Here is a 144,179-nt window from a genome sequence, read left to right on the forward strand (position 1 = left end):
CATCTTAAGAGCAGCCAACACAGTCGTGGAGAAGAGCAAAATGATTCGGGCTTCAGATAATGTATGGCTCTGCTTCAACCAGGGAAATGTTCTCACTGTATCACATGATAGATTCGTATCCCTAACTTTCTTTATGCACTGACCCCCATGGCCACTGGTCCTCATTCTGAGGTACCACTTGTAGGGGTAAGAGGTACAACTAAACCCCAGAACTACTTTATTTTATTTCTATTCAGGCTGAGTAGCCGAGATCACCATTGGATCCAGTCCGTGTGTTCCAGTTCCTGGATCTCTCCCTCTGTTGCCTCGGCTAAATTCATGGGGTGCACTGAGGGGAAACAGGTGTAAGGGGGCCACATCTCATGTGTATGTGGCCCTTGGGTAGTGGTGCAACAGCCCTTTGCTTTCACTTTAACAAACTACTTGTGCCCTCTGGGAGGGTCTATCCCAGTCTCGGGGGGAATAAACCCACTTTTAATGAATGTATAATGGAGAGATGCTTAGAATGATGTTCTCTTTAATTAAGCAAAAAGCAGTTTTCAGGGAGAGATTCCTCTTTAATAACATAGATGGCATTCCTAATTTTGAATTAATAATTGATAAAGTAAATGTAAAGTTTGGGTTTACTTGCCCTTTATTAAGACATTGCTCTTGGAGCACTCAGTCAACCGGCAGTCAGTGAGCAGTGACAGGTGGCAGATTGCACAGGGTGGGGCCAGGTTAATACATAGCTCACACTAGGGCGTGTATAAAAGAAAAAAAAAAGTGAGCCGGGACTTTAATACAGTTCACGTTTTTCCAGTTTGCCGCAACCAACTCCCCACGCCCGGTTGCCCTAACAACTTTCATGTAGAGCTTTTATGTCACTAGTCTTGTCAGGGATTGTTTTATGATGAGGAAATAGTGAGAGACGTCTTTCATTTATGTCACATCGACCTGTTTCACCCCAGCGAGGATTCCTCTCCCACCTCATCCCGGGACTAGTCCTGAGTAAGTCCTTTGGGCTTTATTCTACTATTAGTAACATGAACTCATACAGTTGTATTGCCTCTGGAGTAGTGACTAGGGGACTCAGCCTGAATCCCACTGAAGTATTAGGACAGAATGCTTATTTGCACCTTGAAAATTGGGCTACACCTTTATATTCTGCTCTAGTGCCTCTAGATATCAGTCATTGGGAGTCTTGACCAAGTGTTGGACCTCCACACAGAGACTGAAGCAAAAGAGTAAGCAGAGCTTCTATGGGGATCCATGGCTGGGGTTACTGTCATAGATTCTGGACTGGGGCAGTGGGATAGTAGGTATAGTAGGGAGAGATGGTGCCTATAGTAACAGTGGGATAATAGTCTCTGGGAAGGGAGTGTGACTGTGGGATAGCAGGTATAGTAGGGAGAGATGGTGCCTATAGTAACAGTGGATAATAGTCTCTGGGAAGGGAGTGTGACTGTGGGATAGCAGGTATAGTAGGGAGAGATGGTGCCTATAGTAACAGTGGGATAATAGTCTCTGGGAAGGGAGTGTGACTGTGTGATAGCAGGTATAGTAGGGAGAGATGGTGCCTATAGTAACAGTGGGATAATAGTCTCTGGGAAGGGAGTGTGACTGTGGGATAGCAGGTATAGTAGGGAGAGATGGTGTCTATAGTAACAGTGGATAATAGTCTCTGGGAAGGGAGAGTGACTGTGGGATAGCAGGTATAGTAGGGAGAGATGGTGCCTATAGTAACAGTGGATAATAGTCTCTGGGAAGGGAGTGTGACTGTGGGATAGCAGGTATAGTAGGAAGAGATGGTGTCTATAGTAACAGTAGATAATAGTCTCTGGGAAGGGAGTGTGACTGTGGGATAGCAGGTATAGTAGGGAGAGATGGTGTCTATAGTAACAGTGGGATAATAGTCTCTGGGAAGAGAGTGTGACTGGGATAGCAGGTATAGTAGGAAGAGATGGTGTCTATAGTAACAGTAGATAATAGTCTCTGGGAAGGGAGTGTGACTGTGGGATAGCAGGTATAGTAGGGAGAGATGGTGCCTATAGTAACAGTGGATAATAGTCTCTGGGAAGGGAGAGTGACTGTGGGATAGCAGGTATAGTAGGGAGAGATGGTGCCTATAGTAACAGTGGATAATAGTCTCTGGGAAGAGAGTGTGACTGGGATAGCAGGTATAGTAGGAAGAGATGGTGTCTATAGTAACAGTAGATAATAGTCTCTGGGAAGGGAGTGTGACTGTGGGATAGCAGGTATAGTAGGGAGAGATGGTGTCTATAGTAACAGTGGATAATAGTCTCTGGGAAGGGAGTGTGGATAGCAGGTATAGTAGGGAGAGATGGTGCCTATAGTAACAGTGGATAATAGTCTCTGGGAAGAGAGTGTGACTGGGATAGCAGGTATAGTAGGAAGAGATGGTGTCTATAGTAACAGTAGATAATAGTCTCTGGGAAGGGAGTATGACTGTGGGATAGCAGGTATAGTAGGAAGAGATGGTGTCTATAGTAACAGTAGATAATAGTCTCTGGGAAGGGAGTGTGACTGTGGGATAGCAGGTATAGTAACTATATATCACTATCATTATTAATGTAATATCTCTGTATTTTTTCATAGCTAATAATCTAATTTTTTCTCTCATTTCATAAAAATTATGCTTTCCAGCAGTAATTATGAAAGGTTTATTGACTTGGGTTTATTGAGATCAGTACAGTCACTGGGTTGATTACGTATAGTAATATAGTAGCATAATAAGTTCAAGACACACGTCCATCAAGTTCAACCTTTTAACTCTAATTTAACTTGCCTAACTGCCAGTTGATCCAGAGGAAGGCAAAACCCCAATTTGAAGCCTCTCCAATTTGCCTCAGAGGGGGAAAAATTCCTTCCTGACTCCAAAATGCAATGGGACCAGTCCCTGGATCAACTTGTACTATGAGCTATCTCCCATATCCCTGTATTCCCTCACTTGCTAAACACCATCCAACCCCTTCTTATACCTATCTAATGTATCAGCCTGTACCCCTGATTCACTTCCCAGCTCTCCCTGTAACACCCCTTTCCCTCCTCTAATCTCATTGGCTCCCTCCTGTCTGCTGGGAGGAGCTACTGGTGAATAAAGCATCCGACCCTTCCTTATACCTATCTAATGTATCAGCCTGTACCACTGATTCAGGGAGACAATTCCACATCTTCCCAGCTCTCACTGTAACAAACCCCTTCCCAATATTTAGCTGGAACCTCTTTTCTTCTAATCGGAATGGGTGACCTTGTGTCAGCTGGAAAGACCTACTGGTAAATAAAGCATTAGAGAGATTATTATATGATCCCTTATATATTTATACATAGTTATCATATCACCCCTTAAGCGCCTCTTCTCCAGAGTGAACATCCCCAATTTGGCCAGTCTTTCCTCATAGCTAAGATTTTCCCTTTACCAGCTTAGTTGCCCTTCTCTGTCCCCTCTCTAATACAATAATGTCCTGTTTGAGTGATGGAGACCAAAACTGTACGGCATATTCTAGATGGGGCCTTACCAGTGCTCTATACAGTGGGACCCCCTCCTCCCGTGACTCTCTGCCCCATTTAATACAGCTCAAGATCTTATTTGCCCTTGATGCTGCTGACTGGCATTACTTGCTACAGACAAGTTTATTATCTACAAGGACTCCAAGCTCCGTCTCCATTATGGATTTGCCTAGTGCAGTCCCATTAAGGGTATAAGTGGATATTGTTACATCCCAGGTGCAGGACTTTACATTTATCAACATTGAATCTCATTTGCCACTTAGCTGCCCAGATTGCCAGTTAGTCAAGATCCTGTTGCAAGTGCCACATCTTGGATGGAATTAATTGGGCTGATAGTTTTGTGTCATCTGCAAACACTGATACATTACTTACAATACCCTCCCCTAAGTCATTAATGAACAAGTTAAATAAAAGTGGCCCCAATACTGAGCCCTGAGGGACCCCACTGAGAACCTTACTCCAAGTAGAGAATGTCCCATTAACAACCCCCCTCTGTACCTGATCCTGTAGCCAGTTTCCTATCCACGTGCAAACGACTTCATACATTACATATAAGTAGTTACTGCTGGAGACTTCCTGTGGTTAAATTATAGTCTATAATGTTATAACATTCATTTACAAAACTCCCAGCTTTACAACACGGGTGAATAAAGAAGACAGTGGCACCCGGCCAGTAAACACTGTAGCACTGAGCAATATTGTGTTTATATACAAAGCATTACACTCCTGTGTCTGAAGGGCAAATACCAAGTGCAGGGGGTGAATTTTATTAGGCAGGACTTCCTCTTGGTACACACGACCCAAAAGACTCTGAACTAAAGTAGTTGTGCAAAGCTAATGGGGTATATTTATCAAAGAGTGAAGTTAATAGTGAAGTTCCGCCACTCTCCATTCATTTCTATGCGATTTTTATAGGCGTATTTATCAAAGGGTGAACTTTCACTTTCACCCATTGATGAATACGGCTTTCAAAATCCCATAGAACTGAGAGCTGCGGAATTTCACTCTAGTGGCGGAACTTCACTCTTAGATAAATTTACCCCAATGTCTTTACTAAAATTCCCTGTGTCATTTTTTGCATTTTCAGCTTTTCTGTGCATTCATATAGTTCAACTAAACTGGTGATAGAGACACAGAGATGCAGCTGCACTGGACTTTACTATTGGCTTTGTTTAAAGGGGTTGTTCCCCTTTAAATTAACTTTAAGGGGCCGATTCACTAAATTCGAGTGAAGGATTCAAAGTAAAAAAACGTCGAATTTCGAAGTATTTTTTGGGCTACTTCGACCATCGAATGGGCTACTTTGACCTTCGACTACGACTACGACTTCGAATCGAAGGATTCAAACTAAAAATCATTCGACTATTCGACCATTCAATAGTCGAAGTACTGTCTCTTTAAAAAAAACGTCGACCCCCTAGTTCGGCGGCTAAAAGCTACCGAAGTCAATGTTAGCCTATGGGGACCTTCCCCATAGGCTTTCCTAAGTTTTTTGATCGAAGGATATTCCTTCGATCGTTGGATTAAAATCCTTCGAATCGTTCAATTCGAAGGATTTTATCGTTCGATCGAAGGAATAATCCTTCGATCGTACGATCACAGAATTTGCGCTAAAACCTTCGACTTCGATATTTCAATTCCTAGTCGAATATCGAGGGTTAATTAACCCTCGATATTTGACCCATAGTGAATCGGCCCCTTATAGTGAAGTTCCGCCACCAGAGTGAAATTCCGCCACTCTCCATTCATTTCTATGGGATTTTTATAGGCATATTTATCAAAGGGTGAACTTTCACTTTCACCCATTGATAAATACGCCTTTCAAAATCCCATAGAACTGAGAGCTGCAGAATTTCACTCTAGTGGCGGAACTTCACTCTTTGATAAATTTACCCCAATGTCTTTACTAAAATTCCCTGTGTCATTTTTTGCATTTTCAGCTTTTCTGTGCATTCATATAGTTCAACTAAACTGGTGATAGAGACACAGAGATGCAGCTGCACTGGACTTTACTATTGGCTTTGTTAAAAGGGTTTGTTCCCCTTTAAGTTAACTTTTAGTATGATGTAGAGAAATGATTTCATTTGTTATTATTTGTACTTTTTTAGTTATTTAGCTTTTTATTCAGCAGCTCTCCAGTTTGCAATTTCACATCTAGTTGCTAGGCCCATATTCCCCTAGCAACCATGCACTGATTTGAATAAGAGACTGGAATATGAATAGGAAAGGTCTGAATAGTAAGATGGGGAATAAAAAGTAACAATAAATTTGTAGACTTACAGAGCCTTTGTTTTTTTATATGGGGTCAGTGACCCCCATTTGAACACTGAAAAAGCAAATAATTAAAAAAAAACTATAAAAAATAAATAATGAAGACTAATTGAAAAGCTGCTTAGATTTGGCTATTCTACATCCTACTAAAAGTTAACTTAAAGGTGAATGACTTTAAGCAGTTACAGAGATGCAGCATCACACCTGCACTTTACATTCCATTCTGCTGCACAAATTGCACTTTTAGATGCACAATAGCGGGTGCAGTAGAGGCGTCTGCAACACTGCCTGAATATCCCCAAAACATGGACATGGATTAAAGAGGATAACTGGGGAAATCAGTAAAGTAGTTCCTGTAGGTGCAGAGTTGAAACAGTAAATGGGGATAATATAGACACAATGATATGAGATTAAGTACTGGATCTGTTATCCGGAAACCCACTATCCAGAAAGCTTTGAATAACGGGAAGGTCGCCTCCCATAAACTCAAAAAATAATTCAAATTTGTAAAAAGTATTTCCTTTTTCTGTGTAATAATAAAACTTGTACTTGATCCCAACTAAGATATAATTAATCCTTATTGGAAGCAAAACCAGCCTATTGGGTTTATTTAATGTTTACATGGTTTTCTAATAGACTTAAGGTATGAAGATCCAAATTCCAGAAACATCCATTATCCAGAAAACCAAGAATTCTGGAAAAACAGTTCCCATACCTGTAGCATACCTCCCAACTGTCCCTCTTTCGGAGGGACAGTCCCTCTTTTGACAGCTCAACCTGCAGTCCCTCGTTTGAACTGGAAAATCCCTCTTTTCTCTGCACTGAAAAGCCAGAAAACAAAGTTTCTCACTTAATTGGCTTTTAGCAGAGAGCCCAGAACAGCTAACAGGTGCAAATATGATACTTTGTAACAATTTTGAGACACAAAAACAGTTTAGATAATATAGAAAAATATTTTCAAACTTTCATAACCTGCCAAATTTTGTAAAATGAACATGGTAATTAGGGGGTGTGGCCACAGAAAGGGGCGTGGTGAAAAGAAATTTGCTGTTCTACGTGCAAAACATTTTTTGTCCCTCTTTTTACTTCCAAAATGTTGGGAGGTTTGCTGTAGCCCCATTGTCTGGAAGGCAGTGCTAAAGAACCCTGAAGCAATTGCACAAACTCACATTCTTAAGTTGGCCATAGACGCAAAGATCCGATCGTACGAATCGTGGATTCGTACGATTTTCAGACCATGTGTGGAGAGTCCCGACATTTTTCGTCCGGCGGAGATCGGTCGTTTGGTCGATTGGACAGGTTAGAAAATTTCTGTCGCCTGCCGATAATATCTCTGCGTGTATTGCCGATCATACGATTTTCAGTGGGAGACTGTCACTGGCTTTGGTTGGACATAGATATCGTACGATTGCTGTCAGGGGCAGAACATTGGGTGATCTGTTCTTATTTGATCGGAATGGTAAAGACTTTGATCTGAATGGTTAGTGGAGGGTCGGGAGATGGGAAAGTCCGATCGTACGTTGATTCGTACGATCGGATCTTTGCGTCTATGGCCAACTTTTACATGAATGCCTGGGTATAACCTGGGGCAAATGTTGCTTCTAATCACATAACCCCCCTTTGTGCAGTTACTGAAATTTCTGATTTCTGGCAGAAGTAGAATTCCTTGGTAAATTTACTACTATGGGTACAAAGGTAATCCAGTGTGGGGTAACATACAGGGTAATATGAATGCTCCTTAGTTTTATGGGATCTCTCTGTACAGACTATGAGCAAACTTAGGGACTGTTCCTGCTGAATTGTGCTTAGTACAGGGAATACCTATGCTGCCATAGTTTTATGGGATCTCTCTGTACAGACTATGAGCAAACTTAGGGACTGTTCCTGCTGAATTGTGCTTAGTACAGGGAATACCTATGCTGCCATAGTTTTATGGGATCTCTCTGTACAGACTATGAGCAAACTTAGGGACTGTTCCTGCTGAATTGTGCTTAGTACAGGGAATACCTATGCTGCCATAGTTTTATGGGATCTCTCTGTACAGACTATGAGCAAACTTAGGGGACTGTTCCTGCTGAATTGTGCTTAGTACAGGGAATACCTATGCTGCCATAGTTTTATGGGATCTCTCTGTACAGACTATGAGCAAACTTAGGGGCTGTTCCTGCTGAATTGTGCTTAGTACAGGGGATACCTATGCTGCCATAGTTTTATGGGATCTCTCTGTACAGACTATGAGCAAACTTAGGGGCTGTTCCTGCTGAATTGTGCTTAGTACAGGGATCACTTTGCTGCCATAGTTTTATGGGATCTCTCTGTACAGACTATGAGCAAACTTAGGGACTGTTCCTGCTGAATTGTGCTTAGTACAGGGGATACCTATGCTGCCATAGTTTTATGGGATCTCTCTGTACAGACTATGAGCAAACTTAGGGACTGTTCCTGCTGAATTGTGCTTAGTACAGGGACTACCTATGCTGCCATAGTTTTATGGGATCTCTCTGTACAGACTATGAGCAAACTTAGGGGCTGTTCCTGCTGAATTGTGCTTAGTACAGGGGATACCTATGCTGCCATAGTTTTATGGGATCTCTCTGTACAGACTATGAGCAAACTTAGGGGCTGTTCCTGCTGAATTGTGCTTAGTACAGGGATCACTTTGCTGCCATAGTTTTATGGGATCTCTCTGTACAGACTATGAGCAAACTTAGGGACTGTTCCTGCTGAATTGTGCTTAGTACAGGGAATACCTATGCTGCCATAGTTTTATGGGATCTCTCTGTACAGACTATGAGCAAACGTCAGGTGGCCATAGACACACGGATCCTATCATACGAATCGAGGATTCGTACGATTTTCGGATCGTGTGTGGCGTGTGTCGACATCTTTCGTCCGGCGGAGATCGGTCGTTTGGTCGATCAGTCTGGTTTGATTTTGACCCGACCAATCCCGCCGGAGCCCACGGCACATCGTAATCGGATCGTTCGGCTGCACAGCCGAACAATCAGATTACCCCCGATATAGCCATGCTCGTTAATGGCATATCGGGGAAAGATCCGCTCGTTTGGCGATGTGGCCAAACGAGCGGATCTTTGCATCTATGGCCATCTTAAGGGACTGTTCCTGCTGAATTGTGCTTAGTACAGGGAATACCTATGCTGCCATAGTTTTATGGGATCTCTCTGTACAGACTATGAGCAAACTTAGGGACTGTTCCTGCTGAATTGTGCTTAGTACAGGGAATACCTATGCTGCCATAGTTTTATGGGATCTCTCTGTACAGACTATGAGCAAACTTAGGGACTGTTCCTGCTGAATTGTGCTTAGTACGGGGATACCTATGTGCCATAGTTTTATGGGATCTCTCTGTACAGACTATGAGCAAACTTAGGGACTGTTCCTGCTGAATTGTGCTTAGTACAGGGAATACCTATGCTGCCATAGTTTTATGGGATCTCTCTGTACAGACTATGAGCAAACTTAGGGACTGTTCCTGCTGAATTGTGCTTAGTACGGGGATACCTATGTGCCATAGTTTTATGGGATCTCTCTGTACAGACTATGAGCAAACTTAGGGGTTGTTCCTGCTGAATTGTGCTTAGTACAGGGAATACCTATGCTGCCATAGTTTTATGGGATCTCTCTGTACAGACTATGAGCAGACTTAGGGGACTGTTCCTGCTGAATTGTGCTTAGTACAGGGAATACCTATGCTGCCATAGTTTTATGGGATCTCTCTGTACAGACTATGAGCAAATTTAAGGGCTGTTCCAGCTGAATTGTTCTTAGTACAGGGGAATACCTATGCTGTCATAGTTTTATGGGATCTCTCTGTAAAGACTATGAGCAAATTTAAGGGCTGTTCCTGCTGAATTGTGCCATAGATAAACAAAGCAAAATAATCCCTCATCATGCCTAAAATATTGTATTACAATTTTGTTTAACTTGTCTATTATGACCGAGATATTATAGAGCAATGGAATAAGAATAGGAGAAGCAATGAGACCAGTATATAGGGCAGAGTAGAAGACACATATGTTTCACAGATTAAAGGCCACACTATGCTCTATACCCAGAGTGGGACTGGCAGTAACTGAATCACTTATAGGTTGGAGTTTCTCATGCTTCGCTGGATTCACTATAGGAACAGTATATCCTACTGATTTACACCAGGGGCCTGACGAGCACACCCTGACCTGACAAGGAAGTATTTATCAGTATTTATTTCACAAGCTTTAATGAGGGTTTGGCAATGGATGTTTATTGACTCTGTTAAAGTGACAGCGACACTTCTAGATCATAAGAGCATGAGATTATTCAATTAAATGTCATAGGGTTGGGCCGTTGTCACTTAACATTTTCCTTTTTCAAATCTCAAGGTGACTCCAGATCTGAGTTGTGTCCATGCAAAGTGGTCTGTGCCGGGTGTGAAACAGGAGAGTCCGTGTATCATATTGGGAAGAGCCATGCGCTGCACAGGTAATGGCCATTCTTCTTTCATTGCTTGAACTAAGATGTAGCAAATAGTAGAGGCTGAATAAAGACTCCATTAAGTTCAACCCTGTATTCATCTAATAAGGCAAAGAAATAAACTGTCCTCATAGGGTCCCTGTACATTCGGGTGTTAAAGGGGTTGTTCGACTTTAAATTAACTTTTAGTATGATGTAGAGAGTAGGGATGCACCGAATCCAGGATTCAGTTCGGGATTCGGCCGAATCCTTCGGCCCAGCCAAACCGAATCCTAATTTGCATATGCAAGGGATGGGAAATTACGTGACTTTTTATCACTAAACAAGGAAGTAAAAATGTTTTCCTCTTCCCACCCCCAATTTGCATATGCAAATCAGGATTCAGTTCGGTATTCAGCCGCATCTTTCGTGAAGGATTCTGAGGTTTCGGCCAAATCCAAAATAGTGAATTCGGTGCATCCCTAGTAGAGAGTGAGACCATTTGCAATTGGTTTTCATTTTTTATTATTTATGTTTTTTTACTTATTTAGCTTTTTATTCAGCAGCTCTCCCCCGTTTGCAATTTCAGCCATCTGGTTGCTAGGGTCTAAATTCCCCTAGCAACCATGCATTGATTTGAATAAGAGACTGGAATATGAATAGGAGAGGCCTGAATAGACAGATGAGTAATAAAAAGCAATAACAATAAATGTGTAGCCTTACAGAGCATTTGTTTTTAGATGGGGTCAGTGACCCCCATTTGGCCATTGGAAAGAGGCAGAAGGAGAAGGCAAATAACTAAAAAATTATAAATAATGACGACCAATTGAAAAGTTGCTTAGAAATGGCCATTCTATACATGGCTGGATTTACATAGCAGGCACCCCTAGGCCGTTGACGTTTATCACCCCTGTCCCCTCCCTTTTATTTCACAAATCTTCATCATCGAGCAATGGGCAATGGGGATTGGTGCACGGGAAATTTAAAAAAACTTTCATATCTCCTGCTCATCCCCAGTGTTTCTGAACCAATGTGGGTGTGGTTGGGCAGTTTGCGCGCCCTAAAATCCTGACGCCCTAGGCCCGGTCTTGGTGGCCTTTCCAACAAATATAAAAAAAATTAAATTAAATAAAATTAAAGGCGAAGCCCCCCTTTAAGATGGGCATGCATAGGCCAAGTCAGGGGTCCCACCAATCCATCTTTACTGTGATTTATTAAAAGGGAACTAATTCAAAAATGAACATTGAAATAAGAAACTTTCTAAATACAATCAATTAAATATTCTGTATCGTTTCTGAAGTTTATCTTCACTATTCCTCTCTCAGCATCTGTTTCTCTTCAGCAGTTGGGTGTCAGATAGTCATTGACAGTTGGATCCAATATATCTTATAGGGGGGCTCCTTTTGCCTAGAAGATGTATTAGATCTCACTCTATTAAACTCACCAGACATCATGGGGCAAATTCACTAAGAATCGAAGTTGCGCCAGGCGCAACTTCGCCGCTCTTCGCCGCACTTCGCCAGGCGAATTTTCGCCAGCGCTCGGCAAATTCACTAAATTGCGAAGTTGCGCACAGGGGTAGCGTAAGTTTGCGAAGTTGCGCTAGTGTTGTTTCGCTATATAAAGCGAAGTTGCGCTAGCGAAGGGTAATTTGCATATGGCGCGAAATTCTAATTTCAATGGAGGAACACGTATCTGCACTACAAATGCCTACAAAACCTTCAAATCTGCAAATAAAATTTTTATTTTGCCCTACACATGTGCCCACTGTCTAGGTAAGTTGCCATGAGTCAGGAAAAGTAGGGGGGGAGGAAGGGGAGCCCCAAAAAATTTTCGATCTTTTTCAGCCTATCACCCGTCATGTAGAAAACACGCCAGCATTTTTTGGGACTTAGAAAAAATTTTGACTTTTTTTGAAACAATCCCTATCTACTCTATTGCGCTTCGCCAGGTCTGAGGTGGCGAAGGAAGTCTAGCGTAAAAGGTAGCGTTCGCTACACTGCGCAAGTTAGTGAATTTGCGTAGTTTCGTCGCTAGCGAAAATTCGCCTGGCGTAAGGTTGCGAAGTAACACTAGCGAAACTACGCCAGCGTTCGTTAGTGAATTTGCGCAGTAGCGAAAATGCCGAACGCTAGCGAAAAAACTATAGCGTTCGGCGCTTCGCACCTTAGTGAATTTGCCCCCATGTCTCTCTACATGCAGGATTTGTGCAAAAGGCAGTTATTTTGTTAGATTTTGTTTGTACTGGAATCAGTTATTTGAGTGAGCTCTAATTCATCTGCTAGGAAAGGAGCCCCCCTATAAGATCTATTGGATCTAACTGTCAGTGAATATCTGACACCCAACTGCTGAATGAAGACAGAATGAAGAGAAACAGATGCTGAGAGAGGAATAGTGACGATAAACTTGATTATTTCAGAAACGATGCAGAATATTTAATTGATTGATTGATTTAGAAAGTTTCTTATTTCAGTTACTTACGAAGCTTATATAATATTTCGACGATATTTCCCCTTTAAGATGCAGTGGGTTTAGCACCAGAACACAGCTTTAAGCTCATTGGAGGAAATTCTGCAATTAAGCAGACGTATCCCGTTATCCAGACTGCCCTCTGTGTTTTATTTGTGCAGGGTTCTGATTGGATGATGAAACAATCACATGGATTGGCGTATGCACGTGTCATAGACTTATTCACTGCCCCTGCTTAGCATAAGCCCGCCCCCGAGCTTCCAAATGGCCACGCTGCATTTATTCCTGCAGTAACACAAATGTTTTTTATATATTTATATATTTATCTGCAGTACTGACAGCGTATATGACAATTATTTTAGAGTTTCCTCCTAACACAGTTTCTCCTTAACATCATGCAGCCATTCTACGGATCGTGGTGATTCTACTCACCCTGCTTACAACATGGTTCTTTGCCGAAAAGTTTTTTTCCGGTAAAAAAGATATAAAGAGGAACGTGTTAGGTAAGAAAAAGATATTATTCTTAGATGGGGAAAAAGAAGGTTATCATGTTATTATGCAGAGGCGCTTAAAGGGATAGTGTCATCACATCGATGTGCCCCTATTTTAATTGAATTCTATGGCGCAGATTTATCCAGGGTCGAAATTTCGAAGTAATGGGAGTTTTTTTTAACTGATTTTGACAATGTGCTCAGGAGCCAAGTGCCCTAATTCCAAGGCAGATTAATTGATAAATACCCTGCCTGGGCGGGAACCTTTCTAATTATGCTGGATGATTCACTCGTGTATTGCTGATGCAACATTTAACATAATAATCCGGATTATTCATTTATTCCTTAGAACAGAAGAAAGTCAAGATCAACTGCGGGAATGAAAAACCCTGCCCGGATGATTACTTTGCATTTAAGATTATTAGCGGGGCGGCCAATGTCGTGGGACCATCTATTTGCTTTGAGAACATTATGTGAGTAATAATGAAGACCAATTAAAAAGTTGCTAAGAAGTGGCCATTCTATAACATACTTTATAAGTTATTTTAAAGGAGAACTAAACCCCCAAACTAAAACCACTACCCTCCGTAGTCCACCCTGACAAAATGTCTAGCCCCATGTCAGATTTGAAAATTAATTATAAAAAAATGTGTTTGCTCTTTTGAAAAATCGATTTCAGTGCAGAATTCTGCTGGAGCAGCACTATTAACTGATGTGTTTTGAAAAAAACATGTTTTCCCATGAAAAACATGATGTTTTGTGCTTCTGTACCAGCCCAAGGCAACCACAGCCCTTTAGCAGTAAAGATCTGTGTCTCCAAAGATGCCCCAGTAGCTCCCCATCTTCTTTTCTGCTGATTCACTGCACATGCTCTGTCTGCTGATTCACTGCACATGCTCTGTGCTGCTGTCACTTACTGAGCTTAGGGAGCCACTCACAATATACAGTACACATAGAATAGAAATGTCACAATATAAGGCTGATTAGTAATTAATACACATAATTACTACATGGCAGCACAGAAACCAGTGCAATTAGCATCAGAATTGAATAATCAGCAAACCTGTAGCATCAGCTTATATTACAGCCAGGGAAGCTCATTTTCTGCTGGATAATTAGTGACGAGCCCTAAAGGGATACTGTTGTGGAAAAACATGTTTTTTACAAAATGTATCAGTTAATAGTGCTACTACAGCAGAATCCTGCATTGAAATCCGTTTTTCAAAACAAGAAATGGATTTTTTTTATATCTAATTTTAAAATTTGCTATGGGGCTAGACATTTTGACATTTCCCAGCTGCCCTCAGGTCATGTGACTTGTGCTCTGATAAACTTCAGTCACACTTTACTGCTGCACTGCAAGTTGGAGTGATGTCATTACCCCTCCCTCCTACAAGCTGCTGTAATGTAAATAGAGCCTTGTCTGCTGAGCCTGTCAATTGTACAATAGGCAGGAATCAAGATAATCTCCCGCTGACACCACTTCAGAAGGACTGAAATAAGATAGTCCTGTGATCACTGCCCCCACTTACGTTTAAAAAAATTATATATATATATACACACACACAATTCATTTTGGACACTGGAAAAAATATTTTATATAGATAGTTTATTATATTTGTTTACACAAAAATGAATGGCAGAACCACAGGAGTACACTCCCAGGACTGACGACAGGGAATAGAAAAAAGGATAAAATAAGGAGGACATACTTGAAAACCAGGAAAATTTAAGAGGAAGTCTAGGAAGGGTTAAAATAGCTCAGGAGAAAGGAGGCGGTAAGTGGTTAATGAAAAAAGAAGTATTGCAGGCAGGAAAGGAGCGCAGTGTGTGTGAGGTGGAGCAGAGGGAACTCACAGCTCCTTTACCTCATCTAGTAACCAGTAAAACTAACTAGTCAGGCAGCAAGGAGAGAAAGTTCCCCCCTCCAAAGGAAAGCAGAGAACAAACTTACAGAAGGGGAGGAGCTTTGATAGTGTCTGTGGGAGGAGGGGCTGCTAGTGCAGCTGTAGAGCAGGAAGTAGGAAAGTGAAAGTAATTGCTTCCCTGCAAACCATGTGACCTCTCTCCTCCAAACATCACACGCATGGGCAGAGAGGGGAGGGGGAGGGTACAGCTGGATTCTCATGTCGTACTGCAGGGACCTGGCTTTTCATTACAGAGTGGCTGCCTCCAAGCACACAGGTAATGCTGCGCCTGCTGTTAGAGCAGCACAGGATGAATGTGTAATGAGCACAAATGGAAGCCCCCATGACAAAATACAAACTAAAATAACTAATGCATGGATTTGTGGATTAACATTTTATTTGCCAGACAGTGTTTATGGATGTGTGTTTTTTTATAAAAATGCAAAAAAAAAAAAATTTTTTAAAATGACGACAGATTCCCTTAAGCTTAGCTTCTCAACAGCCAATCAGAGCCCACTGAGCATGTGAGTGTCACAGACACTTTCCAAGATGGTGACCCCCTGTGACAAGTTTGAAGTCCTGGATCATTGCTGCTATTGACAAGCTCAAACTTTAGCCTCGTGCAATAAATTCACTATATAAAATAGGACATTTTTAGCCACATTAATTTTTAGGGTTTAGTTCTCCTGTAAAGGTGAACCACCATGATTTTGTTTGCACATTATAAACAACGAGAAATGAGTCTCAGCCTAATACTGAAAGCCAACAGACATGATCAAATTTATTCACAATGCACCTAAAATCATTTTAAAAATTATTTCCTTTTTCTGTGTAATAATAAAACAGTCGCTTGTACTTGATCCCAACTAATTAATCCTTATTGGAGGCAAAACCAACCGATTGGGTTTATTTAATGTTTAAACTATTTTCTAGAAGATTTAAGGTATGAAGAACCACATTACAGAAAGATCTTTTATCCAGAAAACCCCAGGTCCCGAGCATTCTGGATAACAGGTCCCGAGCATTCTGGATAACAGGTCCCATACCTGTACCTTGTTCTTGATCTCAACTAAGATATAATTAATCCTTATTTGAGGCAAAACCAGCCTATTGGCTTTATTTATTTAATGTTTACATTGTTTTCTAGTAGACTTAAAGGGATACTGTCATGGGAAAAAAATTTTTTCCCAAAATGAATCAGTTAATAGTGCTGCTCCAGCAGAATTCTGCACTGAAATCCATTTCTCAAAAGAGCAAACAGATTTTTTTATATTAAATTTTGAAATCTGACATGGGGCTAGACATATTGTCAATTTCCCAGCTGCCCCTGGTCATGTGACTTGTGCCTGCACTTTAGGAGAGAAATGCTTTCTGGCAGGCTGCTGTTTTTCCTTCTCAGTGTAACTGAATGTGTCTCAGTGGGACATGGGTTTTTACTATTGAGTGTTGTTCTTAGATCTACCAGGCAGTTGTTATCTTGTGTTAGGGAGCTGCTATCTGGTTACCTTCCCATTGTTCTTTTGTTTGGCTGCTGGGGGGGGGAAGGGAGGGGGATGATATCACTCCAACTTGCAGTACAGCAGTAAAGAGTGATTGAAGTTTATCAGAGCACAAGTCACATGACTTGGGGCAGCTGGGAAATTGACAATATGTCTAGCCCCATGTCAGATTTCAAAATTGAATATAAAAAAATCTGTTTGCTCTTTTGAAAAATGGATTTCAGTGCAGAATTCTGCTGGGGCAGCACTATTAACTGATTCATTTTGAAAAAAAATGTTTCTCCCCATGACAGTATCCCTTTAAGGTATGAAGATCCAAATTAAGGAAAGATCCATTATCGGGAAAACCCCAGGTCTTGTGCATTCTGGATTACAGGTCCTATACCTGTGGAACAATGATATATATATATATATATATATATATATATGGAAAGAGAGGAATGTCTGGACTTTGCTTTCTCCTTTGGGAGTGGCTGATTTGTTGGTGGTCCCCCTGTGTCAGTACTTTGTAGAACAATGTTTTATAGAAAACAGAAAAAAGTAACTTTAACTCATATATATGCTGATAGGACCTTATATTGCCCTCGGATTTCCAGCTTTAGAAACCAACAATGTATTAAATAGACGGATTCCAGTCTTCTGTGCCCTGGCAGCTACTTGAATAGCTAGTGCTCCACCTGTACAGCCGGTATCTCCAGGTCATTAGGGTGATAATGATCAATTGAGAGCAGATTCCATTCTAAACCCTGGATCATTATCATTGTAATGACATGGGGTAAGTTACCTGCCTGTGATATTATTAGCATGTCTTTGGCAGGACACGTTAGGCAGGATTCCTTGCACTGAGTCACTCATTTGCTGTCTATTACAGGAGGCGTCTCACACTATAATGGGCATCTTAGTGGCTTTTAAAGCAGAAGGGAAGGTTAAAACTAAGTAAGCTTTATCAGAAAGGTCTATATAAATACACCAGTAAACCCTCAAAGTAATGCTGCTCTGAGTCCTCTGTCAAAAGAAACAGCACATTTCTTTCCTTCTATTGTGTACTCATGGGCTTCTGTATCAGACTTCCTGTTTTCAGCTTAAACCTCCAAGGCTAGGGCTTGAGCATGCTCAGTTTGTTCCTCTATCCCCCTCCCTCCTCCCCTCTGTGCTGTATTCTGAGCTCAGAGCTATGAGTGAGCAGGGAGAGACTCGGGCAGGAAGTGATGTCACACCAAGCTAATATGGCAGCTGCTATCCCAAACAAACAGATAGAGCTTCTAGAGCTGTTTTCCCAGGTATGGTAAAGCATTCTGCAGAATAAATATAGTGTTATAGCTTGCACTATTGTGGCTAATCTATTGGCAATAAACTGCTTCGGTATCTTTCCTTCTCCTTTAAAAGAATAACCCCCATATGTAATAAAAGCTACTAAGTTTGCCCAATGGCAGTAACCCATAGCAACCAATAAGATGTTTCCTTTTAGGATCAGTAAATGCTACCTGCTTATTGGTTGCTATGGGCAACTGCTCTTGGGCAAACTTAGTGCCTTTCATTAAATATTTTATTAAGAGCAACAAAGGCAATGCAAGCGCCACAATCCAATCACAGTCTTCTCTCTCAGTCCCAACACTGCACAAACACTCCTGCCTTCCAGTTCTCACACTAGATTTGGGCCTAACTCCTCTCTACCCCTCACTAGAATGTCAGCACTGCGGTTCTGTCTTTGAACATCTGTCCAACCAGTTGGATCAAACAGAAGAACCTCCCCTTGTTCTCTCTTCTATTTCCATCTCTTTAGAAGCAAGCGCCTATAGAACGTCCATGCTGTTGGTCACATTAGTACATTGTTAATTACAAGTCCAAGTCCATTTATTGTAACATGCAGCTCATTCATCTCATGTACATTTCATGCTTTTATATTTATAAAGAATGACTTTTCCTTTTGATTTCCAGTATCATGAGCAGTGTCAGAAATAACATCGGCCGAGGACTGAACATTGCGCTAATAAATGGTGAGTCAAAGCAACTTTTTGTTTTCAAGGTGAAACAACTGTCTATTGGGTGCACCTAATGTGTCTCTCTCTGTCTCTCTCTCTTTCTCTCTCTCTCTCTATATATATAGCTTACGTATTATTAGTAGAAAGCACTCACAGCTTATTCCATTGATTCAATGTGATAAAATCTTTATTCCACACTCACATCTACGCGTTTCAACCCTATATATATATAATACACAAAAGCCAGGAATATCCTTATAAACGGTGAGTTCTGATGTCATCAGTTATAAACGGTGAGTTCTGATGTCATTTCTGTCACACGACTCACTGAAATGTGTGTATTATAATAAATAAAGTACCCCCAGTTGTAAAATATGAGGATATTAGAAGTTACCTCGGAGTTCCATGACCTGTATAAAAACACTCGGCCTTCGGCCTCGTACTTTTATATGGTCATGAAACTCCTCGGTAACTTATAATAGCCTTATATTTTACAAGAGGGGGTACTTTATTCACTATATATAACATGGAGGAGCACACCCTAAACTTGTTTAGCAACTTGCCCAGGTGCTGGTAAGTAAGGTAAATAAAGTGACATAGTACTGCACTCAGTGGGAAAAAATCAAGATCTATTGAAAAAAATCTGACGTCTCGAACACGAACCGCTCTCTTTTTCAAGGTTATCCTCGAGAAAGAGCGCAGGTTGGTGTTCGAGACGTCGGATTTTTTTTGATAGGTCTTGATTTTTTCACAAGTATTCCCACTGAGTGCAGTACTCTGTCACTTTATTTACCTTACTTACCAGCACCTGGGCAAGTTGCTAAACAAGTTTAGGGTGTGCTCCTCCATGTTATATATATATATATATATATATAGGGTTGAAACGCGTAGATGTGAGTGTGGAATAAAGATTTTATCACATTGAATCGATGGAATAAGTTTTCATAAGTATTCCCACTGAGTGGTGTACGATGTCACTTTATAGATATATTTATATATATATATATATTGGAACGTGTTAGCCAGAAAGCTCCTTATTAATCCTTATTGGAGTCAAAACCAGCCTATCGGGTTTATTTAATGTTTACATGATTTTCTAGTAGACTTAAGGTATGAAGATCCAAATTACTGAAAGATCCCTTATCCAGAAAACCCCAGGTCCCGAGCATTCTGGATAACAGATCCCATACCTGTATAGGTCATTAAAGGGAGTACCTTAGGGACCCTTGAAAAAAAATCTTAAAGAAGTAATAGATTCACAGGAAATAATCATGTACCTAAAATCGAATAAACTTAACTAAATAAAAAACATATAAAATATAGCAAGTTATTTATACTATAGGGCAGTGATCCCCAACCAGCGGCTCAGTGCTTCCAACCCATTTGATGTTGCTCCCAGGTGCCTCTTTTTACATTTGAATGTGACTCGCCAGTTATAAAGGTTGGGGACCTGTAAGGGTAGACGGCTTTGGGAGTCCCCACCGAACCACTAGACCACCAGATACCCTTACATTGACTTCACCATGTGTGGTGTGAAATTCAAATATTTAGGGTAAGGCCACACTGGGCATTTTGGGGAGATTAGGTCGCCACCCGTTTCCTCGTGAGGCAACTTCAGGAGACTTCGGAAAACGAACCGCCGCGTGTGATTAGCGCCAGCCGGTGCAGAGTGAGGGAAGGTGTTTCGGGAGATTGGTTGCCGCAAAGATGAGGCGATTAGTCGCCAGGCAACCAAATCTCCCCAAAACGCCCAGTGTGGCCTTAACCTAAAGGGGCCTCAACCAGGCAATTGTTGCTCAACATCGGTCTATGGTGTTGAATGTTATCTTATCTTAGCCTGTCCTTGACTTCTGCTTCGTTGCCCAACATTGGTCTATTTTCTAATAATTTCTGGGTGCGCTTATGTTCTCATTTCTGTGCCTTGACCAACCTCTGCCGTTTATTGACCATTCTTTGGATTCTGATTAGTGATGGGCAAATTTATTCACCAGGCGCAAATTCCCACGATGCGGCGCCGGTGAATAAATTTGGGAAACTGCCGCATAAATTTGCCGGCATAAAAAAAAGGGCGATTTTTCAGCCCAAATTCACCCATCACTAATTCTGATTTAGTACTGTGCTTCTGTTGGTTCTAACCCTGGCCTATGTCTCCTATTCCTGTTTTGTACTGTTCTACACATTTTGTATTGACTTGGCCTGACCCTCAACTACATTCCTTGTTCCCCATCCTACTGGTACACGTTTGGTTTCCTTGTCTGCCCAGAACTCTTCCCCTTATCCTCTCAATTTAAGACCTGGCGACATTGAGTAGCAGAGGGCTCCTTGCAAAGGCGAAAGGTGTCTGTTATAGGCAGAAGTGTGAGCCATGACCGGGACCTTGGGGTTTGTTCTGGGTTTTGGGATACCCTATATCACAGGACCCCTCTTATAGGGGGTCATTTACAAACACCAAGAGCACTAGGATTTGAAGCAGACAGTCAGCGTATAAACGGGACAATCCAGTACAAAACTGGACAGGGGAACCCTAGGCACTGAGCGTGCATTACTGAGCGTGCATTACTGAGCGTGCATTACTGAGCGTGCATTACTTCATGCATTACTGAGCGTGCATTACTGAGCGTGCATTACTGAGCGTGCATTACTTCATGCATTACTGAGCGTGCATTACTGAGCGTGCATTACTGAGCATGCATTATTTCATGCATTACTGAGCATCCATTACTGAGCATGCATTACTTTATGCATTACTGAGCGTGCATTACTGAGCATGCATTATTTCATGCATTACTGAGCGTGCATTACTGAGCATGCATTACTTTATGCATTACTGAGCGTGCATTACTGAGCATGCATTACTGAGCATGCATTACTTCATGCATTACTGAGCGTGCATTTCTGAGCGTGCATTACTACACGCATTACTACTGCTATTCAGACACCTGGGATTCTATGACTGGGGAAAGTAAAATGAAACATATTCTCTTTTGCAGTTAGAATCTCATAAACAAAACATTATATGTTTCCACGTGTAATGTGTTTGGGGGTATTGTGCATTAATGTGCCTTTGATAGAAAAGATCTCCCCATAATCTCATGTTTCTCTGGTTATACAGCTTCCACTGGGATTCTGATCAAAACGGATTCATTTGATATGTATTCAGGAGGTAAGAGGCAAATTCTCTGCTTCATAATTACTGAGCAAATGTATTAAGTTTACCAATTTTGTTGCAGGCGCAATAACAAAGATTTCTGGGAAAACTCTGTATACTTGTGGGGGGGGTTGGTAAAAAACAAAAAACATGGAGGGATGTACAAATTTTTGAGCTTTGAGTTTAGAACCATTTGTAAACAAGGACCATAAACATTTACGGGATTATTTATTAAGGTTCGACTTGTGTTTTCTAGGATAATTCAAGTTTTCAAGTTGATTTTTTTTTTTCATCAAAAAAAACTTGCATTTTCGGAGATTTATTATACCCCGACCCTGGAAATAGCTCAAATCTGAAAATACCTGTTGAGGTCATGTAGAAGTCAATGGCAGAGGTCCCTTGAGCCACTTGAAGATTTTAATAGACCTCATGATGTTCGAGTTTTTTCCTTTAGGGTTTTGCCCGAAAACTCGAAATAATTTGAATGATTCCAGTTTTTTTTCCTGTGCAAAACTTAATCAAATTTTGTTTTCAGGGTTTTACAATTCGAACTCACAGAATCTAGTTTTTCCTTAAATAAGACACCATTCAAGTTGTGAGTTTGTTCAAGTTCATTCGGGGAATGAAAAACTCTAACATTCGACCCTTGATAATAACCCCCATGCTTTGCTGCTCTTTGTTCTGTTTTTTAAAATGCTAATAAAAACACTTGAAAAGAAAGATAATAACCCCCATAGTGTATTGAGGGGCTGATTTATGAATATAGATCCAATATCAAATATAAGGATTCCACACTCAATTATAAAAAGGTATACATTTATTTAATTAAAAACACTTACATATCAGCTTCGGCCCAATTCATGGCCCTATGCGTTTCGACCACATAAGTGGTCTTCATCAGGGGAAAAATTCATAAATTACAGAAAAAAAGGTAAAAACTGCAGGAATATAGATGCTATATTGCACCAGTGCAGTTGCCCATAACAACATGTTGGCTTCCATTTTTTATCTTGTTGTAGTCATGTAGCCTATTGCTGATCTTATTTTTGGCCTGTTACCTAGATGGCCATACTAGACACCTTACCAAACTAACAGATATTTTTGTGTATGGCCAACTTTAGAGACTTATCACAGGTACTTATAGCTGCCTAAAATCTGGTTTATTTACCCACAATTGTCTTCACAACTCCATACCTATATGAAATGTGTTATCATAGGGGGTTATTTATTAAAAGTTGGGTGTTAAGAGTTTTTCAACCTTGAATAAACTCGAAACTCAAATGGTATCTTATTTAAGAAAAAACTTGAATGGCAAATTCCCGATTCTGCAATTCGAATCTCGCAACCCGAAAACGCTAATTGATTGCGTTCTCCGGGAAAGAAAACTTAATTTGATCTAATCGAGTTCTCAATTCGAGTTTTGGGCCAAAACCCTCCAAATAAAAACTAGAAAATCAAACAGGCTTTTAACCTCTTCCAATGGTTCAAGGGACCTCTGCCATTGACTTCTACAGAACCTTGACCGCTTTTAAAGTCAAGCTATATCCAGGGTCGTGTATAATAAATCTCAAATATTCTAGTTTTTTTAAAAAAAGACCAAAATATTTCGAGTTTTTTATTTAAACCTGAAAATGCCCGTTTTGACCCCGAAAAAAATCCAATATGGAGTATCTGGGGTAGAGCTAACGTGGAAGAGGAGTATGATTTGGGTATTATGTAGAAATTTTTATTTTACACATTCCGCAGTTTTACCATATTTTGGGGGAATGTAATATAGTTCTCTAACGCAATGTGAATAAATTCTCATTGCGAACAATTTTGCCATTGTGAAAATTTTGCAGCCCTTTGCCCCTCGCTCTACAGTAGCGCAGCGATTGCGAATTGTATCGTTTGTGATAGTGTGCAGTGTATGTAATAAATTCTTCATTAAAACTTTGTTATGTCTGCTCCAAAAGTTTAAGCCACCTTTAAATCAAGTTTGCAATGTGCAATTAATATTCGCAAAGCAATAAAAGCATAATGAAGAATATTTCATTGCGACGTGCAATTTTATATTCTTATTTCTGTGCAAATTTGTTCTCTTTGCAAATTTTATTGCATTTCCCCCTTTGTGTTTGAAAGAAGCGGACATTTTTCTGAAATCCTTCAGCTGCATTTTCTCTTTTGTCAAAGATGTGAAACCACTTCTGGACTTTATAAAGCCTGTGAAGGATGGGACCCTGGTGTTTGTTGCATCTTTTGATGATCCAGGTACAAAGTAAGTGTCAGAACAACAACGATAATATAATCCTTTATGAATATAGGCTAGTAATTAGCGATGGGCGAATTTCTTCGGCAGGCGTGAATTTGCGGTGAATTTGCGTGATTCGCCGCCAAATAAATTCACGAAACGGCCGCGAAAATTCACTGACGAAAATTCGTCGGCGTCAAAAAAAAGTCAGAGAGGCCGGCGCCGTTTTGCGAATTTTTGGCCATTTCGTGGGAAATTCGTGAATTTTTCTGCAAAGCGAAATAGCGCAAATTCGCCCATCACTACTAGTCATGCATAGGGGTAGGACGTTGCCATGTGACTGGGGTATCCTCCTGTTTGGCCCTAAATAACCACCTCCTCTGAGGAACAGGAAATAGTATTGCTAGAAAATGGTAGGGCGGGGCATTCTTACCAAGCTGGAGTAGGAGGATGTATTGTGATTGGTCGTTGTCACTTATGGTTGTCCAAATCCCCTCCCCTGAGGAACAGGAGACAAGTGTGTATTGCTAGCAATGGGTAGGACGGAATATTTTTTCCATGGCTTACCCCTCCAAACAGGCAACTCAAGTCTCAATATGAAAAGTAATAAAAAGAGTTCTGTTGTTTTTCTGCAGGTTAAATGATGAAGCCAGGGCTGTTTTCACAGAATTTGGAAGCAGTTATGCAAAGAAAATAAATTTCCGAGACAGCTGGCTCTTTGTGGGAGGAAAAGGGATAAATTCCAAAAGCCCATTTGAACAGGTAATGTGTTGCTTTTAGCAATGAACATCTGTAAAATCCAACAACTCTCAGTTTAAATGAATGAAGCTGTTCCAGTAGTGCAAACTATTCTATGGACTGGATTAAAATTCCTTATTATCAGGGGGTTATTTATCAAAGTTCGTATGTCAAAAACTCGAAAAAGTTCAGTTTTTTTACCATAAAATTCTAATATTTAGTGGGATAAAAACTAGAATTTTCAATATTTATTATACCCCGAGGATGGAAAAAGTTTGAATCCAAAATATCCAACATCTCAGACCTACCAATGTTGTATATAAGTCAATGGGAGAGGTCCCTATCCTATTTGGAAGTTTCTGTGGCCTGCGCTGGAATTAGCCTGAAATTCCGGCTATTTCAGACCTTTTGTCAAAAATCTGAAAAATTCAGGCTTTTTGGGAAAAAGCACAAAAAAAAAAAAAAAAAAACGAGCGATTCGGGGGGAAAATCTCTGAAAAAATCATACTATGCGGTTTTCGCATGATTTTTTGCGTGTTTGTCAGCAGTTCGATTACATTGTGCTTTTTGTATAATAAATAAGATACAATCGTGGATTCTAATTTGGTCAGACTTATTTTATAGATATATTTTAAATAGTCAGAAAAATAAAAAATTTTTGATAAATAAGGCCCTAAGTGTAAGTAGCACCAGCATTCATTGGCAGTCCTGAATATAGAATGTGAATACAGGTGCAACCATGAGGTGCAAAGATTTAGAACAAAGAAATGCACAATATTATTATTATTATTATTAACATGTATTTATATAGCGCCAACATATTGCGTGGCACTGTACAATACAAACTGAAGCACCAGCAACGAGGAAATGCAATAAAAAGTCCAAGGATTTAACCTTCAGCAACCAATCAGATATTTGCTTTCAAATAGGTGACCAGTTAATGCTACCTACTGATTTGTTACTTCGGGTAACTAGATTTCGAGCACACTTTGTAGCTTGTATTACATAATCCTCCAAGATTTAAAGGGGTTCTAAAGTCTAAAGGCAAAAATAGATTTTTGGATTCTCCACAAAAAAATAAACACATCCTCAATGTATTTGCTTGAAAAATTCTGCATTGTTTCAAACATAAAAGCGAAAGTTTCCTACTCTGCCTTGACAGCCATTTGCAATGAAGTTCTGACAGTTGCTCCTTGTGCTGCTAAGAAGGAATTTTTCGGCTCTCTGCTTCACTGCCCAAAATTACGAAAACTGCTGCTGTTTCTCTTTGAAGTTCGTCTGTTACAAGGCCAAACAAAAGCAGCGTTTGAACTAACACTATCAGCAAGTGGAACAGGAGCGGTAAATTCCTCCTAAGCAGCACAGCTGACAGTCGCCAGAAGTTGACGTTACAAACAGGTCAAGCCAGGGGGAAGCAAAAATAAGGTTTTATTCCTAAACGGTGTAAACATTATAAAGCAACTATGTTGGAGATAAGTTTATTTTTGTGTGGTCAACCAAAAGATCTTTTTTTTTTAACTTTAGCTTCCCAACTAATGTATTAGTTTATTTCAAGGATACAGAAATTTCAGCTATTAAAGGGTGTTGTTCACCTTTAAATTAACTGTTTGGGGCATATTTATCAAGGGACGAATTTCAAATTGAAAAAACGGCGAAATTCTAATCAAAAAAGACCAACCGAAATTAAGTCGAAGTTTTTTTTGGGTCGAATTGGTCCGTTTTTAGGTCAGTTTCCAGCCAAATTTGAATCGTATGACTCCAGGTAGGTTTTAGGAGGTGCCCCATAGGCTAAAACAGCAATTTGGCAGGTTTTAGATGGCAAATGGTCGACTTCGAATTTTTAAAGAGACAGTACATGATAAATTTGGAATATTCCCTAGTCGAGGTACACTAAAATAACTCAAAATTCGTTTTTTTTTTTCATTCCAAAATTCAGATAAATCTGCCCCTTAGTATGATGTAGAGAGTGATATTCTGAGACCATTTGCAATTGGTTTTCATTTTTTATTATTTGTGGTTTTGAGTTATTTAGCTTTTTATTCAGCAGCTCTCCAGTTTGCAATTTCAGACATCAGGTTGCTAGGGACCAAATTCCCCTAGCAACCATGCACTGATTTGAATAAGAGACTGGAATATGAATAGGAGAGGCCTGAAAAAAAATTATGATCAAATGTGTAGCCCTACGGGCCATTTGTTTTTTTTAGATGGAAAGCTGGAAAGACAGGAAGAAAAGGCCAAATAACTAATAAAAAAAACTATAAAAAATTAATAATGAAGACCAATTGAAAAGTTGCTTAGAATTGGCCATTCTATAATAACATATTTTTATGTTGCAACTCATGTTACTATTTGTCCTCCCCGCAGCACATCAAGAACAACAAGGAGACAAACAAATATGATGGATGGCCGGAGGTGCTGGAAATGGAAGGCTGTATTCCCAGGAAAACTAAGTAAAGACACAGGATAGTCTGTTCCACTCCCCCAGCTTCCGGCATGTCCCTCTTGCTCCCATTGCAGATCCAGTCATAGGAATATCCAAGGCCACTGAGCAATTTGTTATTAAACACTGGTACTTGGCCCGTACCAATGAAACAGGCCTAAAGCAAAACCAGTATCTTAAGAATGGGACTTCATTCAATGTTGCCTTTAATATGTACTGTGAACACCAAAGCTGGGATTTTATTAGGGATGAATGAAGTCAACAGACGAGAGATCAAATATAACAGTCCGACTAAAGAGAAAAGGGACGACTGTAAATGATTCCTGTCTTTATTATGAACTTTGCAGTGTGGCACAGGAGCTGGCAATCTCATGCAGAACGGGTTAAGAATCTAGGGTTCCTGCACCCGGGAATATTGTCAACTGAACTTGTGCCTGTAAATGTTCCCCTAAATATTTCCATTGATCCCTGCTGTCTTTCATTGTGGACCCATAGGATTTATAAATTGTATTTAATATGTGGGATTGTTGGGAGACAGCATAGAATGACTGGCTCAGTTGATTCTCCAATTAATGTAATATATACACGGGAGAATGTATTTTCTGTGCACTCTAGAGAGAGTGTTTATTTTGTGCCCAAAACATTCAAAATCTGTATTTTTATATTTATATATGGAAAGGTGGTGCCAGACTGTTCCCATAATACAGTATGAGAGGATAGATTATTGTGTGCCCAGAACATGCCTTCCTTATATTTCTATAGTTGTGCATATTCTGTGCAGGAAATAAACTGTACATTAATACTGTCTAAGGGAAAATACATTGTAAAATAGTAAGTTAGACTGAAAAAAGAGACACATGTTCATCAAGTTCAACCTTAAAGAAACAGTAACGTCAAAAAATGTTTTAAAGAAATGAAAATATAATGCAGTGTTGCCCATGCACTGGTAAAACTGATGTGTTTGCTTAAGAAACGCTACTATTGTTTATATAAATCAGCTGCTGTGTAGCAATGGGGGGCAGCCAATCAAAGGAGAAAAGGCTCAGGTCACACAGCAGATACTGTAAGCTCTGTCTGTCTAATGGTGTTATCTGTTATCCATTAGTTAACCTGTGCCATATAGCCGTTTTTCAATTTCCGCCATTGCTACACAGCAGCTTCTTTATATGATCTATAGTAGTGTTTCTGAAGCAAACAGATCAGTTTTACCAGTGCAGGGCAACACTACATGATATTTTCGTTACTTTAAAACACTTTCATTTTTTGGTGTTACTGTTCCTTTAAGTCTATATATAACCTGCCTAACTGCCAGTTGATCCAGAGGAAGGCGAAAAACTCCATCTGAAGCCTCTCCAATTTGCCTCAGGGGGGAAAATTCCTTCCTGACTCCAAAATGCAATGGGACCAGTCCCTGGATCAACTTGTACTATGAGCTATCTCCCATATCCCTGTATTCCCTCACTTGCTAAACACCATCCAACCCCTTCTTATACCTATCTAATGTATCAGCCTGTACCACTGATTCACTTCCCAGCTCTTCCTGTAGCACCCCTTTCCCTCCTCTAATCTCATTGGCTCCCTCCTGTCTGCTGGGAGGAGCTACTGGTGAATAAAGCATCCGACCCTTCCTTGTACCTATCTAATGTATCAGCCTGTACCACTGATTCACTTCCCAGCTCTCCCTGTAACACCCCTTTCCCTCCTCTAATCTCATTGGCTCGCTCCTGTCTGCTGGGAGGAGCTACTGGTGAATAAAGCATCCGACCCTTCCTTGTACCTATCTAATGTATCAGCCTTTACCACTGATTCAGGGAGACAATTCCACATCTTTACAGCTCTCACTGTAAATTAGTATTAATACTAATACTGTCTAAGGGAAAATATAGAACACAAAACCTCCCAGAGAGTGGTGTCTGCAGAAGCACAGAAGATGGAGCTCTGTTAAATGTGTATGGGGGGTAACACAGCTCCCAGAATCGTCCAACATATATTTCACAGCCACTCGGCGATGTCTGTTGAAGCAAGCTGAGAAGTGTCGTTCAGCAATGGCTAGAGTCCTACAAGTTGAACAGACTATGCTAATCAGATATTTCCCATGGTAACACAAAGATGAGTGAGATGTCGGGCCACAACGGGACAATTTATAAAGCTGAACATGGGTGGGATGGGCCTTTTCTAATGCAGGATCAATATGCAGTCTCCAATTGGGTATGACCGATAAAATCCCACATCCCACTTTTCTTTCCCTGCTACTAAATTGCAGAAAAGTTGTATATTTTTGTAAAAGTGCCCATGTATATAGTAAATATGGTGTATTCTCACTTTAATAGCCGAAGCTAAACAGTAAGTACATTTTATGCCAAAGTTGATAATGGCTGTGCCCAGTTTGTATCTTCCTACCAATGTTTGAGATGTAAGAGAGAAGCAGGAACAGGACTGCTACAGATGAATCCCGGGCTTCCACCATAATTATTAGAGTTCTTATCCCACTGCTTCTCAAGCCCCTAAGGGCGAGGTCACACTTGGGGGCAGATTCACTAAGGGTCGAATTTCGAAGTTAAAAATACTTTGAAATTCGACCCTCGAATTGAAATCCTTCGACTTCGAATATCGAAGTCGAAGGATTTAGCGCTAATCCTGCGATCGATCGATCAAAGGATTTTTCGTTAGATCGAACGATTAAATCCTTCGAATCGAACGATTCGAACGATTTTAATCCAATGATCGAAGGAAAATCCTTCGATCAAAAAAAGGTTAGCAAACCTATGGGGACCTTCCCCATAGGCTAACATTGACTTCGGTAGGTTTTATCTGCCGAAGTAGGGGGTCGAAGTTTTTTTTAAAGGGAAAGTACTTCGACTATCGAATGGTCGAATAGTCGAACGATTTTTACTTTGAATCGTTCGATTTCGTTCGAATTCGAACGAATTTAACCAATTCGATGGTCGAAGTACCCAAAAAATACTTCGAAATTCGAATTTTTTTCATTCGAATCCTTCACTCGAAGTTAGTGAATCTGCCCCTTGGTGTTTTTACATTGCGTTTTAAAAAATGTTTGGTTGAGCGTAAATACGCCAATGAAACTACGCGCACATGATAATATGCATTTTTCAGCCTTTCGTTTTCTTTTCCCAACGTGCATTTCTGTTTTTTTTTTGTTGTTCCCCCACAATTTTGTTTGGAAGAATTTTAGCAAACTTTTGTGAAAAAAAGCCGAACTGATCGTCAATACGCAGTGTAATTACATCGCCAGCATACAACACCGCAATTACGTTTATGCGAAAATCTCTCCCGAGACAGTTTTGCCGCAATATTGAAAATATGAGGCATATTTCAGCGAAGTGCATTTCTAAACCTGCGGGATCCCATAGAGTTCAATAATACGGTGTGCCCTTGGCGTATCTGCTGAATACCGCAAATACTGGCGTTGCATGGCGGATGTTGTCCGTGGGAATTACTATAGCGCCTATTTCATTATTTCAATATGGATTCATTTTGTGCCTATTTAAGCTCGGCTGCATGTTTTTAAAAAAGCCACGTAAAATCGCCCCGTGTCACCTCACCCCTAGTGAATGCTGCCAGGTAAGTAGAATAAGATACAATCTAGAGAGCTCATTCCTCTGAACATTCACCATTCCAGTGTCAGATCATTACAAGTTAATGCTTGGGGTTTATTCTGGGGGCACTGCGGGTAAATGTTCTACAGGTTTTGGTGCTGGTATTAAGGCCAAGCCAGAATGCTACAATATTACATATTTATTATTAAAACTGCAGATTAGGAGTTGATGAATAGGTATTGATTGATATTTTATTTACTGATCAAGAACCTTGAAGAATTTTTAATTTGTAATTGCAAAGTTGAAATATACCCTATGGGGCCCATTTATTAAACCTGGATTTTTTTTCTGGCTGAGTGTTACAATACCGGGCGGGGTCGTCCGCTGCGCCGCCGGCGGGGACCCCCGCCGCATGGTCCATAAGCCGGCGCTGGCGCCATCTTGTTTCAAGGGCGCGCCTCTTAAAGGCGCAGGCACGCTGGCGCATTTGCACCATCACGCTTTTGACGCCTGTTTGGCGCTAAATTTGAACACATATAAGGCCCATTCTGTCTCCCAGCCTGTGCCCGTGATAGGACTTGTTTCCTGGTGCTTCTGAGCCTTAGTGCATCTGTTCCTGTTATTCTGTATCTTGATTATCCGTGTTTGACCCTGCCTGTATCCTGACTACTCTGAACTCTGTATCCTGACCCTCGCCTGCCTACGACAACTCTTCCTGTTTAACCCCTTGATTGACAACCCGGTTTGACCCTTGCCTGCCTGACGATTCTATATCCGCCTGCCTCGACCCAGCCTGTCTGACCATCCTTCTGCCTAATCCTTTTGTACCGTGACCTTCGACCCAAAAAGACTTTGCTAACAGCCGTGCCCCTTCGCCAGCCAGACCATCTCGCCTTGCACCCCTCGTTAAGTCCAGGTGGCACCCAAGTAAGCTGAGGGCTCCTCCCGAAGCCCAACGGTGGTCACACTACTGGTGAAGCCGAGCCGAGACCAGGGTGCTTGGCATTTGTTCGTGTATCGGGTGCCGGTCGTGACACTGAGGTTTATAGGGGGAAAACTCAAAAAAAAAAATCTAAATCTGAAAATCCATCTCAAACTTGTCAAGGTCGTGTAGAAATCAATGGCAGACAGGGTCAGACCAGGCCGGGGAAAAAAACCCGATTGGTCCCTTGTGGGCCCCACCGTGAGTTGTGCCTGAGGGAGGGTAGTGAACGGATCCAGCATGTGTCCCCTGTTTGAGAAACAGACTTTGTTTGTGTGTCTGCTACATGGGAGCAACTACCTTGGTCCATCTGGAGAGGTATTTGGCCAGGTAGTGCTACCTGGGGAAAGTTTAAGAGCTCTTTTTGGAAAAGGGACTGAGACTCTCTTTGTTTCAAGAGTGGAGTGTGGGACTTGGTGCCTGGTAAGTAGATGCCAGGATTGGGCTGCAAAGTGTTTCCCAGGGTAGTGGGTCATTAAAATATGTGAATTGCATATTTAATCTGCATTTTTCTTCATATATAAAGTTCAATTTGTTACACAGTACTTGGTGTGTAATTATTGTTTCCTAGTGGGGCAACCCGCAAGTGTATTCCCGGATCCCATTAGGTGGAGGCACTGCTATGAGATGTAAATTCCCAGTACCCTTTCACTTAGCAAAAGGAATTCAGTACCTGTATATGGTAAGATATGTGTGATGTATATCATACATTAAGGGCAAATTCATCAAGGGTTGAATATCGAAGTCGAAGGATTTTGCGCAAATAGTTAGATCGTACGATCGAAGGAATAATCGTTCAATCGATTAAAATCGATTCGAAAACGATTAAATCCTTCGAATTGAACGATTCGAAGGATTTTAATCCAACGATCGAAGGATTATCCTTCGACCAAAAAAACTTAACCAAGCCTATGGGGACCTTCCCCATAGGCTAACATTGGGTTCGGTAGCTTTTAGGTGGCGAACTAGGGGGTCGAAGTTTTTTCTTAAAGAGACAGTACTTCGACTATCGAATAGTCGAACGATTTTTAGTTCGAATCCTTCGAATCGAAGTCGTAGTCGAAGGTCAAAGTAGCCCATTCGATGGTCAAAGTAGCCAAAAAAACACTTCGAAATTCGAAGTATTTTTTCTTCTATTCCTTCACTCGAAGTTTATGAATTGGCCCCTATGTGTAGGGATTAAAATAGGGTTACAGAACAAACAAAGGTTGGGGTTGTTTCTCTGGAGGAAATGCACTTGCAGGGACATGATAACTCTTTACAAGTATATTAGAGGAGATTACAGACAGACAGGTTGTCTAGGAGGATGTTTTTTCACACAGAAAAGAACTAGAGGACCCTTGAAAAACTGATCTGTAATTTTAAAGAGGGGGGTTCTTTACAGTGAAGGTAATGAGGTTGGGGAATGGCGTGCGGGATGATGTTGTGATGGCCGATTCAATCAATGCCTTTAAGAGGGGCTTGGATGATTTCTTAAACAAGCAGAATACCCATGGTTATAGTGATCTCAAGAGCTACAGTTAGTTCAGTATAGGTAAGTAAAGGTAAGTTAATGTCATCCTTTGTAAGGGTGTAACAATTAGCATTTAACAATTAGCAGAGTGTCTTTCCTTATATACCTTCACATATGTTTATGCTTAACCTTTGACCTAGGCACATTGCTAAGGTATGCATATTCAGTGGTCTGAGCAATATTCACGGGTTAAAAGTGCTAAAAAAAAAAAAAAGGTTAAATGTAGGAAGTGACATTTCAGGAAACAGGAAAGGAGGAGAGGTTATTTCTTCCATAGCACACAATTTCCTCTGCAAGTTTGGGATCAGTCCTGGGTGAGAGCTGAGGATCACGACCAGCACCCAAACAAGACCATGATGCAGACTGTGGCACTCACAATATTTTGTCTGGTGGCTGCACTCAGTAATGGTGACGACTCATGTCCAGGTCAGTGGCAACCAAATAAGATTTTTGAATTTCTATTCTTTACCAGCAATCTGCCAGCAATCTGATGTTGACAGTCTTTAGGCAGGGCAAGGAGGGAATTTGTCCTTGGCTTCCAGAATCACAGGGACCTTTGCAAGATAATGATGGATAATTCCAGATGAACTTATTGGCCTGGTTTTTACATTCCCTTTGTCTTATGTTAAAAGTCTGTGCATTGTCTTTACCCTCGGTTTCCCTGAGTTCCTATTCGTTCATTATCTTATACTTATCTATCATATTCTTAATTCCAAGCAGTCCCCTAAGGTTTTGAAGAGCTAAGAGATGGTCCTACTTTACAATTCGATGGGGAGATATTTTCCTATCCTGGGTTAAAGTATTTTCCTATCCTGGGTTAAAGAATTTTTCTGGCAGTTCAGTAACTGGCCAGAGGATGTCAGGGTTCCCTATTTATAAAAAGGGAAGCCAACATGGGCTCTTTTTAAAAGCGTTAACGCTAGCTATAGACCTGGGTCTGTACAGAGCTGGAAGGATTTGCACATCCAGTGGTTCGGCATGTCCTGGGGAAGCTGGGAGTTTATTTTTGGTCTGGGTTGTCTGGTGGTTCCAGTAGTCCTCAAAAGGGATGGATGCCCCAAGAATCTGACTCTTTGGACTGGATGATGCTGAAAAGGGAGAAGATCTTTAAAGTCAGACAAGTTAATGCAAGGGCTAGCTCCTGTTATAGCTTCATCTAGGTGTAAGAGAGAAAGAAATAGGATTAGTTTAGTTAGGAGCAGCAAGAAGCTCCCATGAGGAGAGTAGTAGGGTTATAACCCTAGAGACTCAGCCACAAAGAGAAATGCCAAATGCCAAAAATGCCAAAATAAGCACCACTGTCTGGGCCATGGGCTTTTGGAGCTGGACAACTGTTGAGTGAGTACTACTGTTGGTTAATGCCCTGCCTGTTCCAAAGTCATCAGGGAAGTAATTACACTCAGTATATACTGTAGATAAAGTATGTTGTTGATTCCATGGGTTGAATGTACTGTTTGCAACATCTGTGAGATCTATTTGTTGTGTAGTTCCAGCAATAAAGCAGTTAACTGTTTTTGTTTTTTTTTTGTATATTTGCATCCAAGTAGAATGTGCATTACACACAACACTTACTCAGCACTCAGTTGTCACTGGCCTGGTGAGCTGCTACTTCTTGCAACTCCCAAAGCAGAGCATGAATTATTCAAGACTCAGTATCTCATGAGCGTTCTCTGTCATAATGGAGGAAGGGTCCCACGGTGACTTCTCAAGCAGGCTTTAAAGAGAATCAGTGTGAAAACCCTTCCTCCAATGGAAGTTGCATCTCACCAGTGACAAGTTAGTGCTAAAACACCAGTGTGTTGAGACGTGAAGTAGAAGTTAGAGGTTACTCTCACTCTCTCATCTTCTAAATTACAAAGTACACTAAATCTCCATTTATAACATTTCTTCCATAATCTTTTCATGGATACTGAGATGTTTCTGCTGAATAATATATTCTGCTGAATAATTTAAGATGGGGAGAACCTTTGCTTTTGTATTTTTCTTTATATTCTACTTTTTGCTACTTTTTATTTTCTCCACTTAGAAGTGAAGGTTGTGGGAGTTGGAAGCTCTGACAAATTGACCATCCTTAGAGGATGCCCTGGGGCCCCTGGGATTCCTGGTTATAAAGGTGAACCTGGACCTTCAGGAGAGAAAGGTGAGAAGATGTCAATTGACTGTAGCAGCTCTCCAATCAATCTGTGGAATACATTGGAATTCATTATAAAACATGATGCTCTATAATACTAAGTTGGCAGAAATCTTCCCACGTGGCTCCATGATATTAGCCTGCATGTCTAGGCCCTGAGGAGGAGCCTGTAAGCTAAGCAGAATCAAGCCTCTCAATGGTGGCAAGCAGCCTTGGAGCATGTTGCTTCCTTATAAAAGGGTGATGTACAGTTTGTAGATGTCAGTAATGGGCGAAGCTAGGGGTATAAAAAGGATCAAACATCCTGAGCCCTGCAAAGCAGCAGCTGAATGTAGGTATAGTGTAAGACACTGATAGATATATAAAAAGCCAAGTTAGTAACAGCAGGCCAAGATGGTAACAGTAAAACAGAATAACAATAGTAGGGCAGTCAGGTAAGATGGTGATAGTAGAACCAGATGAAGACATTTGGACACGGTGAAGACAGCAAGGCAAGATGTAGACAGTAGGACAAGATGTAGACAGTAGGGCAAGATGCTCATAGTAGAACCAGATGAAGACATTAGGACAAGACGAAGACAGCAAGACAAGATGGAGACTGTAGGGCAAGATGGAGACAGTAGGGCAAGATGGAGAAAGAAGGGCAAGATGGAACCATAAGGGCAAGCTGGAGACAGAAGGACAAGATGGAGTGATAGTAGAACCAGATGAAGACATTAGGACAAGATGAAGACAGCAAGGCAATATGGAGACAGTAGGACAAGATGGAGACAGAAGGGCAAGATGGAGACAGTAGGGCAAGATGGAGACGGAAGGGCAAGATGGAGACAGTAGAACAATATGGTGAAAGTAGAGCAAGATGGAGACATTAGGACACGATGGAAACAGAAGGGCAAGATGGAGACAGTAGGGCAAGTTGAAGACTGTAACAGGTTATAATATTGTTGACCAATCTCAAAGCTTTCTAAAAGCTTTTTTGAAATTTCTATTAAATATTAAAATAAATGATGTACATTGTGTGGCATAATGTTATGTTACACCATTAAGATATTAAGATGCATTTTTTAAAAATCACTGTACTTTGCAGAAACATTTTACAATGCCATTGAATTCTGCAAGGTTATTGGATGGAAGAGTAGACAGGCCTGTACCCAGCACTGAATAAGTTTGCAGACAAATAGCAATATTTATATGAAAACATATATAAATATAAATATGTAATAGTCCTGTAAGTACCTGCACTCTTTCTTTCACAATCCAAGATGGGTGCTTGGTCAAACGTGGTGTGTAGATTTCAATATGGACCAGCACTCCAAAAGTTTTTATTAAGAATTTCTTTATTCAAACATCACTCTTGTGTCCAACATTTCGGCCCGCATTGTGGCCTTTATCAAGGAAAAAGTGCAAGTGATAAGGTGCAAGTATATATATACAAAAAAAGGGGCGCCAAAATAACGTCATTAGCAACTAATTAGTGCAATTAGTGGAATCACATATACAATGAAAACATAAATGGGTGTCATACTGAATTTTTTCCTCTAGGTGCTGCTGGTGTATCATTATGTTGCATTAGTGTTCAATCAATTTGTTTTGTGCAAAATTCTTGTCCATAGTTTAAATACATGATCTAATAAACAAACAGTATATGCAAAATTAAAAGAATAGAAATAAGTCTCTTGGTGATTGCTTACTGTGTCTCAAAACGGCAGTTACATAATCATCATATAAACGTTAATAAAACAAGATACAAATTCTGTTTGCTCTCTTGTTTTGTTATCTACTGCCAATTGAGAAAGGGAAAACTTTAGGAAACAATTGAGAACTAATTGACCATTTAAGCCCTTGGGTGCTATACAATCTAACTCATGGATCCAGAAGGCTTCTTTTTTTGTCATAATCTCCCCCTCTTGGCCTTTTAGGAATCTGGTCTATGGACATACACCTGAATGCCGCAGGGCTATGTCTGGCTTCTGCCCAATGTTTAAAGCGGAGCTGGTATTCCTATGTTGAAGCAAGTGTGCTGAACCTGTTCATTTTGCTTATAATAAAAACCAGCCACTCTGTTTAAAAACTCTTTAAGTTGGCCTTCAACTCATGTTCAGGGTCGGACTGGGGGGCTTCGGGCCCACCGGGGCTACTGCCCCAGGGCCCTGCTCCGGCCCCCGCTACTGCTCCGTCATGCTTCATTGGGCTAGTGCGCATGCGCAGATCTTCTATTCTACCGCGACCCCCGACAAAGTGGGGTCGTGTCTCCAAACGAAGTAGCAGACCTGGCCCGGCGGGGCCCACAAGAGCCCGGGGCCCACCGGGTTTTTTCCCAGTGTCCCGCTGGCTCAGTCCGACGCTGCTCATGTTTGTGTGCCTAACCAGTGCTGTGCTTATGATCCCTGCTATCCTGAATCTATATATATACTGTATATACACAATATGTATGTGCTGCTCAGTCCATTTCCAATACTAGAATGGAGCAATCACTTGGTCAGATCAGTAACGTAACTAGGTGAGGGAGGGCCCTGGTGCGGGTCATGCAGCCGGGGCCCCCCCTACCCCCCTTCAATTCAATTTTCTTTGCGACTACAGTGGGGTGCGATCTGCCGGGGGGGCCTGCGGGGGTGCGGGCCCTGGTCCAATTGCACCCTCTGCTCCCCTGGTAGTTACGCCACTTGGTCAGATGACTAACATGGTTTTGGAGTAAACACATGGTAGCCAGAAGCTCAGCCAACTCCAGGTAAAATATTCTGTAATATGCCACAATGCCCAACTGAGTAGTTCTCTGATGTTAAAGAATAGTGTAGTCTGATTGGTCAGATGGGCAGGCATTACCTTTTAGAATAAAAATATTTAGCTCGTCAACTTTCAAAAACAAAACCAGTACATGTTTTGCTGCATTTGATCTTACCCTGTGAAATGCTAAAATTTGATTGGTCAGTGGGCTAGATAGAATAACGGGCTGTTGTGGGAGGAAGGAGCAAAGTTTTACATCCGTTATCTGGAAACCCATTATCCAGAAAGCTCTGAATTACAGTAAGGCCATCTCCCATAGACCCCATTATAATCAAATAATCTAAATTTTTTTTACAAATGATTTCCTGTTACTTTTCAGTAGCTTGTACTTGATCCCAACTAAGATATAATTATTCCTTATTGGAAGCAAAACCAGCCTATTGGGTTTATTTAATGTTTACATGATTTTCTAGTAGACTTAAGGTACAAATTACAGAAAGATCTGTTATCCAGAAAAGCCCAGGTCCCGAGCATTCTGGATAACAGGTCCCATACCTGTACCAACAAATAGTAGGCATTGTTCTCCTCCCAGACATGGGGATCATTCCTGTAAAGTTTTGTTGCATTCCGTGTCCAAATCTAACAAAATGAGACAGGGCCTCGCAATATGAAGGCCCATTGCATGTGGGGCCCCTTGTTTTTTTATAGAAAACTGCCTGTTGATGTCGTTGTGGATGTGAGAAGTTTCTTTGCATTTGAGCATCCAATGTCCAAACATAGAGAAGGAGGTCGCCGGACTCCTAACACTGGGCACCAGGGGTTCTCTCTACCTAATCTTCAGGAGTGTGCTCTGCCTCATCTTCCTTCGCCCAAACATAGAGAAGCCACAGCCTTTATACTTTATATGTATAAGATAATGGGGCCCCTCAAAGTCTGTTTTTTATCAAGTCAAGCTAAATGTTTCCCTGCCCAATGCTTGAAATTCTGTAACCCACGTCAGGTTCTGTGCAAGAAGAAGGACCAAATCCCACCCTGATTGTTGGACATGTACTGGGTCCATAAGCTCATAGTACCAGACATAACAGGTCCTGAATTATATTCATTGTTTTCTAATTCTGATATTTATCTGTTTTAGGTCAAAGTGGCTCGAAGGGGGAATCGGGGAAGGTCGGCCCAAAAGGGCAACAAGGTCGGTTAAAAGTATCAAGCAATATGTGACTGATTATAAATGAGGGATATAGATCAAAAAAGAATACTTTGTCTGATAAAAGAATGTGTAATTCTAAGCAACAATCTAATACATATTCATTAAAAACATTATGGGCCTTATTTATCAAAATCTGAATTTATCAGTATATAAATATCAGTATCTTTTATAAATCAAAGAAAAAAGTGCAACTAAGCTAGAATCCAGGAATGGACCTTATTTAGTATTAAAAAAAAACGATTTAATTGGATCGGGGACAACTTTTGGATGCATGTAAGATTTCACTTTCCTGTTCTGGGGCAAGTTCCCCTTGAAAAAACACTTGAGAACTGGCAGGGCCATATTTATAATTGGTGCGCCCCTAGGCCACTTGCCACCCAATCCGCATGCACACACTTGCCCCCAACCCGCTCACACATCCCGGCCCACTCGCAAACCCCCCCATCGCTTTCCTCCCTAACCTGCTTCTCAGTTCCCTCAATTGCCAACACCGGAGACTGGACAGGTGGGTTTAGATGTGACCAGTAAATGGCGTGCCTTCCCCAGCTCTTTCTGTCCAAGCCCTGGGCCTTAGTGGCCTGCCCACAAATCCAGGCCTGAGAACTGGGGAAATCCTTACAAAGTTGGACCTGTGGGTACTTGCGGATAATAAACTTAGCTGTAGGAAGCAATGTCAGTCCACAACAGTGAGGGCTTTGAGTCAGTTAGAACAGTGATCCCCAACCATTAGCTTATGAGTAACATGTTGCTCCCCAACCCCTTGGATGTTGATCCCAGTGGCCTCAAAGCAGGTGATTATTTTTAAATTCCAGGCTTGGAGGCAAGTTTTGGTTGTATAAAAACCAGGTGTACTGCCAAACAGAGTCTCCTGTAGGCTGCCAGTCCACATAGGGGCTACCAATAGCCAATCACAGCCCTTATTTGGCACCCCAAGGAACATTTTTCATGATTGTGTTGCTCCCCAACTCTTTTTACATCTGAATGTTGCTCACGGGTGAAAAAGGGTTGGGGACCCCTGAGCCAGAAGTTGGAGGCACAGGCTGAACTTGATGGATGTGCACCTTTTTCAGCCTGAGCTACTAGGTAACTGTATTTATAACATTATCTGCTCTGCTTTTTTAGGACAGAAAGGAGATAAAGGAGATAGTGGAGCACCAGAACAATTTTATGGTAAGTGCCAAACTGTTAACTGGGCCCTTTACGATGGTCTGTGGACTACATGTTTTCCCAAAGGACTTCTATATCCATGGGGTCCTACAATCGCCCTGCAGCACAAGTACATACAGAAAGCATCTCAATATTAATATTTTGATGTCAATTAAAAGGGTACTGTACACCTGATCTGTACTCAGCCTGAGCCTAGGGTCGGACTGGGCCAGGGGGACACTTGGTAAAAACTTGGTGGGCCCCACTCACCCATATCTCCTCCCCTCAAGGAACTGTGGCCACCCCCCCCAACACTCCCGATAAAAGTCAAACGGGGGGAATGTAATAAAAGTCGGTAACGGAAAAACTATTCGCAATGCGAAAAGTTATGCCTTTGTGCGAACAAATTTTGCTTTGCGCGAATTTAATATACAGTAAATGTAATAATTACAACACCTTCAAGCACTTCTAAAGAGTGCGCAATTAAAATTCGGAATGCAATAACAATTTAAGGAACAATATTACATTGCGACATGTGGATTTTTATCCTTATTGGTGCGAAGCATTTTGCTCTTTTATTACATTCCTCCAATAAAGAGTAAGGAAAAGGTATGGGGCACACGCTTGTGATGCACATCACAGTTACAGTTAAAAGAGGGGAATGTGCTCTGATAAACAGAACATAACTGTCATGCCAGGGCCACCTTGCACTGGCATTTTTAAAGTTAATACTATAATTACTCAGTCTCAGGCTCACACAGAGACCCTTAATTGTATATCTCACCAGGGGGCTGTGGAAAGGTGACATCCATATCGGTCATCTGAGACAGTCTGGAGCCACACCATTTGGGCAAGGAAGCTGGGCCAGTCTGTTCTTTGATCGGCTGATCAAAGAACAGAGCTGTGGACCTAGAGCAGCAGGGGGGGATAGCTAGTAGAAATTATGGATTATAGGAAAGTATCCATATCTCCTGTGTCATAGGATTCACAACCTCATAACTTACATATTGGTTATGAGGAGGTCACATGCTTCCTAACAATACCAAACAGGGCCAGCCTATACCCACCTGTTAGGAGGGCTGGTTCCTGGGGGACTGGAAAGTGGGAACCTATTAGTGTTTGGTATTGTTCTTCTTGCCCACATATGGATCACAGCCTGCCCATGTTTTTATTATAGTATTGGGTACTGGCAAGTACCCATATTATATTAAGGGATATTGGGGAATATTGCCTAAGAGTAGCAAAACCCCTGCAGGGGGTCGTAAATGACATGTTCCTGGACACTCCTACCTCATGCATAAGGTAATGAGGGGAGTGTCCCAGCAGGAAATAAAAAGGTGACATTCCCAATATCACATTGTCATACAAGGAGGCTCCATTTTTTCAGTGGATTGTATGTCCAGTTTCCAACTCGTGCCTCAGAGGAAATACACTGACAACTTCAACACTTGGTAAAGTAAGGGTTTTCTTTGTGTTTTTACTCCCTTTTATTTTATTTACTGTATTTGCAACTGTGTCATCTTTGTAATATCATTTTTATATATATACATATGCACTGTTTCTTTTAAATATTAAATATCATTTAATACGTTAGTCCTTGTGCTCTAAACGAACTCATTGCCCATATGAATGCTTGTGCCTACGTGTATGAACTCTTCGTATGTGTGGAAAGGGAAAGTTGCCTATTTGTATGTTGGATAACTAGTACGGCTAGCAGGAAAGTGTGTTTGAATGTAGATTAACCCTTTGGCTGCTGGAGTGCTTGTTAGACTTGTAGGATCTTACCCTGAGTAACTACCATAGGAGAGAGTGTTTGATGTATTGTGTAGTGTGAGTTATTACCTGTTATAGAGGGCAGGGGAATAGTCACATTAGGTTTCTATCGCCTGTTAATGATAGATGGTGGCAGCGAATGAACTTTGTGGGTGTTGGTGTGTTTTTGGGGTGTCTGATGTTAGTCTAACCTGTGTGTAAGGTGATTGAGAGACTGATTGTAACCCCTTGTAGCCACACCCAAGAGTTAAGTGTGGTTGAGTGAGTCCGTTTTGTGACAATAACATTTTTATTGATAGGCGATTTTCTCCTATTTCACTTCGCCAAAAAATTTCTTGGCAAAATTCGAGAAATTCGTGAAACAGCAAAAATATTTCGAAAAAAAAAAGTGAAAATTGAAAATAGACGCCCTCGTCTAATTTTGGACACGCGTCCCGAAAAGTCGCTTGCGTCAATTTTGACAGTGACGTTCAAGTCAATGGGCGTTAGAATAGTGTTGACGCGTGATGATTTTGACGCAAGAGACTTTTCGGACGCGCGTCCAAGTTTTTTTTCGACGCCGGCGAATTGTTGCAGAAGATTCACAAATGTATTTGCCGGCGGCGGAAATTCGCCTCGAATTCGTGCCAGGTGAATTTATTCGCCCATCACTGACCATTATTATTATCTCCCTTTACTTCCCAGCTGCCAGGAGCTGTAAGGAACTACTGGATCAGGGGACATTTCTAAGCGGATGGTACAAGATTTACCCAGATGGAGAGAAGCCTCTGACTGTGCTTTGTGACATGGACACTGATGGAGGGGGATGGATTGTAAGTTGATACACATGTCAGGGGTATATCTAGTTGCCCCCCACATTACCAATGCACAGACCCACAGCTATAAAGAATTGGCTTATGACAGTCACAGATGGGGATTTCATGTTCCTTTATCCACCTAAACTGGAATCATGGTGCCCCAGCAGTAAAGTACACACGCTCTTGTGGCTGGGTCTGGGTGTGAAGGTTACGGAGCTATGGATCAAAGCTGAGGTTTGTAGTACAGTTATGGGATCCATTATCGGGAAACCCGTTATCCAGAAAGCTCCAAATTACAGAATGGCCATTTCCCATAGACTCCATTTCATGCAAATATCAAAATGTTAAAAAATAATTCTCTTTTTCTGTGTAATAATAAAACAGTCGCTTGTACTTGATCCCAACTAAGATATAATTAATCCTTATTGGAGGCAAAACCAGCCTATTGGCTTTATAAAGTTAATGTTTAAATGATTTGCTAGTAGATCCAAATTACAAAAATATTCGTTATCTGGAAAACCCCAGGTCCCAACCATTCTGGATAACAGGTCCCATACCTGTATATGTTAAGCATGGTCACGTTTACAAGAATTAAGTGGTTAAGGATCATATTGGCATAGTGTATTTCAACCCTGTGTCTATGGAGGAAACTGCCAGTTCAGAGCAGAGACATTGGGCAGTTTTCCTAGTAGTGAGACTGTGAGTGAATAGACAGTCAAAGATCTGCCTCCAAAATATTAACATTTGCCTCACTATGTTTTTTATTATATTCTCTGTGGGGTTCATTTCTTAATCCAAAAATTTTTTGGTGCTTTGTCAGTGAGCCAATATAGTAATGGTTGTCCCTTAGAGCCAAATGTAGCTTTTAATTTGCAATATGGTTGCACTAATAAAGCAATAAAAATAAAATAACATTTATATGGTATTATCTACCCTCAGAAACAGATAATATATCGCCCGTTCTGATTATTCTATATATGCAAATGAGCTTCATTCACTTTATTCAGGGTTAAGTGAAAGAGGTTGTTCCATAAAAAAAAACAAATTCAGTGAAATCGGGAGATTAAAACCCTGACTCCTAAAGGATTAAGAAATCAATTTTAAGGTAGGGGCACACTGGGCAATTCAGGAGATTTAGTCGCCTGGCTACCAATCTCCCCGAACGCCTTCTCCCTGTCTTGCGCCGGCTATAATGAAAAGTCGCCTCCCAAATGGCACACGTGGCACTTCATATTCCGAAGTCGCCCGAAGTTTCCTCACACTTCGGGCGACTTTGGAACACGAAGCGCCGCGTGTGCCATGACGCAGGACGACTTTTCATTATAGCTGGAGCAAGACAGAGGGAAGGTGTTCGGGGAGATTGGTCGCCGCAAAGACGAGGCGATTAATCGCCAGACGACTAAATCTACCCGAATCACCCAGTGTGCCCCTACCCTTAGACAGGCCTGGACGGACAATCTGTGGGTTCTGACAAATGGCAACAGGGCTGCTGTAGACGCCATAGACAGTCACTATTAATTGGGGTGGCGGGGGCTGTTTGGGCCTGAAAATGAAATAAAATGCCAGGGCCTATTTTGATTGTCAGTCCAGACCTGATTTGAGATACCCTTCATCAGTCCGTCCAAGCACAAGTCTATAAACAAACATGTGCATTAAACTTAGAATGTTTAGAACATAAGAAAAAGAAATAAAAGAAAGGATAATTGAAGAGAATTTAGAATTAGCGCTCAATGATTCACAGCAGCTTCAAATGATAATAATATAAACAGTTATAGTTCCAGTGAGGTCTAAATCAAGATACAGAAGGTTTGGCAATGACCTTAGCTCTTTGTTATTATACCTTCATAATATCCTACCCAATAGACTTTGACTCTATCTCAGGTTTTCCAGAGAAGATTTGATGGTTCCGTAGACTTCTTCCGAGATTGGAATTCCTACAAGAAAGGATTTGGGAGTCAGCTGAGTGAATTCTGGCTTGGGAATGACAACATTTACACTTTAACATCATCAGGTACAGCGAGGAATAACAGGAGACAACCCGTCAATGCCAAAATCCCCTTTTGGTGGTTGATCTTTCTTTTTATAATGTGCAAAGTAAATCAGATTTAAGATTATAAAAAAAATGGAAAAAGAAACCCCACCAATAGTTGTGGTTATAAAATTGACGAAAAGATTCTAATAGGTAATGCACCTTACTTATATAAGGACAATAATTAATTAGATGATGTACTAAAAAGGTAATTAAAGTGCTTTTCCGCCTTGACAAAGCTTTTTAGTGAAACGTACGTCGGCGTTCTCCGTAATCCTCTTTTGTTCAAATTGATTCTCCTTTGCAAACTCGATCTATATTTAACAGTCTGGTTCTTCTCTTTTCAACGGAAGTGGGGTCAAGGATTATTGGGTCAAATCCTTTACTTTTCTATACAACCTCTTCAATTTTCTTTCCATTCTAAGGGGCCAACGGTTTATGGTTTTTTAGGGTTACTTAGCCTCTCTAAACATCTAGGGCAAGTTAAATACCAAGGCCACAGCCCTGGTTACCCTGTCCTGCCTTACCTTTGTGGTGTCCCAGGTTCTAGAAAATATTAGGTAGCTAGTTTACGGGACAACTCCACCATCTATTTTTTCCTATTTCTATTAACTATTTTATGGATTGTGACTACAGATTTTTTTAACCCACTACCATGTTTGGTCATTTTTAAACTACTTTTTAATTAGCCAACCAATTTATTAGGTTTAACACTTTAAAATTGCACTGCACTTTATTTAAACAATGAATTTTTTGTCTATCTGTGGATGAATTTAGGAAGTATTATTAATTCACAGAGGAATTGAATTGATTCGCTTTATCAATTTTTTTTCACTTCACATTATCTAGGATAAGTTAATGTTACTATAACGGCACTAGCACTTTGATTAACTTTTTAGTACATCATCTAATTAATTATTGTCCTTATATAAGTAAGGTGCATTACCTATTAGAATTTTTTCGTCAATTTTATAACCACAACTATTGGTGGTGTTTCTTTTTCCATTTTTTTATAATCTTTTGTATGTTCTGACAGACCTCAACTAATAGTTGCGAAATAAAAAAATCCTTTTTTGTTTGAATAAGGGCACCTAATTTGGGTTATAAATCAGATTTAAGCCACCAAATGATTATAACTATGGAGGTTGTCATTCTTCATTGTTGGGGAGAGCCAAGTCTTTGAAGCACTACAGACCGATTTCTCAGAAAATATTACTCTATAAATGGACCATATGGTCAAGCTAGTTACATAATCTGATGAACATCCTGAAAGTGCCCAGATCCCAAGAAAAGGTTTTTATTTAGGAATAAATACTGGAGGCATAAAAAAAAGTGAAAACCAACATATTCTAACAGTTTGGATTGAATGAGTAAGTGTCCCTCAAAGGACAATAGAATAAATACTGTATTCTCAACTGAATCTCATCTATGAAAGTGTAACCCTCATTTTAAAGCATAAAGGTTTTCTGAACCATCGGTAGAAACCAAGCAGGTACCCAGTTAAATATCTCCATATAAACAGCCCATATACAGATGCAGCCACTTTGGTTTGTCTGTTTGACACAGAATAACTAAACACAGATATCCCATTTATCTCATTTAACACAGAAAACTGTGTCACAAAATCCCATCTAATTAAAGCATTCACCATTGTGAACAATGGTGCTTTGGTATGCTAATGAAAAGGTTAAATGCATTAAATGAGATAAGATAACTTTAGATAACACAGTTTCTTCAATTAACTCTGAGTCATGACGCATTTAACTCACAAATCCAAGTGGCTTCATCTGTATTAGGCAGCAGATATATCTTTAGAATAATAACTATGTATAATAAATATAAATATTTTGTGTCTTTTCCATCTTCTTAATCCTTGAAAATGTCTCCTATGTTTAACTCTGTAGGCAACTATCAGCTACGCATTGATTTTACAGACTTTGAGAATCAACACAGTTTTGCAGCTTATGATTCCTTTGCAACACTGGGAGAGAAAGATTATTATAAGCTGATCCTTGGGGCTTATTCTGGGGGCACTGCAGGTAAATGTTCTACAGTTTTGGTACTGGTAGGTTCCTGCACCATCCAATCGTATCTATTTAATTCAACAAATCAGGACTGAAAAGTGTACAGTGATTTAAACAATGGGCTTTCCACAGTGACAAAAGGCTATGTTAATGCTAGAATCTCAGCTGCCATAAAGCAGGACAGGACTGCTGCTTACAATGGGGATCAGATAGGATCTGTGCAGCCACTGGGACAGAATGCTCTGTTATACAGATAGCTAGAATCTCAGCTGCCATAAAGCAGGACAGGACTGCTGCTTACAATGGGGATCAGATAGGATCTGTGCAGCCACTGGGACAGAATGTTCTGTTATACAGATAGCTAGAATCTCAGCTGCCATAAAGCAGGACAGGACTGCTGCTTACAATGGGGATCAGATAGGATCTGTGCAGCCACTGGGACAGAATGCTCTGTTATACAGATAGCTAGAATCTCAGCTGCCATAAAGCAGGACAGGACTGCTGCTTACAATGGGGATCAGATAGGATCTGTGCAGCCACTGGGACAGAATGCTCTGTTATACAGATAGCTAGAATCTCAGCTGCCATAAAGCAGGACAGGACTGCTGCTTACAATGGGGATCAGATAGGATCTGTGCAGCCACTGGGACACAATGTTCTGTTATACAGATAGCTAGAATCTCAGCTGCCATAAAGCAGGACAGGACTGCTGCTTACAATGGGGATCAGATAGGATCTGTGCAGCCACTGGGACAGAATGCTCTGTTATACAGATAGCTAGAATCTCAGCTGCCATAAAGCAGGACAGGACTGCTGCTTACAATGGGGATCAGATAGGATCTGTGCAGCCACTGGGACAGAATGTTCTGTTATACAGATAGCTAGAATCTCAGCTGCCATAAAGCAGGACTGCTGCTTACAATGGGGATCAGATAGGATCTGTGCAGCCACTGGGACAGAATGTTCTGTTATACAGATAGCTAGACTCTCAGCTGCCATAAAGCAGGACAGGACTGCTGCTTACAATGGGGATCAGATAGGATCTGTGACAGAATGCTCTGTTATAAAGATGGTTAGACAAAGTGGTATGAGATACAGGGCAGCGCCTACCAGAGCAGAGAGCAGAGCCCCACAGAAAGGCTGAATGGCAGGGTAAAAATGTAAAGGAAAATAGTGCCTTTAAGTTCCTAAATGAACCCTTATATCATCTTTTTAAATGAAGGAATGACTAACACATTTGTTATCCATAACAGGAGACTCTCTGGATCACCACCGCAACCGTGCTTTCACTACCAAAGACAAGGATAATGATTCCCATGGAATTAACTGCGCTGAAACCTTTAAAGGAGGCTGGTGGTATGGAGCCTGCCATGATGCCAATCTGAATGGACTGTACCTACGGGGGAAACACTCCAACGAAGGTTTAGGCATCAACTGGGAAACAGGCAAAGGAAATGGCTACTCTTACAAAGTAACAGAAATGAAATTTAGGCCTAAATAACATTTATATTTACAGGTTACGTAAGATGTGCAAAACAGCCTTTACTTCTGCACATGACATTTTACTGAAATTTATATTAGTTCCAATGTTTTAAGGAGGTTCAACTCCTGTGTATGAGAGAGTTTAGTGCTTGTTGCCTGCCTAAAACACACCAAGATTAACTGGATCCTCACAAATACTAAGCAATAACCATTATGCATCATGTAGAGCACACACACAGGATTAGATAAGAATGAATTAATGGGGTTGTTCACCTTTTCATTAACTATTAGTATGATGTAGAGAGGGATATTCTGAGACAATTTGCAATTGGTTTTCATGTTTTATTATTTGTGTGTAACAACTATTTGGGCCACTCGGGGTTAATTCACCAGCTAGAACACTAGAGCATGGGTTACACGCGACTTACACCCAGGGCAGGGCCTTCGCTAAGTGGAAGTGTTCCCTCTATGGTGTAGTGCAACTACATCCCCCCAGGCTACTGTGCACACAAAAACAACTTGGGCACCAGGAGGTTCTTAACAATCAGGAACGGTTTATTATGCCAAAAAGGGCAAATGAGCACAGGTTTCAGTAGTCTCGCAGGAGTTGAGGAAAACAGCATATTGAGAGATCACACAGAGAGTACACAGGCAATTGCAGTACAACCTTTCCCTCCTGGAAGTTGTCAGGAAAGCAGCTTGTAACCTACAGTCCCTCTTCACTGAGGTCCCTGACTGGAGGCAACACACAGAGCCTCTGGGAAGCTCCTCCCTTACTGCAAATCCTTGTTGGAGCTTCAGCTGCTCTTTCTCTCTATCCATACCTCCCAACTGTCCCTTTTTCAGAGGGACAGTCCCTCTTTTGACAGCTCAACCCGCAGTCCCTCATTTGTACTGGAAAGTCCCTCTTTTCTCTGCACTGAACAGCCAGAAAAAGAAACAAAGTTTCTCACTTAATTGGCTTTTAGCAGAGAGCCCAGAACACCTAACAGGTGCAAATAAGATACTTTGTAACAATTTTGAGACACAAAAACACAGTTTAGATAAGGAGAAATATTTTCAAACTTTCATAAACTGCCAAATTTTGTAAAAAAAACATGGTAATTAGGGGTTGTGGCCACAGAAAGGGGTTTGGTCAAAAAATTGCTGCGCTACATGCGGGAAAAAAATTTTTGTCCCTCTTTTTACTTCCAAAATGTTGGGAGGTATGTTATCCTATCTGCCTTTCTCTCCTAAAGAGACTATGACAAGTCTGCCCTAGTATATCTGTTCCTCATTCACGGGGTTACCTGGTCCCCGACTTGGACACATGACTTCTTCTGGGCCTATTGCACTCAGTCCCCCTGAGCACATCCAGCTGGAATCACATCCAGAGGCAAAAGAGGAAGAGGCCACTCCCTGCACTCACTATATAGGAGTGAGTCAGAGCAGTGTCATCAAATCTCTCAGCCTATCACTGTAAAGGTTATTCTGTAACAGGGATTCTACCCAATAACCCAAGGAAATGGTGAAAAACTGTATAGGGCCTGTATCCCTATAGGGCCCTACATGTGGTTTTTGAGTTATTTAGCTTTTTATTCAGCAGCTCTCCAGTTTGCAATTTCAGCCATCTGGTTGCTAGGGTTGAAAAGTGGCTGCACCCAATCCAAGATTCAGTTCAAGATTTGGCTAAATCTGAGTCTTTTTCAGCAGGATTCAGATTCTGCCAAATACAGGAGCCTGGCCAAACCAACTCTGAACCCTACAAAATTATGAAAATTTGCAATGTGCATGCCAAGCACTTGTATCAATGATTTATGCCCACATGTTGGCAATTTCCCATGGCAAGAATTTGAATCCGGTTCCGTATTCAGTCAGATCCATTGTGAAGGATTCACCCAAATCCAGAATAAAAGGGTTCAGAGCACCCCTAGTTATGAATGGTGCAATCTGAATCTCTCCACAAGTAGGACATTTGGGGCCCCCATGACAAAAGTTTGCATTTTGGGATTCAATGAATAGAGGTGTAGCGCTATTGTAAAATGAGTGCACAGTTCTCTTTCTATGAGCTCCACTCCCAATACTGTGCTCCAGATGAGACCTTAAATCTTAGGGAGTAAACCCTCGTAAATGGTGTGGAGGCCGGGTGCATTATAACTGTAACTAGATACAGGGTGCAAGAATTGGGCGCCAGTGGTTCTTGTAACCAATAAACATATTTATTGAACAATTACAACCCTCCATGGAGTGTACATAATAGCAAAACAGGATCATACAGAACAGTGGATAGGCATATACTCACAGCACCTTTGGGCAGTATTAGTCCCCACAGGGAAGGGAACATACACAGCAGCAATGAAGGTACAGTACATCCAGCTTTCAGCCTTTTCCCTAAGCAGAACCCAGGGGAATTCTACATCCCTAAATCTACACACTTAGTCCCTACTTATGGGCAATTAGTACCCGGGATCTTAATCCCTCTGACTCTCCTCATTGGAGCCTTGAGCTGCTCAGCTAAATAGCCTGTCTATCTGTCACTCCTAGAGCCTCTTTAGGTGAGTAGCCTATCCTTTCTAGACCTGTCTAGGTTCCACTCAAGCTCTGCCTGCCTGCTCAGGCTAGAGCCAGCACAAGATGGTCCCTGAGAGCATGGCTTCAAAGGGTTTTTAACACAGTGCCATCTACTTGTCACTATTGAGAACAGCAGGGGCATAGCATAAAGCAGGGCGTTAACACAAGTCCCCATTAGGACCCATTTAGGTGTCTAGAACACTAAGGATTTGCCTGCCTGCCTGCCTGCTTAACTAGGAGTGGCTATTTCACATATCCCTACAGGTATCCCTTCGTAATGGCTTATCTGTTGGGGTTACTACATAGTCTCCAGACAGACTTTGCTCTGGTTAGGAGCCCACTGTTGCCTCATCAGGTTTTCAAGCAGAGTCAGACTGGGCCAGCAGGACACCGGGAAAAAACATGGTATACCCCGGCCCTGGTGAATCTCATAGGCCAGGTCCCAATTTCCACGGCAATCCCCCAGGAAGTTGATCTACCTCCCCTGACGAGCTGAAGGTAGGTTTCATTTACGTGCGCTAGGGAGAGGGCAAGTGGCCCCTGTAGGGGAGCATGGGCGGAGCAATGGGCCCCTGTAGAGGTGCAGGGGCCCCTGGGATGGCAGCCCCGGAGGGTTCTGCACTCACCAGTCCAACCTTGTTTTCAAGCAGCATTCACAAGTGAAGCTACAGCTTTGTATAACATTGTTAAGTGATGCGGATTGCTTTGGGAAATGAGTTTATTTCTATTCATTTATATGAACTGCTCTTTGATTCACTTTGCATGTTTATTGGATCTGCATGTTTCTAATTATCAAACCCTTCAAAAAGAAAGATGCTCTGGAATGTTGTCCCTAGTCCTTGAAGGTTAGGCAAATTTTTGAACCAGATCTGGAAATTCACCACTTTTTTCTTGTCTGAATTATTCTCTGTTTGTGAAACTCTGCTGGGAATCTGAAGATTGCACCAACATCTGTTATTCAGTGAGATAGTAAATATTATTCCTGTAAATGTTCTTTCCTGGGAGAGTCCTGTCAGTTATTCTTACAACACCTAATAATATTTTCCAGTATTGCTCCATGTTCTGTAGATTCAGTTTAGCAGCTCTCCAAATAACTGTGCATTTAAAGAACCAGAAATATCAAAATATTTTTGAAAGTTTGTTAGTATACCACGAAAAAAAAACACAAAGACAAATTAAACTTTAAAAACGCAAAGTCTTTATTAAGAAATAATTTATCGAAATCCGCTTGTGTTCCTCTTCAGAAAAGGCGATCCATCGTGCGTCGCTTGATTTCTCATCCCTGCCTTCTTTATAGGAGATAGCCAGGCAGTGTCGGACTGGGCCGGCGGGACATGGGAAAATAACCTGGTGGGCCCTGGCCCTCATGGACCCGCTCCCCCAGCTGCCCCAGAGCCGATGCCCCAGAAAAGATAAAGCTGTTGCCGCGGCGTATATTCTGAGCATGCGCGTCCTCTGTCGCGCGCATACTGCGTTTTCATGGATGTGGGCAGGGGACTGGAAGTTAGGGGCCCTGGGTCGCTTCTTTTGAGCACACACGGCGCGTTCGTGAAAGTGGGCTGGAGGTCAGGAGGGGGCCCTGGGGACTGCTGGGAGGGGGGGGACTGCCGGGAGGGGAGGGACTGCCGGGAGGGGGGGCCCTGTGACAACAGCCCCGGTGGGCCCCGGGTCCCCCAGTCCGATCCTGTAGCCAGGGAGGAGAAATCGAGCACTGCACGACGGATTGTCGCCATGTTGCCTTGATGGGCCCTGGTCCTCTTGGGACCCCTGCCAACCCAGGTCCACTTCTGGAATGTTTGCAACTGTGTTGTCGCTTTGTGGGGGGGTTGGTGGCACTTTCAGCTGGAGTGGGGGGCCCCTCAGGTGGAAGCCCCGGGGGCCCTGGACACCACAGTCCGACACTGGCTGTTTCAATAGAAGAATTTATTTTTTGCACAAAACAGGAAGGAAATGTTGTTTCACTCCTGTAATTTCCATTCTATTCCCATTTTCCTTTTATCGCTCCATATCATTTTCATGGATCCGCGAAAGGAAAGTTCATTAAACACAATGTTTATGTTGACCTTGTATATATTTATATATTTTGCCAATATATGCTCTAAGGCCCCTCTTTTGTCAGGAGCATAATCCCCAATTTGCCAGGGCTTCAGTGTAGTGACATTTTCCTTTAATTGCTTTAATTGCCGGTTCTGCAATGATTTCTATTTTTTTCATGTCATCAAAACATTTACCCTCTCCTTGGTAGCAGCATTTTATAGCCCAACCATCACTCTCCCTTCCTCCCCTTGTCCCTTCTCTGAGCTAAAAACTTCCCATTCCAAGTCACAGATCTCGTGGCAGATAAAACTGCAAGACACTCACTGTCTATCCACATCCCATGTAAACCAATCATACAACAAAGGAATTGATTACACCAATCCCAACTCACAGTTACACCATCCATTCGATAAAGACTTTACATAGTTTTCCACTAGACATCAAGTATATTCAAGGATTGGCTTTATAGTGGCATCTTGTGAGATACTCACAGACCTCCCTAATACACAGTAATACATGATTGGACCATTCCATGGTCTCTGTTGTCATTACATACTAAGAAATGATACCCTGACGCTTCTTAATCACTTCATTAAAAAACAATCACGGCCAAAGACAGAAGTTCTATGAACACAGAATGTTGGTTAACGCTTTGTAAAAGGCCCAACGACATAATTTTATCTCCAGTAGTAGATCTACAAATGGCCAGATAGTTCATCATACAGAACACATCTTTAAAATATTCAAAAACTGTTGTTAAAAGGAGCTCATCTGCCACTATATAATACCATATTCCTGGGGTCCCGGTATCCCCACATTCATCAAGGGCCTGACTACCCTTAGGAGCTTTCCTTTATTGGGTCCCAGGCTCCCAACAACACCCACCTTATTCTTCTAGTGGAGGCCAAGAGGAAGTACAAACCCTTTCCCAACACTATATTAAGTGCAACAGAAAGTGGTCACCAACCCATGGGCCAATAACATACATCTGTAAATGAACAACGTGGATACAGGCCCTTCTACCTATTAACTTAGGGAACTGATTTTGTAGGGATTTTAGTCCAATATCATCAGTCAATCCAATAATTCCATCCTTAATTACTTTATGTCAGTACAGTAACAGGGGGACCATTGTCTAAAGGCTTTAATGCAACCGATTTTACTATGTAGAATTTGTTTCGAAATGTGTATACATGCTGTTATATTCAATACTTTGTATGATATAACATTTTCAGGCACCATCACCAAATGACAAGAACTTTATTGATGTTTATTAATAGGTCCCTATCCCCCAGGATCAACCACCCAAGGATTGAATTCTCTGTGACTTCTCCATGAAGGGAAAAAAGTCAAGGTAAGGGTCCATCCTTTCCCCTCTTTCTTGCTGCAAATGACCCAGAAATGTTCACCCCAGCTGTTCTTGCCATGAGGCAAGGTAAGGGGGGTTGTGTTGCCTTCTGGCTCCTTATGGGGAAAGGAGACAGAAACCGACACAACTTCCATCCTTATCTTGCCTCAAGTCAGGAGCAGGTGATGTACAGCAGAGAATCCACAGTTATGGTGAGAAAGGCTGAATTTCTATGCATTGAACAAGAATATTTGTCATATTTCTTGAATTATAAAAGCTCCTCCATATTGATATAAATCCTCCTCTTCCTCCTCCTCTTCCTCCTCCTCTTCCTCCTCCTCAGTTTGTGCTGGTTGTTTTGGGTTATATGTCACTGGAACCCTGAGTCTCTTCTGGGGAATGTGGGTTCCAATTTCTTTCTGGTTCTATGGCTTCACACTAATATTACGAGGGGCCAAAATCTGCAGGAAAAACCAACAATCAGTGATGGGCTAAGAAAATTGTTGCCAGAGCCAAAAAGCACAGTATCATGTCCCATAATATAATCGTATGCTTCATCTCATCCTTCCCTCTCTAGTAAAATCCCATCTAATTTGTATTGTGTAGGTTTCTGCAATATCACAGATCCAGGGCAGAATGTAAGAAATACAACTTACTATTATCAAAATGTCCCTTTACATCTAGATCCTTATTGGAAGCATTAGAACCCATGTAATAAACCCACTAAACTACATGTAACTTACTCTCAGCTGCAGCTTCAGCAGAATCTCACTCGTTTTTCCTTTGGATTTCAGCGGGAACCAGTTCTCAATGGTCATATCGTTGGCATTCATCAGTCGAGAAAGCGGCACAGAGGCTCGTCCTAGAACCTTATTCTGCTCATTTCGTACCTGTGAAAATCACACTTGTAAGTGGCCCAGAAAGATCTACAGGAATGAAGAATCCAATAAGGAAGGACATTTATACTCACCTTTAGCTTCAGTTCTTCATTGAGTGGGTTCTTTATTAGGAATTGGATCCTCTTCTTCCACTCTGGCTCTCCGGTGGTATTTATTTTACCCTGGGAACAAAACAATGAATTCTAAATGAGAACTGGATCTTAAGAAATACACCTGTCAGCTCATTATTATTTATGTTGTAATTAGGGTTTTTGTGTATTTCCCAGTGACAGTCAGTTTTGTGATTGGCATTGGGATATATGTCACTGCTTTACTCTGTATATAATGCAGGAAGTGCTAATTCCTAATTAATGTCTTTCCCCACCCAGCACTATCAGTTCCTAATCTGAAGCAAAAATGATATTTTGTGGTTGGACTTTATGTCAGTACTTACCCCACTCCTCTTTACTGTGTCTCCGACAGTGACCTGCACCTTGGCCAAGGGGTTTAATTTGCTTTTCTTCGGCTGTTAGAAAAGAACAAATGTCATTAATAAAGTGCATAATACAGACAATTAGAAGTTTTACACCCATTATGTGCCCAAAGAGAGACATCACTTCAGACTCACCCGAATCACTGGCAGACCCTTGGCTTTTTGGATGACTGTATACAGTACAGCCGATGAAAGCTCCTCACTCTTGGGGGACTGTATTTGTTTGTTCTGCTTTATCACCTGGAAAACAATCAAAATTAGATCCACCAAAGGGTAAAATACCCCAACCTTTCCACAAGCAGAAATAAAATAGGAACATAAATGTTACCTTATTCAGCTTGGCAGGGTCTGAAAGAAGTCGGAGACATTCCACCTTGATATGCAGCTCCCCGGACTTCACATTCTGCAACCGGATCCACTGCAGGGGGAGAGAGAAGCATAAGTTACATCAGATACAGGGGAAATCAATGAAGGATTATTACAGCGCATGGGAGGGGGCTGGATACACTTACCTTATCAACGCATTTCTTCTTGAGCACTTGGGAAACTGCAATTTTACAGCTGGACATTGGGGAAGAAAAAAGGAAAATTAGCAATGTTATTGGGACAGATACATTTATGTTAATGCTGAATTGGCCGCATCATTTTATAGCAAAATGAATATATATTAGACTGAATACAGATTAATTGTAACCATTCAAGCCACTGGGCTATTATTAATGGAGTCCAATGGAACGTGACTGTTTATAACAAATTATTTGATTTCTATCGAAAACTTTATGGGGTATATTTATCAAAGAGTGAAGTTAAAAGTGAAGTTCCGCCACTAGAGTGAAATTCCACCACTCTCCATTCATTTCTATGGGATTTTTATAGGCGTTTTTATCAAAGGGTGAACTTTCACTTTCACCCATTGATAAATACGCCTTTCAAAATCCCATAGAAATGAATGGAGAGCTGCGGAATTTCACTCTAGTGGCGGAACTTCACTCTTTTTTCTAAATTTACCCCCAAATCTTTAAAGCTGTAAATCTCCCTATTGGAGGTCACATATGGAGCCCTGATGTAAAGAGATTTACTCACCTGCCCATTGGATCATCTCTCGCCACATCTCTGTCCCAGAGCTGAAATTCAATCTCCTGCCCTGGTAGTTCAGAAAACAAGATCTGAGGATAAAACATAGAATGAGGTTAGGAGATACTGCATGTGACATGATTCTAGTTTGCTCTTCACACTATCCTCTTCCTCCATGTTCCTGAATTTTATGAGGATATAAGTCATGGTATGAATGGAACTTTCCCTCTATATGTATTATTTAATAGGAGTTGCCATACTAATAAGACAGAAGTAATGTCCAATGGAAACAACACCAATGTCTGTTTATAACCCAAATGGACTCTGTTCCTATTACAGTGCGGCTGCAATGCCTCAGCCAAGGCAAACACTACAGCGCCAGTTCTATGCATATCTATAAATCTGTATATAAAATAAACTGTGATCTTATAATGTACAATATATGGGAATTAATGTAAAGGGAAGACATTGAGTGACAGTAGAACTGAGCCTAAATCTGTGTTTGTGGGTAAATAAATCTCGGGGGGATTGGGTACCTCAAATGTCTGCTTCCACTCTGGGTTCAGGGTTTTGGATATGACCCTTGTTTTGAAAGTTTTGCCTCCTCCACGTACAACAACAAAAGGGTCGGACTTTTTCGTGTAGAAGTCTTTGGCGACAAGATTCCTTGCTTCTAGTACATGGATACGCACTGCGTTCTGCAAATAAAACAAAATATCAGAGAATATAAACCCAGTGGGAATAGTCACTTCTATGTACAGGGAAATAGACGGGGGACTCAGGCTCCCAGTCCTGAAAGAGAAATACTGGGCCTTACCTTGCGCTCTTTAAAGTGCAATTCAGTCACATCACATTTTGATGTGATTCGCTTGGTGATGTGTTTTGGGGAAACCAAGAAAGTTGCAATTTTCTCCACAATCTTTCTGTTTGTCAGCGAGCTGCAGGAGGCAGAGAGAGAAGGACATTAATAAGTGACAACATGGTACAATAAAGGGGAAATATAACAGGTGGGAAGGGAATAAAAGAGGGATAAAGGACAATGATATTGGTACTGAAGATGAAAGGGAAGTCCAACAGGAATGGCTGGGAAAGGACAGGGTAGAGAATCAGTAGTATATAAGTCAAGATGGTGCCACTTACTGCAGACCAGGAATATCCAGCAGGCGGGTGAGTCCTGTCCAGTCTAGCTGCAACGCCTGCCATAAAGAGAGATCCCAATTATTGCATGAGAAAACAGCATAAGGCTTAAATCTAAAATATAATCCCTAAAAATGTGTGTATGTGTATATACTGTATATATTGATCAGTTAAATATATCTAAATATATACATACATACACAGATATAACTTCTTCTGCACTAAGCAGCTCCATATATTGTTCACTTACCGGTCGTTGAGGGAAATAGAAGGTCAGAGCTCCAATTAAGGGCTTGTTTCCCATCAGTGGGGCAAAAATGATTCGGAATGTTCCCTCAAGCTGTCAGAGGAAAAACAACATTGATTATCTGTTCCAGAGTAACAGGACACATAGGCACATATAAGGTTGGTAGCAGGGTCACTTACCTTTACGTTGTTCACTCTGGCTAGAGCTGCACGTTCAGAGAGTCCAACATCCAACTTCACTGGTGCATTGTATCTATAAATAAGCAGCAAATGGTCAGTGAGTGGGGAAGGAAGATTAAGGAGAGGGTTATACACAGGGTGGCAATGAGACAATATTTACTTGATTTGGAGATCCATGATAATCTGCTTCTTCTCTGGATCTGATTGGACTCTCATATGAGTCACCTGTGGAGCCTGAACAGTTACATGAGGTGTTAGAATGTGTTTAATAGGAAATCACTGAGCAAGATGAGTTGGAGAGAGAATTAAATACAGGCAGGGGTACTTACCTTCTTACCAAAATCAATGTCAAAGAAGCAGAAATTGCTCAAATATCTGGATTTGGAACGAAGTTTGGGCTGAATCTTCTGCTTTAGAAACTTCACCAAGTACTTGCTCAGATAAGGCCACATATGCTCCATAATCTGCCAGGGGGTGAGAAGAAAAGAAGTTGATCAGGTTGGTGTAAGGCAGGAATTCAGCCGACTCTCAAATGGCACCCAAAATATGTTCTGCACCAAACCCAAGTGTGTGATGTTAGGGTGAGCCCCCCAAATACCCAGACACACAAACTGCCCATGGGGGACCCTCTAGTGAAACAGAATGGAGTATATCACTTACCACACTCAGGCACTGGACTTTCTCAAATTCTTTATCTGCGACCTGCACATTCAGAGAGAGATGAATATTAGTGATCATGTCCCATTATTGCACTTAGAAATTCACATTTTTCCCTCTATAAAAACTTCTTTTTGTTTAACGTGAGGAATGAACTCAAGTGAGATGTCAGAATGCATATTCCTCCGTTTATTAGGATTTTTGCAGCTGCAGAAATAAATGCAATTGTGGGGGCACAGTTTTACATATGAGCCGCAATGATTAGACTGGAGATTGCTTTGGTTTGAATGAGATACAGGAATATAAAAGGGAGAGGCCTGAACAGAAATATAAGTGATAAACAGTAACAATACAATTGTAGCCTCAAAGGGCATTTGTTATAATCCAATAACTATTGAAAATGAAGACCAATTGAAAAGTTGCTAGGAATGAAACTTTTCATAAAAAGATGAACTGTCTCTTTACTAAAGAATTCAGTACAACTGTCTCCTATATTGTTAATGGACATTATTAGTAATGGGGTGAGCCTTACTTTGTGTGGGGCCTTTGTCTGTTCCTTGGCTTTGTCCTGAGGCTTTATTTCTGATGGGTGGCTACTAGGCTTTCGGTGCCAGTACCAGCTCCACACCAGTATTCCTGCAACTACATATATAAATTGCACTTCTAAATATCCTGCAAAGAAGCCTAATAGCAGGACAATAATACATTTTAAATATGAAAATTTCATTGAAGATTGATCTTGATTAAACTTAATTAGTAAAAGAAAAAAAAAGAAAATAACAATAAAATACAAATTAAGCATAATGGTTTGAGGATTCAGAAATAGCTCCTTCCTCCTCGACCACTAAACATAAAATGACTACAGACCAGCTGTAACAGCTGCACTTGGTTTCATCCAAGTGATGACCTCACAATGACGTTGCCATGACTACAGACCAGCTGTAACAGCTGCACCTGGTTTTATCATTATGACCTCACAATGGTGTTGCCAAAGGTTACAATGGGTCATGTAATTGTTGGCAATCATTCAAGTGATGACATCACAATGATGTTGCCATGGGTTACAATGGGCGATGTAATTGTGGGTAAGCCATGCATTTAAAAGTGATGACATCAGAATGGATGATGTGATCATAGGTGGACCATGCAAATACATGTACAAATAGATTTGTATATCTTTATGAGTTGTTGAGGTCTTGTCTATTTCTGTTACTCTGTTTACAAGTGACATTAAAAGGAAATAGCTAAAGGGATTGGGAGTGTTTATGGGAGATGCAGTATGGCAACTCCAATAAAATAAATATAATAAATACAACTCCCTATGTATAACAAAACTATTAAAGTTAAAATAATCATTAGAAATAAGTGAGTTGTGTGCGTGTGTGAGATTGTAAGCTCCATTGGGCAGAGACTGGTCTGGGTGCAAGTGAAGTTTGAGCCAATCACAGTCTTGCTGAAGGCGTGTCACAGAAATAATAGTCATTTTGCTTCTGATTGGACTGAAACTTTCTGACACTTTGTCCCTTCTCTACCAATCATCCTATAACCTAGGGTTGATACTGTAAGTCAAGTCCAGACAGGGGGCAAGGTGGGTGATGTTGTGAGCAGGATGGGGGAAATTGGGCGGCTGTGATGTGGTGATCAGTGATTGGCTGGTGGATCAGCGCCACCAACCACACTGTGAAGTGCTACGAACCCCAGATGAACACAAAATGGGACTGTGTTGTAAACTATTCAAAACAGGTATTTAGGGCATTGGTTTGGGCTCAATGGAGAACTGCATGTGCTGGAAACCTTTCCCTTTCCTTCACTGCAAAAGATGACTTTTTCCTATTTTACTCTTTTATCAGACGCCACTTAACTAGGGAAATAATACAGATAAGAACATTTCTTAGCTTTCCCAGTAAGGGTGAATATCTTGGCTGCTGTATGACCCTTACTCAAGCAAACTACAACTGTTAATAAACGACAACTCCCAGAATTCCCTGTCAGAAGGACTGCATGATGATCTCACAGTTGTGCAATGCAAGAACATCTGATGACATCATAATGCAGCACATATTCATAATAAGAGTATTACATATTTCAGACCAGGTGTTACTCTGGGTTATCCTAAGGATCACGGGGGTCACGCAGCTCTTTTACTGCTGTACATGTAATCCCCAGTGCTCCGGCACATGCTCGTGCGCTCGCTCAATTAGGTGGTTGGCACTAGGACCCTACGCCCTTGGGTGCGTGAGAAGGAATTCTGGGCCTGATAAGAAGTTAAATTCCAATGCAGCAGCAGTGAAGAATATGTTTCAAATGATTGCCAAACTTGGTGTCTCTTTCACATCCCTGAAATGCCATTTCCCAGTCCAGTAGGTCCATTTGGACTTCCACATCTGTCTTCCATTTCATCATAAATTTGCATTTCCATGGGGGATTGCCAGAAAGCAACAGCTTGTATAACACACCCATCATCCCCTACTGGGGGAGTCTCCCAGGCAAACCCTTTCCCAGAAAGTGAGGGGAGGGAAAGGAATATTTAAATAGAGACAGACCTGCAAATACTTTGGTTAGAAAACACCTCAATCATTCTGCAAGACGACTCCTATTCTCATGACTCCCTGAGTTCCCCTAAGAAATAAAGGAGATACCTTTCTCCCAGTCTCTCACCATGTGAAGTGGTGCGGCACATTTAGAGGGGTTACCCATATGTGTGTCCCAAAGAAGCGCACCCAGGCCAAGTGGGGAACAGTTAATACTAATGTGCATAAATACTTCTAGGATTATTGCTGTCAGATACTTTTCGAAACCAAACCATCTGCATCCCTAGCCCTATAGAGGATACCATTAGCAATTCTCTTACGTTGATGGTACCAAATAAAATCAGGGATGAGGAGTTGCTTAGAAATGAAAAGACATGAGCTGGGAGTATTGGAAACGCTCAGATACAGTGATACAATGGGCAGTACGAGCATTTTTACAATAGCAACACCTCCCATCCAAGAGACATATGTCAGCTGTATTGATTCCGTTTAATAAATCGTTTATTATAATAACATTTATGATGGGTGATCTGCTGTCCAAATAAAATAAAAGGGTTGTTTCAGAATTTTAACAGTCTCTGCACTCGGGGGAGCCTGTGTTTTATCTGCATTGACTTTATAATGTGAAACTGCCCCCGAAGTTTTGTAAAACCTGGAGAAGGTGGGGATAGAGGTTTGTAGTGAGTATGATAATGTCATCTGCATAAAGACTGAGTAGGCGAGGGGCAAGTTCAGTAGCAAATAGTCTATAAAAGATACTGCAGAACTATCTGGACCTGGAGATTTATACAGAGCCCGGGATTTAATAGTCGCCTGTACGTCAAGCAAAGTAAAAGGGGCAGAGTCAGGGGAGATGGAGAAGCTCAAAAACTCCTCTGTTGTCTCTGGAGAGAGCTGGGGCAAAGCTGTGTCATCTATGAGACTGTATAGTGAGCTATAGAATGGGGCACAAGTATTAGCAATAGCAGCAGAGTTGTAGAGATCAGAGCCCTCAGGTTTCATCTCAGCTATAGTGGAACCTGCTCTGTTTTACTTGTCTGGTCAGGTAACCAGAGACACCATTGCCTTTATAGTACAGGTATAGGATCCATTATCCAGAAACTCATTATCCAGAAAGCTCCAAATAACAAGAAGGCAATCTCCCATGGACTAGATTTTAATAAAATAATTCTAATTTTTGCAAATGATTTCCCTTTTCTGTGTAATAATAAAACAGTCGCTTGTACTTGATCCCAACTAAGATATAATTAATCCTTATTGGAAGCAAAACCAGCCTATTGGGTTTATTTAATATTTACATGATCTTCTAGTAGACATAAGGTATGACGATCCAAATTACAGAAAGATCTGTTATCTGGAAAACCCCAGATCCCATACCTGTACATGAATGGAACCTATTATCAAGAATGCTCGGGATCTGGGGTTTTCTGGAAAAAAGAATGTTTCCATAATTTGGATCTCCATCCTTTAAAGGGGTGGTTCACCTTTAAGTTAACTTTTGGTATTTTATAGAATGGCCAATTCTAAGCAACTTTTCATTGGTCTTCATGATTTATTTTTTATGGTTTTTGAATTATTTGTCTTCTTCTCCTGCCACTTTCTAGCTTCTAGTCACTGACCCCATCTAAAAAACAAATGCTCTGTATAGCTAGATATGTACAGTTATTGCTATTTTTTATTACTCCTCTTTCTATTTAGATCCTCTCATATTCATATTCCAGTCTCTTATTCAAATCAATGCATGGTTGCTAGGGGAATTTGGTTCCTAGCAACCAACCTGCTGAAATTGCAAACTGGAGAGCTGCTGAATAAAAAGCGATATAACTCAAAAACCACAAATAATAAAAAATGAAAACCAATTGTAAATTGTCTCCGAATTTCACTCTCGACACCATACTAAAAGTTAAATGAAAGGTGAACAACCCCTATGAATCTTTTAAACATTAAATAAACCCAAATAGGCTGGTTCTGCCTCCAAATTAGGATTAATTATATTTTAGTTGGGATCAAGTACAAGCAACTGTTTTATTATTACACAGAAAAAGGAAATCAATAAATTTAACAGGTTTTATTTATTGTTTAATGAAAATTGGGGATTGGGGTACAGGAGGCAAAAAGGATTGGGTGAATTATTTGACTAAAATGGAGTCTATGAGAGATAACCTTTCTATAATCTGGTGCTTTCTGGATGACGTCTTTCTGGATATTGGATCTCATACCTGTAGCAGGTTAGTCTGAGTGTTCTAAGGTTCGCCTCATACCTGGCAATGTATAAAAGTTGTTCGTCCCTAATAACTTGTATTTGAGTGAAAAGGATTTAATTTATTAAGTTGTAAGGGAAGTCGGAAATCCAGAATTATTGGAGACTCGATTTCACTAATGGATGTATTTATTGTGTTGTACTAGAATCCACACACACACAAGGTTATGCGGTCAGGGAGTATACCCCTTTTATTATGCCTCCAAACAAATCAACGTTTCAGGGGGGAAAGGGGGGGGGAAACCCTCCCACCCGGTGGAAACCCTCGCACCCTCCCGTCATCAGGCTATCCCCCCCCACCGAAACGTTGATTTGTTTGGTGGCATAATAAAAGGGGTATACTCCCCGACTGCATAACCTTGTGTGTGTGCGGATCCGTTTCTACACTTGTACGTTGCTAGGGGACCCTGGCCGGGCCAACAGAAGAACGCACCACCATTGCAGTGTTGGTGAACTACAGGTGTGCGGTAGGAAAATTACATTGCGTAGTGTCTTTGTGAGAACACCATTTTATAGAATATGTCACATCTGGGGTATCATCATCCTTAAAATAATCCTGTATAGTTTTCCCTGCCTTCTCTTTAAATGGAGTTGCATGTGGGTCACCAGTGTTTATCTCTGTGAGTACAGGGCCAGGAGCAGACAATGGAAGACATGTTGGAAGACAGTGATATTTGCTAAAAACATATCAAATTGAGAATATTCCTTGAGTGGATGGGTGTAGTAGGTGTATAGAAGGTATTTGCACCTTTTGTCTGGAACACTCTTTAGCAAAAATGTAATGCAGCCAATCCTATGGGGTCCACACTAGTGATGTGACGGCTGACCCGATACCTGAGGGACCCGTGGTTTTACACGCGGGTCAGGCGGGTTCGGGTCGACCTCACAGTGCTCCACCTTCAAATGCCGGCATCCGACTTCTGGGTTCCGGGTTTATAGTCTCGCGTCTGCTAAAAGCGGGTGCGAGCAGGCGTGGGTCGTAGCAGGGCGGGTTAGGGTCGGGTGCGTGTCAGGGAAACCCTGAGCCACACATCACTAGTTCACACACACCTCCATGGAAAATAAGAGTGCCGGCCTGACCTACTTACAGTAGCTACAAACAAAACAAGTTTGCTCTCTGGGGTTCCAGGACCAATGTACAAATTCCTCTAGTCTCTAGAGTCCTCACACCAAAAAGGACACTTACCCTCTACATCTTATTGTGCTTGATGGACTGTTTCATTAGCCTATGATTAAGTGCCTAGAAGAGGCACAAAAATACACCCGGAACCCGCATTCTTACCCACTTGGATCCGCTACCCGATCCGCGACCCACTGACCATCAAGAAACAGGAAGTGCTGTCATTGTAAACTGGAAGTGACATCATTAGAAGTAGGCGTGGTCAGAATACGTATGTAAAGGAGTAAAACTCTCTATTGAGAAGACCTGCAACCCGCAAACCTGCAGAACCACTGACCCGTGTCTATATACGCACTCAAAGGTTGTATCCGCAGCCTGCAGGTTTACCCGCTTTTTTGCAGGTAACCCACGGGTACATGACCCACTGCAGGACTCTACCCTGTACTAATGGTAACCTCCGCACCTCACAGGGCATGCTCACACCTGGATGGGTTACATCCACGCCTAAACAAATCAGCCCCAAACTCCCATCCGCGCTTTATTTATCAATTAAATAACTCAAAAAAGTCAGGTTGGGAAAAAAAACACATTAAAATTGAGCAAAACCCCAAAACATACATATCTAGTATAGGTCAATCTAAAAACAACTGGACTTGCTGAGTAATCAATGAAGACGTTTCACTACTCATCCGAGCAGCTTCTTCAGTTCAACTGACTGGTGTGGGAAGTTCTCGGCATATAAACATACACATTTTTCAGATTTGATGCCCAAATCACTCGATTTTTTCAGTTTATTGCCCAAAAAACCTGAATTTTTTTGGATTATCGGACGATAAACGCAGATTACGATATCTTCAGAATGTAAAAGGGACACCTCCCATTGACTTTTACACAATACCGCAACAGGTTTAAGATGGTGGACTTTTGGATTCTGACTTTTTGCTGCTTCAGGGTATAATAAATCTCGAAAAAATTTATTTTTTTTTCCACTAAAAAATCAAGTTTTTGACCAACTAGAAAAAAATCGAGGTTTAGTAAATAACCCCCTCAGTCTTCTGGAGTCTTCAGCAATTTTAACAGAAGCCAATAAGAAACATTCCAGTTTATCCAGTCTGATACAGGTAACAATTGCAATCAGCATACAAACCCTGACTTGTGTGACCCTCACAATGGACAAATACAAAAGTGTTAAATGAAACTAGATGGGAAAACATCACCGACTACACTGGGGTTAACTGTAAGGAGTGAAATCTGAGCAGTTCAGATAAGGAGGAGTCAGTTATTTTCTTATTAGGACATTCCCATTCCAAGAAGTTGGACTTAATCGTGGCTGAGAGAGCTGAGGAGCAGCACTCAAAAGAGACAATGTGCACTTTAGCACTCATGGTATTTGGGCTGCTGGTTGCTCTCGGTAATGGGGACGACTCATGTCCAGGTAAGAGAGGTCATCCATTCCGATTAGAAGAAAAGAGGTTCCAGCTAAATATTGGGAAGGGGTTTGTTACAGTGAGAGCTGTGAAGATGTGGAATTGTCTCCCTGAATTAGTGGTACAGGCTGATACATTAGATAGGTACAAGGAAGGGTCGGATGCTTTATTCACCAGTAGCTCCTCCCAGCAGACAGGAGGGAGCCAATGAGATTAGAGGAGGGAAAGGGGTGTTACAGGGAGAGCTGGGAAGTGAATCAGGGGTACAGGCTGATACATTAGATAGGTACAAGGAAGGGTCGGATGCTTTATTCACCAGTAGCTCCTCCCAGCAGACAGGAGGGAGCCAATGAGATTAGAGGAGGGAAAGGGGTGTTACAGGGAGAGCTGGGAAGTGAATCAGGGGTACAGGCTGATACATTAGATAGGTATAAGAAGGGGTTGGATGGTGTTTAGCAAGTGAGGGAATACAGGGATATGGGAGATAGCTCATAGTACAAGTTGATCCAGGGACTGGTCCCATTGCCATTTTGGAGTCAGGAAGGAATTTTTCCCCCTCTGAGGCAAATTGGAGAGGCTTCAGATGGGGGTTTTTTTGCCTTCCTCTGGATCAACTGGCAGTTAAGCAGGTTATTTATAGACTTAAGGTTGAATTTAATGGACTTGTGTCTTTTTTCAACCCAACTTACTATGTTACTATGTTAAGAGAACAATTGAAGAGATGCTGACGTGAGAAAATAACCATTTTTATTATCTATCATAACATTATCTTTGAATGCTATTTATAATTTTGCCATAAAAGTATTTGCCCGATGCGTTTACCTTTCTTACTCCCATGTTCCTCTATGAGGGGGCTGCCATATTTGTGCAGCAAGAGTCCGTTAGCATTAGAAACTCTAAGTCAAGAAGGGACAGTCAGGTTTAGGAACATCAAGTGACAATTACTTACAAAAGCAGAACTATCAGTGAAAATGGTCAACATGACCTATAGGTAACTTTTAATGTAGATTCATATTTTGAAAAGAAAATTTTAAGTGTCAGTATAACTTTAGGGGGCAGATTTATCAACTTCATCCAAACGTCGAAATTCAACGTTTTTTCAGCAAATTTAGCAATCCTGCGATCGAATAAAAATCCTTCCATCGAACTATTAAATCCTTCGAATCAAACGATTCGAAGGATTTCAGCGATCGATCGAACGATTTTTATTTGATGTGTAAAGACTTAGGGGCCGATTCACCAAGGGTCGAATATCGAGGGTTAATTAACCCTCGATATTCGACTGGGAATTACAATCCTTCGACTTCGAATATCGAAGTCGAAGGATTTAGCGCAGATAGTATGATCGAACGATTCGAAGGATTTTAATCCAACGATCGAAGGAATATCCTTCGATCAAAAAAACTTAGGAAAGCCTTCCCCATAGGCTAACATTGAGTTTGGTAGGTTTTAGATGGCAAACTAGGGGGTCGAAGTTTTTTTTAAAGAGACAGTACTTCGATTATCGAATGGTCGAATAGTCAAACAATTTTTAGTTTGAATCCTTCGCTTCGAAGTCGTAGTCGAAGGTCGAAGTAGCCCATTCGATGGTCGAAGTAGCCCAAAAAACACTTCGAAATTCGAAGTTTTTTTACTTCGAATCCTTCACTCGAAGTTAGTGAATCGGCCCCTTAGAAAATGGTTGTAGAAGGTCCCCATAGGCTAACATAGCACTTCGGCAGGTTTAATTTGGTGAAGTATTGAAGTCAAAGTTGTATTTAAAGAGACAGTACTTTGATTATCGATTGGTCGAATATTTGAACCATTTTTACTTCGAATCGAAGTCAAGGTAAATTAGAAGTCGTAGTATCCTATTTGATGGTCGAAGTATCCAAAAAATTACTTCGAATTTTTTTACTTTGAAAATTCCCTCGAATTCACTTGGACCCTTGATAAATCTGCCCCTAGGTAAGATTTGGGATTCTGCAGAATGACAGAAAAATGGTGGCCATAAACTTTGCCTTAACGTGCAAAGTTATAACTTTATAACACCTCAAGTTGTTTACAATAGAGTAAATAAAGACAATAAGACAAAATATTGACACTAGGGAAAGCTGATGAAGGTAGAGAAGTAGCATTTTATATCAATGTTATTCAACCCCTTAGTTGTTGATAAAGTCACCCCTCACCCAGGTACGTCAGCTGCTGGGAGTTGTCTTTCGGATTCAGCTGAAGTTCCATAGGTTGAATAACTCAGGTTTATATAAATAAAAGGGTCTGTTTGCATCGGCCCCATTGTTTGCTCCCACTGGAGCTGATAGGAGTGTCGGCCTGTGCAGAACCATGGCTGCAGCCCATGAGCCCAATGGGACTTTCTGTCCAGTCCAACAGTAATAATAGTAATAATATGAACTAGCTCCATACATAGACCAGTGTAATCTTGATCAGGATGAGAAGCTTTATCCAGGACTGCCATTATAGGAGACAGACAGGAGTTAGGAGGCCAGTGACTGCAGTAAAAAGGTTGGATCCTCCCAGCAAAAAGCTGTTTGAGTGGACCAGAATAAGAGTTTGGGTGGGTCAGTGGAGGGACTGGGAAGATTAGGGGCATGGCCAGGCAGGTGTATGAGGGCTCCCCCATTCCTCTCTGCAACTATGTCATCAGATGGAGTTTATTTGATTAATATGCCTTAAATGGGTGGTTCACCTATAAGTTAACTTTAAGGGGCAGATTTAGCAAAGGTCGAGGTGAATTTTCAAATGAAAAAAATTTTAATTTCAAGCTATTTTTGTGTACTTAGACTAGGGAATAGCCCAAATTCGATCTGAATTTGAAAAAAGATTCAAAAATTTGAATATATAAATTTGTTATGTACTGTCTCTTTAAAAATTCAACTTCGACCATTCGCCATCTAAAACCTGCGGAATTGCTGTTTTAGCTTATGGGGGACCTCCTAGAGTTAATTGGTGGAAATCAAAGTTTTTTGGCAGGAAAAACATTGAATCGAATTCTATCGATTGCACTATTCCTTCGATTCATAAGATTCGGCCAAATACGGACCTATTCGATCGAAAACGGGCTTATTCGACAAAAAAAAAAAACTTTGACTTAATTTCGGTTGGTCTTTTTGAATTTGAATTTTGAAGCTTTTTCAATTCAAAATTCGACCCTTGATGTTATAGAATGGCTAATTATAAGCAGCTTTTCAATTGGCCCTCATTATTTATTTTTTGAAGTCTTTGAATTATTTGCCTTCTTCTTCTGACTTTCTTGCCTTCTTCTTCCAGCTTTCAAATGGGGGGTCACTAAAAAACAAATGCTCTATAGGTCTACAAATGTATTGCTATTGTTACTTTTTATTATTCATCTGTCTATTCAGGCCTCTCCTATTCATATTCCAGTCTCTTATTCAAATGGTTGCTAGGGGAATTCAGATCCTATCAATCAGATGGCTGAAATTGCAAACTGGAGAGCTGCTGAATAAAAAGTTAAATAAGTCAAAAATAAGTCAAAAATCACAAATAATAAAAAATGAAAACCAATTGCAAATTGTCTCAGAATATCCCTCTCTACATCATACTAACAGTTAATTTAAAGGTGAACAACCCCTTTTAAGATAAGTATCGCAAAAATCTCCAATTGAAACCAAAGAAAGACACAGTGGCTTTAGCATCTGCCTTATACTTATACTTTTTTCTCTCTATCTCTCTCTATACAGAAGTGAAGGTTGTGGGAGTTGGGAGCTCTGACAAATTAACCATCCTCAGAGGATGCCCAGGCTTTCCAGGACATAAAGGTGAACCTGGACCTCCAGGGGAGAACGGTGAGTGTGACTATCCCACAATGCAACATCCTCTTCTCTAAATGTCTTTTCCTCTAATGAATGAATTGTGTGTAACGATGAACTCAGAAATTGAATGTAAATCTAAAAATAAAATGTTGTCTAATTAAAAAGAAATATATATATATATAACAAGCAACTTCCATATCTACATTTACTACACATTTTCAATTGTTTATAGTTCCAATTTATTTGTAAATGCAATTTCTATTCATATCAATATGTGACTGTTCCTTGCATCTCTGCTTCTGCCTGCGGGCCTAGGGGTGCCTGCTATGTAAATCCAGCCCTGCAGGTGATTAACAAACGTGTGAAGAAACGTGAGAAACAGCAGGACGAGAGCTGACTTCTACTATACTGTATATCTTTGCAAGAATCAGGCTTGCAGAAGGGGAAGGACACACACTGCTTTCAGTTACAGTTACATTGAATCATTTTAAATTAAATAGCTGATCATTTTAAATTAACATATGTTGGGAAATCGATATTACATATTCATTATTATACATATTGGGCTTATCACCCTCTAACTGTTAATATGATGTAGTCAGTGAAATTCTGAGACAATTTGCAATTGGTTTTCATTTTTTATTATTTGTGGTTTTTGAGTTATTTAGCGTTTTATTCAGCAGCTCTCCAGTTTGCAATTTCAGCCATCTGGTTGCTAGGGTCCCATTTACCCTAGCAACCATCCAAGAAAGGGGATATGAATAGGAGAGGCCTGACTAGAAATATGAGTAATATAAAGTAGCAATAACAATACATTTGTAGCCTTACAGAGTTTTTTTTATATGGGGGCAGTGACCCCCATTTGAAAGCAGGAAAAAGTAAGAAGAAGAAGGCAAATAATTAAATAAAACTATAAAAAAGTAAATAATAAAGACCAATTGAAAAGTTTCTTAGAATCGGACATTCTATAACAAACTAAAGGGGTTATTTACTAAAATCCGAATTTATCTCATATTTTATTTTTTAAAAAATGTTCGATTTGACCTTATTTATTAATAAAATAACCCCAATTAATCACATTGTGGAAAAACGCAATAAAATTGAGCCAAAAAAACGAACCCCAGTTTTTCAGGCTTTTTTCCAAAATCGCTCGATTTTTTGAGTTTTTGCCTGATAATCCCGAAAAAGTCCGATTTTCGGGCTAAACCCAGCACAGACCCTGGTAACTTCAACTTGATATAGGTGCCTGATTTAGGTGCTTAACCTATACAGGACCTTGACAGGTCTGAGATGGCGGATTTTCGGATTTAGGCTTTTTGCAGCATCAGGGTATAATAAATCTAGAAAAATTCCACAAAAAAACGTGTTTTTGCCCCAAAAAGCCGGATCAGATAAATTCGAGGTTTAGTAAATAACCCCCTAAAAGTCATCCAAAAAAGTGAACCACCCCTTTATCAAAGGTTTTAAAACACATTTAGGGTTATGCATCAATAGAGACAAATTTGCCCAAGTCTTGTAACCCATAGCAACTGTTCAATAGTCATTATGGTCTTTTTATGTGTTTTGGTATAACCACTAGATTATTGTTACACTTGTTTCAGCGGCGTGTCGCACAACATTGTGTAAATCAACCACACGAGCGTTTGTGCCACAAACGCCAAAATGACACCATAGCAGTTTAAACTTATTCTGTTTCTGATTTTTTACTTTTTTTTTTTTTTTTAGGGCAAAAAGGTTGGAATGGAGAAAGTGGGGAAGCCGGCCCAAAGGGGGATCCAGGTTGGTATAACCTCCTATAACCTGCAACAGGGATATTAAAGTAATTAAACTGGATATTATAATGAAAGGGAATAATATTAGGAGTAGTTAAGATGTTTGGGAAGAACCTTCTTGAAGGTCTATTTCACACACTGTGTATTGTCTACCCATGTTCTTCATCTATAGCACCCATGCAACTGTCATCTGTGTATTAGAGATCTTGTCTAATGTCATCTGTGTATTAGAGATCTTGTCTAATGTCATCTGTGTATTAGAGATCTTGTCTAATGTCATCTGTGTATTAGAGATCTTGTCTAATGTCATCTGTGTATTAGAGATCTTGTCTAATATCAGGAAACTAGAGGTAGCAAGTAGCACAGCATTGGCCAGGTTGGAGGAGAGTATAAGTATAAGACCAGTAGTTTTCTCATTCATTTCAAGATACCTTTTGTGGTCCAACATTTTGTCTTAGACCTCAGCTAAATTTCATCCAAACACGTCTATAGTTCACATGAGTTTTCATGTGATAAACCAGGAGATAACTTTTCCTCACTGAATTGAATCTGGCCCATTGTTGGTAACATTGGATGCGAAGATATGTCTATGAAGATTTTCATTCATCCAGGTCATGGTATATCTAATATAAGTAATTATAAAACAACTGGACTTGCTGAGTAATTATTGAAGACGTTTCACTACTCATCCGAGCAGCTTCTTCAGTTCAACTGACTGGTGTGGGAAGTTCTCGTCATATAAACTCTTCCACTAATCCAATCACAATGGCCCATTGTAACTCTTCAGAGAGGTGACATCTGAAATTCACAGAGGTGTTGATTCGGTGTAGTTACTGTGATAGGATTATCCAATGTGTCACACAACTCCTAGATACAGGTGTTACTTGTGAGAGTTACATGAATGGACTTGTGAAGTGTTCTGAAACCGCCGGGGTACAGATGTCTGTTCAGGGATGGTTTCTCCACCTTGACATGAATCTTCATGCTCTTTCACGCCTCATTCAAACCAGTGGTCTTCTTTATCTAAGATTTGGACCTTGCTATCTTCAAAGGAGTGTCCCTTGTCTTTTAGGTGTAGAAAGACAGCTGAGTCTTGCCCTGTAGAGTTCGCCCTCCTATGCTGAGCCTTTCGCTTGGTGAGCAGTTGTTTTGTCTCCCTAATGTATAAATCTGTGCTCTCCTCGCTACAATGGACTCCGTATACCACATTACTTTGTTTTTCATTTGGTGTTGGATCCTTTGGGTGTACCAGTTTTTGTCTCAGTTGGTTGTTAGGTTTGAAAAACACAGGGACGTGGTGTTTGTTGAAAATCCTCCTGAGTTTCTCAGACACTCCAGCTACATATGGGATGACTATGTTTCGCCTACTATGGTGTTTCTATTGGTGTTCATGTTGGACTTGGTTGCTGCTGTTTTGACAAAGTCTGGGTAGCCACATGCTTTCAAAGCTCCTCTGAGATGTTTTTGCTCTTTGTCTTTGGACTTTGTATCAGTTGCGGAATGTGTGGCAACTGATACAGAGTCCAAAGACAAGGAGCAAAAACCTCTCAGAGGAGATTTGAAAGCGTGTGGCTACCCAGACTTTGTCAAAACAGCAGCTGCTCAGTTGAGTAGTGAAACGTCTTCAATAATTACTCAGCAAATGCAGTTGTTTTATAATTACTTATATTAGATATATTGGATGTGAAGGTTCTGTATGAATCCATACAACATTGAGATGGCTCATCCATAAAGAACATAATCAATAATGAAATTATTAAATTAATAAAATTCACTTTGGTCCTGAACTAATTTAATGGTAAGAATCAACATTTAGTTGATCCATTTCTCAGCAGAATCTCTGGAGTATTAGTATTTATTGTATCAAGTCTACCTTTAATGAAACCCAGGGATTCTTCTCAGCAGGGACAAAGATAGGAAATGTATCAACTAAATGTATCAATTTAAATCAGTTTAGAGGGTCAGCGACCCACCTCCCAGCTGTTTTAGAAGGTAAAAAATGAAACTTTCAATATTAGAAAAACAGTCACACATAGAAAATAGAAAGTAATTAGAAAAAGTCTTTATTTCTGGTGAACTATCTGAAACCAACTGAACTGAAAAAAAGTGCTGGATGGTGAACAACCCCTTTAATGCAATATGAGTTTATAGTCCATATGTTGTAATTATGCAAGTGAGAACAATGACAGTAATGAGGATCCCAAACTGATTGTGTTCCATGTTTAGGGCAGAAAGGAGAGAAAGGAGAAAGAGGAGACAGCGCGGCACCAGAACAATTTTATGGTAAGTGAAAAAGATTAATATTCTATGAAGTGCAAGTGAGAACTACTGTGTAAACATATCCCAGTTGTAGGAAAGTAGATTTTTTACACTTTATTCTAGGAAACATTCTATGGGTATAAAGCTGTTTATGTTGCCTTATATAGGGGTTAATGTAATAAAAGTAGCAAGGATTGTACCAGGCCCAGTAACCCATAGCAATCAGTCAGCTGGTAGCATTTTGAAAGCAAGCACCTATTGGTTGCTAGGGGTTACTAGACCCAGTTCAAACTTTCCACCTTTTATCACATTACCCCTATATAGTTTTATGAGAGAAAAAGTAGAGATGCACAAATCTTTTGTCAGACAGGTGTATCTAACCCAAACTCTCTTTACTTCCCAGCTGCCAGGAACTGCAAGGAACTACTGGATCAGGGGACATTTCTAAGCGGATGGTACAAAATTTACCCAGATGGAGAGAAGCCTCTGACTGTGCTTTGTGACATGGACACTGATGGAGGGGGATGGATAGTAAGCTAAAGCAAAGATCTAGTTTATAGATATTGACATTTAGACCAGTAGCTGCAAAACTTCATGCCTGCTTGTTGCATCCCCAAATATCTGCACATGGGCCCATCTAGTGTGTTAAGCCTGTATAGTGTCCCTGTAGAATCTTAGTTTTCCTGAACTAATTAGTATCATTTTATGTTACTTCTGTTGCTTCGCCACTAGGACAGAATGTTCTGTTATACAGATAGCTAGAATCTCAGCTGCCATAAAGCAGGACAGGACTGCTGCTTACAATGGGGATCAGATAGGATCTGTGCAGCCACTGGGACAGAATGTTCTGTTATACAGATAGCTAGAATCTCAGCTGCCATAAAGCAGGACAGGACTGCTGCTTACAATGGGGATCAGATAGGATCTGTGCAGCCACTGGGACAGAATGTTCTGTTATACAGATAGCTAGAATCTCAGCTGCCATAATGCCTGTGATTGTTACAAGATGAGAGTCAAAACACAACAGTACATCTATATCTGTCAGTGACAAGATCTAATGTCACAGGGGCACTTGTGATGTTAGGGGCAGAAGGAAATACCTTCTTTACTCTAAATAATGTGGCACATAAGCAAATTGGACACTCTTGTTTCTAGATCTAGACCCTGCACTGGTAAAACTGATGTGTTTGCTTCAGAAACACTACTATAGTTCATATAAACCAGCTTGTGTGTAGCCATGGGGGCAGCCATTCAAGCACAGGATACACAGTAGATAACAGATAAGTACTACTATAGTTTATATAAACAAGCTGCTTTGTAGCCATGGGGGCAGCCGTTCAAGCACAGGATACACAGTAGATAACAGATAAGTACTACTATAGTTTATATAACAAAAACTCAGGAAAAACAGACGGCACTTCTGAAAATTGGGATTTATTGGGGTTCCTGCTAGTAAACCTTACGCGTTTCGGGAGTTATCCCTTATGACTAAGGGATAACTCCTGAAACGCGTAAGGTTTACTAGCAGGAACCCCAATAAAACCCCAATAAATCCCAATTTTCAGAAGTGCCGTCTGTTTTTCCTGAGTTTTTGTCGAATTCACAGTGGGGACACTGTTGGACTGTGCACCTGAATCGAGGGGGGAACGGTGAGCTTGTGCGGTCCTTTTTTCTTTTTCTACTATAGTTTATATAAACAAGCTGCTGTGTAGCCATGGGGGCAGCCATTCAAGCACAGGATACACAGTAGATAACAGATAAGTACTACTATAGTTTATATAAACAAGCTGCTGTGTAGCCATGGGGGCAGCCATTCAAGCACAGGATACACAGTAGATATCAGATAAGTACTACTATAGTTTATATAAACAAGCTGCTGTGTAGCCATGGGGGCAGCCATTCAAGCACCGGATACACAGTAGATAACAGATAAGTACTACTATAGTTTATATAAACAAGCTGCTGTGTAGCCATGGGGGCAGCCATTCAAGCACAGGATACACAGTAGATAACAGATAAGTACTACTATAGTTTATATAAACAAGCTGTCGTGTAGCCATGGGGGCAGCCATTCAAGCACAGGATACACAGTAGATAACAGATAAGTACTACTATAGTTTATATAAACAAGCTGCTGTGTAGCCAAATTGAAAAAAGACTATATGGCACAGGTTAAATAGTGGATAACAGATAACACATTACATTCTACAGAGCTTATCTGCTTTGTAGCCTAAGCCTTTTCTCCTTTGAATGACTGCCCCCATGGCTACACAGCAGTTTATTCGTATAAACAATACTAGTGTTTCTGAAGCAAACACAGCAGTTTTACCAGTGCAGGGCAATAGTACATTATATTTTCATTACTTTAAAACACTTTCATTTTTTGATGTTACATTTCCTTTAAGGAGGAAATGAAAATGAGCAGATTATTGCTGTAGAGAAAATCAGAAAGACAAGAATCTTGATTTAATTTTATGTGAACACCCTACAGCCATCTAAAACAATACATTCTTACAGTATTTCTTTCTTGCCTAATGCCAGCACCGGTTATGTCTACATCTGCACCCCAGCCTATAAACTTCCTTATGTAATCCGACAAGAACACCATTGTTCAACACCATCTGCTCTTCCAGTGAACCTTCACTAATTGTGAGGTTTTTATTACCACCTCAGTGTTTATTCTCACTTTATTTGCACTTATTCTGATACTTCCAGGCAGGTGTTATTGAGGCATTCTTGTGTAATAGGCATGTGAAAAATGAGTATTCAAAAATTCTAAACTGAAAATGTATATATATATATATATATATATATATATATTTATATTTAAATGCACCCTATTTTCTTCTGTCCTTTTTTCTGGTCTCCTTCATTTCTTTCTTCTTATTTATATTCTGGTGTCTACTGTTTTGGACTGTCCCACCGGGATAACATGAAAGCTCCCAATGGGCCTTTGGCTCTTGAATATTTGGTCTATTACATAGTCATTGTCTATTTCTGTATGGAAACAAAGTGGCAACAGAGATGTATACACTGTAGGGTGCAAAGTAAATCGACTAGAAGAATAAACAGGTTAAGGAAGGAAAAGATTACAAATAGTATGGAAAGTAGTCCAAGGATCTAGGTTTTCTAATGGGCCCCTGGCATTCCAGCCCAACACTAGATGTTTATTTCTCCTATGTCCCACTCTTCCTCTTGTGCCAAACCTTCCTGGCCGGTTTTTCCTTGTTCTGACTTTTCCTATAATAAACTCTCTTTTTATCTCTCGTACCTCCTTTCTTCACCTCCTATCATTCTTGATTCTCCTCCCAACACGTTGAGGATCTACTGCTGCTCCAATCTCTTTTTCCTTTCCTATTGCCTGTATGCCCTTCATCTTCTTCTCTCCCTTTCCGCTTTCCTTTTATATTCATATTCTCTAGGGATGCACTGAATCCAGGATTCGGTTCGGTATTCGGCCAGGATTCAGCCTTTTTCAGCAGGATTCGGATTCGGCCGAATCCTTCTGCCCAGCCGAACCGAATCTGAATCCTAATTAGCATATGCAAATTAGGGTTCGGATTCCGTTCGGTATTCGGCCGAATCTTTCACAAAGGATTCGGGGGTTCGGCCAAATCCAAAAAAGTGGATTCGGTGCATCCCTAATATTCTCCCACTCCATTATGTCCTGCTGTCACATTCTCTCCCACCCTCGCATCCCTCTCCTTCCCTGTTCTCTGCCGGCTTCTCTTTCATTACTGGTGTTTTCATTCAGTTTCTTTTGTCTCCTTAATGTCTTTCCCTTGTGTTGGTCTCCCAATTTCTTTCACTATTTCCCTCATTCACTTTGCATGAAAACTGCCTGAAAGTGACAGTGCTATCAGTATCAGTTTCCTATCACTAGAAACACTGAGTGGCTGAAAGTTTAAATCCCCTGCTAACTTTCTGTACATTTACTTTTGTTAGTAAGTGGTGAGCAATGCATTTAGGCAGCAGGTATAATGTATAAGTAATGATGTGCCATTGCATAGAGAGTCTCACATCTGTATCCCAACACCACCATTTCCCCACAACCTCTACGTATGCATTGTGTATATGTATGCATTGGGAGGCAAGTGCACAGACAGGCAGTCGCAAGGAAGAAGGGAAACGTGGGTCATTGACAATCCCCCTATCCCTAGGACCCTCACAATCACAGGGTCTGCTATAGTTATATCACTGGGTCTGATTTTGCTTTAATCAGAATGATCACCTCATATATTGTCTGGTCTGACCATCCACATGAATAAAAAATGGGCAATTTGTATGTCTAGTAGGCCAAAGGAGTAGATGTTAACCAAAGCAAGGGGCAGCTGCAGTATAGAATGCCATTGCCTCATCCACATGCCAAAAAGGGCCTGTTACGATTTGTATCCTGAACCTAGAACAAACCCCTAGGTCCCGGTCAGTCTTCTGCCTGTAGCAGCCTCCTTTGGCTTTGAGAGGAGCCCTCCGCTAGGTCTTAACATGAGATGACCCAGGGAAGAGTTTTAGGCAAGCAAGGGAACTGCACGTTAAACTGACTGGGAGAACAAGGAACGTAGTCGGGGTCACAGGCCAAGTCAGTTACCAAATGGGCAGCACAGTACAAAACATGAGTCGGAAGCAAAATTGGGTCACAGTCCAGGTCAAAAGAGGGTTTTCAGGATCAAATAGAATGGTCAGAATACAGGCAGAGGGCAAAGACAGGCAGCAAACAAGACTTGGTCAACACAGACAGAAATACAGAGAACTAATAGAAATACAGAGACTCACACCAAGAAACTAATGAATAGACCTTTACGGTGGGCAAAGAAATCTACACAGAGAGCCCTTTAAATATTTGAATTTCACACCACCGATGACGTCACGTTCAGCAATTTCCGGATAAATCTGGAAACAGCCGAGCGTTGCAAACCCGGAAATATACGCATCCACCTACGCGGCCGGCATCCCCACCGAGGGTGCGACAGCAATCACCCCCACTAGTCCACCAGGGTTGGTCCTCACAGGGCCATTTGTAGATTTCCATTCAAAACAGACCAACTGCAATCCCATGAGAACACAATGCAATCTGTTAGAACTGCCCTCAAGAAGCCAATGGACCACCAACCAAATCTGTGATTGAATGGTCATCTTAAGCTTTTTGAGTGGCTCCTTGAATTTCTTGCTGGCACAGATTTTCCAGAATCCAAATCACCCTTGGTGATGGCCAAAATGGCTAGCAATATCTTTGTGGCTTTAGCCTTATGGCCAGATTTCTCAGATTGTATCATAGCCTTTCTGTGAACTAGAATGTGCAGCCACGGGAGGGATAACAGTCAAAACAGGAATGTTATGAAGGGACAAAGGCAGTAACCAATCAGCATTCGGCTCTTAGAGGGCTAGTGCAGTTAATATAATGTAAGCAAACATTTGATTGATTGTTGTGGGTTATTTATCTGAAGCAAAACTATAAAGCCCCAATATTTTCCTTGTGCCTTGTCTCTAAATCTTTTCTTAAGGTTTTCCAGAGAAGATGGGAAGGTTCAGTGGATTTCTTCAGAGACTGGAACGCCTACAAGAAAGGGTTTGGAAGTCAAGTGACCGAATTCTGGCTGGGAAATGACAACATTCACAGTCTGACATCTTTAGGTAATCTGTCCTTTAAAGGGGATCTTTTCATATATTAATGTTTATATGTAATTGCATATATATCACTTGAAAAAACACTCAATCTGGCATTTTATTTACATTAAAGTCATGTTTATTGGGTGTTGGCACCTCCATATAAGGTATTTTACAGTATTGGCGCTAGCATTTGCGTTTGGCATTTTCGCTACTGTGCAAATTCACTAACGAACGCTGGCGTAGTTTCGCTAGTGTTACTTCGCAACCTTACGCCAGGCGAATCTTCGCTAGCGACGAAACTACGCAAATTCACTAACTTGCGCAGTGTACTGAACGCTACCTTTTACACTAGACTTCCTTCGCCACCTCAGACCTGGCGAAGCGCAATAGAGTAGATAGGGATTGTTTCAAAAAAAGTCAAAATTTTTTCTAAGTCCCAAAAAACGCTGGCGTGTTTTCTACATGATGGCTGATAGGCTGAAAAAGATCAAAAAATTTTTGGGGCTCCCCTCCTTCCCCCTACATTTCCTGACTCATGGCAACTTACCTAGACAGTGGGCACATGTGTAGGGCAAAATAAAATTTTTATTTGCAGATTTGAAGGTTTTCTAGGCATTTGTAGTGCTGATACGTATTCCTCCATTGAAATTTGAATTTCGTGCCGTATGCAAATTAGCCTTCGCTAGCGCAACTTCGCTTTATATAGCGAATCAACACTAGCGCAACTTCGCAACCTTACGCTACCCCTGTGCGCAACTTCGGATTTTAGTGAATTTGCGGAGCCCTGGCGAAACTACGCCTGGCGAAGACTGGCGAAGTTGCGCCTGGCGCAACTTCGCATCTTAGTGAATTTGCCCCATAGTGTTTACTGGTTTTAAACTCAACCTCTGATTGGTTGCTGTTGGTCACAAGACCGCATGGATACTGAGCTCCTCTAGACTGTTTCAGGTGATATTCATAGGGCCCAGTGGAAGGCGATTTCAATAGTTTTGGTCCCACAATTGACCTTTTAAATGATCTCCTGTGTTCAATCTTGAAGGTACCAATGAGCTTCGCATCGATCTAACCGACGTTGAGAACAAGAAAATCTATGCCGTCTATGATTCCTTTACAATAGCGGGAGAGGATGAGAAGTACAAGCTAATCCTTGGGGCTTTTACTGGGGGAACAGCAGGTAATTATCTTAAGAAAGTTTCCTACTCTATACAAACAAAGCCAGGATCTATAAAGGGGTTGTTCACCTTTGAATTAACTTTTATTATGATGTAGAGAGGGATAATTTGCAATTGGTTTTAATTTTTTATTACGTGTGGTTTTTGAGATATTTAGCTTTTTTTCCAGCAGCTCTGCAGTTTGCAATGTCAACTATCTGGTTGCTAGGGGCCAAATTCCCCTAGCAACCATGCACTTATTTGAATTAAAGACTGGAATATGAATAGGAGAGGACTGAATAGAAAGAAGAGTGATTAAAAGTAGCAATAACAATAAGTTGTGTAGCCTTACAGAGCATTTGCTTTTTAGAAGGGGTCAGTGGCTCCCATTTGAAAGATGGAAAGAGTCAGAAGAAGAAGAAGAAGGCAAATAATTCAAAAACTTAAAAAAAAAAAAAAAAATAATGAAGACCAATTGAAAAGTTGTTTAGAACTGGCCATTCTATAACATACAACTTTAAGGTGACCCACCCCTTTAACCAGGCCACTCATTTTTCATTTTTTCTTTTTCTTTCTCTGGGTTATAATTGCGTATGTTGCTCTTATGTTCAATTAAACGGGTTTCAATACTCCTTGATGTCTGCCCTATATAAGGCAGCCCACATAGGCATTTTATTAAAGAAATTACTCCCGAACTGTTACAAGTGAAGTGCCCTTTAATCAGTATTGGCGGGCCCTTAGTAGGATGGGCTATATTTTCACCTTTTTTAACAACTAAAGGTGCCCATTTTTAGAGGTGCCAGTAAGCCACTTTCTTTAGATTTCTCTAAAACTTTTTTGGAGACCAACGATGATATTGCTATAAAATTTGATATCTGTTAGTGCTTTTTGTTCACCACCTAGTATATTTCATTCCACTTTGTGTCATTTCCATAAATTCTTGCTTAACAATATGCTCAAATGTCTCAATGCATTTAGGGGTGTTACTTGGTATAAATGGTAATTTTAAACCCAATTTTTCTTTATTAACTCTACATTGTCATTGGACTGTATGTTAATGCGTCCTGACCCACTTACACCTTTATGTACAGGAAAATGTGCCCGCAGTTTAATCTGTACAAGTCCACTTCAAGGTTAAATAAATTATCATTATAAGACGGTAAATATCCCAGGCCTTTGCCCAAAACCACTTTCAGTCTCAGTCAGTTTCCTGTGGGATAAATTAACAACAGCATTTGCACCCGGCAACATGAAGTAAGTGGTGTGCGGCAAATTACAAAGTGTAGCTGAAGCCATCACTAAGGACTTTCCTTGACCTAAGCACTATAGTGTTTAAGGTGGGGTGTCAAACAAATCTTGAGATAGGAAGGAGAAGGCAGAGACAAAATGGGTGTGAAGAAGAGGAGAGACTGAATATTTGGTTTTGTGCTTTTGGTTTCCTTTCCATTGCCTTTTGGGTCCCTCCTCCCCAACACTGCACTGCTCCCATCCATACTGCACTGCCATCCCTACACAATTATTTGCTACTAACCCTTGTGTGTGTAATAAGGCATATCCAATAACGTATAGGTATATAGTATTGGTCCACAACAATTGTGTTTGATTGGTCTGAATTGAAATTATTTCATTGGTCACTGTGGCCTACGCTAAAGAAAGTGAACTCCATCTTTAACTCCCAACAGTTTTGCAACAAGAGGAGCACTAAAGATTGTGCATCTCCACCACCTAAACTAAATAACTTACTAATAACGGATTCCTTCTCTTCCATTCCAGGAGACTCTCTTAGTTACCACCACAACCGGCCATTCAGCACTAAAGACAGGGACAATGATGCCCATAGCGATAGCTGTGCACAAAAATTTAAAGGTGCCTGGTGGTACGGAGACTGCCATAATGCCAATCTGAACGCACAATATCTACGGGGGACTCACACCAGCTACGCAGATGGAATGATGTGGTTGTCCGGCAAAGGATACTACTACTCATACAAAGTGACGGAAATGAAGTTCAGGCCAAAATAATTAGCATTACAGTTATAATGGAGGTTGGAGGCCCCCAAGTCCGACCCTGTTCCTGTAATGTGTCAGCTTTTGCTGGTTCTTCTTTATTTCCTGCTATAAGTATATTCTTATGGTGTGTATACTGTATTTGTTTGGAACTGTTCTCTTTATTGCATTCTGTTTTGATATCAGTTACATAAAAACTGCTTTACAAACATACCAATGTCTCGCTAATCATGTTTATGCTATCATGGTATGCATGGAATCAATTATTTGTAGATATTGTCAGTGCTGTTCACATTATTTAGTTTGGGAACAACCAGCTTTCCGCTGCGCCCACGTTTTGCATTATGGGTTTAAATGAATTGGAGTGTTAGAGTATTGTTAATTTTGGATCAGAATGTGGGGCTGCCATACCATAATCAGAGCCAACTGATAAAGCTCATCCACAGACTCAGGTAAAACAGTGGCCTCTAGTGTCAGATAGTGTTAGAATTCCTACTTAGGGGCAGGTTTAGCAAATATTTAATTGAGAGTTTAATATTCTCCATGTTTTTAACCTTAAATAGGATAAATAGGAGAGTTGCAAGGATGCTGCACCATGGGCACAGCTCCTTATGTAAAATCATTTTATTTAATAAAGGGAATGAAATGTATGACACTGATACAGCAGTGATATTCAGCCTCCAGCTGAACTACAACACTCAGCATTAACAGCTGTTTGGGGGATTCTGGAAATTGCAGGCCAACATCATTTGAAAGAACATTTAGCGACATGTAATAAAAAACCTTGTTCCAACTATCGAAATGGAGAAACTAACTGCTTTAATGAATAATAGATTACACAAATTTGAAGAAGTGTGGAATATCTGGTTATTTCGAGAAGGTTTACTGCATAGACAGGTTTAGCGTTTCAACCACCAAACGGTCCCTACCCACACCCCCTCCCCAGTTTTCTCCTCCCCCTCCCACGATATAGTTTTTCTCATGTATAAATATGAAAGTACGATTTTTCACTGCTTAGAAAATAAGTAACTAGCATAATCAAGATGTGAATGTATGTCAAGATGCTCTTTATTCATGCCTATATGTTTACTTGTGAGTAATACATTCCATTGTTTGTTTTGCTTCTGTCGAGCTTTAATAAATACAAAGTTTAAAAAAAAAAAAACCTTGTTCCAGAAGTGAACTAGGTACCTTACTGCCACCAACATTTCTGATGGCAGCCTGGCATGAAGAATTGGGGTTCAGCCCCAGCCTAGGTGCTACTTGCATGGAGTTTGTGTACTTTCTACTGCTAATTGACTCCTAATGAAATTGCAGAAAGGAAATAAGGCTGTAAGCTCCACGGGCAGGGACTGATGTTAATCATGTACTTTTCTTTGTAAAAGTGCTATTTTATATGCCTGAGTTATATAAATACTATATAGTACCAATCACTTACTCAGAATCTCCTGCAATGCTTCATGCAGTCAGCAGGTGGAGACATCTCACCAAAACACCACAAGGAATGCAGCAATACTTTTTAGTTCAGTTCCTAAAATTGAGTAAAAAACAAAATTCGATTATACAGTCTTTTCTATTTATTAGCTGTTTGGAGGTGTCAATCAGAGCTTGAGTGTTGAGGGCTGCAGGGGTTTCAACTCACATAAAGTTGTGTTTTGCAATGGTAAATTATAAAGTGACCCCTCTTGTAAAATATAATATTATAAATTACTGAGTTCCATGACCATATAAAAACATGAGTCATGGAACTTAGAGGTGACTTCTAATATCCTTCTATTTTGCAGCAGGGGGTACTTTATCTATTATAATATACAAGTTTTAGTGAGTCATGTGACAGAAATGACATCACTAAGCTCTGATTATAACAATGACATCACCAAGCACCTTTTATAAGGATATCATTTACAGTTCATGCTTTTTGTGTATTATATGTCTATAATGCTCTACCAAACTGGAGAGCCACTAAAATATTTGTTAATATGCGGTGATAGTCATAGGAGCTGACTGCAAAGAAACCACACAAGCAAATCTGTGCTTTTAGTCTGGTCCCCACACAAGTCAGCCAATCAAATAATGGCTATAAAATTTGTCCTTTTTCTGTATTCATAGAAATCTACACGTAGGGGCAGCGGCTTATGGTATTTATCAAATGGTAGAAAGACAAACTGGTACAATGTTCTCAGAACTCCCATGGAAAGTTTAACTTCAATACAGGCGTTTGCAATATTTTTACATAGTGGGATTATTTTTCCCACTGCTGAGGTTTCAACTGAAAATTTGCTCTTCTTTATACATATATATTTTCCAGTGATTTCTAGACTGATAGTTTAAAGTCCAGTTTTCATGCACCCTTTCGTTAAGCCCCTCAAGCTCATAACAAGGCTAAATAACACTGTTACTGTATATCAGTCACCCTGCTATGGTTCCAGGGGTACCCAGGGCACAAATAAGCACTTACCCGAAATCTCCCCCTAACTGACCTTCAGACTGGGCCCCCTTGGCTCATAACAAGGTTACAGATATATAGAAACATTGGGGTGTCACCCTGCTATAGTTCCAGGGGTACCCAGGGCACAAATAAGCACTCACCCCAAATCTCCCCCTAACTGACCTTCAGGCTGGGCCCCTTAAGCTCATAACAAGGTTACAGATATATAGAAACATTGGGGTGTCACCCTGCTATAGTTCCAGGGGTACCCAGGGTACAAATAAGCACTCACCCCAAATCTCCCCCTAACTGGCCTTCAGACTGGGCCCCTTAGCTCATAACAAGGTTACAGATATATAGAAACATTGGGGTAACAGTCACCCTGCTATAGTTCCAGGGGTACCCAGGGTACAAATAAACACTCACCCCAAATCTCCCCCTAACTGACCTTCAGGCTGAGCCCCCTTAGCTCATAACAAGGTTACAGATATATAGAAACATTGGGGTAACAGTCACCCTGCTATAGTTCCAGGGGTACCCAGGGTACAAATAAACACTCACCCCAAATCTCCCCCTAACTGACCTTCAGACTGGGCCCCCTTAGCTCATAACAAGGTTACAGATATATAGAAACATTGGGGTAACAGTCGCCCTGCTATAGTTCCAGGGGTACCCAGGGTACAGATAAGCACTCACCCCAAATCTCTCCCTAACTGACCTTCAGACTGGGCCCTCTTAGCTCATAACAAGGTTACAGATATATAGAAACATTGGGGTGTCACCCTGCTATAGTTCCAAGGGTACCCAGGGTACAAATAAGCACTCACCCCAAATCTCCCCCTAACTGACCTTCAGACTGGACCCCCTTAGCTCATAATAAGGTTACAGATATATAGAAACATTGGGGTGTCACCCTGCTATAGTTCCAGGGGTACCCAGGGCACAAATAAACACTCACCCCAAATCTCCCCCTAACTGACCTTCAGACTGGACCCCCTTAGCTCATAATAAGGTTACAGATATATAGAAACATTGGGGTGTCACCCTGCTATAGTTCCAGGGGTACCCAGGGAACAAATAAGCACTCACCCCAAATCTCCCCCTAACTGGCCTTCAGACTGGGCCCCCTTGGTGTATAACATTGCTGATTGGTTGCTATGGGCAATCTCACTGGTGATGTTTGAGTCAATGTTAACAATAACTGTGTCTCGTGTTCTGTACTGTGAGTGTCACTCATCCAGATAACAGGGAGATACACTGGTGGCAGCTCTGTTATGAGACTGTTCAGTTAAATGTATTATCTTTTATCCCTAAGTTATAGAGATAATGAGCAACAATAAACATGATTATGGTCTGTAGTTAAAGGGGAAAATGAATTAAGTGAATGTTGTTCCCGATCCTACAGGGAAGGGCCTTGCTCACATAATTAATAGGGTTACAGGCATCATATACAGGAGACACCTATTTAGTAATCTCATTCACAATTAAAGGGATGCAATCATCATTAAAAAGCCCGCTTTTAAAGGTGTTGTTCACCTTTAAATTAACTTGTAGTATTATGAAGACCAGGGGATCCCCAACCTTTTTTATCTGTGAGCCACACTGTAAATGTAAAGAAGTTGGGGAGCAACAACAATCATGCAAAAAGTTCTTAGGGGTGCCAATAAGGGCCGTGATTGGCTATTTGGTAGCTCCTGGCAGTCTACAGGAGGCTCTGTTTGGTAGTACTCATGGCTTTAAGCAACTAAAGCTTGTTTCCAAACCAGAAATCAAAAATGAGCACAGCTTTGAGGCCACTGGGAGCTGCTGTGTAGCCATGGGGGCAGCCATTCAAGCACAGGATACACAGTAGATAACAGATAAGTACTACTATAGTTATTTATAAACAAGCTGCTGTGTAGCCATGGGGGCAGCCATTCAAGCACAGGATACACAGTAGATAACAGATAAGTACTACTATAGTTTATATAAACAAGCTGCTGTGTAGCCATGGGGGCAGCCATTCAAGCAGAGGATACACAGTAGGTAACAGATAAGTACTACTATAGTTTATATAAACAAGCTGTTGTGTAGCCATGGGGGCAGCCACTCAAGCACAGGATACACAGTATATAACAGATAAGTACTACTATAGTTCATATAAAGAAGCTGCTGTGTAGCCATGGGGGCAGCCATTCAATCACAGGATACACTGTAGATACATAAGTGCTACTATAGTTTATATAAACAAGCTGCTGTGTAGCCATGGGGGCAGCCATTCAAGCACAGGATACACATTAGATAACAGATAAGTACTACTATAGTTTATATAAACAAGCTGTTGTGTAGCCATGGGGGCAGCCACTCAAGCACAGGATACACAGTAGATAACAGATAAGTACTACTATAGTTTATATAAACAAGCTGTTGTGTAGCCATGGGGGCAGCCATTCAAGCACAGGATACACAGTAGATAACAGATAAGTACTACTATAGTTTATATAAACAAGCTGCTATGTAGCCATGGGGGCAGCCATTCAAGCACAGGATACACAGTAGATAACAGATAAGTACTACTATAGTTTATATAAACAAGCTGCTATGTAGCCATGGGGGCAGCCATTCAAGCACAGGATACACAGTAGATAACAGATAAGTACTACTATAGTTTATATAAACATGCTGCTGTGTAGCCATGGGGGCAGCCATTCAAGCACAGGATACACAGTAGATAACAGGCAACTCTACCTACCCCTCGCGAATACAGTGCTAATATATATCCATGGGGCAAATGCAGGTCTCTGCTCTCGGTGTTGGAGTGCAGAGTCCAGGGGCAACTGTGTACATAGCAGGGTGCAAAGTGATAAAAAGTCGGCAAATTGCCTGCTTCATCACAGATACAGTTTTTTTTCATTGATTATCTTCAATATGTTTAACAAATTACTTGTAAGGGTTAGTTCACACGAGGAGATTCGGGGGGATTTTGTCACCTGGCGACTAATCGCCTCGTCTTCTGAGCGACTATCTCAGCATTTTTTCCCATAGGCTACAATGAAAAGTCGCCTGCCCTAATGCACACGTGTCGATGCGATTTCTATATTCACATGATATACACACACACACATAATATACACACACATAATACACACACACATGATATACACACACACATAATATACACACACACATGATATACACACACACACATACAATATACACACACACATAATATACACACACACATAATATACACACACACACATAATATACACACACACATGATATACACACACATAATATACACACACATAATATACACACACACACATACAATATACACACACACACATAATATACACACACATAATATACACACACATAATATACACACACATAATATACACACACATAATATACACACACATAATATACACACACACATACAATATACACACATAATATACACACACGTAATATACACACACACATAATATACACACACACATAATATACACACACATAATATACACACACACATAATATACACACACATAATACACACACACACATAATATACACACACACATATATAAACACACATAATATACACACACATAATACACACACACACATAATATACACACACACATAATATACACACACATAATATACACACACATAATATACACACACATAATATACACACACATAATATACACACACACATAATATACACACACACATAATATACACACACACATAATATACACACACACATAATATACACACACACATAATATACACACATAATATACACACACATAATATACACACACACATAATATACACACACACATAATATACACACACACATAATATACACACACACATAATATACACACACATAATATACACACACATAATATACACACACACATAATATACACACACATAATATACACACACACATGATATACACACACACATAATATACACACACACATAATATACACACACATAATATACACACACATAATATACACACACATAATATACACACACACATAATATACACACACACATAATATACACACACACATAATATACACACACACATAATATACACACATAATATACACACACATAATATACACACACACATAATATACACACACACATAATATACACACACACATAATATACACACACACATAATATACACACACATAATATACACACACATAATATACACACACACATAATATACACACACATAATATACACACACACATGATATACACACACACATAATATACACACACACATAATATACACACACATAATATACACACACATAATATACACACACACATAATATACACACACATAATATACACACACACGATATAGGACAAGGTTACAAGCCTAAGGAGCGCTCCACCACACAAACCAGTAGCAGAGGTCATTATTTCCCTTTAATCACAACATTTGAATTCTCAAATGAGGCTCAATTTAGACCTTGCCCCCGTTCCACCAAGTCCCTGTGTTTCTATGGGGGGTTTTGTGTCTTTTAAGAACTCAGAGCCGCATTTGCCGCCATTACACACAGGCAGCCAATCAGTGCCTCTCCCACCTCACACAGAAGAGCTGAGCTTGGCTCCACCCACAATCAGGGAGGGAAAGGAAGTACAGGTTACACAGCAGGAAGTTTTCATGACTGGGTGAGGCATCAACTGTAGGGTTGCGGCCTTGTCTGGAAAAATACCAGTTTTCTTCTGACTGAAAAAGTGCTGAAAAAAGGAGGTTTTAGGCATTTTGCATTCAAATAAATGGGAGCCACAGGGGTTGCCAGTTTGAAACTTTAAGTTTCCGCATGTTATCGCTGAGAATATTTTTCCGCTAGAATATTCGCATCAAATAAGTTTACTAAACAGCGATGCGCTCAGAAGTCATTGCGATCACTTGCGGTAACTACGTTAATGAACCTGCTTACGTTAGCGGTAATTTTTGCGAGTTCCGAATTTTCTGGCGACAAATTACGTTTATGCGAATATTTATGCTATGAAATAGTCTTGTTTTATGGCGGTTATTATGGCAATTTTTACTGTGACATTTATGGCCAGAAATGCATCTTCAAAACTTTATTGACTGATGATTATACCATCTAACAACATTACCAGAGTAGCACCAATCAAACATGTCTGCATCATATAAACCTTTCTGCCAATAGAATCATATGAACAAGTAATCATACCAGTCAATCTCTTTGGTTCATAGAAATGCACAGTTTAATGTAGCCAATCACAATGAAACCAAAAAAGCGTAGAGGCTGACGAATCCTTGGACTGAGATGCCGCTGCCAATAATACGACTCTGAGCTGAAACTGCTGCTGTTGCACCAGATAGAAGCAGAAGCCAAAACATCCCGTCAGCAATAGCTACAGATCTCTCTCCTGTCAGCAAAGAATGATGGGTAAAAAAAAAGTATTATGAAATATTTACTGCACCTTGACAATTTTCAGGCGAAAAAATACTTTTACGCCACTACATAGGTGGCGGTAAAATTTAGCAAATATTCTTGCTAAAATTTTGTCTTTTGCACATTTCGCCGTTTAGTAACTGGCGAAAACATATTTTGCGCAAGAAAATTCGCAAATTTAAATTTACCGCAGGTTAGTAAACTGGCGAAAACATATTTGGCGACACATTTGTCTATATTTTGTGCAAATATTTTTACCGCACGGACCGCTTTAGTTGGTTAGTTTTTGTATATATTTGTTGTCTAATGGTTAAAATCTGTGCAACATTCCCTTGCATTGGTCTCTTTAATGTAGGTTAATCTTGATCTGGTAGGGACTAATTATAGTAGTGTAATTGCTTAATTGTTATACAACACTCACTAATATGTCATCAGAATTTGACACATCATCATCTAGACAAAGGGCTACAGGTATTATTTAAGGTAGGACTGAGTTAGAGTCACTATTATGGGGTGGAGGCAGGCTTGTGTGTAAGTCGAAATATGAAGTCAGAACAGTGGCTATAATTTCCTTAAATTAAATGTAAGTTTCCAATCCTGCTCTCGTTCATTAAAACATATACAAGGCTCTTAGCGCTGCTGCTGCTGCCAGGCCTGGACTAGGGGCCTAGGGTGCAATGGTGGGAGGGGGCTAGACACATACCTCCTTTACTCCAATCTTCCAGATTATAGGTAGTTCTGGCTCTGCCTGTATTTTTACCCTTGTCCAAGTGGCATCTTGCTACAGACTGTCTGAAGATCTATTCACAACTCCTACAGGTCTTCCTTTTTTATAATCCCAAAACAAGAAGTCAATGAAGGTGGACATGTTAACATGTCTCCATTCCCTTATTCTACTTTTAAATCCAAGCAGTAAAAAAACAATCCCTATTTCTGTAGGGAAATGAGAACAGAGCAGTCAGTGACACTTCCAACACTTTCTTTTTGTCTCTGTCTCTATATATTAGGTACCTATCTAGTGCTACCAATCCCTATTTCTGTAGGGAAATGAGAGAGAGCAGACAGTAACCCTTCCAACACTTTCCTCTTGTCTCTATATATTAGGTACCTATCTAGTGTTACCAATCCCTATTTCTGTAGGGAAATGAGAGAGAGCAGACAGTAACCCTTCCAACACTTTCCTCTTGTCTCTATATATTAGGTACCTATCTAGTGTTACCAATCCCTATTTCTGTAGGGAAATGAGAGAGAGCAGACAGTAACCCTTCCAACACTTTCCTCTTGTCTCTATATATTAGGTACCTATCTAGTGCTACCAATCCCTATTTCTGTAGGGAAATGAGAGAGAGCAGACAGTAACCCTTCCAACACTTTCCTCTTGTCTCTATATATTAGGTACCTATCTAGTGTTACCAATCCCTATTTCTGTAGGGAAATGAGAGAGAGCAGACAGTAACCCTTCCAACACTTTCCTCTTGTCTCTATATATTAGGTACCTATCTAGTGTTACCAATCCCTATTTCTGTAGGGAAATGAGAGAGAGCAGACAGTAACACTTCCAACACTTTCCTCTTGTCTCTATATATTAGGTACCTATCTAGTGTTACCAATCCCTATTTCTGTAGGGAAATGAGAGAGAGCAGACAGTAACCCTTCCAACACTTTCCTCTTGTCTCTATATATTAGGTACCTATCTAGTGCTACCAATCCCTATGTAGGGAAATGAGAGTAGAGCAGGCATTACCCTTCCAACATTTTCTGCTTGTCGCCTATGAGAATAATAATAACAATTTAACCTCTACTATACTTGGCTGGATAGGTAATAACAGCTCCCCTTGAAAGCATTAGGTGCACCCAATATATGTGTGTGGTTATGGGAAGTTCCTATGAAGTGCAGGAAAGAAAAAAAAACAGCTTGGTATTCAGTGACATCTTGGTCTGTCAAGTGCAATTATTCTAATCTTCCAGAGCTTTTCAGAATCAAGAGCCGGGCTTAGCTGCAGGGTAAGTATGAAAGCTCTCTTTGTGCATGGCATCAGCGCTGAAGTATCCAAAAAGAAGCTCCACTCTTCTGCCAAAAAACCAGTGAGAGAGGGGGGAAATGTTCTGCTCATCTCCTTTAAGATCCTGCTGATTTGTGCTCCTCTTGCTCCTGATATAATAAGCTAAAGCTGTCACAGTGCCAGAGCTGTGTGTTTTGCACACTCCATAATATTTCATGCTGCCAGTGCCTTTCCGGAGACAGGGCGGACAGAGCCACAGCACCATACAGAGCTCGCACGGTGCCAACTCCCTGGAAGTCAAGGATTTGATCCCGTGGGACAGCAGCTTATTCTCCTGGGGATTATTGTGTTTGGGACTGCCTGGGACATGGGTGCCACTCACGGAAAAAAGGTAGGTGATGCTCAGATATATTATTTTGTTATGCTTTTTTGTTCAACCAGTAACTAGAGAGTGCTGGGGCATGCTGGGATTGTATTTCATAAACCGCTGGAGAAGGATATCTCTGTTTTTAGATCATACATTAGGGTGCTAACTGACTGTTGAGTTGCCACACAGCTCACTTGTTACTTTCAGAAGATGCAGACTCGGGGGGGCCTCAGCTCTATCAGGTGAGTACCCTACAACAAGAAGCATATATAGTCCCGTCTTAGGTTCCTTTGGAATCTGCAACTGAGAGATGGGCTCAAGGTGTTTCTTGTTTGAGAGATCATGGCATCCAGCGTGAGGAAGGATTTGGGTAATAGTAAGTGTAGTGAGGGGGCACCGATGAGTTTATTGGCCAGTATATGGGGACCTTCGATGGGCTTATCTGACCGATATCTGGCTGGAAAATGGCATTCAGGTACATTTAAATAACTTGTTTCTCATTTATGCAATTCTCATTTACACAGATGTTAGTTTCATCCAAAATCCACAATCAGGGTCAGACTGTGGGCACTGCCGGCCACTTCTTCTTCTTGCCGCAACCTCCCTTCTTCAGGCCGTCACGGCAAAAAAAAAAAAAGAGTGCATGCGATTGCGGCCCAGAGGGGGAGGAGGGGGCTCTGAGACAGCAGCCCAGGTGTGCCCCAGGCCCACAGTCCGACCCTGTACACAATCATCACTTTCTATAGCCAGCAACCTGTATTGTCTGGCTCAAATTAGTGAAGTTAGTTAACAGGTGTTAAATTCCAATAGTACAGTTAATCATATAAACCAGGTCTCTGCAGGTAAATCAGGTCTCTGCTTTCATTTTCTAATTTGTAATAGTCTGACTGCAATTGGCAACTGCACTGGTAACCCCCCCCACCCCAAAAAAAGTTTAAATATATTTTATAGCAGGGGTTCTAACCCACAGCCTCCAGTCACAGCAACAGGGTGGGAGTATTCTGTTCCACAAGAGCTACAGGTAGGGCAAGGTTGGGTTGGATTTTGCCAAAGGTCTTTTGTTATTGGAGTAGAATCTCATTAATTCAACTATGTAGCATTGCTTGAAATTAGAACTGGATATAATGAGCTGAGTTCATTCAAGGAGAGGTTCAATTTATTTTGCAAAGAAATCTGGGCAAGTAACGTGAATTTGTCAAAATTAAAATTTGTTGCTGTTATTCTATAGAACTTGTATTTGGACCATATCATCTTTTATTTATTAAACCGGTATCAGTTGTATGTAGTGTCCAATTTACAAGAGATGGTATTCTACATTCAATCCCAATAAAAGAGATGGAAATCCACCATAATAAAATAATTAGTAATTGGTGCTGATTTGTACATTGCATCATATTGCCTTATATGTGATGTGAGGCTGAAGGCTTTTTAACTGACCCTGCAGCAAGTGTACTTTATAGGCATAATCAGTTAACTGATAAAACTAATAATGAATCTCAATGGACACTGTATAGTTGCACAGAAACCAGTAAATGTTTAAAAGGGATTATTATCAATCAGCTCTGCAGCTGATTATTTTTTTAACCCTTTTACAGCATCAGCATGACTCAGATTGGCTCCTGATGTAATTGACCATTGTGTGTAAAACAATTGATAGGGGCTTCAGATTGTAAGTTTCACTAGGTCATGGAGTGCTGAGAATGATGTCCAGTGAAACCTCAATTTTATATAACCTAATTTTTATTTATAACCCCTAATTTTTATTTATATACCATAAAGCTATTTTACACTGTTTTCCAGTGGCCCCACCAATTTATAATGCATAATATATTTCCCTTATTTTACATTTTCTGGATTTTCTGGTCCCCTGAAAAATTTAAAAGTTGGGTTCTACTGTATATTTGCTTATGTTGGCACTATATAGAAAAGACAAAGACTGTAGGTCAAGATGGAGACAGTAGGGCAATATTGATATTGCAGGACAAGATGGAGAAAGCAGGGCAAGATGGAGACAGTAGGGCAAGATGGAGACAGCAGGTCAAGATGAAGACAGTAGGGCAAGATGGAGGCAGTAGGGCAAGATGGAGACAGTAGGGCAAGATGGAGACAGTAGGTCAAGATGAAGACAGTAGGGCAAGATGGAGGCAGTAGGGCAATATTGATATTGCAGGACAAGATGGAGAAAGCATGGCAAGATGGAGACAGTAGGGCAAGATGGAGACAGTATGACAAGGTGGAGATCGTAGGACAAGATGGAGACAGTAGGACAAGATGGAGACAGTTGGTCAAGATGGAGACAGCAGGGCAAGATGGAGACAGTAGGTCAAGATGGAGACAGCAGGGCAATAGACAGTAGGACAAGATGGAGACAGTAGGGCAAGATGGAGACAGTTGGTCAAGATGGAGACAGTAGGGCAAGATGGAGACAGTAGGTCAAGATGGAGACAGTAGGTCAAGATGGAGACAGTAGTGCAATAAATAGACAGTATGACAAGATTGAGACAGTAGGGCAAGATGGAGACAGTAGGACAAGACAGAGAGAGTAAGACAATGGGGGTACAGTAAGGAAAGGTGATGACAGTAAGACACAATGGATACAGTACAGAAACATGTAGACTGCAGAACAAAAGGGAAACCGTATGGCAAGATGACTTTAAATCTTTATTTCAGTGTTGCCAAACCTTTGACCTTTCAGTCGGAACTGAAGTTAGATTCATCAGATCGTAAACAATCGAAAGCGGAGAACAGAGGAACAAACTTGCAGAATAACTGCTAAAGTGCAATTTTATTATAGTCCACACAACATGTTTCGGGCCTCACAGGCCCTTTTTTAGCAGTTATTCTGCAAGTTTGTTCCTCTGTTCTCCGCTTTCGATTGTTTACAAGATTTGAGGTGTGTGGACGGAGCACCTGTGAGACAGCGGGACTGGCCACATTGCTGCTTTCCACGTGTATTAAAGACAAAGTGAAGGACATTCATCAGATCGTATTGTGCTTAGTGAATTAGGCAATGGAACCCCTACATAGTCTGTTTTATTCTAGGCTCCACCAGAATGAAATGAGAGCATATATATATTATAAATCCAACACAATATATAAAACAAGAGTGCATGCAGGACTATCCACTGACCCATTGTTGGTGGCTTGAGCATTCCATTCTGCATAAGGAAGGGCTTGTTGCCACTGATCCATTCTATTTTATTTCAGTCCTGTAACTGCATTAACAATATGGATGACTAAGTACCAATGGCTGTGAAATCCCTTCCCACATACTCAAATATGTGATTTCCTAAGTGACCTCTCACTCTATCTGCTTATGTTTGTATTAGCTTCTTACTGCATTGCTGGGATTCCAGGATTAGGTTTCTATGTAAAAAAAAAAATGAAAGAAAGGAGGAAAAAGAAAAATATGAAGACAATTCCTGTATCCTTATAACTGAGTAGCAGGTTATATAAATATCAGGGCTCCCCAAAAAGCCTGAATGAGACAACCAATTGCATGTGCAGGGGATCAGTAGTTAGAAGGTGGTGGAGTTAAGGAACCAAGAAGACCCAACATGGGCCCATTTGCCTCTAAACACTCCTGCCTCATAGTTTTGGGATTGGAGGGATATTTATCTGGACCCCAAAAACTTCCAGTTATGCCTCTAGCCCAAGAGTTGAGTTTCCGACTGATTAGTGTTTCTTTGAAGCAGTGAAGCTGTGGGGCTAAACTTTTGCTATTCTGGTGAGACATGAGTGGGCTTCCAACTCCTTTTATAAGGCAGTAGGTTTTTTTCTTCTTCATAGATGTTCAAGTGGCAATCTCCTCCACTTTGACTTTTAAACATTTTTAAAGGTTTTCTTTCTAAGACTGAATATTTTATTGCAAGTGTTTTGGTTACAATTTTTGCTCTGAAAGCAACACAGCATTTAAAGGGGTGATTCACCTTTTAAAGTTAACTTTTAGTGTGTTATAGAAAAGTAAATTCTAAGAAACTTTTAATTGGTCTTTTTTTATAGTTGTTTTAATTATTTGCCTTCTTCTTCTAACTCTTTCCAGCTTTCAAATTGGAGTCACTGACCCCATCTAAAATCAAATGCTTTGTAAGGCTACAAATATATTGTTATTGCTACTTTTGATTCCTCATCTTTCTATTCAGTCCCTCTCTTATTCATATCCCAGTCTCTTATTCTAATCAATGCATGGTTGCTAGGGGAATTTGCATCCTAGCAACCAGATGACATGAATTGCAAACTGGAGAGCTGCTGAATAAAAAGCTAAATAACTCAAAAACCACAAATAATAAAAAATGAAAACCAATTGCAAATTGTTTTTCGAATATCACTCTCTACATCATACTTATAGTTAACTCAAAATTGAACAACCCCTTTAATTTAATTTGCAGAACCTTCAACCCAAATGGTTTTACTAGTGATATTTCTAATGGGTAATTAGAATTTTTTTTTTTTTGATCAACAAAATCAACTCTAAAACTCAAATTTTCATGGAACACACAGCTCAAACCTTAGTAAATCTGCCCCTATGTCTTAGAGGCCTATTCATCAAAATTACAATTCTCAGCATTTTTCGTCCCATGGAGACTGGTCGTTTGGACGATCGCCCACGTTAAAAGATTTCTGTTGGCTGATGATAATATCTCTGCATGTATTGCCTATCTGACAATATCACTATGAGCTTCCTAGTAGAATTTGTCGGGCATACTTTCGCACGATTGTTGCTGACGGGCAGGACATCGGCTGGTTTGTTCTCTTTGCAGCTTTATTTTATTTTTATGGTTAGTGGTAGGTCGGGAAAGAGCACCGATCGTTCGTCCGTCCGTCCGATATTCTGCATTCTACATTCTTTTGTGGTTTTTACACATAATAAATATCTAATTTTGTGTGGTTTAGAGTAATTAGTTAAATAAACATTTTTAATGCCAAAAAGTATGATTGACGGACACATAGGGGCCGATTCACTAACTTCGAGTGAAGGATTCGAAGGTAAAAAACTTCGAATTTCAAAGGTTTTTTTTTGGCTACTTCGACCATCGAATGGGCTACTTCGACCTTCGACTACGACTTCGAATCGAAGGATTTGAAGTAAAAATCGTTCGACTATTCGACCATTCGATAGTCGAAGTACGGTCTCTTTAAAAAAAACTTCGACCCCCTACTTCGCCATCTAAAAGCTACCGAAGTCAATGTTAGCCTATGGGGAAGGTCCCCATAGGCTTGGCTAACTTTTTTTGATCGAAGGATATTCCTTCGATCGTTGGATTAAAATCCTTCGAATCGTTTGATTCGAAGGATTTTATCGTTCGATCTAAGGAATAATCCTTCGATCGTTCGATCAAACTATCTGCGCTAAATCCTTCGACTTCGATATTCGAAGTCGAAGGATTTTAATTCCTAGTCGAATATCGAGGGTTAATTAACCCTCGATATTCGACCCTTAGTGAATCAGCCCCATAGGGTCTATATAGATGGATGCCTCTTTTAAAGGAGAAGGAAAGTCTTCTTCCACTTGGGGTGCCAAATGTTAGGTCATTGTATATATTACCTGAAACCCCCCGGGCCGGTGCTCCTATCAGCAGAAAACTGCACCGGCCCAGGGTTATACCAGTGAGCACCACGGAGAGATCCTCTTCCGTCTTCCTCTTTCTTCGGGCTGCTTTCCTCTTCAGGCTTCTTCTTTCTTCAAATTTCCCGGGGCAGACGCATGACTAGTAGAACAAAATAGACTTTTTAGGTAAAGTTTGGTTTTTCACTCTAATGTACATGCGCAGCCGCGACAGGAAAGAAGAAGCCTGGGGTTATTCCAGGTAAGTATATACAATCACTTGGGGGTGCCTAATATTTGGCACCCCCAAGTGGAAGAAGACTTTCCTTCTCCTTTAAGGGGTTGGAAGATCTGTAAGTGAGAAGAACCACAGCTCTGACCTTCAGATAAACAAATGGATCCAGGGGTAACTAGGAGGTATAGGGGGCTCAGGAAGCCTTCATTCATATACAACTTCAATCAATATTGGTAAAAAAGGCCAACATCTAGTTATTTTGTGGGCCTGAAATATAATTTTTTGTGGGGCCCATTCATTTCTAGTTACGCCACTGAATGGATCAGTGCTCTTTTGTTGTCTGTTTGAAAAATATCCAAATAGTAATTAATAGCCAAGCTGCCCATTTATATGGGTTTCATTTATTTTTTTCTTTTGCACCCACACTTTGAGTAAGGTGACCATGTAATTGGTCTACAAACGGTGCATGTACAAAGAATATTTTTGAAATGACATCCTTCAGTGAGGTTCTTTGTTGATTACATTCTAAATGCTCGGTGTTAGAATTCCCTCTCAATGCCGTCCTGTACAATTCTGTGTATTAGAAGAACCTGCAGTTTCCTTCAGCCCGATAGCCCACACTGAGAGTATTTTGCGGCACATGATTTCCAGGTGGCACAGAGCTAGCGACCGTTGTATGGACTTTAACCTTGGGCAGCCTGACATGACCATGACTTGTCTTTAGAATTCATGTTTAGTTGACAGTCATGAGTCATGGGGGCTGCTGATCTCAAATTATTCAATTCACAGAATTCTGAAAGCATTTTGCTAATATGGAAACTGATTTTGCCTCCACGCTCCAATTAAGTGTATCTTAATATTTACAACCACTACTTTTTCCCAGTAACTTTAAAGGAGAAAGTGTTCTTGCATTTGGGGGTACCAAATATTAGGCAGCACCAAGTGATTGTATTGACTTACCTGAAACCCCGGGTTGATGTTCCTCTCAGCAGAAAACTTTACCGGCCCGGGGTTATACCAGTGAGCACCATGGAGCGATCCTGTTCCAGCGTCTTCTTTCTTCAAATATACTGGGGTAAAGGCATGCGCAGTAGAACGAAATAGGCAACTTTTCAGTTAAAGTTCAGCTTTTCACTCTAATGCGCATGCACAGCCATGCGGAGAAATAGGAAGCCGGAAGAGGATCTCTCCGTGGTGCTCAATGGTATAACCCTGGGCCGGTGCAGTTTTCTGCTGATAGGAGCACTGGCCTGCGGTTTCAGGTAAGTAAAAACAATCACTTGGGGGTGCCTAACATTTGGCACCCCAAATGCAAGAACACTTTCATTCACCTTTAACCTGACTGCTGCATGATGAGTTGTGTATCTGTCTCATGGCCAAGGGTTGATGGACTATTGGCAGTGGGAGGCTTGAGTAGCTGTTGCGGATGGTGAAAGTCTTTGCATGGCCGTCTTTCCTCTGTTGCAGTTTTCTAAGGTTGGATTTGAGACAAAGTCATGGTGGACATCTTGAAAGTTCAAGTTCTAGTCAAGACTGAGACTGGGCAAAGGGCTGAGTAATAATCAACACAACAGAATGTCAACTGAGACCATAACCATTTTTTTTTTCATTTTTATTTTTCTCTTCACTGATCTTTGAAGCAAAATTGTGAGACCTTGTAAGGAAAAAATTGTAAGGAATGACTAATCATGACTAATGACTAATCAAGTTTTTTTCTTAAATTAGAAACCATGAGTTAGTTCGAGGTTTAAAAAACTTTACAAACCTCTAAAAACTCAACCTTTGATAAATAACCCCTTTGGTGTCGGTGTGGGTTTTGATATCATGATCAGTGCTTGGCACACAACACTTTAGTTCAAGAGTACTGGGTGGTGCACTGTCCTGGCAGGTACAAGAAATAGGCTCAAGAAAGGACTGGATGTCTTTTAAAGGAGAACTAAAGCTTAAGTAAAGAACTAAGATAGAAATATTGTACAATATGTTTTGTGCTTCTGTTCCAGCCCAAGGCAACCACAGCAGGGTCGGACTGGAGGCCCACCGGGATTGCCACATAAAGATCCTTCCAGGAAGTCACCGGGGGCTCCATCCCAGCTTCCCTCTGTATGCCTCCCTCTCATGCCTCCCGGCTTCCCTATGTGCACTCTGTGCGAACGCTGGTGCATCATGTGCCTGCGCAAATGCTGCCACACCGAGCACCATAATTTTTTTTAATGGGGCACCCGATCGGGGTAGCATGCAGGCCCGAATTTGTATTGAGGCACGATTCGAGGGGCGGCATGCCGCCCAGCAGCAACATCTACTAATGCACTGAGGACTAGTGCTGGAAGTGTGCGCACACCAGGTGCGCATGCGTGCATATGTGCCTGGGGTGGGAGACAGCTTGCACAGGGCCTGGGGGCGCCGCATATAGAAATCTGGCCCTGGTAACGTGGCTGGGCCAGTGGGGGACCATGAAAGCTAGGGCCCACCGGGTTTTTTCCCGGTGTTCTGTCGGCCCAGTCGACACTGAACCATAGCCCTTTAGCAGTAAAGATCTGTGTCTCCAAAGATGCCCCAGTAGCTCCCCATCTTCTTTTCTGATGATTCACTGCACATGCTCTGTGCTGCTGTCACTTACTGAGCTTAGGGAGCCACTCACAATATACAGTACACATAGAATAGAAATGTCACAATATAAGGCTGATTAGTAATTAATACACATAATTACTACATGGCAGCACAGAAACCAGTGCAATTAGCATCAGAATTTAATAATCAGCAAACCTGTAGCATCAGCTTATATTACAGCCAGGGAAGCTCATTTTCTGCTGGATAATTAGTGACGAGCCCTAAGCTTAGCTTCTCAACAGCCAATCAGAGCCCACTGAGCATGTGAGTGTCACAGACACTTTCCAAGATGGTGACCCCCTGTGACAAGTTTGAAGTCCTGGATCATTGCTGCTATTGACAAGCTCAAACTTTAGCCTCGTGCAATAAGTTCACTATATAAAACATGGGATTTTTAGTCACATTCATTTTAAGAGTTTAGTTCTCCTTTAAGAAAACTGGTATTACAAAGCCAATTCAGGGACAAGTCTTGCTGTTTTGGTTTCAGGAAAAAAATTTTTTTCCTTTTTTTCTTTCTCACTGACTGGATGAACAACTGTCAGCTGTGATCATTGACCAGAATGCAGCATTTGTAATGGAAACATTAATTAAAAAGATGGGACGCTGTACCACTAAAATTAGCTGGAATTTCAATTTGTAACTTATGAAATCGCCAAAAGAGAATGCACCAAAGGCAAAATGCCACTCGTATATAAATATATGGATTAACATAACCTGTGGACATTTCTAGCGCCATATTTTTTATTTCTTGCTGCATTTGCAAATATACAATTTAGGTACAATTTACCTAAAAGCTGACTTTTATCATCATTAGCTAAAGCAATCTATCCACTATTGCTACTGATGTTTCTTTTTATCGTTGTTCTTTTAAATGAGTCGCCTTTCTATTTCTCTTTAAGCTGAAATATTACAAAAACCAGGTTAATGCCCTCCTGGTTTATATATATTTCTTTATTCTGACTTTGTCTCTTCTTCATCTTCCATTCCAGTCTATCATTTAAGGGCACATTTACTAAAACTAGAATTAATCAATTTTTTTTTATGAAAACAAATCCAACCAAACTCCTTTCCACGATTTTAACTCATTTATCAATAACTGATGTTTGGAAAAAATTTTTTCTAATTTTCGATGAGAAAACTCAACTTTAGACTTTCGTGGATTATCCTATTGCAGATCACAATGCAAAGAAACAACTTCAGAGGCATCTGTCATTGACTTCTTCATGACCTTCACAGGTTTGAGATGGAGTATTTTTGGATTTGGATTTTTAGCAGTTTTGTGGCATGATAAATCTATAAAAATTTGGGTTTGTTTTTTTTTCCAACAAAAGATTCAAATTTACCCCTATAAACCTGGACCAGAAAAAAATGAGGTTTAATAAATGGGCCCTTAGAACCCAGGTAAAAGTACAAATACAGGTATGGACCTGTTATCCAGAATGATTAGGACCTGGGGTTTTCCGGATAACAGATCTTTCTGTTATTTGGATCTTTAATACCTTAAGTCTACAAGAAAATCATGTAAACATTAAATAAACCCAATAGGCTGGTTTTGCTTCCAATAAGGATTAATTATATCTTAGTTGGGATCAAGTACAAGCGACTGTTTTATTATTACACAGAAAAAGGAAATCATTTTTAAAAAATTGGATTATGTCGATAAAATGGAGTCTATGGGAGACAATTTTTCTGTAATTCAGGGCTTTCTGGATAACGGATGCCAAAACTGAGTAAAAAAACTATTAATTGTATAAAACACATTATACTAAACATTTAGGGGCAGATTTATTAAGGTTAAAGTTGTGTTTTCCATAAAAAATTTAATTTTTTAAGGTTATTTTTGAGTCAAAAATAGATTTTTCAAATTTAAAAAAACATTTTTTTTAGATTTATAGTACACTGACCCTGGAAATATACAAGTTGTCGAGGTCAGGTAGGAGTCAATGGCAGAGGTCCCCTGACCCATTTGAAGATGTTAATAGACTTCATGAGTTTTTTTTGGTGGGTTTTCATCTATTTGAGGTTTTTTTTTTCACTGAAAACTCAATCTATTCGAATTTTTCAGTTTTGCAACTTAGACTTGCTGATTTGAGTTTTTTAAACTTTAGTTTTTTCTTAAAGGGATCCTGGCATCGGAAAACATGTTTCTTCAAAACACATCAGTTAATAGTGCTGCTCCAGCAGAATTCTGCACTGAAATCCATTTCTCAAAAGAGCAAACAGATTTTTTTATATTCAATTTTGAAATCTGACATGGGGCTAGACATTTTGTCAATTTCCCAGCTGCCCCTTGTCATGTGACTTGTGCCTGCACTTTAGGAGAGAAATGCTTTCTGGCAGGCTGCTGTTTTTCCTTCTCAATGTAACTGAATGTGTCTCAGTGGGACATGGGTTTTTACTATTGAGTGTTGTTCTTAGATCTACCAGGCAGCTGTTATCTTGTGTTAGGGAGCTGTTATCTGGTTACCTTCCCTTTGTTCTTTTGTTTGGCTGCTGGGGGGGGGGAAGGGAGGGGATGATATCACTCCAACTTGCAGTACAGCAGTAAAGAGTGATTGAAGTTTATCAGAGCACAAGTCACATGACTTTGGGCAGCTGGGAAATTGACAATATGTCTAGCCCCATGTCAGATTTCAAAATTGAATATAATATAAAAAAATCCGTTTGCTCTTTTGAAAAATGGATTTCAGTGCAGAATTCTGCTGGAGCAGCACTATTAACTGATTCATTTTGGAAAAAAATGTTTTTTCCACAACAGTATCCCTTTAAATAAGAAGCCAATCGAGTTGTGAGTTCATTCGAATTCATTCAATGTTTATAGCTCTAAAATTCGACCTTTGATAAATAACCCCCTTAATTTAGGTTGAACTTCCCCTCTAAATATAAGAAGGCCAAATGTTCTGTCATTTGAAAGTGCAGATCAGATTTAATTCATCAGAAGAAGAAATTCGTTTCTGGCTCATTTCAGTCACTTCATCGGTGCCACAGCAACGTGTTTAACAGAATAAAATTCTTCAAGCGTCACATTCACTTACAGGTTCTTTGTAAAATTCTTTGTTTCTTTTTTCCTGACAGGCCTTGAAAAATGATATTAAAAAGAGACTGATTTCTATATGCCCCTGACATTGCTTTTAAGCTTTATACCCAGAGATATTTCTTGGATACATTAGTTTCTCTATTCATGTGAGGAAAGCAGCATTTCCGTTCTTTTTCAAGGACCTTGGGAGCATTTACAGCAGCACAACAGTAAAGCAGCATTAGACATTTACTTGGCCTTCCTCTCATAAAGAGCTTGTTTGTTATGAACACGAGTGTGAAAGGTGAACTATGGGATCACATGGGAATGTATTTCAACCCCACAATTACAGCATCCTTGTAGGAGATTGCAGCGTTGTATTTGTCACAATTGCATCTGATTGTACAAGAGTTTGTTCATACCTCCCAACATTTTGGATATAAAAAGAGGGACAAAAAAATTTTTTCCGCACGTAGCGCAGCAATTTTTTTGACCACACCCCTTTCTGTGGCCACACCCCCATATTATCATGTTTGTTTTACAAAATTTGGCAGGTTATGAAAGTTTGAAAATATTTCTCCTTATCATAACTGTGTTTTTGTGTCTTAAAATTGTTACAAAGTATCTTATTTTGCTGTTCTGGGCTCTCTGCTAAAAGCCAATTAAGTGAGAAACTTTGTTTCTTTTTCTGGCTGTTCAGTGCAGAGAAAAGAGGGACTTTCCAGTACAAATGAGGGACTGCGGGTTGAGCTGTCAAAAGAGGGACGGTCCCTCCGAAAAAGGGACAGTTGGGAGGTATGGTTTGTTCATTAATCAGACACACGTTAAAAATTTTCATAGCGGGATGGGGTAAAAAAATGCATTTTTCGTTAAAACAGCATTAACCTGTGAATCGTTTGGTGCAATTCTGTTTTGCGCTTTGATGCAGCCTCCTGTGGGAATTGGAATAAGTGCCACATTCAGAATGACCGTGTAACATACCCTGGTGGTCTAGTGGGCAGGCCGCGTTTTGCGGTAGGGTCCTGCAGAGGGTCGGGTACCTGCGGGTTACCCGCAAAAACCTGCATTACCCTGCATGTTGCGGGAAGAAGTTCCGGGTGTGGGTATAGACGGCGGTTCTGCCGGTTTGCAGGTCACGGGTCGGGCCGGGGGTCCTCTCAATATCGATTTTTACTACTTTTCTCTGATCATGTCTACTTCTAATGATGCCACTTCCGGTTTACAATGGCAGCACTTCCTGGTTTACTCCTTTTTTTCTGATCACGCCTACTTCCGATGATGTCACTTCCAGTTTACAATGACAACACTTCCTGATTCTTGATGGTCAGCGGGTCTGGGTTGCGGATAAGGTACTTGCGGGTCAGGTCGGGTAGCGGGTCCAAGCGGTTAAGAATGCGGGTTGCGGATCCGGGTTGCAGATTGCAGGTTGCGGGTACGGGTCTGGTACGGGTTCCAAAAAATGGACCAGCGCATTGCGTTGTGCCTCTTCCTCCGTAGTTGCCGGTAGTTCCTAAGGCCCGTACACTTCTGGGTTTTACATGCCATGCGCGTGATGTCATCACATCCGTGGCGCGAAATTGAAAGTATTTAAAGAAACTTTGGGATTGTGATCATTGCCAGTTGTTAGGTATAACTTGTTAGTATCTGGGTGTGATTTCTGTCTTGTCTTAATTCCGGTTTTGATCCCTGCCTGCCTGATTATTCTGAACTCTGACAATTCTGACCCTTGCCTGCTTGACTACTCTTTTTGTCTACTTCTTGAACTGTTGCCTTCCGTCCAAAACCTTGGAAGTGCTCGTGCCCCTTTGCTCATTCAGAAAACTTGCTTTGCTCCTCTCAAGTTAAGACCTGGCGGCATATGAGGGCTCCTCCCGAAGTGAAAGGCGGCTGCTACAGGCAGAAGATTGAGCCGTGACCAGGGAGCGTAGCACTTGTTCTGAATTTAGGGAGCCGTACGTGACAGACAGTTGCTCCAGGGTTGTCTTGCCTCAATAGGCGCATTTCAATTCTTCATAAGGGGTGGGATGAATGAATGGAAGCTCAACGCAACTATGCAGAAGTGCAATGGATGTGTTTGGACGCAAGTATCTTTTTTTTTTTTTTTTTTCAACTTTCTGTTTATTAAAGTTAACACAAAAGTTTGACAGACTGTAATATGGCATTTTGTTCATACAAACGCAAGTATCTTTAATGACTAGCGTCAATACTTTGCACCCATTTTTATTCAGGAGCATTTTGCTTGTGTTTGTAAATTAGCCTTTAAATGAGTGTTTAGCCTTTATTGATCCAGTTGAAACAAATTATTCTTTATTATATATACAATAAATAAAAAAACAAGACAAATAATACATCTGCTAGTTGCAAATTACATTGCTCGACATATTAAAGCTACAGAGGGAAGGGGAAATGGACGGGGGAGAGATAAGTGGGGAAAGGGTTACTTGGAGCTTTATTTTAAGACAAAAATACAATGAGGGAAGGATGGAGAAGAGAGGGGTTTAAATTGTCTTCTACCTCAAGACTGTATCTGATGTGGTACAGGTATGGGATACATAATCCAGAAACCCATTTTTCTCCAAATTACAGGAAGGCTATCCCCCAATCGTAGACTCAATTTTATCAAAATAATACAAATATTTGAAAATTAAATTTCTTTTTCTCTGTAATAACAAAACAGTCACTTGTACCTGATCCCAACTAAGATATAATTAATCCTTTTTGGAAGCAAAACCATCCTAATGGCTTAATTTAATGTTTATATGATTTTCTTGTAGAGTTAAGGTATGAAGATCCAAATTACAGAAAGATGTTATCTAGAAAACCCCAGGTCCCAAACACTCTAGTTAACAGGTCCCATACCTGTAGCCTCAGAGCAGTTTGTGAATCAGTGATCCTTTCCCTTCTCAGAATGAGACAATGACTTGAGATCCACAAATGTCCTTAATATAAGGCACCAGGCTTTCGGGATTGCCCCTTCCATATGGTGCCCTGAAACAGTCTATAAAGCATTGAGTAGTGCAAATGAAAGTTCCGGGGCACACAGCCTCTGAGTTTATGTTCCAGGGTATCAAGCTGGGTCTGCACAAATGGACAATCCCAAAAAGTGTGCAAAGCTGTTTCTTCATTATTGATGCACCATGGGCAATGCCTGCAATCAGAATTGGTGGGGCCCTGTACGATAAATTTTAGTGGGGCCCCCCTGCAAGTGAAAAAAAAACCATTGGTGGCCAAGGCCCCTACAAGAAACCTTGGCCACCTGGTCTTTGGTTTTGTCTCCCTCCAGTCGATGCACCTTTACAAAATTTGTCCCATCCAAGTAAAAACCAAGGGGTGTTCCAGTTGGAAGGGAAGGAGCTGTCCCACCCCAGTGTGTTCCTAAGTGGGAGAAGAAAGAAGAGTTACACCTTTTCTTTTCTGGTCAATATCTGGCAAATACATTCAGTTGTACCATGTATCACCTACAAACAATACAATGGGCAAGAGGGCAGACCCTGCAATGTGACCGTGCCTGATATCTAGGTGTATTTTACCTTTATGTGACATTTAGGGGGTTATTTATCAAGCTCCGAATATCCGAACCTTGAATAATTCATAGTTTTCAGAAAAAAAAAAACATGAATTTTTCGAGTTTTATTAAAGTTCGATGGTCTAAAAACTCAAAAATCACGGCATCTAAAAGCTCTTGAGGTCCTGTATAAGTCAATGGGGAAGGTTCCAGTGTCTGCGCTGATGTCCGTAACGATATCCAATACATGATTTTGGTGCAAAAAACTCTAAAAAATCTTAGTTTTTGAGTTTTCGGGGAAAGCTCCGAAGTTTGCCTGACCCAATTTTTTCAGGCTTTTTCTTCATAAATAAGGTCCATACGGGAATTCGGAGTTGCTCAAAGTTTGATATTAGAAATACTGAGATAAATTCAGAGCTTGATAAATAACCCTCATGCTGTACAAATGGATTCACGGCTGTGTGAGCAGAGCTCGTCATTTCATTTGCATTCATCACATAGTAGAACTAAATCAGTGAAGACAAAAGGTACGATAATAGTACTAATACTCTAAACCATATAATATTGCAGGAGAGCAGAGCAAAGCAAAAAACAGGGGAATCTTTTTTTTTACGACACCAATTGCTGATCCATTGCTAAAATCAATTACAAGAAAATCAATGTAGGGAAAAGATCTTACATGAATTACTTTCAGGGCATTGAGCCAGTTTGCTTTGTCTGCTGACTCCATATTTCTACTTACATTTAGGGGACGATTCACTAACTTCGAGTGAAGGATTCGAAGTAAAAAAACTTCGAATTTTTGTGCTCCTCGACTATCGAATTGGCGTAAATTCGCCTGAGTTGAATGATTCGAATAGATCGAGCGCAAAAACGCTGCGACTATTCGCCCATTCGATAGTCGAAGTACTGGATCGAGCGCAAAAACGCTGCGACTATTCGCCCATTTGATAGTCGAAGTACTGTCTCTTTTAGAAATACTTTGACTGCCTACTTCGCCACCTAAAACCTACCGAATTGCTTTAAAAGTCTATGGGAAAGTCCCATAGGCTTGTTTTCCAAGTTTTTGATCGAATAAAAAGGCATTCGAATGAAAATCCTTCGAGCGAATATTCGATCGAGCGCCTATTCTCCTGGCCCGAATTGCCTATTCGATTCTATTCCCCAGTCGAATTTCGAGGGATTTAACCCCTCAAAATTCGACCCTTGATGAATTTGCCCCTTAATATATTATTGCCCCATTCTGCTGTAATCATTCTCATTTAACTATATGTATAGCACAAACCCCACGCGCTTCACACATTCACACAAAAAGCAAGCGGGATTATTAATAAGAATACTAAATGGGTAACAGGTTCAAGAAATCATACAGGCTCCATACAATGATTGTGAAAGCAGAAATACAACTGAAAATGTTGTTATTCCAGAAAGAATAATTACAGGTATGGGACCTGTTATCCAGAATGTTTTCCGAATAAGGGGTCTTTCCGTAATTTGGATCCATAATTAAGTCTGCTAGAAAATCATATAAACATGAAATAAAGCCAATAGGCTGGTTTTGCTTCCAATAAGGATTAATTATATCTTAGTTGGGATCAAGTACAAGCGACTGTTTTATTTTACTACACAGAGAAAGAAAATCAGTTTTTAAAAAAGTCAATTATTTGATTAAAATGGGAGACGGCTGTGGATAACGAGTGTCCAGATAACGGATCCTATACCTGTATATGCATTCCTGTAACCTTCAGTTATCACATTTAAGCACATTCCCACTGAATCCATTGGGGGGAAAAGCATTTTATATTCTCCTTGTTCTTATTTCAGCCTGTAAAGAGAGTTTGGAGTCGGCAGTATATGAATATCAATCAGCAAATTAAGAGCAAATGAAGGGATATAAATGTGCATTTAGCTAAAAGAACAAATATAATTTGGTTTGTTCACATGAGCACAGGAAGGAAAAGTCACAGCCGTTAAAGTAATTGAGATCTTTCCTGAAAAACTCTCGGAACACAATAAAAATACAAGACAAAAAAAAGTTGTGCCATCAGATATTCTTCTGTTTCTCTAAAAGGAAAGTAGGAGCCTTGGCTAGTGACAGACCCTTCCACTGCTCACTATTAACTAGGGACAATTAGGTTAATGGCACACGTTCAATTGTAAGCGATGAAACAAAAAGAATTATAAACAAAGGGGATCAGTGGGCGCATGGCTCTAAAGGTGGCCATAGATGCACAGATAATATGCACAGATAATATATACTTCTATGGCCTCATTTATGATGAGCCACAACCTGAAGACTTGGCTGCCGGGGGGTTTCAGGTGATGTTTTCCATAAGCACCATTATACCTTATAATTTAGGACAATTCCTAATTTTTCAGCTGAAAAAGTATATATAAGAGCATTTACTAAAAATTCATAGTATGGCATAGGGGCCAATTTATTAACCCTCGTCACAGTGAATTACTCCAAGGCTAGTTACCTGCTAGTTAAACCACTGCCACTGGGTAAATGTATAGTTATTTCTATTTTGACCCCCCTCCCTTTCCAATACATGAGGAGTTGGCAACCTTTTTCTCAGTGTTAGTGCTGTCAGGGTCGGACTGGGGGGCCCGGGGCCCACCGGGGCTGCTGTCGGAGGGCCCCCTCCGCCCCAGGATCCCTGCTAACTTCTAACTCCTAACTTCTCTTGGGCAGGCTGGAAAGACATCGCATTACACCAGGACCAGGAGGTTACGGCAGATGCAGAACATGCTGGATGGTGCCGCATCAGTGGCGTAACTACCGGGGGAGCAGGGGGTGCGATTTGGCTAGGGCCCCCCGGCAGCTCGCGAGCCAAAACTTCTGCGCGTTCGGAGGGAGGTGGGGGGCCCGACTGCTAGTCCTGTGCCAGGGCCCGCCCCCCTCTAGTTACGTTGCTGTGCCGCATGCATATCTGGCTGGGTGACCTGTGTGAGTGAAGAGGGAGAGTGAATGGGCAGGCTGGCAACCGGACAGGTGGGCTCGGAGACAAGAGGCCTGCTAGTACTCATGGACCAGCTGGCTCTCCCACAGCGACACTAATGAAGTTAGAGAATGCTTGGGCCCAACAATGCCGGGGCCCACCGGGTTTTTACCCGTTGTCCCGGCAGGCCAGTCCGACTCTGAGTGCTGTCACCCTGCCCTGTTGTTACCATATTGCACCACTGCCCTCATTTTACCCTGTTGAGTCCATCTTGCCCTACTATAGGGCCACAGGCTATTGACAGGAGCTGGAGTTGTGCCCGAAGTCCACTGCTGCTGCCCTTTTCCTTTTACCCCCAACAGCATGTAATACAGGCATGCTTAAACTACGGCCCAAGGGCCAATTGCGGCCCATTTTAAATTTTAGACTGGCCCACAGACTTAAACAAGGATTTGCCCATTCAAGGGCAGACCCGGATAAAAATTGGCACGTAACTCTATCTTCTTGCCGTGCCGGCTGCGCACAGTGATGTAATCGCACATTAGCGTGTGGGCGTGACGTCATGACATCACTGGATTCACTGGATTATGCGCTAGTTCTCGCCAGAGCCTGCAATTCCACCCATGTGCCTTCTTGTTTTTCTTGCGAATGCACAATGAGAAAATATAATCAAATGAATTGGAGGGCTCCCTTCTGAATGAACCTTTAGACTGGGTCTCACTAAGTATCATTCTAAGGTCAGAAAAATAGAATATAGAAATGGGATGAGAAAATAAAATATAGCCTAAATGAGAAAACAATAAAAGTTTTAAACAAGTAAATAGAAGAAAAAAAACAGAAAAGGAGGAAAAACACAAAAAAGATGAAAAAAAGAGGAGGGACAAGAAAATGATTTTAGGATCTTCATACTTAAAGGGATCCTATTATCGGAAAACATGTTTTTTTCAAAACACATCAGTTAATAGTGCTGCTCCAGCAGAATTCTGCACTGAAATCCATTTCTCAAAAGAGCAAACAGATTTTTTTATATTCAATTTTGAAATCTGACATGGGGCTAGACATATTGTCAATTTCCCAGCTGCCCCTGGTCATGTGACTTGTGCCTGCACTTTAGGAGAGAAATGCTTTCTGGCAGGCTGCTGTTTTTCCTTCTCAATGTAACTGAATAGGGAGCTGCTATCTGGTTACCTTCCCATTGTTCTTTTGTTTGGCTGCTGGGGGGGGGGGGGAAGGGAGGGGGTAGATATCGCTCCAACTTGCAGTACAGCAGTAAAGAGTGATTGAAGTTTATCAGAGCACAAGTCACATGACTTGGGGCAGCTGGGAAACTGACAATATGTCTAGCCCCATGTCAGATTTCAACATTGAATATAAAAAAATCTGTTTGCTCTTTTGAGAAATGGATTTCAGTGCAGAATTCTGCTGGAGCAGCGCTATTAACTGATTCATTTTGAAAAATAAACATTTTTCCCATGACAGTATCCCTTTAATGGTTCAAAGAATGTCAGGCTGAATGGTCGGCCCCCACACATTTTCAACTCACCAATTCTGGCCTTTGTTGCAAAAAGTTTGGACACCCCTGATATAAGGAGATAAACCAGAGCTCAGCTCACTTGTCTCCTGATCATTGTCATATTGACAATCTGCACCAGAATAATAATCCCATAATTTGCCGCTCATTGACTTAATAAACCTGCCGTGACAGCGGAGACAAAGTGTCAATGTAGGAACGTTCCAGAATGTGACTTCCCTGCGCTCTCCCGTATATTCTGCCGTTTCATTGACGCCGGCCACAGTGACAGATAAAATGAATTCCTATGTTTTAATAAAGATTAATCATATTAATTAGACTTAATAAACCATCGTGGGTGCCAAGGGCCGAGCAAGAAATGTTTCCGAAAAGGTCAGGCTCATAAATAGAATGGATCTGTGAAAGTGCAAAGTAATTGGAAATCTGCTTCTGTATTCGGGGTATCTGCTCCCACTGTCAGGGAATATATATATATATGTGTATATATATATACTGGGGACACCGCACACCAACTAATGATCCTGATTCAGGTGGGACAGTGCCAGGCCAGAGAGATAAAGGAAATATTGCTTTAATATTGTTTTAGGTATAGGTGGCTTTTCTGTTAAAAGGAGGTTCACCTTCAGCTTCATTTTTTAGTACAGTCTTGGGACTGGTTATTCAGAATGCCCGGGACGTGGGGCATTCCAGATAACAGATCTTTCTGTAATTTGGATCTTCATACCTTAAATCTACTAGAAAATCATGTAAACATTAAATAAACCCAATAGGCTGGTTTTGCTTCCAATAAGGATTAATTATATCTTAGTTGGGATCAAGTACAAGCGACTGTTTTATTATTACACAGAAAAAGGAAATCTTTTTAAAAATACAGAATTATTTGCTCATAATGGAGTCGATTGCATTTCCGTAATTAGGAGCTTTCTGGATAACGCATCCCATACTCACACCTGCCTTTCTGTATGAAAAACTGGGGTATATTAGACTGCACCCCTTCCAATTAGACCCAATAGGCTGGTTTTGCTTCCAATAAGGATTAATTATATCTTAGTTGGGATCAAGTACAAGCGACTGTTTTATTATTACACAGAAAAAGGAAATCATTTTTAAAAATGTGGATTATTTGCATAAAATGGAGTCTATGGGAGACAATTTTTCCGTAATTCTGAGCTTTCTGGATATCGGGTTTCCGGATAACGAATCCGATACCTGTATTATGTAGACAATGATATTTTTTTTAAAAGAAATTTGTGTTTATTTAACTTTTTTTTTTTCAGCAGCTCTACTTTTAGTGATATCAATCAAAAAATCACTTTTAGTGATATATTTAGGTGCTATCCTAGGCACTGGACCTCAGTGTGCCCCTAGTTGTGGAAGTGACATCACGCACATGGTGTATGATGTCGTTTCCCCTTCCGACGTATAAAAAAATTATTATTAAAAAAATTAATTCCTAACCCCTCACCCTTTCCACAAGAGGAGATTTTTAGTAAGTTTAAGGGTCTGGCCACAACGGGCAGATTCGGGGAGATTAGTCACCAGGCGACAAATCTCCTCTTCTTCGCAATCTGCCTTCCACCGGCTAAAATTTAAATCGCCTGAGGGCAGGCACTCAGAGTGCTTAGTTTTCCGAAGTCGCCCGTAATTGCCTCACGAGGAAACTTCGGGCGACTTCGGACAACGAATCACTCTGAGTGCATGTCACAAGGCGATTTTCTATTTAGCTGGCAGAAGGCAGATCGGGAAGATTAGTCACCGCGAAGAAGAAGAGATTTGACGCCTGGCGACTAATCTCCCCGAATCTGCCCGTGTGGCCAGACCCTCAGGGTGAAGACATATCGAGCTACTAGAAGCAGCTACTTTTTGTGGCTACAAAATACCCTGCCATAGACAACACTGAGAATTGCCTCTGCTAAAACACACGTAGTAAAGCCAATTATCACTACTGTCTATTTTGTAGCCGTGACAATTAACAGCTACTAGTAGTAGTAGTAGTAGTAGTGTGTCTTCACCTTCATAGGCACCTGAGGACCACCCCTTTAAAGCTGCTGCCATAGGCAAAGGCCCTTGGGTGCCTATATCATCCTCCCAACTGTCCCGTTTTTTGCGGGACAGTCCCGATTTTGACAGCTCAGTCCCAGGATTATTACTGTAATGTCCCGACTTTCTCTTTGATCTCCTGCACTGAACAGCCAGAAAAAGATACAATGTTTCTAAAACATAATTGGCTTTTGACAGAGAGCCCAGAATAGACACTTAGATACATGTGTAACAATTTAAGATAAGCAAAGAAACAATTGTAACAATTTAAGATAATCAGGTCTCTTGGGGAAACGTGCAGCTTAAGGGCAATTCACTTTCATTAGCAAAACTGTAATAACACATAAAAACCACAGAAATGTGTTCAGACTTTTATAACCTGCAAAATTTTGTAAAAAGAACATGGTAATTAGGGGTGTGGCCTCAAAAATGGGCGTGGTCAAAATGTTAGCTGCGGTTCGTACAGCAAATCTTTTTGTCCCTCTTTCTATTTCCTAAATGTTAGGAGGTATGCTATATATATATATATATATATATATATATATATATATATATATATATATATATATATATATATATATATATATATATATATATATATATATAAATAAATACGTCCCTCTCTATAGTTTCGAATTTTAACAGGCATCTGGTTGCTAGGGTTTCATTTACCCTAGCAACCAGGCAGTAGTTTTAACAACAGGCTGTAATATAAATGGTAGAGCACCTGAATAAGCCATAGAAGTAATAATAACAATAAAATTGTAACTTTGCAGAGCAATAGCTTTTGTTTTTTTTATTTGGTGGGGTGAGGGAACCCCATTTGCAAGCTGGAAAAAGCCAGAAGAAGAAGTCAAATAATATTAAATCTATAAAAAAAAATGAATAAATGATCTATTGGAAAGTTGTCAAGTATAAGATATTCTATAACATACAAAAGGTTGTCAATGGTGAACTATCCCATTAATATGTATTTTTTTGAATGAATAAAGCTCAGTATAATTAAATATAGTTCAAGGTAATTATACAGTGCGTGGAATAAAAATCGGATTTCTACCTTAAGTCTATATACAGCCCATGTAGTTGTTTTATGGTTGCTTGGCTTGTGCTGACCTGACGATACACTTTGGGGCATATTTATCAAGGGTCGTATTTCGAATTAAAAAAACTTCGAAATTCTAATTCAAAAAGACCAACCGAGATTAAAGGTGGCCATACACGGATAGATCCGCTCGTTTGGCGATGTCGCCAAACGAGCGGATCTCCCTCCGATATGCCCACCTTGAGGTGGGCAATATCGGGCTGATCCGATCGTGGGCCCTAGGGCCCAACGATCGGATCCTAGCGTTCACCAAACGGGCGGTCGGATCGCGGGACCGCATCAACGAACAGATGCGGCCGCGATCCGACGGGATTTTTAATCCCATCCGATCGAGATCTGGCCCACTTTCCAAGATGGTGACCCCCTGTGACAAGTTTGAAGTCCTGGATCATTGCTGCTATTGACAAGCTGAAACTTTAGCCTCGTGCAACAAGTTCACTATATAAAACATGGCATTTTTAGCCCTATTCATTTTTAGGGTTTAGTTCTCCTTTAAAATCAGGGAAATGCACCAATTGAAATGCATTATAAACTGGAGGGACCACAGGTAAGAAATGTAAAATGTAGAAAAAATTTAAATCAGGGGACTTAAAATTGAGGTTACACTGAACAGAAGACCAATTTAAAATTACATAAGGAGTAGCCATTTTTATAACATACTAAAAGGTAACTTAAATTTGAACCAGCCCTTTGAATCTATAGAATATTACACATAGTTTTTTTCCTTTTTGGACCAAACTACGACTTACAGAAATGTGGAAAAAGAACTGGGACAGTTTCTCCTGTTTATACCAACTTGTATACGGCTTGGGGGCAGCAAACAAATAATTGTATAGAGAGTTGATATTTTATTATGGCAGATATATCGACGATCTTTTGTTTGTTTGGAATGACACACAGTGTAAAATGATACTTTATTTAAAGATCTGAATAATAATAACAACTTGAACTTGAAAGAATTTGATGACACTACACTTTTTGGCTCTTTCCCTCGGTGGATTAGAGGATAAGGTTGTTTCCCACGCTTTTCAGAAACATGTTGTGGCAATACAATTCTACAGGCTAAATTGTCTCATACACCAAACATAGGAAGAAACATACCTGTGGGGCCATTTGTTCATCTTAGAACTATTTGTTCTTACTTTAATGATTTTGTAGTAAATCTTGTGAACTTCGGGATCAATTATTAGCTACAGGTTATACATTATCACCTCTAAGTAGTTCTTTTAAACGGTCTCTTGAAACACCCAGGGCAAATATTTTTTAATAGATTTTCTGTCTGTGATGAAAATCAGTTTGTTTCCCCGACCAATGGGGCAAATTTCCGAAAAGTGATTTTTTAGCAAAAAATTGACCACAATGACAATTAGTAGGGACATCGGCAATTTACTAAAAGGCAGAGAAGAGAATTCGCTAGGCCAAAAGCTCAGCACTTGGGAAGTTTCGATCCGTTTCATCAGGCGAATTGTCGGTCAGGCGAACGATCATTAATCCGTAAATTTATCAAAGTGGGAACTTTCCAATTCATTACCCTTTTTTCCAAAGTCTGTTTCACCAGGTTATATCTGATGAATAGATAAGATGAAGTTACATCATCAACATTATTATGTCAGTGACATCATATCCTGTATTCCAAAAAAGTCATAAAAAAGACTAGGGATGCACCGAATCCACTATTTGGGATTGGGCCGAATCCCGGAATCCTTGGTGAAAGATTCAGCCGAATGGCGAACTGAATCCGAATCCTAAGGAACGGAAAAAGTGGAAAAAATTCTTCTTTTGTGATGAAAAGTCATGTGACTTCCCTACCCGCCCCTAATTTACATATGCAAATTAGGATTCGGATTCAGTTTGGCTAGGCACAAGGATTCGGCCAAATCCTGCTGAAAAAGGCTGAATCCTGTCCGAATCCCGAACCAAATCCTTGATTCGGTGCATCCCTAAAAAAAGACAAAACGCTGGCGTTTTTCATATTTAAAGTGGGATTGAGTTTACAATTTGTAATTGTTAAATAGGTGTTATTTACACTTTTATAACATTTGAAGGTCATGCCACATTTGTTTTAGGATGGGCTCATGTCTAGGACAATAGAAAATCTATTTTGTCTTTATTTTGCTTCCTTGGACATTACAACAACTAATAAATGCATACATAGGACCTGTATGCGTAGGTTTGTCTCCTGTATTAATTCTGACACTTTTATTTCTACTTTTCTTCTCTCTACAACTTTACTTGTGAAACAAACTGTCGCTCTGTTGAGTTGTGACGGAGCCCGGACTATATTGAGATGTGCATGTAATTATACTGCAATAGTGTATTGTAACATAATACACAAAAGCCATGAATATCTTGTAAATGATATCCTTATAAACGGTGAGTTCTGATGTCATCAGTTATAAACGGTCATTTCTGTCACACGACTCACTGAAACTTGTGTATTATAATAAATAAAGTACCCCCAGTTGCACGAGTACGAGCCTTCGGGCTCGTGTTTTTATATGGTCATGAAACGCCTCGGTAACTTATCATCCTTATATTTTACAAGAGGGGCTACTTTATTCACTATATAATACACAAGTGCTATGAATATCTTGTAAATTATATCCTTATAAACGGTGACTAGTGATGTCATCAGTTATAAACAGTGAGTAGTGATGTCATTTTTGTCACATGACTCACTAAAACTTGTGTATTACAATAAATAAAGTACCCCTTGTTGGAAAATATGAGGATATTAGCAGTCACCTCTGAGTTCCATGGTCATGGAAGTCCTTGTGACTTATAATATCCCTATATTTTACAATAGGGGCTACTTTATTCACTATATAAACAGTGACTAGTGATGTCATCAGTTATAAACGGTGAGTTGTGATGTCATTTTTGTCACATGACTTGTGTATTATAATAAATATGAGGATATTAGAACTAACCCCGGAGTTCCTGTATAAAAGCACTCGGTCTTTGGCCTAGTGCGTTTCATATGGTCATGAAACTCCTCTGTAACTTATAATATCCTTATATTTTACAATAGGGGCTACTTTATTCACTAAATAATGTATATCAAGTTCATTGTATTGTATTGCCGGACTGCCTGTGGGTTGGTGTTGGCTGGAAGTCTGTTTCCCAGGATGGAAAAGTAAAATCATGGAAATGAATGGAAAGTCCCCAAGAAGGTCTGTGAGATTCTCTATAGGAATATTTCCCTTCTAGTTATTTATTTGATAATGACCGTCCCGTGGAACAAGAGAGCAGTGTTTGATGGGCACAGAAGCCTATTATTCTCTATGGCACAAATCATGTACTCGCTGCTAAGTGGGAGATTTCCCAAGACCTTCTATGAAACTGCACCTTGTAATACGGTCACAAGAGTTGCAGTCATTTTGTAAATCATATGTTACATAAATATTAGGGATTCTAAAGAAGAGACAAGTGGTTAGTGGCATAACTAGAGGGGTGGGGAGGGAGACAGGGGTTCAAGTTGAATTATCAGGGTCCGGACTGCGGGTGTTGGGGGATCCCAAGTTATTGGGAGGTATGATGTTATTCATTCAAATACAGGACATATTCCCAACATTTTGGAAATAAAAAGAGAGACAAAAAAGTTGGTGCACGTAGCGTGGCAATTTTTGACCACGCCCCTTTTTGTGACCACACCCCCTCATTACTATTTTCATTTTACAAAATTTGGCAGGTTATGAAAGTTTCTGTGTGTTTTTTCAGTTCTTTTCTTCAGTTTTGCTAATGAAGGGGAATTGCCCTTTAAGCTGTGAGTCTAACTTTTCCCAAGGGACCTTTTATCTTATATTGTTACAATTGCTTATTTCCTTATCTTGAAATTGTTACAAAAGTATCTTATCTGCAGCTGTGGCTGTTCTGGGCTCTCTGCCAAAAGCCAGAAACATTGTCTCTTTTTCTGGCTGTTCAGTGCAGAGAAAAACTGGACTTTATTTACAACTTGTGTTTTACTAGGACAAAGTTTAGTGTCCGGATCTTAAAACTCTGGCTTTCCAGATATTGTTCAACTACAGCTCTCATAAAGGGACAACAGACAAGAAGAACCTGGAGAGCCAATTGGATTAGAAGCACATTGGAAATACAGGTATGGGACCTGTTATCCAGAATGCTCAGGAACTGGGGGATTGGGATCTTTAAAAAGTCTCTAAAAAAAAGTCTACTAGAAAATCATAGAAACATTAAATAAACCCAATAGGCTGGTTTTGCTTCCAATAAGGATTAATTATATTTTAGTTGGGATCAAGTACAAAGTACTTGGGTTTTCCAGATAATGGATCTTTCTGTAATTTGGATCTTCATACCTTAAGTCTACTAGAAAATCATATAAACATTAAATAAACCCAATAGGCTGGTTTTGCTTCCAATAAGGATTAATTATATCTTAGTTGGGATCAAGTACAAGTTACTGTTTTATTATTACACAGAAAAAGGAAATCTTTTTAAAAATACAGAATTATTTGCTCATAATGGAGTCGATTGCATTTCCGTAATTAGGAGCTTTCTGGATAACGCATCCCATACTCACACCTGCCTTTCTGTATGAAAAACTGGGGTATATTAGACTGCACCCCTTCCAATTAGACCCACAATGTGTTAATGACCCCTCCCACTCAGCAGTAAGCCCCACCCCTTTAAAAAAAAAACCTAGCTGTCTGGGACATGTTGTCCTTTCTGGTGTGAGATTTAATATCCAGCAGTAATTTTTTACAATGAACTTTTAGTATAATGACTTTGAAAAATAACAAACTATATATATATATTTGCAACTATTTTTGTGTTGCTTTTTTATATAGTTATATATAATCAGGAATGTCCAGCAGGGGGCTTTCTATCTGTTTAAAACGGGCATGTCAAAACTCCGGCCCGCGGGCCAATTGCGGCCCATTTTCAATTTTAGACTGGCCCGCAGCTTTAAACAAGGATTCGCCCATTCAAGGGCAGACGCCATCTGCGCGCGGTTATGTAATCGCACATTAACGTGTGGGCGTGACGTCATGACATCACTGAATTCACTGGATTAGCCGCTAGTTCTCGCCGGAGGCTGCGATTCCACCCATGTGCCTTCTAATTTTTCTTGCGAATGCACATCAGCATTGTCACTGACTCATCCCTCCAAGTTTCATATGCTTCAAAATATTAATGAGAAAATATAATAAAATTAATTGGAGGGCTCCTTTCTGAATGGACCTTCAGACTGGGTCTCACCGAGTATCATTCTAAGGTCAGAAAAATAGAATATAGAAATGAAAGGAATAAGAAAAGAAAATATAGCCTAAATGAGAAAACAATAAAAGGTTTAAACAAGTAAATAGAAAAAAAAAACAGAAAAGGAGGAAAAACAGAAAAAAGATGAAAAGGGAAAAAAGAAAAAAATGGAAAAAAAAGAGGAGGGACAAGAAAATTATTTTAGGATTTTCATACTTAATGGTTCAAAGAATGTCAGGCGTAATGGTCGGCCCCCACACATTTTCAACTCACCAAATCTGGCCTTCGTTGCAAAAAGTTTGGACACCCCTGGTTTAAGGGCAGAACTACAAAGGCGACTTCGGTGTGTTTCCGGCGGATCCGACGCACTGCGCCAAAACACAGGCATCAAATCGGATGCGACGGAAAATAAGGTAAGAAATACAAATGCCGGATCTTGTTGCAGCGTTCATCGACACAACGCGACTGTCGGATCCAGACGCAGTTGCTATTGCTTCATGTGTTTGCGTTTTGGTGCAGCGTGTCGGATCCGCCTGAAACACACCGAAGTCACCCATGTAGTTCTACCCTAACAAATAGTCCAAATTAAACAATATAATCTATTTGTTGAACAGCAGCTATAGAGCCCTCTGCTGGGTATTCCTGATTCGCTATTTCTCTTGCTGGTCTATAGATGACAGGAATTAGTGACTCAAGCTGCTTTGGGTATTAATCCTAATCCTATTCACCTGCTGTTATACCAACGTTATACCAACACACTCCCTGGTCGCTCTCTGCGGGGCAATTCAGCCTCCCTGGGGTCACATCAATGGCTTCTGTTTACTAAAAACACTACTGTGGAACAGGTATAAAGCAAAACACCCAAAATTTACTGAGTTACCCCCCCCCCAGGGAAGGCAGAAATAGCTCCAGTACAAGGGAATGGTAGGAAGGAAAAAGTACACTGAGCTGTGTCATTATTATATTCTGAAACAATATCAATAAAGAATATAAGTGCAGGGATATAGATATGACACAGGTTGTTTTTAAAGGGATACTGTCATGGGAAAAAATCACTCTTTACTGCTGTACTGCAAGTTGGAGTGATATCATCCCCCTCCCTTCCCCCCCCCCCAGCAGCCAAACAAAAGAACAATGGGAAGGTAACCAGATAACAGCTCCCTAACACAAGATAACAGCTGCCTGGTAGATCTAAGAACAACACTCAATAGTAAAAACCCATGTCCCACTGAGACACATTCAGTTACATTGAGAAGGAAATACAGCAGCCTGCCAGAAAGCATTTCTCTCCTAAAGTGCAGGCACAAGTCACATGACCAGGGGCAGCTGGGAAATTGACAAAATGTCTAGCCCCATGTCAGATTTCAAAATTGAATATAAAAAAATCTGTTTGCTCTTTTGAGAAATGGATTTCAGTGCAGAATTCTGCTGGAGCAGCACTATTAACTGGTGCGTTTTGAAAAAAACATGTTTTCTGATGACAGGATCCCTTTAAGTATTTTTTATTATTTTAAACTGGTTTTAATTATATTATACTCTTTATTCTCTAGAGAACACCATAAAGACTCATCGAACATATTGGAAACACAGAGACAAATAGACTGTTACTTGATACTTTGTTAGCTTGAAAAAGGACCTCTTGTGTCCGAAACGTCGCTATGCTATATTTAAAATTAAGGCGGTATTAACGTGAAATTGGGGTGCTGCAATCCGTGTATACTTGAATTGGAGGGATGTGGAGGTGAACATACTTTATTGTGTGCACCCTGTGAAGGAAAGACTTGAAGTGTACAAAGTCTGCTGGATAATTGCTGTGACAATATGTTATTTTAAAGGGAAACAAACACTGTTTATAAGAAGGTTTATAATTTGCTTAGCCTTGCTACGAGTAAACTATCAGTGGGAGGGATATTGGAGTGTATAAAAGCAAATATCAACATTTTCTGTGCTCCCTTTCAAATGTATAAGAGAAATAGTATGGCATCTCCCACCCATGTGTATAAATTATAAGATAAAGAGAAGGAATGTTCTTGTCACACTGCGACTATCGAATAGGCCAAAATTTGATTTGAATTTGAAAAAGATTTAGACTTTTCGAATATCGAAATTTATCATGTAGTGTTTTTTTAAAACTTCGACTTCGACCATTCGCCATCTAAAACCTGCCGAATTGCTGTTTTAGCCTATGGGGGACCTCCTAGAACCTCTCTGGAATAATTTGGTGGACTTTTTTTGGGCACCCGATCAAAATTTTCCGTCCAGCCAGATCGACGAGCCGACCGATATCCAAGTCTTCTGCCGATTTAGGATCTTTTTCCACCATACACGCAACGAATATTGGACGAAAATTAGTTTCGTACAATATTATCTGTGCGTCTATGGCCACCTTAAGGCCAGTCTTACTGATAACTAATTGAGATTAAATTCCCAATCCTCTACTTGGTGAGTTCTATTACTTTCCTACCTCCAGCCCATGAATTCTTTGTGTTTCTGCTCTATATACACTGCTGGTTATCCATTATGTGCCCCTTATCTCTATTAAATAAAGAGCAACTTGATGATCACCCACCGTGCTCTGATAACTGCATTCTACAGCCAGTGATATATATGATATATATATAGTGGATATTTACATTTATTTTCAGATTATACTAAATCATACTGAGCACCAAGTGGAATTGGCCCCACAGGGAAGGATAAGCAGAGACAGTAACAATTCTACTGAGACATTTATAATTAGCACTTCTGTTAAAGCACACTGTTGCCAAGCTGTACATTACACACTGTGTGACTATACATTGCATGCTGTTTAAAGGGCAACTAACCCCAGGCCCGGATTTGTGGAGAGGGCACCAAGGCCCAGGCCTTGGGGCGGCAGGATTTTAGGGGGCGGCATGCTGCCCAACCACACCCACATTGGTTCAGAAACACTGGGGATACAATAGTTCTTTAAATTTTCTGTGCACCAATCTCCATTGCTCTAGTCCCAATGATGAAAATTTGAGCGAATAAAAGGGAGGGGACAGGACGTTGAACAACAGCGGGCCTTGGGGCGCCCGCTATGTAAATCCAGCTCTGACTAACCCCCAAAAACTGTTTTTATATTTGCATAATTAAAGTAAACACAATTCTTCCAATATACAATATTTGAAAATGTTCGAAAGTGTTGTTCCCTTTTAAATTCACATTTAGTATGATGTAGAGAGTGATATTCTGAGACAATTTGCAATTGGTTTTATTTTTTATTATTTGTGGTTTTTTACTTATTTAGCTTTTTATTCAGCAGCTCTCCAGTTTGTTATTTCAGCCATCTGGTTGCTAAGGTCCAGATTAACATGGCAACCATGCGCTGATCTGAATAAGAGACTGGAATATGAATAGGAGAGGCCTGAATAGAAAGATGAGGAATAAAAAGTAGCAATAACAATACATTTGTAGCCTTACAGAGCATTTGTTTTTGAGATGGGGTCAGCGACCCCCATTTGAAAGTTGCAAAGAGTCAGACGAAGAAGGGAAATAATTCAAAAACTATAAAATAAAAGAAAAAAATGAAGACCAATTGAAACGTTACTTAGAATTAGCCATTCTATAACATACTAAAAGTTAACAAAATAAACCACCCCTTAACAGATTTGTAAAGGAACGACTGACCTTTACAAGAGAAGCAGGATTTCCACTCTCTATGGTTATACTTTATTTACCATGATGCCAGTTTACATAAAGCTTTCTACAGTAAGTCTTATTACTGGCACAGACTGTAGGGTCGAAACGCCAATCGCTATTCAAGTTCTGGTAGGAATTTCCGCTTTATTAAAAGTCTCCTGCCTCATTGAATTTATTTTTTCTAAACTTTAATTTAGAAATGATCACAATTTCTAAAACTAGAAATAAAATGATCTAAGAATTATTATTTCGTTATATCTACTTTTGAAATAAATTGCTAAAACAGGTGAAAATGGGAAATTCATCTAAAAACAACCAATTTTCCAATACGCTGCTGTGATCATTGACTATTAGACCCATTATTTCTTTACTTGCCAGTAGAGGGCGCTCTGCCATTAATTTAGACTTCTTTTGGAGCCTACTGTTAAATAAGAAGAATCAGGGGGCAATTTGAAAGCATTTGGATTTAGAGTCTTTACACCACTACCTCCGTGTCGTACAGAGCTCAGTATTTTTAGCAAATTGCCTAGCAACCTGCTATCACATATAATTTTATCTACAATTGTATAAGCACCTAGCTCTGCCCGTCCCTTTTCCCAGAATGGTTTGATAGCTGCACGGTTCGAAAATAGGAAGAGAGTTTTTTATATATATATATATATATATATATATATATATATATATATTATACTGCACCTGGGAAAGACTTAATCTTATTAAATATTCTATTATATATTTTATTTCCCCATGCTCAATGTATCATACTGAACTGTGAATTACAAACAGCCAAAATCATAGCAATACAACTACAAATTACAGGTATGGGACCTGTTATCCAGAATGCTCAGGACCTGGGGTTTTCCAGATACAGGATCTTTCCGTAATTTGGATCTTCATACCTTAAGTCTACTAGAAAATCATATACACATTAAATAAACCCAATAGGCTGGTTTTTATACTGAAGCATTAATCAGTGTATCATCCAAAAAACAACACAGGTCAACACTCCCATAGTTTCAAAAGTCACCTCTATGGGGTGTGGCTGGGGCATGATACAGATGTGGATTTTGAATGTGTAAGGGCTCTTACAGACGAGCGTTTTTCCCTGCGCTCCCCTGCGTTCCGTTTTTCTGCGTTCAGCCACAGGGGAGCGCAGGAATAGACGCATTACATTTTTTCCAATGGGGCTGTACTCACACAGGCGCGTGGGGGCGCCGAACGCAGGTTGAGACGCAACATGCTGCATTTTTCCTACGTTCGGTGCCTACACGCGCCTGTGTGAGTACAGCCCCATTGGAGCGCAGGGAAAAACGCTCGTCTGTAAGAGCCCTAAAGGAGTTGGCCACCTTTAAATTAACCTTTCAGTATGATGTAGAGAGGGATATTCTGAGACAATTTGCAATTGGTTTTTATTTTTTTATTATTTGTAGTTTTCGAGTTATTTCGCTTTTTATTCAGCAGCTCTCCAGTTTGTAATTTCAGCCATCTGGTTGCTAGGGTCCAAGTTACCCTAACAACCATGCATTTACTTGAATAAGAGACTGGATTACAGAGCATTTGTTTTTTACATGGGGTCAGTGACCCCCATTTGGAAATTGGAAAGAGTCAGAAGACGAAGGCAAATAATTTAGAAAACTATAAACCATAACAAAGACCAATTGAAAAGTTGCTAAGAACTGACTATTCATTAACATACTAAAAGTTAAATTAAAGGCAAAGCACCCCTTTTGCACAATCCTCCCAGTAGCGCCTGCCAGTCTGGAGTTGTGGTTTTTGGCAAACCGTGCAAGTTATTGTGAACGTTTCTATTCTATTCTGAGTAATAGGCGAATTAATTTGCCAGGCATGGATTGTGTTTCCCGGGCTTGCCACCAGCGAATAAATTTGCGAAACTGCGACAAAAATCTGCCGTGACAAAAAAAACTTGTTACACTTTATTCGGACACCCATTGATTTTAATGCTTTTGGACAAAATGGTCACGCGTATAAAAATTGTCACTTGCTTCTAAATCTACGCACATCCAAATCATTTTGACCCCATTGACTTCAATGCATTTCGCAAATTTTTTCTCGTCTTTTCGCATATTTTTCGGTAAATTTGCAAACGCCACAGATTCACCCATTACTACTGAGTGTGAAAATTCCAATAAGAGCTGATTGACTAGGAACAAGCCAGGTACAGGTATGGGCACAAGCTGCAGAGAATCAGAGTCCAACTCCTTGTTGAAACTATCCAATGTAACTGAGGGAGAGAATCCCACAACTTCTTAAAATGAAACCTTCTTTTGTATAAATTCAAGGATATTCCCTTGTGTCCCCACAAAAAATTGCACTTATCTTATTGCCCATAAGCACCTCTTCTCCATTGTAATCCATCCCATTGTGACCATCCTTCCCTCATAACTACGGTCCTTCATTCCCTTTATTAATTTACTTGCCCTTTTCTGTACTCTCTCTCATCTCATAATTTATAAAGGGCATTTACAATTGCCCTTTCTAATTTTAAGAAAAAAATCTAATACAGGTATGGGACCTGTTATCCAGAATGTTCGGGACCTGGGGTTTTCCGGATAACTGATCCTTCCGTAGTTTAAGAACCTCATACCTTAAGGGCCCTTACTCACAGGCGTTTGAAGCTGCACTCCCTTGCGTTCCGGTTTTATGCGTTCAGCCACAGGGGAGCACAGGAGTAGACACTGAATTCTTTTTAATGCGGCTGTACTTACACAGACGCATGTAAGCGCCGAACGCAGGTTGGGACGCAGAATGTTGCATTTTTCCTGCATTCGGTGCTCACATGCGTCTGTGTGAGTACAGCCGCATTAAAAAGAATTCAGCGTGTCTACTCCTGCGCTCCCCTGCGGCTGAACGCATAAAACCGGAACACAGGGCCCTTAGTCTACTAGAAAATCATATAAACATGAAATAAAGCCAATAGGCTGGTTTTGCTTCCAATAAGGATTAATTATATCTTAGTTGGGATCAAGTACAAAGTACAGGTATCGGAACTGCTATCCAGTTTGCTTGGGACCTGGGGTTTTCCAGATAAGGGATCTTCCCGTAATTTGGATCTTCATACCTTAAAGGGATACTGTCATGGGAAAAAATATTTTTTTCAAAATGAATCAGTTAATAGTGCTGCTCCAGCAGAATTCTGCACTGAAATCAATTTCTCAAAAGAGCAAACAGATTTTTTTATATTCAATTTTGAAATCTGACATGGGGCTAGACATTTTGTCAATTTCCCAGCTGCCCCTGGTCATGTGACTTGTGCCTGCACTTTAGGAGAGAAATGCTTTCTGGCAGGCTGCTGTGTTTACTTCTCAATGTAACTAAATGTGTCTCATTGGGACATCGGTTTTTACTATTGAGTGTTGTTCTTAGATCAACCAGGCAGCTGTTATCTTGTGTTAGGGAGCTGTTATCTGGTTACCTTCCCATTATTCTTTTGTTTGGCTGCTGGGGGGAAAAGGGAGGGGGGTGATATCACTCCAACTTGCAGTACAGCAGTAAAGAGTGATTGAAGTTTATCACAGCACAAGTCACATTACCAGGGGCAGCTGGGAAATTGACAAAATGTCTAGCCCCATGTCAGATTTCAAAATTGAATATAAAAAAATCTGTTTGCTCTTTTGAGAAATGGATTTCAGTGCATAATTCTGCTGGAGCAGCACTATTAACTGATTCATTTTGAAAAAAAATGTTTTCCCATGACAGTATCCCTTTAAGTCTACTAGAAAATCATGTAAACATGAAATAAAGCCAATAGGCTGGTTTTGCTTCCAATAAGGATTAATTATATCTTAGTTGGGATCAAGTACAAGCGACTGTTTTATTATTACACAGAAAAAGGAAATTTGGATTATTTGGATAAGATAAGAGTCTATGGGAGAAGGGCTTTCCGTAATTCGGAACGGGTTCAAAAAATGGTTTTCGGATAACAGATCCCATACCTGTAGTATAAATAGTGCTATTTCCCAGATGTCTGTATCCTGATATAAAATAGTATTTGTACAAATAAAATATTTACAAATGAAATAATAGAAAGTGCTGTGTGTGTCATTTTCTAGCTGAATAAGTTTAGTGTCCTTGCGAACCTCCCGCACAGGTAACCTGATCAGTAACGAGATCTCAAGTCTGAGCTTGGGCGGCTTTTGCTGAAGGGCCTAAGGGGTACGGGGAGTTGCAATATTTCTAACATTGTCTCAATCGCAGACAGTATATCTTTTTGCAACGTGTAAAAGAGTCGCAGTTTCAGGCCCAGGCTCCGCAGACGCTCAGAACTGCAACATAATAATAAGATTTCTCTTTCTTACAAGACCTTTCTGAAATGTGATAAGTGAATATTCTCTGCTGTGGGTAATGAAACAGGTAACGTAACCTCCTGGTGCCCTGGAAAACATATTCTGCGCACCACTACATACAAACAGATAGGGTTTCATCGTCCTGAAAAGGGAAAGTAGCTGCAAGAAAGCACAAGAGGAAAAGAAGGTGATTGCAATGGGGTTATACAAAGAACTAAAAACAAAAAGGGGAAATGGGTGCTCCGGGGTTTATACAAGAAACTATAGAAGCACAAGTGGGTGCTCACTGACCTCATCAACCGCAATGCGCATTAATCACAAGACTTACATTTTATCAAAGGGATGGTTCACCTTTCAGTTAACTTTTAGTATGTTATAGAATGGCTAATTCTAAGAAACTTTTCAATTGGTCTTCATTTTTTTTTTATAGTTTTTGAATTATTTCCCTTCTTTTTCTGACTCTTTTCAGCTTTCAAATGGGGGTCACTGACCCCATCTAAAAACAAAGGCTCTATAAGGCTACAAATGTATTGTTATTTCTACTTTTTTACTACTCATCTTTCTATTCAGGCCTCTCCTATTTATATTCCAGTCTCTTATTCAAATCAGTGCAGGGTTGCTAGGGGAATTTGGACCCTAGCAACCAGATGGCTGAAATTACAAACTGGAGAACTGCTGAATAAAAAGCTAAATAACTTCAAAACCACAAATAATAAAAAATGAAAACCGATTGCAAATTGTCTCAGAATATCCCTCTCTACATCATACTGACAGTTGAACAACCCCTTTCATATTTTATATGATTTATTTCTATTCAGATCGTCTCCTGCTGAGCAAAACATAAAATAAAATGTAATGAAAGTTAATCATATATATCGCTGTCTACATAAAATACTTCTCCCCTAATGACTAAGGAGAGGGAGAGAGTAACTAAACGACATGTCCTCTACACGTACCCAGACCCAGCTGTAGCCTAGAAGGAGGGCCCTATGGAGGAAGCCTAGGGGCCCCACATGTCATTAATCTGCCACTGAATTATAGTGCTCACACTTGTATAATTGTAACCAGGGAGGCAACTATAAAAGAAGCAGACCCAGTGGCTGCAGGGGGGCACAGGAGGTAAAGGGGGTCCCATGAGGTCCTAATTATATTGATATAACAGGACCACCTCTGGATATGTTGGATGCCCTAAAATTAATTTGCTGTGGGGCCCAATAACATCTAGTTAAACCAATGAATATAGCCATATGCAACTGCCGACCCGGCCCCCCATGCCTACCGTACCTTCTTTTTCTTTCAACTGCGCCGGGGCCAGGGAAGGAGGTCAGAAGTGGCTTCCACACAAGGCCTGGGTCTGGACTGGTGTGGCCCGCAAGGGCCGGGGCCCACCTGTTGTTTTCCAAGTCAGGCACTGATTATCTCTCTATGGCCACTAGAGGTGCTATTGTTACTTTGCCCTAATGAGAATGTTTCCACCAAGGCCTGCAGGCTGCAACTGGGCCTGGACAAAACCACAGCAGGTTTAGGGTCAGGGCACACAGGCAGATTATAGTCGCCCGGCTACAAATCTCCGCTTCTTAGGGGCAACTAATCTCCCCGAACTGCCTCCTCTGCCTTCGATTCGTTTTCCGAAGTTGCCCAAAGTTTCCTCATGAGACAACTTCAGGCGACTTCGAAAAACAAAGTCGCGATTTGTCACCCTGAAGAAGAGGAGATTTGTAGCCGGGCGACTAATCTCCGAACAGATGAGGCGGGATTTTAAGTCCCATCCGAACGAGATATGGCCGACTTTTGGCCAGATCTCGATCGGGGAAGCCCATCGGGGGGGGGCATACACGGGCCAATAAGCTGCCGTCTCGGTCTGTCGGCAGCTTTTATGGCCCATGTATGGCCACCTTTAGACACAGCTTGTAGTCCTAACATAGCTAAAGGCTGATGGGGGATTGTGGGACTTGTAGTAACCAGATCTAAGTAAAGCTGCTAATAAATAAATCTAGAAGCAGTCTATAAACACTAGCCCAGTGCTTTGTGGGAAAATCTATGGAATTTTCTTAAACAGATTGTGATACTTTTTATTTGGCAAATCTCATTATAAAGTCCATTAGAGGCAATTAGGGGGGATAATTAGATGCAAGTTAAGTGGTAAATAGCCGGGAGTTATCACTGTACCATTGACAGTAGTTTGAATCATCTGCTGTTAGTTACAGCTTGTTAGTGATGTCCCTTTGTATGTTCTGTTAGTGATCTAATGGCTCTAACACACGGCCATTTTAACCTGCGCTTTCCTGTAGTGGCCTTTTGGCACAATTGACCACATGGGAAAGCAGGAGTTAAAGGGGTGGTTCACCTTTATTAACATTTAGTATGGCTGATTCTAAGCAGCTTTTCAATTGGCTTTCATTTTTTTTCTATGATTTTTTAAATATTTGAACGTTTTCTGACGTTTTCCAGCTTTCAAATAGGGGTCACTGACCCCATCTACAAAACTAACGCTCTGTAATCTACTTTAATTGCTACTTTTTTTTTTTTTAGACCTCTATTCAGGCCTTTCCTATTCATATTCAGTCTAAAATAAATGCCCAGTTGTTAGGGTAATTTGGACCCTAGCAACCAGATGACTGAAATTGCAAACTGGAGAGCTGCTGAATAAAAAGCTAAATAACTCAAAAACCTCTACATCATACTAAGGGCTCTTACACATGAGCATTCCGACCTGCGCTCCCCTGCGTTCCGTTTTTTGGCGTTCAGCCGCAGGGGAGCGCAGGAATAGACGCAAGTCATTATTTGAAATGGGGCTGTACTCACTCAGGCGCGTGTAGGCGCCGAACGCAGGAAAAATGCAGCATGTTGTGTCTGAACCTGCGTTCGTCGCCTACACGCGCCTGAGTGAGTACAGCCCCATTTCAAATAATGACTTGCGTCTATTCCTGCGCTCCCCTGCGGCTGAACGCCAAAAAACGGAACGCAGGGGAGCGCAGGTCGGAACGCTCATGTGTAAGAGCCCTTACAGATAATTTAAAGGTGGACAACCTTTCAGGCCTATTTTAATATTTAGTAGGGTTTCCCCTGAAAAAAACACATGACACGGATCTCAGGTTAACGAGTGCTGCTAATTTGTTGAAGGTTAATTGGCTGATTGTCTTTTAATGAGAGAATCTCTTAGAACAATAAACACCTTTTGTTCTTCAGGACTAACCTTGGGGGATTCCTATGAGTGGGGATAAAGCGAGCGGCTGAATGTGAATGTAATGAGGGGACAATTATCCCCAGCAAACTGAATACAAGGACAAGATCTTCTGGGATTGTGTAATGTTATATGTCAGTGATTCCCCTCGTTAGCAATGGATGAGGCCGAGACTGGAAGTTTCATCTCGTGTAAAGGCTGATAACTTTGTCACAAACATAAGAATTCATTAGAGGGAAATAATAATGACAGCGTGCCAGAAGCTAATTAATTTCTCTGGCTGTGTGTGCGGGGGGAGAAATGTTATGTTATCAAATTGTGTTCTATTTGGAAATTGTGTACCTTATGACTGAAACTATAAATAAGATGTGAACTACAGGTATGGGACCTGTTATCCAGAATACTCAGGACCTGGGGTTTTCCTGATAAGTCTACTAGAAAATCATATAAACATGAACTAAACCCAATAGGCTGGTTTTGCTTCCAATAAGGATTAATTGTATCTTAGTTGGGATCAAGTACATGTTACTGTTTTATTGTTATCTGGATAGAATGGAGTCTATGGGAAACAGCCATCCTGTAATTCTGAGCTTTCTGGATAACGGATCCCATACCTGTACTGAACAGACTGGCAGACACAATGCAACATTTGTGGAGCTCGAAAAACTGTCCCATCCAGTCAGGGCCGCCATCAGGGGGGGACAAGTGTCCCGGGCCTGAAGGGGGGCCCGGCAGTGCTGCATGTTTGAAAGAGCCGGGCCCCCCTTACGAGCACCCGAGCCGTGCGGCCATTTCCCAGGTTGTAGAATGCGGAAGTGCCGAAAAGCCGAACAGCCAAAGCCGAAGACCCAAAGTCACAAAAGGAGGCAAAGTTGAAGTCCTGAAGCCTTGAGTTCAATTCTACTGAACACCAGTTTGTGGATTTTTTTTTTTAATCCCCTGGCCACCAATGTAAAAAAATAAAAAGAACTTTTGGGGCCCCAATTTTTTTTTACTTGTAAGGGGACCCCTGCCACCAATGTTTTTTTTTTAAATTTAAAACATTTTTTTTTACATTTATTTTTGGGGCCCCAAATTTTTTTTACTTATAAGGGGGCCCTGACCATCAATAGCTTTTTATAACTTGTGTGTGTGTGGGGTTACATTTTTAGGAGCTGATGTCTGTGTGGTCCCGTGATTTCTAATGGCGGCCCTGCATCCAGTCAAATCAAGGTTTCCTCCTGAGCACAGAAGCCCATAAAGCAATGTAGGGGACTGTAAAAACTTGGGAGCCCTATCTTGTGTAGTTCTTAGACCCCCTCATGACAGGCTAAAGTAAATGGCAAATAAGGTGGGAGTGAATGGGAATATAAACATGGAAGGAGGGAGGAGAGAAAAAGAGAGAATGGAAAGGAGAAGGGGTGGGTGACAGAATAAGGGTAAGAGCACACGCTAAGATTCAGGGATATTTAGTCGCATGGCGACAAATCACCTCTTCTTTAGGTGACTAATCTCCCAGAAAAGACTTCCCGCCAGCTAGAATCTAAATTGCCGCTAGGATGGCACTTGGAGTGCTTTGTTTTACAAAAACTTCAGGTGTCTTCGGAAAACAAAGCAATCCGAGTGCCATCCCACCGGTGATTTCGATTCTAGCTGGCGGGAAGGCTTTTCGGGAAGATTAGTGGCCCAAAGAAGAGGCGATTTGTAACTGGGCAACTAAGTCTCCCCAAATCTTCGTTTTTGTCTCTGCCTTAAGAGGGGGGAGAAGGACAGATTTTTGGGAGACCAACGGTTGATCTGAAATATAGAAGGATGGAAAAAGTTATGATGTTAGAGAGACCAAGGGGGAGAACAGAAAGTAAGGAAAACAATTCAATGTGAGGAGGGACTAAGAAGAGTAAAGCTGGCCATAGACACAAAGATAACATAGTCCGTACAATTTTCGGACCGTGTGTGGAATGGACATTTTTCGTACCATGCCAATTGGTTGTTCAGTCGATTGGACAGGTTAAAAGATTTACAGTCTATCGGCTACCAATGATATCTCTGCATGTATTGCCTGTCTGATGATATCAATGGGAGATTGTCACTACTATTTGTCGGACATACTGTAACGTTCCTTCTATTGCTGTCTGTCAATTAATGGCCTGAGCATTGTGTGATTTCTCTTGACTTCTTTATTTAATCGGAATGGTTCGTTGCAGGTCAGAAGTTTGGCACGGACATTCGTTCCTCAGACAGGCTATAATCTGCAGGTCTTTGGCCAGTTTAAGAGAAGCCAAAAGACGGAAGTTGGGTCAAAGATTTGCCCTTGGGTCTAAGGCTTTCTGTGAACTCAACCGGCCAATTCTTTCCATTAGAATATTACTGCTTCTATATATTCAGAGAACTGAGTATTGTACGAGGAAGTTTGCTTAGGGCTATACTGTAGCATTGTGTACTGTAAGGAAAAATATTCTAAATGCTTTAGACTCTCTGCTCTGTGTCCATTCAGGCAACAATTCCATAGATTTTCTCTTGTAAAGAGCCATTGCCACATTCACTCATTGATGGAGTGTAAAAGCTTGAGGAGCTCCGAGTCATTCAGGATAAGGATCTCCTAGCAACGGGCCGGGCTGAGCAAAGAGCCTTCAGGGTGCCGTGGGCAAGCACAAAGGCTTTTTGTCACCCAGTCTGGCTCAGAACAACTTCTTTAGAGTCATGTACTGTAGATGCCTCCGTCGGGGCTGACGGAATGTTCCAGGTATAGTTAGGCCAGTGCAAATGAACCTGCCACAAAGGAGACTGAACAAAGGGTTCCATTTAGTTCAGAATAAAAAAGTGTCCTCAACTTCAGCTGCCGAGGGAAACTCCTTTTCTTTAGCCATTCCTCCATTCCAAGTCTTGTTTTGTAGCTCTAATACACAGGATGGCAGTTTCTCACATCCCTGACTGGACCTTCACCAGTTGTCTTGAGCCCAGTGAAAATTACTTTATTTATTATTTATTTATTTATGGTAGGGTTGTGCAAGCTGCGGCCTTGTTGGAGCACCCAGAAGAAAACATATTCTATCTGTGTTGTCTTCTTCTAACTATCTTGCTCTGCCCTAACTATTTCTCTCTACTGTCACTATTAGGGTTGCAGTCCAGTTCTTACATGGGCCGTTTGGTCTCTAACTGCCTGTCTGGGTATTGGCATTCTGAAAACCAGACAAAACTTAATCCTGAAATGGAGTAAACCCCAGGGGAAATACAGAAGAAGCAGACCCTGTGGTTGCTGGGGGCCTAGGAGTGCAGTGGGTCCATTAAGTCCCTAATTAATGAGCAACTTGCAATATATCTGGGTAAACTTGGTCAATTTAGTAATGTTTTGGGCAAGGGGTCCAACCCGGTAGGCACAATATAATTAGAGTCTTTATCTTCAGGTGGGGCCCCCGCTTATGGTATGGAGGAAGGGATTAGCACTCTGGTATAAGCACACAGTATTCACTCTTGATCAAATAACTTTGGGCACCAGTGGTTCTTTAAAACAGCAGAACAATTTATTGAGCTGATGGTACAATAGTCAGTTACTTCTTATATTCAAGGATCAGATGTTACACTCCATGAACAAGTAGTGGCAGCAGGTCATTTACACAAATGTATAACTCACGGATACTTTCTGATCCTTTGTTAGTCAACTTTCTGAATTGACTCGCCTTGCCTGCCTTTGGTGCACAATCCCCATTGAAGGTGAATCTCACAACTGGTCTTATGCTCCAAAGATCTCTCTATCCCTGACCCTGACGTTGAGTCCCTAACCTGGTGGCCTTGTCACTGCAGGGTGCTAACTCTTCACTAAATGCCTCGTTGGAGCCTTAGCTGCTCACTAACTTTCCTGAACCTATCTGTCACTCATATAGTGACCTATTACAGTTTCTGATCTGACACTTGCTTGCAGGTCTGGACTGAGAATTAAAATAGGCCCTGCCATTTCAGGTACACAGTGGCCCAACCAGCCCACACAAAGGCCAAAACAGCCCCCACCAGCCCTCTAAATACTGACTTTCTATGGCACCTTATAGCAGCCCCTCTGGCATTTGCCAGAACCCACAGATTATCAGTCCGGGCCTGCTTGCTTGCTCCTATACTGAGGCTTACCTCCACCTCAGGCCCTCCCAGCCAGACACACCACCTCCAGGGTCAGACTGGGGGGTCAGGGCCCACCGGGGCTGCCATATCAGGGCCCTAGTCCACCCCTCAAGGCCCTCCCCAGTCGAAGGGACACCTCTGCCCCGCTCCCCCCCCCCTGCCAGCACTTACCTGCTGCGCATCATCTTTATGCGATCGGGCGGGAAAGAACAGGTCAGGACTGGGGCCCCAGTGTCCCGACAGCCCAGTCCCACGCTGAGCGAGTGGATGTACTGGAAAAGAGAGAACACATGGCAACATCCATTTTTATAACCTCTGGGGACTACTTCTCCTCCCCTCTGGGAATAAGAACCCAGTCTAGCTTGCTAACACATTCCCTGGGGCCTAAGAAAACCATACGCTCCTACACTTAATTATCCAATATTGGGTGCTATTTTACTGATGGCAACTTACATCGGGAGAGACACAGAGGCTATATCTCAGCCCGTAGCTGGGACAAGAACAGCTTTCAGGGGTGGGAAAGGAGTCTGTAACTCATGCAGTGGATGGTACTTCAACTCTCTGATGGCATTTTACATGGAAAGAGGTGGGAAGTGTTTAACTTAAGCAGTGGGTGGGACTAGAACAGTCTAATGGCAGCTAGCAGGTGAGGCAGGGAGTCTTTGACTCAAGCAGTGGGTGGGACTAGACACTATAATGGCAGCTTGCATATGAGGCAGGGAGTCTTTGACTCAAGCAGTGGGTGGAACTAGAACAATCTAATGACAGCTTGTAGGTGAGGCAGGGAGTCTTTGACTCAAGCAGTGGGTGGGACTAGACACTATAATGGCAGCTTGCAGTGAAAGGAGCCTGTAACTCATGCAGCGGATGGTACTTCAACTCTCTGATGGCATTTTACATGGAAAGAGATGGGAAGTGTTTAACGTTAAGCAGTGGGTGGGACTAGACACTATAATGGACGTCTATGGGAGATGGCTTTCCTAATAATTTGGAGCTTTCTGGATAATGGGTTTCCGGATATTGGATTCCATACCAGTAGTTGCTTTCACAATGAGCAAAACTGGCAACATGTCTGCTGGGCTATAAATAGGCTTCCCCCATCCCTTACTATGTATATAAACATGCATGTAAAGAGTTTCCTCTGCTCACAATCAGTGATTCGATGGATATAAACGAGGCAGAATTAATTTACGCTCATTTCAAATAAATTGTCACTTATTGAGGGAGTGAACCACATGTAGTATCGCTTTTTACCAGATATCCTTTCAATAGAAAGCTGTTAATTAACCCTCGATATTCGACCATTAGTAAATGTGCCCCTATGTGTATCCGTAGTGCTGTATGTTCTGCCCTCCAGATAAGCTTTATTTTGTGATGTTTATAGAGCGGCCGAGTTCTTTCCTGTTAATGTTTCACAGCGAGGCCTGACTATGTACAGAATGTAGCAGCCCTGTCAGTATAAGCTTGCAACCTCTGCTGCACAGTCACATATTATCAGTAAAGGTTAACCTGTATGAAGGTAACCCACAGCTTGTGGAAGCCAAATATTGACTTAGAAGGAAAGGCAGAAAGCAAATGCTCTGAGCAGTACTGACTGGCAGCAAGAACAGTATTATATATATTTGCTCGGCTCCCCCTGTAATCTTGAAAGACGGGAAGAGACACATTAAACCAATCCCTGGACTTCACTGTTTGGATCGAACAATGTCCCATTATTTTCTCTAAGGGTAGGGACACACTGGGCGATTTGGGGAGATTTAGTCGCCTGGCGACTAATCGCAGCGACTTTTCTCCCCGAATGCCTCCCCTCACTCTGCGCCTGGATAAAATGAAAAGTCGCCGGCGCTAATCACACACGGCGATTCGTTTTCCGAAATCGCCCGAAGTTGCCTCACGAGGAAACTTCGGGCGACTTCGGAAAACAAATCGCCGCGTGTGATTAGCGCAGGCGATTTTTCATTTTATCCAGGCGCAGAGTGAGGGGAGGCATTCGGGGAAGATTGGTCGTAGAAAGTCGCGGCGATTAGTCGCCAGGTGACTAAATCTCCCCAAATCGCCCAGTGTGTCCCTACCCTAAAGTCTTTCTTTTGCTTTGTCTGTGACTACTTCTACTTTGCAATATCACAGCAGTCTTGCTTTATGGCAAGGTTACTTAATACTCCGTACTGCTGCATGAAAGTAATAGAGGCATTTTGTTGCCTATGTAAGTTTATAAGAGAACCTTAAACTGTCAAAATATGAGAAGGATTGGTGCACAGTGCCAGTAAGTGAGCCATTATTAATCAAAAAGCAAAATATCCAAAGCAATTAATGAAAAGAGAAAATACTCACAGTTCACCCCAGTCCACGGGTGCAAAAGTCCAAAACAGCAAAAAGTTGTGAGTCTTCTCCAAAAAGTAAAGACCCAAGGTTATAAGTAAAAATTCAAATAATTTATTAGAACATACAGATAACCGCCTTGTGCGTTTAATGCCTACTGGGGAATTTACGCGTAGGCTACGTGAGCACACCCCGGAACATCTCTTTTAAAGGGGTTGTGACCAATCACAAGCAGTGTAAACTCAACCAGTTAAAAATGAAAGACAATTAACAGCACATGTGTTTCTTTACATATAAATCTAATCCAATTTTACACTCACTTAGTGAGTAAGTGCCCCATTAGGCACAAAACGCGTTAGGCGGTTATCTGTATGTCTTTACTTTTTGGAGAAAACTCACAACTTTTTGCTGTTTAGAACTTTAAACTGGTCAAACACTGAGATCCACTTGTCTGGTGAGGTCCAATTGCAGCTGGTCTGATCATAGTGCCGACCTACAGGGACCTGTTTGGATACAACAACATTAAACTGCCCGACTGTGGTCCTTGCCCAATGGGATTTTCAAACATAGATATTTGCTCGAGTTTCTGCCAGTATCGAGCAAACATATTTAGGCAGACCCAATACACAGGCTAATAAACTGCCAACTTGGTCTGGAAGCAAATGCCCTGTATAGACAACTTAGAGGAGAACTAAAGCCTAACTAAAGAAGTAGCTAGAAATGTTGTACATGATGTTTTGTGCTTCTGTACCAGCCCAAGGCAACCCCAGCCCTTTAGCAGTAAAGATCTGTGTCTCCAAAGATGCCCCAGTAGCTCCCCATCTTCTTTTCTGCTGATTCACTGCACAGGCTCTATGCTGCTGTCACTTACTGAGCTTAGGGACCCACTCACAATATACAGTACACATAGAATAGAAATGTCACAATATAAGGCTGATTAGTAATTAATACACATAATTACTACATGGCAGCACAGAAACCAGTGCAATTAGCATCAGAATTGAATAATCAGCAAACCTGTAGCATCAGCTTATATTACAGCCAGGGAAGCTCATTTTCTGCTGGATAATTAGTGACGAGCCCTAAGCTTAGCTTCTCAACAGCCAATCAGAGCCCACTGAGCATGTGAGTGTCACAGACACTTTCCAAGATGGTGACCCCCTGTGACAAGTTTGAAGTCCTGGATCATTACAACGGGTAAGGGACCTGTTATCCAAAATGCTCGGGACCTGATTTTTCTTTCTGTAATTTGGATCTTCATACCTTAAGTCTACTACAAAATCATATAAACATTAAATATTACAAGCTACTGTTTTATTATTACACAGATTTGGATTAATCGGATAAAATGGAGTCTATGAGAGATGGCCTTTCTGTAATTTGTAGCTTTCTGGATAACGGGTTTCCGGATAATGGATCCCATACCTGTACTGTAAAGATTCTGAACATTTAGGCTGGTTCAGTATATAAATATTAGGGATGCAGCGAATACACTTTTTTGGATTCGGCCGAACCCCCGAATCCTTTGCAAAAGATTTGGTTGAATACCGAACCAAATCTGAACCCTAATTTGCATCTGCAAATCAGTGAGGGGAAGGTTTTTGTTTTGTGACGAAAAGTCACATGATTTTAAGGATTCGGATTCGGTTCAGCCGGGCACAAGGATTAGGCCGAATCCGAATCCTGCTGAAAAAGGCCAAATCCTGGCCCTATACCAAACCGAATTCTGGATTCGGTGCATCCCTAATAAATATTTATTGCCAGATTCTAGCCAGCGGGAAGGCAGTTCAGGGAGATTAGTCGCCCGAAGAAGAGGCGATTTGTCACTGGGCCCCGAATCTCCCCGTGTGTCTCTGCCCTTATAGGGTTTAGATCTCTGGCAGAACAAACAAACTCACTGAACACATAAAATGGATAAATATCAGCCTCATGTACAAGACCAATAGGTTTAAAACTGTGATAACATTGTTCCCCGGGGGTGGGGGCCCTGAAGCGGCAGCCCCAGTGGGCCCTTGGATGCTGTGTATAGTAAGGCAAGATGGGACTCAGTAACAAGTTATATCAGAGATGTCCAAAAAGTGCCTGTTGAACTGCAACTGCCAGAATTTCTCCTCTAGCGGCTGAACTGTCAGAGGATTCTGGGAGCATTATAAGCTGCATTATTAATAATGTGGTATTTTGCTTGGGGTCTTCCATCACTAAAGACATTTATGCCTCTTGGGGTGACCTTGTGAAATAATTGCCCCCCTTGCTTTCTCTCTTTGCAGAAGGAATACTCGCTGCATTCCAAGTTCCATAATGACAATAGGAAACACATAATGAATGGATCGGGTAAGTGAGCACATTTGATAGAAAAATCTGATAATTGCTGTCAGTAGGTGCTGCTGAGCGAAGTGCGTGGGTAGAGGCAACGCATGCGCCAAATGTGCCTGCAATATGCTGGAATTACCCAGAGACACAGTCCTGCTCCTCACAATCACACACACACAATCCTGCTCCTCACACACACACACACAGTCCTGCTCCTCACACACACACAATCACACACAATCCTGCTCCTCACAATCACACACACACAATCCTGCTCCTCCTCACACACAATCACACACACAATCCTGCTCCTCACAATCACACACACACAATCCTGCTCCTCACAATCACACACACACACACAGTCCTGCTCCTCACAATCACACACATACAATCCTGCTCCTCACAATCACACACACACAGTCCTGCTCCTCACTATCACACACACACACAATCCTGCTCATCACAATCACACACACAATCCTGCTCCTCACAATCACACAAAATCCTGCTCCTCACAATCACACACACACAATCCTGCTCCTCACACACACACAATCCTGCTCCTCACAATCACACACACAATCCTGCGCCTCACACACACACGCACAATCCTGCGCCTCACACACACACACACAATCCTGCTCCTCCTAATCACACACACAATCACAATCCTGCGCCTCACACACACACACAATCCTGCTCCTCCCAATCACACACATACACACAATCCTGCTCCTCCCAATCACAAACACACACAATCCTGCTCCTCCTAATCACACACACAATCACAATCCTGCGCCTCACACACACACACACAATTCTGCTCCTCCCAATCACACACATACACACAATCCTGCGCCTCCCAATCACAAACACACACAATCCTGCTCCTCCCAATCACACACACACACAATCCTGCTCCTCACAATCACACACACACAATCCTGCTCCTCCCAATCACACACACACAATCCTGCTCCTCACAATCACACACACACAGTCCTGCTCCTCACTATCACACACACACACACACAATCCTGCGCCTCACACACACACACGCACGCACAATCCTGCTCCTCCTAATCACACACACACACAATCACACAATCCTGCACCTCCCAATCACACACACACAATCCTGCGCCTCACACACACAATCCTGCTTCTCCCAATCACACACACACACAATCCTGCTCCTCCCAATCACACACACACACAATCCTGCTCCTCACAATCACACACACACACACAATATTCTACACAGGAAATTCAGATGACATGAAAATTCTGAAAATGTGACTGCAGAGCACATGAAACCACTTTCCCTATACATTTATATTATAATATACATGAAAGCAGTGTCTGCTATGCTCTTTATGCTCTCTGCACTGCTAGTTCTGACTCCTAAAATAATGTAGCAAAGAACAGGCACTTTGTTTCAAGGGTCACTTGAAAGGGACAGACAGATACAGTGTTGGACTGGGCAACAGGGACCCACCCAAAAACCTTAGATCAGGGGCCCACTCTCAGTACTGCTATTCTTCCTCTCCTCACTCAACCTCTATTCTCCTAGTCTCTTTTCTATTCTCTATTTAATCTCTTCTTTCTCATAGAAATAGGGAATGGCCATGAAATAGGCCAAATGTTTAGCAGCAAGAGGGACCACTGACACCTGGGCCCACCGGGACTTTTCCTGGTATCCCTGTGGCCAGTCCAACACTTCACAGATACACAATTATGTTTACAAATAACTTTAACACCAGTCAAAGATGTGTAATGATTGTATTGAGGGATGGTGCTTTGATTTTTTTTTGTCTATTTTTGGGTGGAGATCCTGTATAACAGCTTTATAGCAAAGGATAAAATGTGTTTGTCATGCAATAAATTCCATACATTACTATATTTATGAGTAAGGTGAAAGAAAAGCCCATCCGTGACCTGGTGTTATTGTATCATTGTGTGGCATAGGGCAGCTTTATAATTCAGTTGTTCCATTGGCAGGACCAGATCGTTTTTTTTTTCTTTCACACCTCTGTATTTAAGTATTAAAATCAGTCCAGATATACAGACTCTGTGGCTAAGACTAGAAGTCGGGTTGTTATTCCCATTAGGAGGACGCAGCAACCCAAAGTGCCATCCCCAGGGTATTCTTTAGGGTCGGTGTTTAAAGGGGATCTATCAGCACCTTCCCTGCTGCAGGGATCCAGTGTTCAGACTGGGCAAGGGGTGGGTTCACTAGTGCAAATAACATTCACTAGTGCAATAACATTAGTAGCGCTAAAAGAGCCAGAATGGACATTCATTTCATACATTTCCGCGGGGCCCCGCTAAAGTGGCACCGGGGGCAAAGTTCTCATCTTGCCTCACTGCACAAACAGCACTGGTCAATAAATCACTTGGAGAGTCACATTGGGCCTAGTGGACCGTTCTTTTGTTACATGATTAGGGTACATGAATAAAACTGATTTAAATAGAATAATGTTCTGATGGATTTGCTAGGCCAAGGTAAAATGTTATTTAAATACAATGCACCCTAATTAGCCTGCAGCATGTCCCCATCAGAAATCACAGTGCTGGTGTACACTTTTCATGGTACACCAGAATATCCCGTGTATTAGAGATCCTAAGAATTTCAGTCTCCGAACTTGCTAAACCACCCCATTCGCATGCACTCTATAGCACTGGCACCACTCCATACTCATGCACTCTATAGCACTGGCACCACTCCATACTCATGGGCCCTACAGCACTGACACCACCCCATATTCATGCACCCTATAGCACTGGCACCACCTCATACTCATGCACTCTATAGCACTGGCACCACTCTATACTCATGGGCCCTACAGCACTGGCACCACCCCATACTCATGCACCCTATAGCACTGGCACCACTCCATACTCATGGGCCCTACAGCACTGGCACTACCCCATATTCATGCACCCTATAGCACTGGCACCACCCCATACTCATGCACTCTATAGCACTGGCACCACCCCATACTCATGCTCTCTATAGCACTGGCAACACTCCATACTCATGGGCACTACAGCACTGGCACCACCCCATACTTATGCACCCTATAACACTGGCACCACCCCATTCTCATGCACCCTACAGAACTGACACCTCCCCATTCTCATGCACTCTATAGCACTGGCACAATTTCATACTCATGGGCCCTACAGAGCTGGCACCACTCCATTCTCATGCACCCTATAGCACTGGCACCACCCCATACTTATAGGCCCTACAGTACTTGCACCACCTCATACTCATGGGCCCTACAGTACTTGCACCACCTC

At 40.9% G+C, this 144,179-nt stretch overlaps 5 protein-coding genes across 7 annotated transcripts; 3 read left to right on the forward strand and 2 right to left on the reverse strand.

Moving 5' to 3' along the window:
• The first annotated feature begins 929 nt into the window (after nt 1-929).
• On the forward strand, nt 930-27,941 carry MGC52899 (Protein FAM3D-like). Its single transcript, NM_001086226.1, is given in 9 exon segments — nt 930-990; nt 10,161-10,260; nt 13,101-13,202; nt 13,540-13,663; nt 18,535-18,593; nt 21,691-21,741; nt 23,899-23,983; nt 24,592-24,718; nt 27,059-27,941. Coding segments are annotated over 8 exon segments (651 nt in total). The 5' UTR covers nt 930-990; nt 10,161-10,247; the 3' UTR covers nt 27,149-27,941.
• Nucleotides 27,942-33,468: 5,527 nt separating this feature from the next.
• LOC108705100 (ficolin-1-B-like) lies at nt 33,469-55,886 on the forward strand. Of its 2 annotated transcripts, none has more exons than XM_041590942.1 (10): nt 33,469-33,612; nt 35,213-35,326; nt 39,177-39,230; nt 40,371-40,418; nt 42,852-42,979; nt 44,846-44,975; nt 46,898-47,032; nt 48,271-48,488; nt 54,367-54,440; nt 55,184-55,886. In XM_041590942.1, the coding sequence occupies exons 1-9, from the start codon at nt 33,540-33,542 to the stop codon at nt 54,400-54,402; spliced, it is 936 nt and encodes a 311-aa protein (XP_041446876.1). In that variant the 5' UTR covers nt 33,469-33,539; the 3' UTR covers nt 54,403-54,440; nt 55,184-55,886. The 2 variants fall into 2 exon arrangements, with proteins under 2 accessions (XP_041446876.1, XP_041446875.1); XM_041590941.1 differs by having other exon boundaries at nt 55,229-55,886.
• On the reverse strand, nt 54,336-57,086 carry LOC121403166 (extended synaptotagmin-1-like). Its single transcript, XM_041591070.1, has 9 exons — nt 57,039-57,086; nt 56,889-56,971; nt 56,318-56,366; nt 56,134-56,223; nt 55,941-56,045; nt 55,767-55,838; nt 55,405-55,494; nt 55,178-55,324; nt 54,336-54,895 (listed from the first exon to the last, which is right to left on the reverse strand). Exons 1-9 carry the CDS (start codon nt 57,084-57,086, stop codon nt 54,860-54,862), a joined length of 720 nt encoding a protein of 239 aa, XP_041447004.1. The 3' UTR covers nt 54,336-54,859.
• A 121-nt stretch (nt 57,087-57,207) lies between these two features.
• On the reverse strand, nt 57,208-60,715 carry LOC121403133 (extended synaptotagmin-1-like). Of its 2 annotated transcripts, XM_041590939.1 has the most exons (9): nt 59,632-60,715; nt 59,103-59,144; nt 58,772-58,906; nt 58,603-58,676; nt 58,443-58,515; nt 58,267-58,356; nt 58,020-58,075; nt 57,697-57,817; nt 57,208-57,577 (listed from the first exon to the last, which is right to left on the reverse strand). In XM_041590939.1, exons 1-9 carry the CDS (start codon nt 59,899-59,901, stop codon nt 57,329-57,331), a joined length of 1,110 nt encoding a protein of 369 aa, XP_041446873.1. In that variant the 5' UTR covers nt 59,902-60,715; the 3' UTR covers nt 57,208-57,328. The 2 variants fall into 2 exon arrangements, with proteins under 2 accessions (XP_041446873.1, XP_041446874.1); XM_041590940.1 differs by having other exon boundaries at nt 59,103-60,715.
• Nucleotides 60,716-66,288: 5,573 nt separating this feature from the next.
• Nucleotides 66,289-83,215, forward strand: LOC100137665 (ficolin-1). The gene is made up of 8 exons (XM_018241901.2): nt 66,289-66,445; nt 70,136-70,240; nt 71,933-71,986; nt 74,206-74,262; nt 74,642-74,769; nt 79,740-79,869; nt 80,885-81,019; nt 82,770-83,215. Exons 1-8 carry the CDS (start codon nt 66,376-66,378, stop codon nt 83,015-83,017), a joined length of 927 nt encoding a protein of 308 aa, XP_018097390.1. The 5' UTR covers nt 66,289-66,375; the 3' UTR covers nt 83,018-83,215.
• The last annotated feature ends 60,964 nt before the right edge of the window (nt 83,216-144,179 follow it).

This window comes from Xenopus laevis, chromosome 4L (assembly GCF_017654675.1).
Source record: "Xenopus laevis strain J_2021 chromosome 4L, Xenopus_laevis_v10.1, whole genome shotgun sequence".
NCBI lineage: Eukaryota > Metazoa > Chordata > Amphibia > Anura > Pipidae > Xenopus > Xenopus laevis.

Bases quoted from the DNA above. Each gene is read 5' to 3' on its own strand.
- LOC108705100 (XM_041590942.1), top strand. From the start codon at position 33,540: ATGATGCAGACTGTGGCACTCACAATATTTTGTCTGGTGGCTGCACTC. The intron at 44,976-46,897 runs GTACAGCGAGGA...TTAACTCTGTAG, and splicing joins TTACACTTTAACATCATCAG to GCAACTATCAGCTACGCATT. The intron at 47,033-48,270 runs GTAAATGTTCTA...TATCCATAACAG, and splicing joins TTATTCTGGGGGCACTGCAG to GAGACTCTCTGGATCACCAC.
- LOC121403166 (XM_041591070.1), bottom strand. From the start codon at position 57,086: ATGACTTATATCCTCATAAAATTCAGGAACATGGAGGAAGAGGATAGT. The intron at 55,495-55,766 runs GTAAGTACTGAC...TTTTGTTCCCAG, and splicing joins ACACAGTAAAGAGGAGTGGG to GGTAAAATAAATACCACCGG. The intron at 55,325-55,404 runs GTGAGTATAAAT...TGATTTTCACAG, and splicing joins ATGAAGAACTGAAGCTAAAG to GTACGAAATGAGCAGAATAA.
- LOC100137665 (XM_018241901.2), top strand. From the start codon at position 66,376: ATGTGCACTTTAGCACTCATGGTATTTGGGCTGCTGGTTGCTCTCGGT. The intron at 66,446-70,135 runs GTAAGAGAGGTC...CTCTCTATACAG, and splicing joins TGGGGACGACTCATGTCCAG to AAGTGAAGGTTGTGGGAGTT. The intron at 70,241-71,932 runs GTGAGTGTGACT...TTTTTTTTTTAG, and splicing joins TGGACCTCCAGGGGAGAACG to GGCAAAAAGGTTGGAATGGA.
- LOC121403133 (XM_041590939.1), bottom strand. From the start codon at position 59,901: ATGCTTAATTTGTATTTTATTGTTATTTTCTTTTTTTTTCTTTTACTA. The intron at 58,907-59,102 runs GTAAGTGATATA...ACCCCCTGGCAG, and splicing joins AAGTCCAGTGCCTGAGTGTG to ATTATGGAGCATATGTGGCC. The intron at 58,076-58,266 runs GTAAGTGAACAA...TCTTTATGGCAG, and splicing joins TCTATTTCCCTCAACGACCG to GCGTTGCAGCTAGACTGGAC.